The 112,393-nt window shown below is 41.7% G+C and overlaps 3 protein-coding genes across 4 annotated transcripts; 2 read left to right on the forward strand and 1 right to left on the reverse strand.

Moving 5' to 3' along the window:
• Nucleotides 1–1,260: 1,260 nt before the first annotated feature.
• Nucleotides 1,261–15,009, forward strand: LOC117511535. Its single transcript, XM_034171541.1, has 8 exons — nucleotides 1,261–1,390; nucleotides 6,127–7,870; nucleotides 7,953–8,175; nucleotides 10,290–10,482; nucleotides 12,231–12,397; nucleotides 12,932–13,205; nucleotides 13,372–13,586; nucleotides 13,772–15,009. The coding sequence occupies exons 2-8, from the start codon at nucleotides 6,144–6,146 to the stop codon at nucleotides 14,315–14,317; spliced, it is 3,345 nt and encodes a 1,114-aa protein (XP_034027432.1). The 5' UTR covers nucleotides 1,261–1,390; nucleotides 6,127–6,143; the 3' UTR covers nucleotides 14,318–15,009.
• Nucleotides 15,010–18,493: 3,484 nt separating this feature from the next.
• Nucleotides 18,494–31,087, reverse strand: alas2 (aminolevulinate, delta-, synthase 2). 2 transcript variants are annotated; one of them, XM_034173215.1, is made up of 11 exons: nucleotides 30,974–31,005; nucleotides 29,910–29,994; nucleotides 27,962–28,313; nucleotides 27,792–27,860; nucleotides 26,928–27,150; nucleotides 26,609–26,793; nucleotides 26,284–26,463; nucleotides 21,129–21,293; nucleotides 20,079–20,347; nucleotides 18,827–18,989; nucleotides 18,494–18,665 (listed from the first exon to the last, which is right to left on the reverse strand). In XM_034173215.1, exons 3-11 carry the CDS (start codon nucleotides 28,290–28,292, stop codon nucleotides 18,502–18,504), a joined length of 1,749 nt encoding a protein of 582 aa, XP_034029106.1. In that variant the 5' UTR covers nucleotides 28,293–28,313; nucleotides 29,910–29,994; nucleotides 30,974–31,005; the 3' UTR covers nucleotides 18,494–18,501. The 2 variants fall into 2 exon arrangements, with proteins under 2 accessions (XP_034029106.1, XP_034029105.1); XM_034173214.1 differs by lacking the exon at nucleotides 29,910–29,994 and having other exon boundaries at nucleotides 30,974–31,087.
• Nucleotides 31,088–33,604: 2,517 nt separating this feature from the next.
• Nucleotides 33,605–99,231, forward strand: LOC117512966 (N-terminal EF-hand calcium-binding protein 1-like). Its single transcript, XM_034173216.1, has 12 exons — nucleotides 33,605–33,770; nucleotides 47,978–48,002; nucleotides 69,647–69,755; nucleotides 71,909–71,934; nucleotides 72,032–72,129; nucleotides 76,560–76,818; nucleotides 84,701–84,780; nucleotides 92,755–92,808; nucleotides 92,917–93,029; nucleotides 93,126–93,203; nucleotides 93,299–93,390; nucleotides 98,225–99,231. Exons 1-12 carry the CDS (start codon nucleotides 33,654–33,656, stop codon nucleotides 98,251–98,253), a joined length of 1,080 nt encoding a protein of 359 aa, XP_034029107.1. The 5' UTR covers nucleotides 33,605–33,653; the 3' UTR covers nucleotides 98,254–99,231.
• The last annotated feature ends 13,162 nt before the right edge of the window (nucleotides 99,232–112,393 follow it).

Below are 112,393 nucleotides of genomic sequence, written 5' to 3' on the forward strand. Positions count from 1 at the left end.
TGCAGAAAAGAGCTATAAGAATTATTCATAATACTGGCTATAGAGATCATACAAATCCACTATTTTACAATCCAAATTCTTAAAATTCACAGACTTGGTTCATTTTCAAACAGTACAAATCGTGTATAAGCAATAAACAATTTACTTCCAGCAAATATTAAAAAAATATGTTTTTAACAAATCAGGGGATTGCAGTCTGAGGGGGAAATTTAATTTAAGCATCAGTGGGCACGAACAACATTAAAAGGTTTCTGTATTTCTGTCTGTGGGGTGAGGATGTGGAACAGATTGGGAGTGGGGCTCAAGCAATGTCCAAGCATGAACCAGTTCAAACAGCAGTACAAAAATATGTTTTTTTTCTAGGTATAGGGAAGAGGAAGGGTAATGAGGGTTAGGGTGTTTTGTTTTTTGCTTCGGCTTGTAAATATCTAGTATTTTGTATGTAAGAGGTCTGTGTAGGTGTATATTTATGTTTGTGTATATATATGTGTATATGTATCATATTATGTATATATGTGTGTATATGTGTGGTATGTATGTTGATATATATCTATAATATATATATATATATATATATACATATATCTATATATCTATATATTGATATCGGTTTAGGTGTGTAGGAATCTCTGTGTATATGTGGCAAAGGGTATTACTGGTTGTGGGGAAGAAGGGGTAGGGATAAATAAGCTGATGCTTCACCCTACCCCTTTTCGGACATGTTGGGTACACAGTAGGAACTTTTTTGTTGTTGTCTTTACTGATCTATCTTGTAATTGTTGTTGTATCAGATGTTCGAAATAAACAGTTTTCATTCATTTTGATTCATTCATTCATTCATACATGAACATTTTCAAGTCACTGAACACGTTTCGGATTTCATGAAGAAACAAACGACGTTACAGGGGGCGCTGGAGTTGATACATTTTAGGTGAAAATAAAAAAGAATAGCTACCAAAATATACTGCTCAGTAATAACTAACTATAATCATAATTAGAGGAATTGTAACAGATATTATTATTATTGTCCTTGTTTAAACCGTAGTCTCATTTTGAGGAGGAGCCAACATGAGCGGTTTCCATGGTAACCAGTCGCAGCGGTCTGCTCAGACAGGTGGAGTTTTAACAAAACTTTACTGTCACGATCAAACTCCTGGACAGTTCTTCTTTGTCTTCGTACTTTTCTTTCTCAGTCGGTCTGTATTTATTTAAATTTTTTTTTTTTTTTTGAAGAAGGCTCCGCTTGCACCCACCTTGTTGTACCAGTGGACACACTGTGTTGTCATGGCAACGTGGAAGCTACAGCTATTGAATTGCAAGAATGAGGCCTAAAAGTTTTGTGCTTTTAGGACGTACAACAGTAACAAAACCACCGACACCGAGTCCCTGGGTGAGTCTTAAAATACCGAAGCTCGGTCTACTTTTGTGGCAGAGAGCTAACGAAAATCAAAGAAAAGACGTTAGATTTACTGTATTAAGTGGAAAATAGCTACCTATGTCAGGGCCGTATCCAGAGCATGAAGAAAGTGGTGGGGTGGGGGGTACAGGTGAGGGCCTTGAAATTAAAAATACAGGAATTTAAATGGTGGAATCTAGCAACAAAATAGGCATGTTCTGATGGACAAAAAAGTTACCTGTATTTTCCCCCCTTTTATTAAATTTGTGGCCGAATTTTCGATTGTATATTCTATATTAATAAGGTAACATACATTGCTGATGTACTGGAGAAATTTATTAAAATGTTTGCAATATATGAGGGTAATTATTTTGAGTACTTAAGTATTTTCCTCACTTTTGCTCTTTAGTGGTTGTATAGATTGATGTTGAAGATAGACTGAATAGGTGGTTGAGGTGCACCATGGGGAGCAAGAGGCCAGTGGTCTGGACCTAATGATGTGACCTTGGCCAATGACGAGCTCTGCAAATGTAGAAATTACCATTGAGTAGATTAAAGGCCAGTGTTTTATTATTTTGATGTGTTATTTTAGATTTGTAATGTTAATTTTTGATATACTTGTGATTCTTTCAGATGTTGCCATTTTGCTCAAAGATACTGAAGAATGGGTAACCTTTGAACCCTTGACCTTCTTGCTGTGAGAAAAGAGGACAACCACCATGCAACATAATATATGTAATGTGCATCCGGAACGTATTCACATTGTTACAGTTTTTCAAAATTTGTTAAATTACAGCCTTATTCCACAATAGAGTAAATGATTTTCCCCTCAAAACTCCAGACACAATACCCCATAATGACAATGCATTTTTTTTTTTTTTTTTGCAAATTATTAAAATAAAAAGCTAAGGAATCACATGCACGTAGTATTCACAGAATTTGCCATGAAGCTCAAAATTGACCTCAAGTGCCTCCTGTTTCCACTGATCATCTTTGAGATGTTTCTACAGCTTAATTGGAGTCCACCTGGGGTAAATTCAGTTGATTGGGCGTGATTTGGAAAGACACACACACTATGTCTACATAGAAGGTCCCACAGTTGACAGTCGAGCACAAACCAAGCATGAAGTCAGAGGAATTGTCTGTAGACCTCAGAGACAGGGGAAGGGTACAGAAACATTTCTGCTGCTTTGAAGGTCCCAATGAGCACAGTGGCCTCCGTCATCCATAAATGGATGAAGTTCAGATCCACCAGGACTCTTCCTAGAGCTGGCCGCCCATCTAAACTGAGCGATCGGGAGAGAAGGGCCTTAGTCAGGGAGGTGACCAAGAACTGATGGTCACTCTGTCAGAGCTCCAGCATTCCTCTGTGGAGAGAGGAGAACCTTCCAGAAGGACAACCATCTCTGCAGCAATCCTCCAATCAGGCCTGTATGGTAGAGTGGCCAGACAGAAGCCCTCCTTAGTAAAAGGCACATGGCAGCCCACCTGGAGTTTGACAAAAGGCACCTGAAGGACTCGCAGACTATGAGAACAAAATTCTCTGGTCTGATGAGACAAAGATTGAACTCTTTGGCATGAATGTCAGGTGTCATGTTTGGAGGAAACCAGGCACCATCCCTACAGTGAAGCGTGGTGGTGGCAGCTCATGCTGTGGGGATGTTTTTCAGCATCAGGAACTGGGAGACTAGTCAGGATTGAGGGAAAGATGAATGCAGCAATGTACAGAGACATCCTGGATGAAAACCTGCTCCAGAGCGCTCTTGACCTCAGACTGGAGCGACGGTTCATCTTTCAGCAGGACAGTGACCCTAAGCACACAGCCAAGATATCAAAGTGGCTTCACGACAACTCTGTGAATGTCCTTGAGTGGCCCAATTGAGCATCTCTGGAGAGATCTGAAAAGGTCTGTGCACCGATGCTCCGTAACCAACCTGATGGAGCTTGAGAGGTGCTGCAAAGAGGAATGGACCAAACTGCTCAAAGATAGGAGCACTAAGCTTGTGGCATCATATTCAAGATGACACAAGGCTGTAATTGCTGCCAAAGGTGCATCAACAAAGTTTTGAGCAAAGGGTGAGAATACATACAGTATGTACATGTGATTTCTTAGTTTTTTATTTTTAATAAATTTGCAAAAAAAAAAAAAAATCCTAAAAACATTTTTTATGTTGTCATTATGGAGTGTTGAGTAGAATTTTGGGGGAAAAAATTAATTTATTCCATTTTGGAATAAGGCGGGCAGCACGGTGGCTTAGTGGTTAAGCACTGTTGCCTCACAGCGGGAAGATTGGATAAGGCTGTAACATAACAAAATGCGGAAAAAGAGAGGCGCTGTGAATACTTTCCGGATGCACAATGTGTGTGCGTGTGTGTGTGTGTGTGTGTGTATATATAAATTTTTGGCCTGTGGCTCTTCATTCAGATTAATTTAGGACCTTTCAAAGGAAAGAATTTGAGAACCTCTGCTCTCACCCTCCCCCCCAACCTAAGAAGCAAGCACACTGTGCACAATGGTAAGGAAAAAACTCACTTTGTTGTATTTTACAGGAATAAATCTCAAGCACCCCAGACTCAGTGGGGTGGCCATCTGTTTTGGGACATTCTATCAAGACCGGATGAAAGGCACAACAAATAACAACAAATAAATATGGCTCATTGTGCATCGTTGTGGCGAGGAAGACCACCTCTTGGTCAGTTCCTGGATGGGATGGTGGGAATCTATATCCAGGTGGATCTAGATCATGCCTCTGCATGGGTTCTTGTTGCACGCTGACAAACACGGTCGTTGGCAGATCCTTAGCCTGGTCTGATGTCTGGGAAATAAAATCCCAGACGATCAGGGTCTGAGGACCTGTTGCAGCCTTCATCTGCCTTCACAGTTATTGGGTTACCATCACCTCCTCCATCTGATCTGTTACCCAGGTGTCACCACATGGATGAAGGGTTAGATTTTGACACCCACTTAACTGCTACAACTGCCTTTTCATGATTAGCTAATTTTATCATTCTACATTTCACAGTTTATGTGCAGGCTAAACTTAACACTTGTTTTATTAAGTCACAGTAGGGCAGGACATTTTCAGCAAACATATTTGGACTGTATGAAGAAAATGCCGTTTCTCAGCAGCTAGCTAACGATCAGTTAGCTAGACAGAGAGCTATGTTAGCATGCTGTTAGCATGCTTTCACTCCTTGACTAACCAATACTACCCACACTTTATAGTTTAAGATAACAAAAATTACAGTCTTCAATGAATTCATCTGTCATGTGGCAAGAAGGCAGAAAGACTCACTCCTCATGAGCTGAAACCAGGCATTTAGCTGTACTTACGGGCAGTAATGGCCAGAATATTGTGGAAAATTGTTTTCTATTTTGTGGCAGAATTTTGAAAGAGTAATGGGGACAATGATATAAGAAAGAAAGAGGCTGTTTTGGCCATAGGATTAGATATGATTTTATCGTTGGTTAACACATCTTCTCTGAGTGCTGGCCAATAGAGGCGCAGTCTGTGTGTATGTCTGTGAAGGATTGTGATATTCAGAAAGGATTTTCTTATAAAGAAGACATGAAATTTCATCCCATTTGCCATAAGGACTATTAGACGCTCAAGCCTTTGATTTGATTCCTGGTATGAAAATCATTCTCTGTTCCACTCCAACCTGAATCTGCGACTGATGGTGCAACAGACAAAGGTTTCTGTAATCACAGCTGCAGAGGTCTATAATCCCTTTAGAGTTGTCATTGGTGTGGTGGCTTCCCTCACTAGTCAGTCCATTTTTGAGAAATGCCTGCTCCAGGTTTACTGTACAGTTGTGATGGATGTAAATGAACTCTAAGATATTCATGTATCCATCCAATGACTTGTGGAAAGAAATTCGACTGTAAATGTGTTGATTTTATTGAAACAATATATTTAGTTTGTTCAATTACTTATGGTCTTTGAATATGAAGGTACAGTATGTAGAAATGGCTGTAATTCCTAAATGGTAGTATTCTAGTTAAATTCCTGGAATTAAAGATGTACGTCGACACTACAAAAACATCTGGATTGTTTCATTCCAACTCCATTCTGGTGGTATACGGAGGCAAAATTCGGTGTCAAAATCCAGCCCCTTGCCCGTGTCATAACACCAAAGTATTGGATCAAGTAGGGGATTGCCTGTTGCGGTAAAATATGATGGAGACCTTGTGTGCCCTGTGACCGTTACAGCAACCATGAAGGCCCAACAACAACTCTGAACAGAAGACGGCTAACGGGTCTCTGATGAAACAGGAAGTCCTCAACTGTGGATCAGGCAAAGGAGGTGATGGTTTGTAACCCAATGTTTGTGAAGGCAGATGAAGGCTGCAGCAGGTCCTCAGACCCTGATCATCTGAGATTTCCCAGCCATCAGACCAGGTTAAGGATCTGCCAAGGACCGTGTGTTTGTCGACATTTCCACATTGAACACACACATGCACAGACATCTCTTGATTGACCCTGGATAAAAAATTCCACCATCTTGTTCAGGAATCAAACAAGAGACAAGCTTCCTCGCCACCGAAAGATTGCCATGACAACAGAGGTGTACATAGACAAAATTAAAAAAAAATTGTGATTGTCCAAATACTTATGGACCCGATTACTAAAGCTGTGTTCATATTTTCAACAGCTGTTTGAAATGTTTGTGATAATATGCAGACAGAATTAACACAGATCTTCTCACTGTTTTTGTTTCACTCCCAGCTGACCGCTGCCTGACCATGACGGCTGTTGTTCGACCCGGGGCCACCATTATAGAGCTGTGCCAGGATGCAGACAAGTTCCTGGAGGCCGGAGAGCTGGGGAGGGCCACGTCTCTCTACATGTGTGCCTTTAGAACTCACGCAGCATCCACTGTATCTCACATGCGAAACCTGGCGAGATTGAGCCTGGATGGGGTAATCTCTACCCTGGAATGCTGGCTCGACAGTGACGGGGAAGTCCATCTCCCCGAGGGTCTTAATAGAGGCCTGGTGGCTGTGTTTTTGTCCACGCTCTGCCCGAACAATATATCTGCCACCATTTTCAAAATGGAGTCTCTGCTTTTGAGTGGTGGTCATGGTTGCGAGGAGATTTCCGCTCGCTGCACTGCCCTGCTTGATGGGAAGCGAAACCCTTATCCAGAAGGTTCGACTCGTGTGGTGTTGGAGATAACTCGGGCCCTTGCATGTTTGTTCTCAGAGCCTCAGAGCGTTAAGGGGCTGAACTTGTACCTCAAAGCTTTCCACAATAACAAGACTGAAACCATCACACTGGTCAAGAGCAGACAAGCTCAGCACCTTTCCATAATCTTGAAGGCCTTTACAGATCAAATCCTACATTTGAATCCCTCTCTGGTGTTTGAAAGCAAACATTCCACAGCGACAAAGGAGGAATTAGACATGAATACGGCTGAAATGTTGGAGTTTGTGTTGGCTATTTCACCAGGTAATGTAGTCACGCAGGAACTTCAAGCAGCACATTTGTTTTTGTCAGGCAGGTTTGGGGAGAGTATAGAGATGTACTCTGTTATCCTACAGCAAAGTCATAGTCAGCAAGAAACAGGCAGCAGTGCAGAAAAGTCCATCAAAGAGACACTTGAGAGGAGAGCCAGACTCTTAACAGCTCGAGCAGCTGCCTGCTTCTCAGCAGGAGACCGCACACTGGAAGCCTGCCAAGATCTTGGCAAGGCATTCCAGATCAATCCCGCCACTACTCAAGTTTATTTCCAAAAGCTCTTTACCGATAAGGGCACAGGGATGGCCGCACGCAACCACCTGTGCCAGCAGGCGGAGCGGGGCCTGTCTGGCTACAGGGAGAGGGTCACTAGTCGTCCAGACCTTCGGTCCACTGATGGAGTAGAGCTTCTGGACCCTGTCATAACTCAGTTACGGACTCTGTGCCATTTGGAGCCAGACGGTGGAGGCAGAGAGCTGCGGGTTCGTCTGACTGATTGTCTCCTTCTCAGAGGGGAGCACAAAGAGGCCCTCTCCATATGTGGTCAGCTTGCTGCTTCCAAAGGTCAGCAGAGCTACCAGAACACAGTGCGGGTCCTTCGCGGGTATGCGCGACTTCTCTCCGATGACCACAAAGGAGCGCTAGAGGATTTTCAGGCTGTGATTGGACACAGCGCCCCGCATCCTTCCAGCTGTGTGCGGGCGCTCTGTGGCAGGGGTCTCCTGCGCATGCTGAGCAGCTCGTACTACCTTGCGGCGTTGGACTATGTGACAGCCAGCAGGCTGCAGCCTCGGGAAGCTGCACTGACGGTGCGCTGCTTGGTGCCATGGAACTGCCGAGGGCTGCTGTTTACTGTTTTACTGGAGCAAGGAAGAGTGATGCTGGAGGGAATGAAGGAGAAGCAACCCACCTGCAGCACTGATGAGCACTCCCATCTGCACCTGGGAGAAGATCAGCTCCAGCCCCCATCTAAGAGAGACACCAACAGAACTGGGTATGATGGAGCACCAGCGTACACGCACGCAGCCAAACCAGATTTTATTGAAAGATTTTTGTCCCTGGTCATGTGCGAAGTTGCTTTCTTTCCATCTTAGGACACCTGCTGGAGTCCAGTCACTGGCAGCACTTCTGATGGAGCTCCAGCCCAGTGCTGATGGAGCTCAAATCCTGGCAGCAGATGCCTTGTATCAGCTTGGCCGAGTGGAGGAAGCATACCGGCTGCTGCTTGCTGTTGGGCCCACCAGCCCCCGAGCACCCATCCTGGCGCGCCTCACACTGCTGCAGCTACACAGAGGCTTCCTTTATGACACCAACCAGGTATGTAAATGTAGGCTGGAGAGCCTGAACGTGGAACCCAGAGATGCTAACACGGTCTAAGACATTTGAGATAACGTTGTTCCGAATATGGAAATTGAAAATACGTTTTTATTTCCTGTCAAGATTTCATGACATTTTTCATATTCTGTTCTTGCCATCTCTCCAAATAAACTCGACACCGTCCTGCATTTCTGGACTGTTCAGTCTGTGCCATGTAGACCCACATGAAGGGGCGGAAACAAAATGCTCCTTAAAGAGGAAAAACCCATATATAACTCACACTAGAGTGTAAGTCGCACCTTTTCTTCCTGTATTTTCAGCTCTTAAATTTGGATTTTTATGCATTCTTGAAGCGTACTGTTTATTATTTGATTCCTGTGAAAGTCAACATTTCAAATCAAATCAAATTTATTAATTTATATAGCGCCAATTCACGATGAAATTGTCTCAAGCTGCTTCACACAACATAAAAAAAACAATAAAAAATTTAAAACACAATAAAAAGACGACCATAAAAGAAAGACAACCATAAAAGAATACAAGAATAAAAACACATCATAACACTAATGATAAAACAGGGAAAACAAATGAGTCTTTAAACATGACTTAAAAGTCTCCACAGTATCAGACTGCCGAATGTGTGCCGGGAGATTGGGGCACGGTAGGAGAAAGCTGTGTGACTGGCAGACTTTTTATTCACCCTGGGAACACACAGAAGTCCTGCACCCTGAGAACGCAGGGCCCGAGGCGGTACATAGGGGCTTACCAGGTCAGCCAGATAGGGAGGTGCAAGTCCATGAACAATTTTATAAACTAATAACAGTACTTTAAAATCTGAACTTGCAGAAACAGGAAGCCAGTGCAGGGACGCCAAAACGGGCATAATGTGGTCAAACTTTCTACTTTGTGTCAAAAGTCTGGCAGCAGCGTTTTGAACCAGTTGAAGACCCCTAATCCTGGACTGCGGTAAGCCAGAAAATAGAGCATTACAATAGTCCAATCTAGAAGAGACAAATGCATGAATCAAAGTCTCAGCAACAGCCATAGACAGGATGGGACGATATAAGTCCGATATAAATAGTCATTCCAATTATTATTTTTAATAACACGTGTTTTTTTTTTGGTATATAGGTCACACTGGAGTATAAGTCGCAGACCCTCAAAAAATGAGCAAAAAACAACAACATAAAACAAACAAAAACAAAACAAAACGTGAGTTACACTCCAAAAAATATGGTAGTTGTTTCAAATTACAGTTGCTCAAAATCAACAAAAGACAGGCCTCATATCTTGAAAGTCTAAATCTACTGCAGCCAGGTGAACCGTGGGCATCTCCTTGACCTCTTCCAGCCGTCGGGGTCCTCAACACGAAAGCTACGGTCACATTAGCTACAAGTGACAGAAAGCGACAGAGCGGCAACTTAGTATTCATTTTCAGTCTGAGTGGGTGTTTTGTAGCAGCAAGAGACATGGGTTGCTCTGCCGCCTGCTAGGTGGGGCCAAAATAGACCAGAAGTCTATTTTATGCTAGTACTGAGCGACGCCACACGGCGACTGCCAGTCTGAGTGAATAGGCAGGGTGATGTCAGCTAGGTGTTCACTCGAACAAAATAATCCTTGATCGCAGCATGCCCTCTGAAACAGCTGTGCTTGTGTATAAATCTGTTTCTTATATGTTCTGTAAAAGTTAGCAAGCCATAAACACTTCTAAATGTTAAAACACTGTAACCAGATAACATCTCTGAAGTGATTTACAGGACATCTTATGGAGCTGTAGTGGGCACGCCCCAAGAAGGCCCATCAAGCGGCAAAACCAACTGCATATCGCTGTCATTTGTTGCTAATGTGAGTGTAGCATAAGACATCTGCATGCAGGATCATGTCCAGAGAAATGTGCCACATGACCAAAAAAATTGGTCGGCACTGGAAATATACCTTAAAATGCATTTTTGTACATTTGCTACAGATTATAGAACCACAAAATCATCATGCGTACTCCCCCATGTAGCCCACCAAGAGACAAAAAAAAACAAACCCTGGAGCCACCACTGTGGTGTTGGATCAGATAGTGTTCAGAGCAAAGGTATCAAAGATTAAATTCTTTCTCATTGCAGCTTCTGAAAAAGCTCATCCAGTGTGGCGATACCAGCTGCTTGTGCCCCCTGTTGGCAGTGGCACAACAGAAGGACCGGGCCCTTCTGCAGGGACACTGTCACTCTGCTGCAAAACGCATCCTGGATGGCACAAGTGAAGAGAGCGCTGTCAGGGAGGCGGTGGCGTATCTGTCCATTGCGATCATGGCTTCTGGTGAAGATTCAATTGATTTGTTTTTGGTGTGAATCTGTGAGCTGCTTTAATTAACAGTGAGTCATTACTGGAATCTTGATCTGGGAAATTAGATACTTTTCTAGGCCTGGCTTTAAGTTTTCAGCTTTCATTACACTGAAAAAATTTTGGAGTGATATTTACTTGAAAAAACCTAGGCAAGTTTTTCCACTCAGAAATTCCAAGTAAATTTTACTTGCATATATTAGTTTATCTAAAACAATAACTCAAGTAACATTTACAAGCAATTATCAACTGAATATGTTCATTGAATTTTACTCTGTCTTTATTAATAAAAACTAAAACTTTTTAGCTGTCCCCCTTGTTTTCACATCAGATCCAGTTTGGATCTGCATGTTGATTTGGCACAAATTTTACACTGGATGCCCTTCCTGATGGATCTCCACATTACATGGAGATATGCAGCAGGGGTGGGGTTTGAACCGGGAACCTTTCGTACTGAAACCAAGTGCACTAACCATTTGGCCACTCCTCTGCCTGCTATGGATTATTAAAGACAGTGAGACAAAAGAAATTCTGTTTAGAAAAAAGATGCATCGAGGGATGCGCCCCCACAGCTAGCCTCTCCCACCCTGATCTGGTCCATTGAGGCCCTCGACTTTCACTGCCACCCATGGGACAGTGCACCCGACGCCAGCGGTTCTCCCTTCAGCTGGGGAGCTGGAAAGTCCACGTTGCCTTATCAGTCTGTGCCCGGCCAGGCTCCATGGCAAGCCCAGCCAGCAGGCTTCCTCTGGACCGGGTCATGTGTCCTCTGCCTCATTTTTTCATGGAGTCTTTGTGAATCATTCTTAGTCCAGCCCCTTGCCTGAGACCAATTTGACATGGGAGAACCTACCAGGAGCATGACGGCTCATAGGGATAGACGAACCTCTCCACCATGATGAGGTGATGGTTTCTGGAGAGGAACCACATAGCATTTGGTTAAGGGATTCATAATATATTATCACCAATATGATAAAAAATTGTGCTGTCTGGAAACAACATAGAATTATGACCCCTGATGGGTAGAAATTCGAGCAATCAGACTGCATGATCTACATTTGGTAGTGACATCATAGATCACATGGGGGCTTCCACTGATACGCGTGAGGAATCCTGGGAAGGACTGAGTGAGAGCCAGTTAGAGTAAAGAAAGACAGCTGGCTGCTTGCTCGAACAAAATAAACCAAGATGGCAGAATACGCTCTGCAACAGCTTATTTCTGTATAAATCTGTTTCTCATATATTTAGTAAAAGTTAGCAAGTAATAACAAGGAATAATACAAGAATTAATAACAAGTGGGTCAGGTCCAAAGTAACTTCAAATCCTCACGCGCCTACATTTTGTCTGCACGAAGGCATTAGAAGGACAGTAGGAAGACAATATTCACAATGGAATTTCCCACAGAAAAATATGTTCTCTTAAAATGAGCTGTAATTTTGCAACATATTACAAAAATAAACCAACATAGTAATGCATGGATTTTTGTAAACTCAATTTTGTCAGTTTTGTAAAATTTGAAGAGCCATAGAGCTTTAAATATACTGACACATGACAGTTGTAAATATGAGTGCATATGACATCAGATAACTTTTATTTGCTGCTAAACAATGGCTTTGGTAAAATACTTGTGTGCATATATTAAATGGAGACATGTAGCTCAGAATAGAAGACAGAATAACACTGAAGATTATGTGAATTAAATCAACTGAATGTACTGTTAAAGGTGGTGAGGCTGCTGACTCCTTGCTGGAGAGAGCGAGGTGTTACGCCTTGCTGGGCCAACGAAAAACTGCCATCTTTGATTTCAGCACTATTCTGAAAGAGAACCCGAAACATGTGCAGGCCTTGTGTGGAAGAGGCTTCACCTATCTCATGCTCAACCAACAAAAGGTAACTTCGGAAATAAAATTTTGTAAAATTTTATAAAACATTTTAAAGGAAAAAATTCACCTTTCTTTTGCATTCTTATAACTTTTCTTTTTTTTAATCTACTTTCGGCTGCTCCCATTAGGGGGCGCCATAGCAGGTCAGCCGTTTACATCTCACCCTGTCCTCTACATCTTCCCCTGTCCCACCAACCACCTGCATGTCCTCCCTCAGCACATCCATAAACCTTCTCTTTGGCCTCTCTCTTCTCCTCCTGCCTGGTGGCTCCATCCTCAGCATCCTTCTCCCTATATACCCTGGGTAACTCTGCACATGTCCAAATCATCTCAATCTCACCTCTCTAACTTTGTTTCCAAACCGTCTTAAGTGAGCTGTCCCTCTGATACGTTCATTCCCAATCTTGTCCATCCTCATTACTCTTCTCAAAAATTGCTACATCTTCACTACTGTCTTATAGACTTTCCACTTCAGATATTCTTCTGTCACCTGTTTGTTGCATCTATAACGAGCTAATGTTTAAATGGAGTTTTTCCACAGGAGTGCACTGAGGACATCCTGGTGGCTCTTCACATTAACAGCAACACGGTCACTAAGGACATCCTGTCGCTCAAGGACAAGGCTCAGAAGCTGGTTTGTGATTGGATGCATCAGTTGTGTCGGTCCAAACTGTCAGATGTCCTTGTTGCAAATGCTGTCCCCTGTCAGGAGGAGCAGCTCAGAGAGACTTTTGTAATCAGCACAGCTCTAATGACGACTGACTGCAGAGATCCTAGATGGCATCTCCTCCATGTTGACATACTCTTAGCCAAAGGTGAGATGGGAACGGGGCCAAACATTTCCTCTTTAATCCTTAGTGTGATCCTGAATTCTGGTTATGGATGGAGCTGTGAGACATTTCTATTTGATGAAAAAATGGACCACTGAACTCCTGAGTGCAGTTTGTCTTATTCCTGTTGTTCTGGTTGTTCTGCTCCAAGGAGAAATGAAAGCAGCAGCTGCTCACCTGGTACAGGTGTTTGGCCAGGAGCCCAGGGATGGCGCGGCCCAGGCCCGGGTGGGCGTGGTGGAGGCGTGGCAGCAGAACTACCACAGTGCAGCTCACAGGTTCAGCAAACTGATTGAGAAAGACCCCTCGAGTCTGGAGTTTTTGCTGGATTTGATCCCCTTAAATCAGCAAAAACGCGTGGCACAGGTAAGCAGTGACCGTGGACCCCAGTCCGAGTACACGCCAGGACAAATTTATTGGTACAGACTGTCGCTTTTTTTCTGGATTAACTTTTATAATTTGCTGCTGTTTATTTCAGTAATTTGCACTGTAAACTGACACATGTACATTTACATGTTCCGTTTCACTGCTGTGTGTTTATGTTCCAACAGGCTGCAGCACAGGAGGCGAGCAGCATGTCCTCAGGGGGTCAGTGGGACCTGGCTCTGCCCCTGCTGACTGTGGCAGTCCAAGTAACAGGTAACCATAAACTCCAGTACTTACGCCAGCGAGCCGCCTGCCTCGCCCAGCTGGGCTTACATGAGCAGGCTGTCGCCGACCTGGACAGAGTGATCCAGAAACACAGTCGCTGTGAGTCCAGTTGCTCAGAAGACGCATGCATCCAGGCCGAGGATCTGTGTCGGCGAGGTCGCAGCCACGTGCTCTGTAGCAGACAAGGTCTGGCTGTGGAGGACTTTAGCCGAGCCCTGGAGCTCCACAGGGACCAGGCCATCCGATGCATAGAAGCTGGACTAGGGAGGCAGCATGTGTCCGAATGCTTCCTGCGGGGGGCGCTGCAGCAGTACGGGGAGCAGCAGCTCAGTAAAGCCTGGGCAATGATTGAATCCGGACTGCTGGTGGACGGTGAGAACACAGAACTCCGTGGACTGAGGGCAAAGGTCAAACGAGAGGTCTCCAGCCCCTGCATTGTTGGCTAGTGCTGACATTTGCACAGGATCTTAAACAGCACAGAATAATATGTCACTCTGGTTCCTGTTTAACAGGAATTAAATGAATGTGAATCTAATCTAGAATTTAAAAATCTTTTACAAACTTTTCAGAACATGTAGTGTGCTGATAATTTTTACGATGAGGACTTTATGCAGGGTTACAGAATGTTTGATGTTCAAATTAAGTTCATAGTATTAACATTTGTGTTTTGTAGTATTTAATATTTTCACAATAAATTTTAAATATGGTGAAATTTAGGAACATTTTTTTTCATTCCGGCTTTATTTTATGAACCACTTCTGCACATCACACCTTCTGGATTAAAGCTGGATTTTGTTTCACATCTGTAATGTAACGGTCTAATTGTTGTGAAACAATCACAATATGATATGAAATAAATCATGCGGCATAAAGTAGCATAATTCAGATCACACCTACTGAAGATAACAAATCTAAGAAAGTGCCCAACGTGCAGGTTTGATGGTTTCAATGAAGAAGAGGCACAATTTTCTTAAATCATGTCCACAGACAGGCAAAAATACAACAAAATACAAGTGTATACTAAAATAAACCACAAAAGACCAGTTCCATCAAATATGTTTAAGTAAAATAGTGTATTTTTGTATTTTTAAAACAATCCAAAACCTGTTTGTCTGCAAAAGCAGTTTTGATTGTACAACCCCTGGCAAAAATTATGGAATCACCGGCCTCGGAGGATGTTCATTCAGTTGTTTAATTTTGTAGAAAAAAGCAGATCACAGACATGACACAAAACTAAAGTCATTTCAAATGGCAACTTTCTGGCTTTAAGAAACACTATAAGAAATCAAGAAAAAAAGATTGTGGCAGTCAGTAACGGTTACTTTTTTAGACCAAGCAGAGGAAAAAAATATGGAATCACTCAATTCTGAGGAATTAATTATGGAATCACCCTGTAAATTTTCATCCCCCAAATTAACACCTGCATCAAATCAGATCTGCTCATTGACATTGACCCTATGCCATGACATTGACCCTATGTGTCTTTTTGCAAGGAATGTTTTTGCAGTTTTTGCTCTACGGCAAGCTGCATTATCATCTTGAAAAATGATTTCATCATCCTCAAACATCCTTTCAATTGTCCAAAATATCAACATAAACTTGTGCATTTATTGATGATATAATGACAGCCATCTCCCCAGTGCCTTTACCTGACATGCAGCCCCATATCATCAATGACTGTGGAAATTTACATGTTCTCTTCAGGCAGTCATCTTTATAAATCTCATTGGAAAGGCACCAAACAAAAGTTCCAGCATCATCACCTTGCCCAATGCAGATTCGAGATTCATCACTGAATATGACTTTCATCCAGTCATCCACAGTCCACAATTGCTTTTCCTTAGCCCATTGTAACCTTGTTTTTTTCTGTTTAGGTATTAATGATGCCTTTCGTTTAGCTTTTCTGTATGTAAATCCCATTTCCTTTAGGCGGTTTCTTACAGTTCGGTCACAGACGTTGTCTCCAGTTTCCTCCCATTCGTTCCTCATTTGTTTTGTTGTACATTTTTCGATTTTTGAGACATATTGCTTTAAGTTTTCTGTCTTGACGCTTTGATGTCTTCCTTGGTCTATCAGTATGTTTGCCTTTAACAACCTTCCCATGTTGTTTGTATTTGGTCCAGAGTTTAGACACAGCTGACTGTGAACAACCAACATCTTTTGCAACATTGCGTGATGATTTACTCTCTTTTAAGAGTTTGATAATCCTCTCCTTTGTTTCAATTGACATCTCTCGTGTTGGAGCCATGATTCATGTTAGTCCACTTGGTGCAACAGCTCTCCAAGGTGTGTTCACTCCTTTTTAGATGCAGACTAACGAGCAGATCTGATTTGATGCAGGTGTTAATTTGGGGGATGAAAATTTACAGGGTGATTCCATAATTCTTTCCTCAGAATTGAGTGATTCCATATTTTTTTCCTCTGCTTGGTCTAAAAAAGTAACCGTTACTGACTGCCACAATCTTTTTTTCTTGATTTCTTATAGTGTTTCTTAAAGCCAGAAAGTTGCCATTTGAAATGACTTTAGTTTTGTGTCATGTCTGTGATCTGCTTTTTTCTACAAAATTAAACAACTGAATGAACATCCTCTGAGGCCGGTGATTCCATAATTTTTGCCAGGGGTTGTATAATTCATCAGTGCACTGATTTAAAAAAAAGTTCCATGAAATCCAAAAATGCATGAAAACTGCAGTGTTTCTCTCCTCAGCACATCAAAAAAATGAACAAATGTTTTGTGCTGTTTTACACATTTATGTTTGTCATCATACTAAATATTCACAACTGTAAGTTGTACTTGTCAAGAGGAATTGATGTCCTTTCGTTTGTCCATACGGCAAAACTTTCCACGTCCTAAAACTCAAGAACCATAAACCTCTCAAAATTGAAATTTTTATACATTTATACTGGGAGGTCAAAAATCTGCCTGCCAAAAATTTTAAAAATGTGCATTTATTACATTTATAAATGCATTTTTTATTTAAGTTTGGGTTTCAAGTAGGAAGTATACAGAAGCCCTGAATTGCTCTCATCGCCCGCGGAGACAAAAGCTGCTCAAATGTGCAGCAAAGTCTTGGCTGTTTATTCATTTGAGAAGTTAACTTTTGACAATAATCAACTTGTAGTTGTGTCTCTGCCCTTATGGCCAATTTACTTATTAAATAATGACAAAATTGTATAACCTATAATTTCCCACTTTTTTAATAAAGGACTGACAGGGGAAAGCCATTTCAGTAGTTTTAAAATGCAAAAATACAGAATACCACGGCCATTACAATGCAATTCCAACACCTCCATCAAATACAAATTACTATTTTGTACTTAGAATAAGCATTTTAAATATGTTTACCAGAAATACTGCCCTGATTATATCCATCACCACAAATTCAAAGTTATGCCAATAAAATACATAAATGCATCAGTAAATACTGTTTTAGTGCAGATCATTCATATGGAATCATGTCTTTTAAAACCAAGCAGGATGTGTTTCTGTGTAGGCTCTCAGTTGTCCAGGTGGTTTCCATAGTAGAGAAGCTTGAATCTTCGACTGGACTGGGTTGCTTGACGCGAGGACGTTTCGCTTCAAATCGCAGAAACTTCCTCAGCTAAAATTCTTGCTCTGGTAGTCTGACTTCTGTCTTGACTCTTGTAGAGAAGAATAAACAGAAGCCAACAAAAGCTGGAGTTTTTTTTTTTTAAACCTAACCAGACCCCCTCCTACCGAGAGGCTGACTGCTATAGGCTAGTGACTAAACAATAGCTCTACTTAGCACCTATTGTGCTCTAGTTAGCACCCTCCTAATGACAGGGCAGCTGTCCCCCCTAATGATGGGACGGAAGCCTCCCCTGATGGCTCCCTTGATGACTCTCCTGATGACGTGAATGACTCATTACCATGAACATAAGACTGAAACTGCTTTGACCTGAGTACCCCATTGTAAACAGGGGACAAAGCGTGTCTCAGACCCCCTCCCCAGTTATGGCTGGGTTTCAACTGTTTCACATAGAATGCTTCCTTCCTTCCTTGAGAGAGGTGTCAAGGAAGCATTCTATGTGAAACAGTTGAAACACAGCCTTAACCGGGGAGGGTGTCTGAGACACGCTTTATCCCCTGTTTACAATGGGGTACTCAGGTCAAAGCAGTTTCAGTCTTATGTTCATGGTAATGAGTCATTCACGTCATCAGGAGAGTCGTCAAGGGAGCCATCAGGGGAGGCTTCCGTCCCATCATTAGGGGGGACAGCTGCCCTGACATTAGGAGGGTGCTAACTAGAGCACAATAGATGCTAATTAGAGCTATTGTTTAGTCACTAGCCTATAGCAGTCGGCCTCTCGGTAGGAGGGGTCTGGTTAGGTTTAAAAAAAAAAACTCCAGCTTTTGTTGGCTTCTGTTTATTCTTCTCTACAAGAGTCAAGACAGAAGTCAGACTACCAGAGCAAGAATTTTAGCTGAGGAAGTTTCTGCGATTTGAAGCGAAACGTCCTCGAGTCAAGCAACCCAGTCCAGTCGAAGATTCAAGTTTCTCTACCAAGCAGGATGTGCACACATCAGAACCCATTCGCATTAGAAATGAGCTCAAACAGATCATTATTATTTTTTAAAGCGTGCTGTGTGTTTGGATGCACTTTGGCTTTAGGCAGACACAGTAATGTATTGTGGTTCCATGTTGCCGAAGTAGGATTTCTCCCACTCGCTCATCAGGTCAAAGTGCAGCGGGCGATCGCAGAAGGTGCAGGAGACTGTGGCTGGTCCATTCAGCAAGAGCCCTGCCTCCTGCCACACCTCCACCAGTTTGTCTGTGAAGGAAACAGAATTCCGAATTAGATGCCAAGCAGGGTTTTGTTGTGGACGTGGTGTGCAGACAGATCCAGTGTGCGCTTCAGCACAACGATATAGTCCCCAGTGAACCTGACTGAGATGAACTTTGACCTGTCACTCTTGCAAACTCCACACTCACCCACAAAGTACTCCATCATGGCAGGGTGGTGATGAGGAGACGGAGCCAGACGCAGCAGCTCCTCGCCCCGCGGCACTGTGGGGTAATTGATGGCCTGGACGTAAATGTTGTGTTTTTCCAGCAGCGTGTCGCACACTTTAGTGTTGAGTTCAGCGTTGCCCACCTAGAAAATGATGAACCAGACGAGGCCTTTGGTGGACGCTTTTACACAAAAGGAATCAAACCTGTTTCTGCAGGTAGTACTTTTTGTCACCACTTAAAATTACACTTTAATTCAAATGAATGAATAACAAACTAGCAGACACACCTTAGAATTCATACGTCCACTTGAGAACTAAACCATCTAATGACATCATTTAAATTACTTGGCTTGTTTGTTAAATTTCCCACTTCCTTTATTTGGATTTGCACCAAAATTGTGTTAATTCAATTTCAGGCCACATCAAATCTTGTGTCTACGTTTAACTAACTAACTAAATAAATAAATAATTAGTCATTATGATGATAATAATAATAATCATAAATAAAGATATAAATAAACAAATTAATTAACTAATTAATTTACAAAAAGAAAAGGAAACCCTCAACCCCCTTTTTTAAAAATAATCCTGACCCAGTTCAACCAAAACCACAATTTCTGGACTACAAAAATAATTAACTTGTTTTTAAAAGTACAGACTAGCATTACTACTACTTGTGTAATATGGATTACAAATATTAATTAAATTAATGCTTTTCAATGTAGTTTAATCAGTTTTACTTCTAAGGTAGCCTAGAGTATTTTAACTGCCTTTTGTCTGTATTCACTTCCATCACTACGATGTACAAGGAACGGTGGCCTTGGGGACCCATTGAGGCATTGGAAAAAAACAACAACAGTCAAACATGCTCATTTCAGCAACTTCAACCACACTTGCTCCTAATTCCCATCATGGATGTAATGATAAGATGACTCTCTGCACCAAGTCCAGATATGTCCAAGAGATGGCAGACATTTATATGTGTATAATATATAACATAAGCAAAATAGACATTGTTTTTGTATTGATCTGCTGCTGCAAAGTGAACAGATGCTTAATCAGTTTATCCTCATTATTTGACCTTTTTGTTTTGAAGTTATCCTGGTTAGATTCCTGATGTGTAGTATGGATGCAGATGCAGTATTTATTTTTTTAAAATGATGTTTCCTGCACTCTCCTGACCCTGCCGACAGTTTCTGATCTGAAGGATAAGTGTCGGTGTGATGAGGTACCCGTATGGGGATGATGTGGCTGGGGCAGTTGAGCACCGGCAGGCCCTTATCCATCAGCAGCTGCCTCATGTATTTGACATTCCTCTGGTGGGCTCTGCGAAGCAGCTGTCCCTCGGGACTCTTCAGGACCCTCACGGACTCCAGCGCTCCAGCCAGGATCATCGGAGGCAAAGAGGTGGTGAAGATGAAGCCTGCTGCGTAGGAGCGAACTGTGTCCACCAGGGCGGCGCTGCTGGCAATGTAGCCCCCCACACAGCCAAAAGCTTTTCCTGGAGCACCCAAAGACACACAGTGAGAAAGGTAAGAAGACATCCTGACAAAGGAATAAATATTAAAAGTCTTGCTGTTGTGTGCACAAAGACAGAAGGTTCCCGGTTCAGTGCTCCCCATGTGCCACATTCTCCATGTGCACCTGGAGTTGGGTCAGGAAGAGCATCCGGTGTAAAACCGGATACACTGTGAGGACCCCGAGCAAATTAATTGCCAGTATTGTCACTAATTCCTCTTTCTGTGAATATGAGTTTATTTAAAGATTCTTAAAGATTTTTTGCCAGCGAGTTAAGTCTCAGTGCAATTGTTCCTGCCATTGACATAATTATTTGATAAATAATTCTTATCTGACTAAGAATCTGGAGACAGACACATTTATGGAAAGTTGCATTCATCACATTACTGACATTAATTAGAATATTGATTGGTTGCAACATAATAGCTACTTCAGAACCCAAAAATGGTTGGAGAACATTGATGTTGCAATTGATGTCATGAAACCTTCACTCTGGGTCATCTCACACACACACACACACACACACACACACACACACACACACACACACACACACACACACACACACACACACACACACACACACACACACACACACACACACGAGGCTGTGTCTGATGGGAGCTTATCAGAGAGGGCGTGACTTCTGCTCTCTTTGATAAGAAGGATGTCTCATCATGAACTCAGCGAGCAAATGGAAACAAACAACAGCAGACTTTATGTGCAGACATTTTTAAAAAGGAAATGCATATTTACACACTCACCTAAGGTCCCAGAGACGATGTCAATCTTGTGCATAACATTGTCTCTTTCTCCCACGCCGGCTCCGTGGGCTCCGTACAGTCCCACAGCGTGGACTTCGTCCACAAAGGTCAGAGCTCCATGTCGGTGAGCGACGTCACACAGCTCCTCCAGAGGACAGATAGCACCTGAAAACCACAGAAAACCAACCGCGGACGGCTCAGTGTTCATCTTCACAGCAGATCTTGGTTTAGTTTCAAAATGAATCGTGTGATATTTATTCTAAAATGAAAACAATTCAGACGACTAAATCACGACTAAAACTAAATGACATTTTGTGGGTGTTGGAGGTAAATAAATAAATAAATAAACTGCAATATAAAGAAAACATCTGCCACAGTCGGCTGGAAATAAAGGTACAATATTTCATATTACTGCAAAATGTCTGTCAAATCCTTGAATTTGTTTCGAACGTTTGACTGGTGTGTATGAACCAATTAAAACAACTAATTACTCATGTTCTTTTCAAGTTCATCTTTGATGATAATGTTAATAATAATGATAATGATAATAATAGTCAGTAAATTTCTCTATAACATAATTACTATGTCATAGAGTGGTGTCCAAAAAATGAGGTGGGCTTCATAGATAATTGGCAAAGCTTCTGGGGAAAACCTGGTCTTGTTAGGAGAGGCGGCATCCATCCCACTTTGGATGGAGCAGCTCTCATTTCTAGAAATCTGGCCAATTTTCTTAAATCCTCCAAACCGTGACTATCCAGGGTTGGGACCAGGAAGCAGAGTTGTAGTCTTACACACCTCTCTGCAGCTTCTCTCCCCCTGCCATCCCCTCATTACCCCATCCCCGTAGAGACGGTGTCTGCTCCCAGACCACCAATAACCAGCAAAAATCTATTTAAGCATAAAAATTCAAAAAGAAAAAATAATATGGCACCTTCAACTGCACCACAGACTAAAACAGTTAAATGTGGTCTATTAAACATTAGGTCTCTCTCTTCTAAGTCCCTGTTGGTAAATGATATAATAATTGATCAACATATTGATTTATTCTACCTTACAGAAACCTGGTTACAGCAGGATGAATATGTTAGTTTAAATGAGTCAACACCCCCGAGTCACACTAACTGTCAGAATGCTCGTAGCACGGGCCGAGGCGGAGGATTATCAGCAATCTTCCATTCCAGCTTATTAATTAATCAAAAACCCAGACAGAGCTTTAATTCATTTGAAAGCTTGACTCTTAGTCTTGTCCATCCAAATTGGAAGTCCCAAAAAACAGTTTTATTTGTTATTATCTATCGTCCACCTGGTCGTTACTGTGAGTTTCTCTGTGAATTTTCAGACCTTTTGTCTGACTTAGTGCTTAGCTCAGATAAGATAATTATAGTGGGCGATTTTAACATCCACACAGATGCTGAGAATGACAGCCTCAACACTGTATTTAATCTATTATTAGACTCTATTGGCTTTGCTCAAAATGTAAATGAGTCCACCCACCACTTTAATCATATCTTAGATCTTGTTCTGACTTATGGTATGGAAATAGAAGACTTAACAGTATTCCCTGAAAACTCCCTTCTGTCTGATCATTTCTTAATAACATTTACATTTACTCTGATGGACTACCCAGCAGTGGGGAATAAGTTTCATTACACTAGAAGTCTTTCAGAAAGCGCTGTAACTAGGTTTAAGGATATGATTCCTTCTTTATGTTCTCTAATTCCATATACCAACACAGTGCAGAGTAGCTACCTAAACTCTGTAAGTGAGATAGAGTCAGTAGTTTTACATCCTCATTGAAGACAACTTTGGATGCTGTAGCTCCTCTGAAAAAGAGAGCTTTAAATCAGTGCCTGACTCCGTGGTATAACTCACAAACTCGTAGCTTAAAGCAGATAACCCGTAAGTTGGAGAGGAAATGGCATCTCACTAATTTAGAAGATCTTCACTTAGCCTGGAAAAAGAGTCTGTTGCTCTATAAAAAAGCCCTCCGTAAAGCTAGGACATCTTTCTACTCATCACTAATTGAAGAAAATAAGAACAACCCCAGGTTTCTTTTCAGCACTGGAGCCAGGCTGACAAAGAGTCAGAGCTCTATTGAGCTGAGTATTCCATTAACTTTAACTAGTAATGACTTCATGACTTTCTTTGCTAACAAAATTTTAACTATTAGAGAAAAAATTATTCATAACCATCCCAAAGACGTATCGTTATCTTTGGCTGCTTTCAGTGATGCCGGTATTTGGTTAGACTCTTTCTCTCCGATTGTTCTGTCTGAGTTATTTTCATTAGTTACTTCATCCAAACCATCAACATGTCTATTAGACCCCATTCCTACCAGGCTGCTCAAGGAAGCCCTACCATTATTTAATGCTTCGATCTTAAATATAATCAATCTATCTTTGTTAGTTGGCTATGTACCACAGGCTTTTAAGGTGGCAGTAATTAAACCATTACTTAAAAAGCCATCACTTGACCCAGCTATCTTAGCTAATTATAGGCCAATCTCCAACCTTCCTTTTCTCTCAACAGTTCTTGAAAGGGTAGTTGTAAAACAGCTAACTGATCATCTGCAGAGGAATGGTCTATTTGAAGAGTTTCAGTCAGGTTTTAGAATTCATCATAGTACAGAAACAGCATTAGTGAAGGTTACAAATGATCTTCTTATGGCCTCGGACAGTGGACTCATCTCTGTGCTTGTTCTGTTAGACCTCAGTGCTGCTTTTGATACTGTTGACCATAAAATTTTATTACAGAGATTAGAGCATGCCATAGGTATTAAAGGCACTGTGCTGCGGTGGTTTGAATCATATTTGTCTAATAGATTACAATTTGTTCATGTAAATGGGGAATCTTCTTCACAGACTAAAGTTAATTATGGAGTTCCACAAGGTTCTGTGCTAGGACCAATTTTATTCACTTTATACATGCTTCCCTTAGGCAGTATTATTAGACGGTATTGCTTAAATTTTCATTGTTACGCAGATGATACCCAGCTTTATCTATCCATGAAGCCAGAGGACACACACCAATTAGCTAAACTGCAGGATTGTCTTACAGACATAAAGACATGGATGACCTCTAATTTCCTGCTTTTAAACTCAGATAAAACTGAAGTTATTGTACTTGGCCCCACAAATCTTAGAAACATGGTGTCTAACCAGATCCTTACTCTGGATGGCATTACCCTGACCTCTAGTAATACTGTGAGAAATCTTGGAGTCATTTTTGATCAGGATATGTCATTCAAAGCGCATATTAAACAAATATGTAGGACTGCTTTTTTGCATTTACGCAATATCTCTAAAATTAGAAAGGTCTTGTCTCAGAGTGATGCTGAAAAACTAATTCATGCATTTATTTCCTCTAGGCTGGACTATTGTAATTCATTATTATCAGGTTGTCCTAAAAGTTCCCTGAAAAAGCCTTCAGTTAATTCAAAATGCTGCAGCTAGAGTACTAACGGGGACTAGAAGGAGAGAGCATATCTCACCCATATTGGCCTCTCTTCATTGGCTTCCTGTTAATTCTAGAATAGAATTTAAAATTCTTCTTCTTACTTATAAGGTTTTGAATAATCAGGTCCCATCTTATCTTAGGGACCTCGTAGTACCATATCACCCCAATAGAGCGCTTCGCTCTCAGACTGCAGGCTTACTTGTAGTTCCTAGGGTTTGTAAGAGTAGAATGGGAGGCAGAGCCTTCAGCTTTCAGGCTCCTCTCCTGTGGAACCAGCTCCCAATTCAGATCAGGGAGACAGACACCCTCTCTACTTTTAAGATTAGGCTTAAAACTTTCCTTTTTGCTAAAGCTTATAGTTAGGGCTGGATCAGGTGACCCTGAACCATCCCTTAGTTATGCTGCTATAGACGTAGACTGCTGGGGGGTTCCCATGATGCACTGTTTCTTTCTCTTTTTGCTCTGTATGCACCACTCTGCATTTAATCATTAGTGATCGATCTCTGCTCGCCTCCACAGCATGTCTTTTTCCTGGTTCTCTCCCTCAGCCCCAACCAGTCCCAGCAGAAGACTGCCCCTCCCTGAGCCTGGTTCTGCTGGAGGTTTCTTCCTGTTAAAAGGGAGTTTTTCCTTCCCACTGTAGCCAAGTGCTTGCTCACAGGGGGTCGTTTTGACCGTTGGGGTTTTACATAATTATTGTATGGCCTTGCCTTACAATATAAAGCGCCTTGGGGCAACTGTTTGTTGTGATTTGGCGCTATATAAAAAAAAAAATTGAAATTGAATTGATAATAATAGTCAGTAAATTTCTCTATGACATAATTACTACTACTACTACTAATAATATATAATAATAATGATAATTATAATAGTAAAATTCTCTATGACAATAAATAATAATAATAATAATAATAATAATAATCAGTCAAATTCTCTATGATGTAATTACTACTGCTACTGCTACTACTACTACTACTACTACTACTACTAATAATAATAATAATAATGTAATATATAATAATATAAACATAATAATAATGATAGTCAAATTCTCTGACAACAGTAAAATAACAACAACAACAACAACAATAATAATAATAATAATAATAATAATGTCAAATTCTTGATGACATAATAAAAAAAATTTCACCCGCACACATTTTTCTGCAGAAACACTTCAGTAAAATCTAGAGTGGTACTTGGAGAGCACTTAACCACCACCAACCTGAAACGCTGTAAAAGTTATCCATTCTCACTATTTAAGTTGAAATATCCTGGATCACCCCTATATTTGGATCAAGAGATAATGCACAGACAGAGGGCAGGTATCTAAGAACAGGTGAGATTTGGTGCTGATACAAATAACAACCTACATTTTGTGGATCTTGATCTTAGTCTTGGCTCTATGTTGCAATGTTAAAAAATTCTAGATCCACCCCTTTATCAGGTCTGTCCCAAAAGTTAACAATTTCCTCTTTGACCCCGTGCCTCATCATTCCACCAAGAGTCACAAAAACCAGTTCAGTATTTTTTTTGCATGATAATGCTAAGAAAGAAACAAGCAAGCAAACAAAGAGGCAGCACTGTAAACATGACCTCCTTGGTGGAGGTAATAAGACTTTTGCACAGTACTGAACATACAAAGAGTGAATTCAGTCAAAGCTTCCTGCTGCTGGTACAAACCAAATGTCACGCTCACCATCCATAGAGTGTACGGTCTCAAACGCCACAATTTTGGGCGTTTTGGGGTCTGATTGCTGCAGCAGCTCCTCCAGGTGCCGGCTGTCATTGTGGCGGAAGATGAAGCGTTTGGCTCCGCTGTTCCTGATGCCCTGAATCATTGAAGCGTGGTTTCCCGCATCAGAGTAGATATGACACCCTGGAGGTCACACGGAACAGGTCAAATACAGGCTCAAAAATCACACATGAGCAATAATAATTACAGAACATGAAATTAGTATTTTTTTATTGCCATAAATCAATGCATGTGACCCATGGCTCACAGGTCAGAGGTCAGAATTTACCGGGCAGCATCTTAGCCAGGGTGAACAGGGTGGAGTCATTAGCCACAAAGCACGAGGAGAAGACCAGAGCTGCATCTTTTTGGTGGAGATTAGCCAACTCCTTCTCCAGAGTCACGTGGTATCTGCTGGTGCCCGAGATGTTCCTGGTTCCACCAGCTCCCGCACCGTGCCTCTCCAGGACCTCTCTGGACACATTCAGAACATCAACATGCAACATCCTACCCTCATGGCCTAGAAGTTGACTTGTGTCACAAATTTCTGTCTTGAGGACAAAAATGAATGCCGCTGTGGCCGGATTCTGCTTCAGATTTGTTCTTACCTGATGGCCTCCAGGACCCGTGGGTGCCGGCTCATCCCCAGATAGTCATTGCTGCACCAGACGGACACCTGGGAGCCTTGTCTGTCAGAGACGGAGTAATCTTCAGCAAACGGGAAGACCACAGCGCTCCGGTTTACCGTCTTAAACACTCGGTATGTGTGATCCCTCTTTTTCTCTGCAATCTTCCCGTTGAAGAAGTTGTCATAGTCAAAGCTGGGGCCAACTGCAGTGATGGAAATGGAGGGCGTTTGGAGTGACATTAGTGGTAGAGCACAACCGATGTGGATTTTGTTTGGGTGGGGGGTGAGGGGGTACAGATAATGGGGAGTAAAAAATTTACAATATCGATATATCTGCCAACGTATTCACTCAGATTGGCAGTTGCAATGTCACATCACTCAGCATTCTATTCTATTCATTAATTTCTATTTTGGCCCCGCCTTGCTGGCACCATAGGAAACATTTGTCTCTTGTCACTCTAAAACGCCCACTCTGATTGAAAATGAATGACAGCTGTGTCGCTTTGCCTCTGTGTCTTTCAGCTATTGCAACCAAGGGATGATGGGGTTCCAGCCATGCTTGACAATATTGTCGACAGTGCCACTGGACTGCCCTCTGCTGGGAAAAACTACATAATAATACAATCTTCAACAGCCAAAGTGTTTTTCTGCATTGTTTAATCAGCAAAATAAAAGTTTTTATATTGGGGAAAATAATAGTGATATGTTTGTGGTAGACTCGTATCGTTCCGGGTGTAAATAGTGGTAGCATCAATGAACTAATTTGCTAAGAAAGTTGTAGTTTGAGACTGAACGTCAGAAAACATTAGAGGGTTTCAGCTCATTTGATCTCAGTTCTACGTACCCATGTTGTCTTCAAGGAGTTGGGTAATGCCAGTTTGAGTTGGTGCTGGCAGGACTGGACTCTTCAGATCTTTGAACAGATACATTAACACACCAGTTTGAGATCGTGTCCACATTTTGCTTCAAATTCTAATCTGATGGTTCTCAATATGTTTTCTTCTTTCCACCCACCTGCTTGGACATCTTCCTGGACTTCAGGGCTGGCTCGGACCATCCCAATCTGAGAGCTGACGAAAGGGCAGCCCTTTGATACAGACACGGCCACCTGAGTGGCCGTTTGAGCGAACAGTCTCTTTTGGTCCAGTAAGGAGAGTCGCTGTCTTTTGGGTTGGGTTGGTGAGACATCCAGCTTGGTTTCCAGAATGTGTAGACCGCTAATACAGACTTGGTGAACAATGATAGGGCATCGGTCAGCCAGAGACAGTAAAGCAGGCACGGTTCTCCTTAAAGCTGGTTTAGGCATCGTCTTCAGGAAGGGGCAGTGGTGCAGGAAGGCAGCCATAGTGGTCCAGCTGTTTCTTTTCTGTGTGGAGAAAAAGGGAAAGATAATTATTTTGTTTTTATACATCTTAGAAACCTGATTTGAATGTACACTGTCAACTTAGTTCACAGAGCAGGTGATACATCTTTAGTCTCTTAAATAATCATGGGTGGAGCATAAATTACACCAATCAGATTGTCACCTGATATTCCCTTTAAGAGCCAGCGTGCCCTGGGGCCTGGTGTTTCTCAGTTCAGATGCTGGACTCAGTAAACGTTATATGGTGAGTTCATGGATCTGCGTGCATCACATCAGTCTACACAAGTGGAGAGCAGCCACCAAATCTCCCCGAGGTGAAGCAGTTAAGTGCAGTTTTGTATTTTTCCATGAATCAATTCAGTTTTATTGTGTGTAAAAGAAGAGTGTATCGTCCTGTCAATGTGCCGATGCAAACGGAATATTGCACAATTTAAATGGCAGAAAGACACTGTGCCGGACTTTAGATCAGGTTTTTGGTGGTATATTAGTGTAATTGCTTTCTACTGCCCCATGAGGGCTACACACCAGTACTGCACCTGACCGCCCCTAATTTGAAGACCAGCACGTGCATGTGCACACATACGAGTCCAAGTGCACTTGTTATTCAAAGAATGCTGGCTGACAACTGCGTCATTTGGAAACTAACTTGCGCTGTGCCGTACATTGACCTGTGCAGTGTTTTGCACTCTTTGCAATATCGGGTCCGTACACACATCGGTCATGTTGTTCAGTCATATCCTGATGTCCCTGATTTACTCCAGAGTTATCCATGTCTTGAGTCCTGGGAATGTCCCATACTGACAACAGTAAAGAATTACAGACTGTTCTCTAAGTTTCTGGTTGGCTGTTTGTTCTTAGGAATGTCCCATATTGACAATAGAATAAATTGTAGCATGATGTGACAAAATAGTTTTTTGTTTTGTTTTGTTTTTGCATCAGGTTTATATAAAACAAATACATTTTATTTGCAACATTAAAAAGCAAATTCAACAGTTTTGTCTTATTTTTGATCGTCACAATTTTGTTTGGAGATGCTGAAAAACAAGTCAGGCTTTTAATCTGTTTCCTGAAGTAACATACTGTAGCAACAATTTAGTAGAAACCCTTCTGAAAGGAAAAAAAATATGATTTGAGATTGCAGACTGGTTTCGATGTCATACCTCAGGGTTCTGTCTTTGGCCCTGTGTTCTCTATTTATTTGCTCCCTGCTACACCGACAATTCTTAATATAATGTGCATCAAAACTACCAATATCCCATAAGTGCATGCCACATTGCAAAATATTTTTGGATTGTGTGAAATAACCTTTTATTTCTACTTGAATGTGTTAATATATACCTTAATATAGACCTTAAAATGTATGTTATATAATATTACTGATTCCAAACACTCTAACACATTTGAATACTTTTACATTCCTGCAAAGGTTTTGTGAGGTTAGGAACGATGACCAGCAACTTTGCACTGGGTCAATATGTTTGTCATATCTGCACAGTGACTCACTGTGTGCTTGTTAAAATCTTTTTTATCAACTCAAGAAAGGACTCAGATCTGTTTGACTTCACATGAAATGCAATAAATTGTATCATTTGTACTTACTGAATTATTTTTCCAGGACAGATCCAAAAGATCCAGGGTTTACAAATGTCAGATAAATCTTTAAGGCTGCATTTCTGAAATGACACTGAATTTCAATACTTAGTCATAGACTGAAGTAACACATCAGCTATGGAGGAAATTCTTTTCATTGCTGATGCCTGACTCTGGTCTGTGCTCTTATTTGTGGTTATATGTAGTTCTTATTCTTCCCACTCCAGATTAAAATCAGATCTATACTAATCCTGCTAAATTTCCTATACAGTATGTCAACACATAAAATACTGAGAGCCAGTGTATCAATATGAGTTCCTTTTAAGAGGGCTGTAAAAGTCAAATAGAGGTTTTTATAATGTGGAGAAACTGCTGCAATTCTACAGAAAAAGGTCATCAGGCTGCTAAACTATGAAATGAAATGAAGATTGTAAAATGACGATAACTAATAATGCATTTTTTTTTTAAAAGATGAGAGAATTCCTTCATATGCGGATACAGTTGGAGATGTTGTGAGTGGTGGTGTGTTTGGAGGTGCGTCCTCGGGGCGCGGCAGGTTTCTGCTCCTTATCTACACTGTGCAGCCGCTCATTCAGACGTCACTCCCCGAGGCCGATTACTGCAGCAGCTATCAAATAATCCTCTGGAAAACACGGCCAAGGTGCCGTCTTTTCAAAGTTAAACACACCAAAGCGACAAAACTACAATTCAGGTTTCTGTCTCACGGTCACCTTCAGATCTGTGGCTCATTGTTTGTGGTTTGAAGTTGTACTGGACAGTGACATTTCATTTAATAAGTGGATCAAAAGTTTATTTTATCTGAATGTTGTTCATGCAAAACACTCAAAACATAAATAGCAACACTTCACAAAATACCCGGTTCTATATATATATATATATATATATATATATATAAAACAGTCAAAAGCACAAATATTAATCATGACAGTTTTACGTTACATTTGTATTCACTTGTGCATCAACAACTGGAAATACTAGGCGTTAATAATTCTGCAATCAGTAAAGTTACAATGAAATAAAAAAAGTCAGAGGTTAAGGCCGCAGTGTCTCACCTGTTGACCTGCACTGAGGACGAACGTCAAAACAGCAAATGGGATGAAGATCGATAAGTGCAGGCACTTATTGATCAGATGATCTGGCTCCATCCGTCATGTGGGGCTCTACTGGGGCAGGGGGTGCAAAGGGGTGGGGTTAGGATGATGCAAATTTCCTGATAATGTACCATTTTGACTTGATACAGTGAGCGTCGATTCTCCTTTTACCCTCATTATTTGAACCATACTGGAATTAAACTTATTTTAAAAAACATGAAAATGTCCAAACGATGAGGTGTTGGAGTCTTTGACCACATGAAAGATTCTGTAAGCTTTAATTAAAACATTATAACAAACTTTCCTGATACATATCAGGCTTTTATTAAATAGAGCTGGCTTTTTTTTGTTTTTTCAACTTTGATCTTGAGTCCTTTGATCCTGAACGTGCATTTGTTCTTAAAACATGATCCTGATTACAGCAATCCTAATTAGAGGATTCAGGGTTAGAGATTCTGTTGACAGACAGACAGACAGACTATAACAAAAACAGCCGTCTTGGTGAGGTACAAAGATCAAAGTTCAGAATGAAAGATTGGTAAACAGGATTAGCAATGAAGGTCTGCATTTAACAATCTGGATCTAGGGTCAGGATCAATCTTGTGGATCAGAGTTCCACACTTGGGATCAAAGGAGTCAGATGAAATATTCAGCTGACAGACACACAAACAAATGATAATGAAAATAGACTCCGTGATGAGGTTCAGGCTCAAAGATGCGAAGAATAAGTATGTCTTATATAGGCCCTGAATTGATGCTGCTTCTTGTCTCATATAACAATTCAATTACAGTTTATTTTATTTATGTAGCACCAAATCACCACAAAGCTGCCTCAAGGCGCTTCACACAAGTAAGGTCTAACCTTACCAACCCCTAGAGCAAGAACACACATGACAGTGGTAAGGAAAAACTCCCTCTGATGATTTGAGAAAGAACCCTCAAGCAGACCAGATGCAAAGGGGTGACCCTCTGCTTGGGCCATGCTACCGACACAATTAACAATACAAAATATACAGGAAATTGTGTGGACAACAAAATGAACAGGAATAATTATCAGGGTCAAAGATCAGCTAGTAGGATGCATGGTCAAGATCAAATGTCAGGATAAAGGTTCAGCACTCTGTATCTATTTTCAGTATCAAATACTGGTGTCAGAGTTGAGCCATCAGGATCTGGTTAGGATCAAAGTTCACCAATCAGAATCGTTTATCGAGATCAAAGATTGTGAACAAAGTTTAGCAGTCAAGCTTTATGGTTAGGATCAAAGATCCAGATCAGACTTTAGTAAGCTGCCTCTATGGTTGGCAACAAAGATCAGTAATGTAGGTGTAAGGTCAGGATCAAGGATCAAAGTCACTGGTCAGAAATCAGGATCTATGGTTAAGTTCAAAGATCAGGCTCAGAGTTCAGTAATTTGGGTCTATGTTCAGGACTAAAGATCAGGATCAAAGTTCAGGATTCAATATCAAACACGAGTGGTTAAGCTCAAATACGTTATCAGGATCAAAGAAAGATAAATGTAAACAGAGATCATTTAAACAGAGAATTGTTGGTGCAAAAAATGGCTTTGCTACATCTTTTGAACCTTGTGGTTTTAAGAGTTTAGAGGCGTGGCTTTAGAGTTTCCGGTGGAGGTATGAAACGGACTCATCTGGGTCAGATTCTATTTGTGTTTCAAACACTTGTAGATTTCAGTGAAATCGGTTCTCAGGCTTCACACGTCTTTGTATAATTTCCCATACGGCCTTTGCAGCTCTGTTTTGAACCAAAAATTCCAAATCCTTGATCCCTGTCAGTTTTACTGAGGTTGTGTTTGGTGTCCTGACTTAGGCTTCATTCAGACGAGTGAAGAAAGCCTCCTAACGACTTGCAGCTGTTGTGTCCATTTGATGACCGTTCAGGCACATCTGTGTGGTCATGGAGACTAGGATCAGTATTCCAAGATTTCTGTGGTCAAACGAGGCACGGCACCTGCATTGGGTCTGGGAGCATCACTCAATCCAACATTATGAAACTGCCTTGGTGTTCTGGATGGCAACCACCCACAACCATCCATCCCTGTTTTCTAAAGTAACTGTGGATCTGTCACAGCAACTTTCCAGTTGCTGGGGTCCTCAGCACTGATGCAGGATCCACGTGCCCCTTATTACCCGAGGATCCTCCTCAGAGTCCTGGTGCCACGTCATCATCACCTTTAGCTCACCGGTCTGAAAAATCATACAGTAAAACAGGAAGCACCAGGACCCACAAGACCTCCAGGATTCCACCCCATGGAGGGAGAGCAAAGTCCAAACCCCACACCCTTCTGGGTTAACGCGCGCCGTCTTTGGTTCATGACCCGGCTGCTTTGGCAACATAACGAGAGTGTAAAAACGAACAGAGCGTGATGATTTCTGCTATACTCGCTGTCAAACTTTAATTATCAAGTGCTAAAACTTCATTTATTTTATGTGACTGTGCGTCTGTCGCCAGCAGATGGCGCCTTACTCGGATGCTCGCGGGGGAGGAGGAGTTTTTGGATCCACATCACATCGCATCCAGACCGGACCTCAGGACCAGCATCTCCGTCCACAAACAGCCGCGTCACCTTTCATAAAAAAAAAAAAAAAACCTCAAATCAAATCAAATCAAGTGAGATAGAATGTTTTCCTGCACAGAGATGATCACCATGTGTCTTCAAGCTGCCAAACACCAGCACTTCAGGAGGCAGCAGGAAGTGGACCAGAACCAAAATCAAAGCATCTCCTTATTCCAGGACGTAAGTACACACTGCTGCAACTGGCACCTTAAAAAAAAAAAAAAAAAAAAAGATTAATATAATTATTTTCATTCTAATCTCTCTTTTTTTCCTGTTTGATTTTCTGCATTGCTGTCGTTTTTTAGCTCATGTCCTCTGCAGCGAGGGTCATTTAAATGTTACTTGCAAATGATCCGTTTTTATTTTACATTTCATGAATAATTCATATCGGCCGAATGCACGTCAGGCTGTCGCGTGCACGTGCCTCGTGCAGCAGCGCTGATCCATTAATGCGCGAATAATAACGCTCACACACACACATGCCGCTCCATTATGCAGGAAATAAAATAAATCACATTTTCACACGTGCTGTAATGCAATTTATGCAGGTTTTTGCAACATAATGAGGGTCACGACAGGAATTGGTCCCACATGAGACATTTATAGACCAAGGGAGGTTATATATATGATTAATAAGCACTTTCTTCAGAGGCACCTCTTAAAAATAGAAAGATCACACATTCTAAGTTGTTGGTACATGCTGGCAGAGTCAAGTTTTTCACAAATACTAATGTTCTTCAAGTGGATGCATTTTGCATAAGCATAGTAAAGGCACTCATGTTCGTCAGAATATTAAAGTCAGAAGATGGCAGCCAAAATCTCCTCTTTATGATGTCATAAAGAAGGGAAAAGTGGAACCCAATCAAAAATATAATCAGCTTCTGCAACCCAGCAGTTATGTCTAGAATCTTGATGAAACGTTGTTTACGTTTGCATCACGTTTTGAGATATCCAGCCTGCAGCTAGACAGACATGCAGATATCTCTGCCACATGCCTTCACCAAGGTCCAGCATTCTGTCATCACCAGGTCCCGGTCTCACCACAAAGTTTTGTTGAAATCCGTCAGATGCTTTTTGAGATATGTTTTGCACGATCAGGCAAACAAAAACCAGAGTGATCACATGACCTCTGCTCCTCTCGGTCACACCAGGTCGATTAGAGTAGGAAACCTTCACAGAGGATCATGTGGTCCGGATCATTTCCAACAGTTTGATCCATGTCAGTTATCTTTTCATTTCAGGTTGGGGCAAAGATAACAGACAAAATGTTGAAAATAGGCTAATATGGTTAAAGATTCCAATAAGATGTTCAGAGTTTGGATCCTGATCCAGATCCAGAGGATATCACCCGGATCTGCTGTGTGTATGCCTGAGCCCGTTAGACCTTAGAAGCTAAGCAGAGTGGGTCCTGGTTGGTCCTTGGATGTGAGACCTCTTTGGAAGGCCACTGGCTCTGTGTTTATCTGGGCAAACTGGAGTTACATCAGGAAGGGCATCCGGTGTAAAACTTGTGCCGAAACTCGATTGTTCCTGGATCCACTGTGGTGACACCACACAAACAGGAGTGTCCGAAAGTCAAGGAGAAGCTACAACGAGCTACCATATATAAAAAATTTTCAAAGATGTCACCAGAGACTCAAGATGTAATAACCAAAAAAAAAAAAAAAAAAAAAAAAAGTTCACAAAAAAAACCCCCCCAAAAAACAAAAAAACAAAGTTCCTTTGTCGGTATGTAGTAATAAAAATATAGCAATAATTCAAATACTTATACAAACTGGATCCAGATGTAGGCCTTATTATGAGATTTTTGAAGACTAATGAAGTAATGTGACATAACATGTCAAATCAATCAGACATAATAATAATAATTAGTATTGTTATAGCAGCTAATGCACAACAATTACAAAGATACATTTATAGTACATGGCATTAAAAATGCACAATTAAAAGCAACATTAATGCAAGAAAAGAATTAAAGCCATCTTCATGTCCTAATTTCATAATGAATAATGTAATATAATTCAAAATAACAGCCGAATCCGCAGAACACGATTATTTCATTTGAGCAGGTGTAACGGAGGCCAGCAGGTGTCGCTGTGCTGATGTAGTTAGTAAACCTCACTCCCAACAGCTCAAAAGGATTCTCTGGTCACAAGTCCAGAGCCCTGGGTTTTAGCCTTCTGGTTAGAGAGTCCTACTTCCATGCCGGAGATTGTGAGTTCGCATCCCGAGGGGAGCGAATGGGAGCAGTCATAACAACACAGTGCAGAGTGCAGCCGCCACACAGGCAAACTACACCAAAGAACATAACCACAGTAAGAAGACGTCCTGCAGCCTGCAAAGATCTTTCTCAACGTTGAAAGAGAAAGTAAGTTTGCACCATGAGAACATAAGACCCGAGACGGCACGTAAGGCTCCGTAGGATGTACGAGGTTGAAAAACGCACAACATCTCAGGTTTTTGTATGTCATCAACAAAACCTTACAGTGTGATGTCACATATGCAGGGAGCCACCGGAGGCCCTGATGTGACAGTAATTACTACACATGTACTCGTGGTTTTTGCCTTTGTGTTGAGGGCTGCGATGGCTGCGTCCTCTCCGTGTCACAGCATCCTCAGGCTTCCTGACAGCTGGCTGTAAATAAGATTCTCCCGTTTCCTCCAGGCATATTATTGGCCACCGCGGGGAGCGTTATCTTGCAGCCGCTGAGCTTTGGGTTTGAATGCAGTTCACTTCCACGCTTCATAAAGTTTAAAGTGGCATTTGTTCAGTTTCTTCAGCGGACTTCCTCCAGTGGCTGATGGTGCTCGTTTCTTTTAACAGCTGCACAAATTAAGTGTATGATCCGTCTGCTAGGAAACTTATTGATCTTTGTGGGTGATATTTGTCCTTTTCTGGTGCAGGCTGCTGTTGCTGATCTGCAGTGATAATGTCTCTCTTTTTTTGTTTCTGGGTTCTCAGCTATTAAATCCTGTCTTTGCAGACTAGAGCAGAAACGATTATGCGAATGCAAAGAATGTGTGGGTGTTTCCAGGTGCACTGTGTTATCATGATCTCCACCTCAACACGGCACATTTAAAATTAAAACCAAGGAATAAACAGAAAACCTGAAACACTGTAGATGTGTGAGGAAAATATAGGAAATGAAGTCATGACGTTTATGATTAAAGTATACTCTTAGGCACAAAATACTGAATTTAATTGATAAAGTTAAGGTAACTTTTTCCACATACCATTATCAATTAAGTGCAAAACAATATTGTAGTTGAAATTAATTAAATCAAATGAAACATTATTACTTAAATCCCGATATTGTTTTGCACTTAATTGACAAAGTTATGCGGAAAAAGTTACCTTAACTTTATCAATTAAATTCTACATTTTATTTCTTAGAGTGTAATAGAGTATTGTGTAAAGGTGTTCCAATCATTTATTGATTTACTCACAGTCTGAGTCATTTAATGGTAAATGGTAAATGGACTGCATTTATATAATGCTTTTCCATCTGCATCAAACACTCAAAGTGCTTTACAATAATGCCTCACATTCACCCCAATGTGAGGGTGCTGCCATACAAGGTGTTCACTACACACCGGGAGCAATAGGGGATTAAAGACCTTGCCCAAGGGCCCTTAATGATTTTCCAGTCAGGCTGGGATTTGAACTGAGGATCTTCTGGTCTCAAGCCCAACCCCTTAACCACTAGAACATCACCTCCCCTAATAATATTTAATATTACATATTTGCTGATAGCGAGTTGTGCTTGGGCGAGGTCCTTATCCCCCAAATTGCACCTGGTGTGTAGTGGATGCTTTGCACCCTGACATGTGCGTGTGTGTGTCTGAATGTGAGGCATCATTGTAAAGTTTTTAGCCATCAAAGAGCTACATAAATGCAGTTAATTTATACATACACAGAACACACTGCAAGATTAAAGTCAATCCATTGGATATAACTTACAACTGAACAGCTCTTTAATGCATCAAGAAAACCCCCCCAAAACAAAACAAAAAACAACAAAAACAGCCTCCAATCCAAGCTGCTCCTTCATGTTTTTAATCATTATTATTTACAAAATAACAAAGTAAAAAACATACAACCAAAAAAAAAAAACAGTTTTTTTATATGGCTGTTATCAGTTTCCATTTAAGGCACAACTATACTACTTAAAGGGAAGGTGATGGTCTAGTGGTTAAGGCGTTGGGCTTGAGACCAGAAGATCCTCGGTTCAAATCCCAGCCTGACTGGAAAATCACTAAGGGCCCTTGGGCAAGGTCTTTCATCCCCAAGTTGCTCCTGGTGTGTAGTGAGCGCCTTGTATGACAGCACCCTGACATCGGGGTGAATATGAGGCATTATTGTAAAGTGCTTTGAGCATCTGATGCAGATGGCAAAGCGCTATATAAATGCAGTCCATTTACCATTTACTTAAAGTAGAACGCTCAGAAGTATTAATTGAACAACACAGATTGAATCAAATACTGCTGGCTGTGTTTTAGTTGTTAAAAATACATTCATCCCTATTATTATTATTGTCATTTTTGTAGTTATATGTAAAAATGTCTTGAAAATATGCCCTCAAAAGTGGTAGGCGGTGGGTGGGGGGTCTTACAAGCTTTTGCCCTTCTGGCTACGGGCCTGCAAAGTGCCTCCTTACAGGAGCAGCATCCATCAGAAACAGACTTTTGTGTGTCTTTAAGTGTAAATATTCTTTTTAAAAATGTGCTGTGACGCTGCTGATGAGCGAGCAGAAAGCACTGCAGTGCCTGTTTGCTCTGTCAGCACGGCGCCTGTAAGGTGGAGCGAGACAGAATGCAAACTGATGACTCATGTTTAATAGATCCACAATTATAATAAAAAAGTCTTGATTGGGCCTGATACTGATCCATAATATTGATACTAATGATAATATAATAATTAATTACTATACACATTTTTTACTTATAGTCACATTGTATCTGCTTGGTATCTATTCTTAAAATTATTTAGATATAATTTTATTATTATTCTGTTACTTTTGCCAGTTTTGAATTTATTGGCAGTATTTTGACAAAATCATCACTTTATCCCTCGGTTTTGGAAAACGTTCCATGTGATTCCATGTGATGATTAGTTTGGTGTTTCTCGGCTCCTGATTGGCTGAACACACCTGACTTAGTCAATTAGGTGGATCAGAGAGATCTCCAGGAGCATGTTAAACGCTGTCAGCTGGTATGTCTCAAAATTAAACCTGTGCATAATGAAGAAAAACATGATTAAAACAGGTGAACTTTAATGCATCAGATCAACAGAAAAAACAGTTTTTTTTTTTTTGTTGCTTATATATCATAGAAAATACCTGTGTGCCACCTGCTTGTTGCATGGGACAGTCTGATCATCACATGCATGATGGCCTCTGCTGCTTGTCTGATGAGTGACACCACCAACAGGTGGACTTTTGAGAAAATGCATTTCACTAACATGATTTTACACCAGCTGTGTGTGTGTGTGTGTTTGTGTGTGTGTGCAAATCATCTCATCCTCCCCTGAAATGCGGCTGTTCTTTCTGAGGTAATTATGTGCTTTGGCGGTGGATGGTGGATGTGCAGTGAACATAGTCTGTCCCTGAAAGTTCTCCCAGCTGTGCATTCTGTGCAGATAACAATAAGTGTGAGATCTTCACCGACCCTGAGGACTGGATAACAAATCACAACTCAGCATCCATGCAAGTTAATCCTGCTTTTATGAGATTTTCATCAGCACAGCAGTGAGGTGACAACTCCTCCATCAACCCCACATTTTAGCACACCAAAGGAGGAATGAAGAGCAGTAAATCACCTCCTCCAGTCTTCCAGAGTTTATTGCTGTCAATTTCTTCTACAGGTTTTGTGGATCAGCTCTCTGTAGGTTTTTTTTTTTTTGCTGAGTTGTCTTATACAGGATGCTTACTACAGCACTTCCACGGTTTTGGGGATATTTGACAGTGACAGCAGCTGCAGACGTGTGACAGCCTCCAGGTTTTTTCTCTTAGAACTCTTTATTTTTGCAGATGGTTGAGAAAATTATACCGTCAACCAAGAAAAAGCTTTACCCTCACAAACACCAATGGAAGTGTTAGAATCTTGCAACCTTTAAAGAACATGACTTGAAACCACAGGTGGGTCTGGGGGTGGGGATTGGGGTGTCCATCCTTGGGTGGCCACCCTGTTTTCCCCTGCATGCCAGTGGAGCAGGGTGTTGTGTTTACTGATGTGTGTGTGTGTGTGTGTGTGTATGTGTGTGTAGGAAGTTGAGGACAGGGTGAGATTGAAACAATTGATCTGCTGTGGCGCCCCCTAATGGAGCAGCTGAAGGATTGGTAATAAAAATAGTAATAATTTAAAAAATAATAATTATTATTATTATTTTAACAGAATATATCAGGTGCAATTTCCAGTAAGTATTTACATTGTGATAAAAGTGATGTGTGGAAATAAATACTTCTTAATTTTGTGAAATTAAAAAACAAAAATATTGGATAGGAAAATGTATTTCCCCCCACAGTGATGCCACACCCACATCACATGTGGAACAGAGTTTGTGGGGTTATTTTCTCCTCAGGCTTTGACAGTGGTGGTCTTGTTGGGAAAGTGTAGTGACACGGACCCACAACAGGGGGCGTAAATGAACGGACAATGAAAGAGTCGAATATGAACACTTTACTGTTGTGAATGAGCACAACCACAATACAGAGGAATACAGAATTTTGCAAACAGTCAATCCACAAAGGTGACGTGTGGGCAGGCTCGAGGATAGAAGACGTCTGTTCTGAGAAGAACCGGAACCACACGATTTCCTCCAGAACCAAAACTGGAGAATACTGGAGCGTTCTTCGGGTCCATACCCCTCCCAGTCCACCAAATACTGGAACCCCCGGCCCATTCGACGGACGTCCAGGAGCCGGCGCACTGTCCAAGCCGGCTCCCCGTCAATGATCCGGGCAGGAGGCGGCGCCGGACCGGGAGCACAGAGGGGTGAGGTGTGGTGTGGTTTCAGTCTGGACACATGGAAAACAGGATGGATCCGCAGTGAAGCTCCAACTCCCAGCTTCACTGCGGCAGGGCTGAGGATCTTGAGGATTTTGAATGGTCCGATGTACCTGTCCTTCAACTTAGGGGAGTCCACTTGGAGGGGGATGTCCTTCGTCGATAACCACACCTCCTGCCCGGGTTGGTATGCAGGGGCCGGGGACCGCCGGCGGTCTGCATGGGCCTTAGCCCTCGTCCGGGCCTTTAACAAGGCAGAACGGGTGGTACGCCACACCCGACGGCACCTCCGCAGGTGGGCCTGGACCGAGGGCACTCCGACCTCTCCCTCCACCACGGGAAACAATGGGGGCTGGTACCCTAGACACACCTCAAATGGGGAGAGGCCGGTGGCAGAAGACACCTGGCTGTTATGTGCATACTCAATCCAGGCCAGATGGTTACTCCAGGCCGTCGGGTGTGCGGATGTCACACAGCAGAGGGTCTGTTACAACTCTTGGTTGGCCCGTTCTGCCTGTCCATTCGTCTGTGGGTGGTACCCGGACGAGAGGCTCACGGTGGCCCCCAGTTCTCTGCAGAAACTCCTCCAGACTTGAGAGGAAAACTGGGGACCACGATCCAAGACTACATCAGTTGGTATCCCATGCAGACGGACGACGTGGTGGACCAGGAGGTCTGCAGTCTCCTGGGCTGTTGGGAGCTTCGGGAGGGCCACGAAGTGGGCCGCCTTGGAGAATCGGTCCACTATCGTGAGGATGGTGGTGTTGCCCTGGGACGGTGGGAGGCCCGTGACGAAATCCAGGCCGATATGGGACCAGGGGCGATGAGGCACAGGAAGCGGCTGGAGAAGTCCTTGGGACCTTTTGTGGTCTGCCTTGCACCTGGCACAGGTGGTGCAGGCCTGGATATACTCCCGGACGTCGGCCTCCATAGACGCCCACCAGAAGTGCTGCCAGATAACTGCCACGGTCCTTCACACCCCTGGATGACAGGAGAGCTTGGAACCGTGACAGAAATCCAATACTGCAGCTCTGGCCTCTGGTGGGACGTAAAGTCGGTTCTTCGGCCCAGTTCCGGGATCCGTGCTCCGTGCCAGGGCCTCCCGGACGGTCTTCTCCACGTCCCAGGTGAGGGTGGCCACGATAGCGGACTCCAGAATGATGGGCTCCGGTGGATCCGACAGCACAGTTTTGACTTCGTCTTCGTGTACCCGGGACAAGGCGTCCGATCTCTGGTTCTTGGTCCCGGGGCGATAGGTGATCCGGAAGTCAAAACGTCCGAAGAACAGTGACCAGCGGGCTTGCCTGGGGTTCAGCTGCCTGGCGGTCCTGATATACTCCAGGTTCCGATGGTCAGTGAAAACCGTGAACGGCACAGACGCTCCCTCCAACAGGTGTCTCCACTCCTCAAGAGCCTCTTTCACCGCAAGGAGTTCTCGGTTGCCGACGTCATAGTTCCGTTCAGCCGGGGTCAACCTGCGAGAAAAGTAGGCACACGGGTGAAGAACCTTATCGGTCTCTCTGCTCTGGGATAGCACAGCTCCTATCCCTGAGTCAGAGACATCCACTTCAACCACAAACTGGCGGCTAGGGTCGGGCTGCACCAGAACTGGTGCAGTCGAGAACCGTCATTTCAACTCCTTGAACGTGGCTTCGCACCAATCCGACCAGGTGAAGGGGACTTTTGGAGACATCAGGGCTGTCAGGGGGCTAACTACCTGACTGTAGCCCTTAATGAACCTCCTGTAGAAATTCGCAAAGCCGAGGAACTGTTGCAGCTTCCTACGGCTTGTTGGTTGGGGCCAATCTCTCACCGCCACAACCTTGGCCAGATCAGGGGCGACTTAATTGGAGGAGATGATAAACCCCAGGAAGGACAAAGAACTGCGGTGGAACTCGCACTTATCGCCCTTCACAAACAGCCGGTTCTCCAACAACCGCTGCAGGACCTGACGTACATGCTGGACATGAGTCTCAGGGTCCGGAAAAAAGATGAGTATATCGTCCAGATATACGAAGACGAATCGGTGCAGGAAGTCCCGCAAGACGTCATTAACCAAAGCTTGGAATGTCGCGGGGGCGTTAGTGAGGCCGAACGGCATGACCAGGTACTCAAAATGACCTAATGGGGTGTTAAATGCCGTCTTCCACTCGTCTCCCTTCCGGACCCAAACCAGGTGATATGCATTCCTAAGATCCAACTTTGTAAAGATTTTGGCTCCATGCAGGGGGTGAACACGGAATCTAACAAGGGCAACGGGTATCGATTGCGAACCGTAATCTCATTCAGCCCCCTGTAATCAATGCATGGACGGAGTCCGCCATCTTTCTTGCCCACAAAAAAGAAACCTGCACCCATCGGGGAGGTGGAATTCCAGATCAGCCCGGCAGCTAATGAGTCCCGGATGTAGGTCTCCATTGATTCGCGCTCAGGTTGTGAGAGGTTGTACAGCCTGCTGGACGGGAACTTCACGCCTGGAATCAATTCAATGGCACAATCGTACGGACGGTGCGGGGGAAGGGTGAGTGCCAGATCCTTGCTGAAGACGTCAGCAAGATCGTGGTATTCAACCGGCACCGCCGTCAGATTGGGAGGGACTTTGACCTCCTCTTTAGCCTGTAAACCGGGAGGAACCAAGGAACCTAAACACATCCGATGGCAGGTTTCGCTCCACTGAACCACCACCCCAGACGGCCAATCAATCCGGGGATTGTGTTTCAACATCCACGGGAAGCCCAAAATCACTCTGGAGGTAGAAGGAGTCACAAAAAACTCGATCTCCTCCCGATGATTTCCAGACACCACCAGAGTTACAGGTTGTGTCTTGTGCGTGATTAAAGGGAGAAGGGTGCCATCTAGTGCCCGCACCTGCAATGGTGAAGGGAGCGCCACCAGAGGGAGCCCTACCTCCCTAGCCCATCTGCTGTCTAGCAGATTCCCTTCTGACCCCGTGTCCACCAGTGCTGGGGCTTGAAGGGTTAAATCCCCACTCTGGATTGTAACTGGGAGTCATGTGGAAATATGTGTGTGTCCCACGTGAATGTCTTGACCCACCCTAAGCCCAGTTTCTAGGGGCGGGCGTTGGTGTTTAAACCGCTTGGGGCAGTCTCTCTGCTGGTGCTCACTCGAGCCGCAGACAAAGCACTCCCCGCGGGCCAGCCTCCTCTGTCTGTTAAATGTGGCCCTGCTCGTGTCCATAGCTTTGTCAGCAGGGGGAGCTGTAGCCACACGGAGCATTGAGGCTGTGGAGCGTGGGGAGGGCGGAACCTTTTCGGACCCGGAAGGGAGAGGGACGGCGCGTGCCCAGCCACGTCCTTCGTCTCGCTCCCGATAAGCCCATCTAAATCCTGCAGTTCTTCCTTCACTACCAGGTGCTCCTTCAGGACCGACCACAATCCGTTTATGAAGGCAGCGCGGAGCGCAACATTATTCCAGCCGGACCTCGCAGCCGCGATGCGGAAGTCGACTGCATATTCAGCTGCGCTCCGGTGCCCCTGTCTCATTGACAGCAGCACTGTTGAAGCAGTCTCTCCTGTGTTAGGGTGATCAAAGGGAGAAGGGTGCCATCTAGTGCCCGCACCTGCAATGGTGAAGGGAGCGCCACCAGAGGGAGCCCTACCTCCCTAGCCCATCTGCTGTCTAGCAGATTCCCTTCTGACCCCGTGTCCACCAGTGCTGGGGCTTGAAGGGTTAAATCCCCACTCAGGATTGTAACTGGGAGTCATGTGGAAACATTAGGTCTCTCTCTTTTAAGTCCCTGTTGGTAAATGATATAATAATTGATCAACATATTGATTTATTCTGCCTTACAGAAACCTGGTTACAGCAGAATGAATATGTTAGTTTAAATGACTCAACATCCCCCGAGTCACACTAACTGTCAGAATGCTCGTAGCATGGGCCGAGGCGGAGGATTAGCAGCAGTCTTCCATTCCAGCTTATTAATTAATCAAAAACCCAGACAGAGCTTTAATTCATTTGAAAGCTTGACTCTTAGTCTTGTCCATCCAAATTGGAAGTCCCAAAAACCAGTTTTATTTGTTATTATCTATCGTCCACCTGGTCATTACTGTGAGTTTTTCTGTGAATTTTCAGACCTTTTGTCTGACTTAGTGCTTAGCTCAGATAAGATAATTATAGTGGGCGATTTTAACATCCACACAGATGCTGAGAATGACAGCCTCAACACTGCATTTAATCTATTATTAGACTCTATTGGCTTTGCTCAAAATGTAAATGAGTCCACCCACCACTTTAATCATATCTTAGATCTTGTTCTGACTTATGGTATGGAAATAGAAGACTTAACAGTATTCCCTGAAAACTCCCTTCTGTCTGATCATTTCTTAATAACATTTACATTTACTCAGTGGGGAATAAGTTTCATTACACTAGAAGTCTTACAGAAAGCGCTGTAACTAGGTTTAAGGATATGATTCCTTCTTTATGTTCTCTAATGCCATATACCAACACAGTGCAGAGTAGCTACCTAAATTCTGTAAGTGAGATAGAGTCAATAGTTTTACATCCTCATTGAAGACAACTTTGGATGTTGTAGCTCCTCTGAAAAAGAGAGCTTTAAATCAGAAGTGCTTGACTCCGTGGTATAACTCACAAACTCGTAGCTTAAAGCAGATAACCCGTAAGTTGGAGAGGAAATGGCGTCTCACTAATTTAGAAGATCTTCACTTAGCCTGGAAAAAGAGTGTGTTGCTCTATAAAAAAGCCCTCCGTAAAGCTAGGACATCTTTCTACTCATCACTAATTGAAGAAAATAAGAACAACCCCAGGTTTCTTTTCAGCACTGTAGCCAGGCTGACAAAGAGTCAGAGCTCTATTGAGCTGAGTATTCCATTAACTTTAACTAGTAATGACTTCATGACTTTCTTTGCTAACAAAATTTTAACTATTAGAGAAAAAATTACTCATAACCATCCCAAAGACGTATCGTTATCTTTGGCTGCTTTCAGTGATGCCGGTATTTGGTTAGACTCTTTCTCTCAGATTGTTCTGTCTGAGTTATTTTCATTAGTTACTTCATCCAAACCATCAACATGTCTATTAGACCCCATTCCTACCAGGCTGCTCAAGGAAGCCCTACCATTATTTAATGCTTCGATCTTAAATATGATCTATCTTTGTTAGTTGGCTATGTACCACAGGCTTTTAAGGTGGCAGTAATTAAACCATTACTTAAAAAGCCATCACTTGACCCAGCTATCTTAGCTAATTATAGGCCAATCTCCAACCTTCCTTTTCTCTCAAAAATTCTTGAAAGGGTAGTTGTAAAACAGCTAACTGATCATCTGCAGAGGAATGGTCTATTTGAAGAGTTTCAGTCAGGTTTTAGAATTCATCATAGTACAGAAACAGCATTAGTGAAGGTTACAAATGATCTTCTTATGGCCTCGGACAGTGGACTCATCTCTGTGCTTGTTCTGTTAGACCTCAGTGCTGCTTTTGATACTGTTGACCATAAAATTTTATTACAGAGATTAGAGCATGCCATAGGTATTAAAGGCACTGCGCTGCAGTGGTTTGAATCATATTTGTCTAATAGATTACAATTTGTTCATGTAAATGGGGAATCTTCTTCACAGACTAAAGTTAATTATGGAGTTCCACAAGGTTCTGTGCTAGGACCAATTTTATTCACTTTATACATGCTTCCCTTAGGCAGTATTATTAGACGGTATTGCTTAAATTTTCATTGTTACGCAGATGATACCCAGCTTTATCTATCCATGAAGCCAGAGGACACACACCAATTAGCTAAACTGCAGGATTGTCTTACAGACATAAAGACATGGATGACCTCTAATTTCCTGCTTTTAAACTCAGATAAAACTGAAGTTATTGTACTTGGCCCCACAAATCTTAGAAACATGGTGTCTAACCAGATCCTTACTCTGGATGGCATTACCCTGACCTCTAGTAATACTGTGAGAAATCTTGGAGTCATTTTCGATCAGGATATGTCATTCAAAGTGCATATTAAACAAATATGTAGGACTGCTTTTTTGCATTTACGCAATATCTCTAAAATCAGAAAGGTCTTGTCTCAGAGTGATGCTGAAAAACTAATTCATGCATTTATTTCCTCTAGGCTGGACTATTGTAATTCATTATTATCAGGTTGTCCTAAAAGTTCCCTAAAAAGCCTTCAGTTAATTCAAAATGCTGCAGCTAGAGTACTAACGGGGACTAGAAGGAGAGAGCATATCTCACCCATATTGGCCTCTCTTCATTGGCTTCCTGTTAATTCTAGAATAGAATTTAAAATTCTTCTTCTTACTTATAAGGTTTTGAATAATCAGGTCCCATCTTATCTTAGGGACCTCGTAGTACCATATCACCCCAATAGAGCGCTTCGCTCTCAGACTGCAGGCTTACTTGTAGTTCCTAGGGTTTGTAAGAGTAGAATGGGAGGCAGAGCCTTCAGCTTTCAGGCTCCTCTCCTGTGGAACCAGCTCCCAATTCAGATCAGGGAGACAGACACCCTCTCTACTTTTAAGATTAGGCTTAAAACTTTCCTTTTTGCTAAAGCTTATAGTCCTGTTTTACTGGATCCTACACAGAGAAACACACCACATGGAAAAATGTCAAAAATGATGCTCCCTCACAATGCAAGTGATACTCTTCATCTTAACCTCCCTACATAACCACTGGTTTAACAAAATTATTGCAGCAGTACCCAAGGATCCTCCAACAAAACCTTGTACCAAAGACATCCAGTCATCACCAGGTCACTGGTCACTGGTCACGGGACACTAAAGACTTGGACATTCTTTCTCCTGCAAACATATCGGCATCACCAAACATCTCTGTCCACTGATGTCATGACTCCATGAGCTCTTACCACGTGTCTCTCGATCTCAAAGTCTGAGGACCCAAAGACGTGAATGTCTCTGCTGAGATCTGAGAATGTCTCCACAAGTTCAACTCTTTCACCATATTTGATGGTGGGAGGAGACCTGAGTTCTTGGAGAAAACCAATGCAGACACGAAGACATGCATTCTGCACACAGGACCGAACTGAGAATTGGTGGAGTTCAGCAGTGCTAACCACTGCACCACCTCCACCATGCTGACGTCTGTTGTAATTTGGCAAACATACTGTATATAGTAAAGTGAACTGAAAATGATGCAGTTGACAGCGATGTGTTACTCTTTGTGCAGGTATCTGAGCAGGTATCTGAGCTGGTCTGAGTGTCCTTGTTCTCCTGCGCACTCACATCACACTGCTTTATGTTTCAGATTAGCTGGACCTGATCTTCACACAAGACTAAAGTGACTAATTGACTGTTTCTTTAGAACTTAAAACATTGTTTGCATGAATGCCTCAATCTGAAATCTTGAATTTCTTCTTTGTTTTTTTGCAGATATTTCGGCGGGCAGACAAGAACGGTGAGTAATAGAAAGAAAATATTTTTATCTAAATGCTCCAATCCCAATTAGACAGTTTTGTTTATCTCTTACATTAAATCATAAATGGACTGAATTTGTACAAAATGTTTGGGAGCATCTTGGGGATTAAGGACCTTGCACAAGAGTTTCCTGCTGAAGGATCTCCTGGTCCTAAGCCCACCTACAAGTCAACACCTGGTGCTTTAGGGTGAAATCATACAGCAGCATATAACGGATATAAAAATATAATTGGTAACATTGTAAAATGGTCAAACCAGTAGAGACATTCACTTGTCTGTGCAGTGACATTCGTGTCTCTGATTCTTTGGTCTCTGAGATCAGGACCTTATGGACTCATGAGTGCTGCACAGAGGTGCTTGGTGATGCCGATGTCTTTGCAGTAAAATGAAGGTCCAAGTTTTTCAGGTTTTGGCACTTTGTGTCTTATTGTATGATTGTGAGACTTGGACACTAACTACTGACCTCAGATGAGGACTACAGTAGTGTTCAGAATAATAGTAGTGCTATGTGACTAAAAAGATTAATCCAGGTTTTGAGTATATTTCTTATTGTTACATGGGAAACAAGGTACCAGTAGATTCAGTAGATTCTCACAAATCCAACAAGACCAAGCATTCATGATATGCACACTCTTAAGGCTATGAAATTGGGCTATTAGTAAAAAAAAAGTAGAAAAGGGGGTGTTCACAATAATAGTAGTGTGGCATTCAGTCAGTGAGTTTGTCAGTTTTGTGGAACAAACAGGTGTGAATCAGGTGTCCCCTATTTAAGGATGAAGCCAGCACCTGTTGAACATGCTTTTCTCTTTGAAAGCCTGAGGAAAATGGGACGTTCAAGACATTGTTCAGAAGAACAGCGTAGTTTGATTAAAAAGTTGATTGGAGAGGGAAAAACTATAGGCTGTTCAAAAATTATAGGCTGTTCATCTACAATGATCTCCAATGCTTTAAAATGGACAAAAAAAACAAACAAACAAAAAAAACAGACGCGTGGAAGAAAACGGAAAACAACAATCAAAATGGATAGAAGAATAACCAGAATGGCAAAGGCTCACCCATTGATCAGCTCCAGGATGATCAAAGACAGTCTGGAGTTACCTGTAAGTGCTGTGACAGTTAGACGACGCCTGTGTGAAGCTAATTTATTTGCAAGAATCCCCCGCAAAGTGCCTCTGTTAAATAAAAGACATGTGCAGAAGAGATTACAATTTGCCAAAGAACACATCAACTGGCCTAAAGAGAAATAGAGGAATATTTTGTGGACTGATGAGAGTAAAATTGGTCTTTTTGGGTCCAAGGGCCGCAGACAGTTTGTGAGATGACCCCCAAACTCTGAATTCAAGCCACAGTTCACAGTGAAGACAGTGAAGCATGGTGGTGCAAGCATCATGATATGGGCATGTTTATCCTACTATGGTGTTGGGCCTATATATTGCATACCGGGTATCATGGATCAGTTTGGATATGTCAAAATACTTGAAGAGGTCATGTTGCTTTATGCTGAAGAGGACATGCCCTTGAAATGGGTGTTTCAACAAGACAATGACCCCAAGCACACTAATAAACCAGCAAAAGTTTGTTCCAAACCAACAAAATTAATGCCTCGCAGATGTGAAGAAATCATGAAAAACTGTGGTTATACAACTAAATACTAGTTTAGTGATTCACAGGATTGCTAAAAAAAGCTGTTTGAACATAATAGTTTTGAGTTTGCAGTGTCAACAGCAGATGCTACTATTATTGTGAACACCCCTTTTTCAACTTTTTTTTTAACTGCCCAATTTCATATCCTTAAGAGTGTGCATATCATGAATGCTTGGTCTTGTTGGATTTGTGAGAATCTACTGAATCTACTGGTACCTTGTTTCCCATGTAACAATAAGAAATATACTCAAAACCTGGATTAATCTTTTTAGTCACATAGCACTACTATTATTCTGAACACTACTGTATATGTTTTTGGTTCTAAACCTCTTCCGAGGATCTTTGGGCACTGCTGGAATGACTGATTACTGGTAGACTTGCATTGTGAGGGAACATCAGCAACGACATTTTGACCACGTGGTGCAGTTATGTTTTTATTACTCTGTTGAATTTGAAAGCTGTGTTATGTTTGATGTATTGTATTTGATTGATGTGTTTTGTTTGGTTGTCAGTGTGTTTAATTGATGTTTCATTTGATTTGTCACATTTGACATGTTACCTTTTGATTGACGTTATATACGAGGTCTGTTAGAAAAGTATCCGACCTTTTTATTTTTTTCAAAAACTATATGGATTTGAATCATGTGCGCTTGCATCAGACAAGCTTGAACCTTCGTGCACATGCGTGAGTTTTTTCACGCCTGTAGGTTGCGTCATTCGCCTGTGGGCAGGCTTTGAGTGAGCACTGGTCCACCCCCCTCGTCGGATTTTTATTGTTTAGGAATGACGGAACGACTGCCGCTTTGTTCCATGAAAATTTTTTCAGAAACTCTGCCAGACAGCCAGATGGAAACCATTTGGAAGATTCAGATGGCTTTCGGTGAAGATTCTATCGGTATCATACGGATTAAGGACCATTAAAACTGGATTAAAAATGGCCCACGGCGGCGGAGGGCGCACCGCGCCCCGAGCGGCCATTGACAGACTGGAACGAGCAGATCACTTCCAAATTTAAGGCTCTGTTGATGCAGGACGTTGTATGACTAGCAGAGAAGTTTCAGAAGAGGTTGGGATCAGCACTTTATCGGCACATTCCACTGTTAAAGGAGATTTTGTAATGAAAGACGTGCGGACGGATTTGCGCGTTGGGACGCAGCTGCTCATAGCCACTGGACAAACAACACCTCCGTGTTGGAAGTCTCACAGGACAAGTTGGAACATGCCCAGCTGTTAAACAATTTCTCGGATACTCACTCGACTGAAAAGCCATCAAAAGCCGTCTGAATCTTCTGAATGGTTTCCAGCATGGAGGTGTTTTTTTGTTGCACGCAATGAGCGGCTCCGTGCCGACGCGCAAAATCCTCTGCACATCTTTCATTACAAAATCTCCTGTAACAGTGGAATGTGCTGCAAAAGTGCTATGTCCAGCTCTCTTGCCATTTCTGTGGTAGTCACACGATGTCCCAGATCAACACAGCGTTCAGTTTAGAAATGATCTGGTCGTTCCAGCCTGTTGATGGCCGTTCGGTGCGCCGCGCGCCCTCCGCCGCTGTGGGCCGTCTTTAAAAAAGTTTTAACACTCCTTAATCCGTGTGACGCCGACAGAATCTTCACCGAAATCCATCTGAATCTTTCAAATGGTTTCCAACTGGCTGTCTCTAACAGTTTCTGAAAAAAAATTCATGGAGCAAAGCGACAGCCTCTCAGCCATTTCACTGACAATAAAAATCCGACGAGGGGGGTTGACCAGTGCTCACTCAAAGCCTGCCCACAGGCGAATGACGCAACCGACAGGCGTGAAAAAACTCACGCATGCGCACGAAGGTTCAAGCTTGTCTGATGCAAGCGCACATGATTCAAATCCATATAGTTTTTGAAAAAAATATAAACGTCTGATAGTTTTCTCACAGACCTCATACAACATGTTGCATTTGTTAGCAATTTGCTTGATGGCTGATACGTAATGCGTTACCTATGATTGATGTGTTATGTTTGATTGATAATGGTAGATTCTGTTGATGTGTTACATATTTTAATTTCATTTAACCTTTGTCTGACCAGGTTACTCCAATTGAGATCAAGATCTCTTTTACAAAGGAGACCTGGACAATTATATATGACTGATGTGTTATGTTTGACTGACATGTTACACTTGATTGTGTTATGATTGATTGATGTGTTTCATTTAACTGACATGCTACAATTCATGTGTCACATTTGGTTGATGTGCTTTGTTTGATTAATTGATTACATTTGCTTTATATGTTATGTATAATGTGGTATAATTACTTACAGAGCTATGTTCAAATGACTTGTTATGACCTGATAACTGTATTACATTTGATGTGTTACGCTTGGCTTAATGTGTTACGTTTGGGTTGAAGTGTGACATTTGGCTTAATGTGTTACGTTTGGGTTGAAGTGTGACATTTGGCTTGATGCGTGAAGTTTGGCTTAATGTTTTACGTTTGGGTTGAAGTGTGACATTTGGCTTGATGCGTGACGTTTAGCTTGATGTGTTACGTTTGGGTTGAAGTGTGACATTTGGCTTAATGTGTTACGTTTGGGTTGAAGTGTGACATTTGGCTTGATGCGTGAAGTTTGGCTTAATGTGTCACGTTTGGGTTGATGTGTGACGTTTAGCTTGATGTGTTACGTTTGGGTTGAAGTGTGACATTTGGCTTGATGCGTGAAGTTTGGCTTAATGTGTTACGTTTGGGTTGATGCGTGACGTTTAGCTTGATGTGTTACGTTTGGGTTGAAGTGTGACATTTGGCTTGATGCGTGAAGTTTGGCTTGATGTGTTACGTTTGGGTTGAAGTGTGACATTTGGCTTAATGTGTTACGTTTGGGTTGAAGTGTGACATTTGGCTTGATGCGTGAAGTTTGGCTTAATGTGTTACGTTTGGGTTGAAGTGTGACATTTGGCTTAATGTGTTACGTTTGGGTTGAAGTGTGACATTTGGCTTAATGTGTTACGCTTGGGTTGAAGTGTGACATTTGGCTTGATGCGTGAAGTTTGGCTTAATGTGTTACGTTTGGGTTGAAGTGTGACATTTGGCTTGATGCGTGAAGTTTGGGTTGAAGTGTGACATTTGGCTTGATGCGTGAAGTTTGGCTTAATGTGTTACGTTTGGGTTGAAGTGTGACATTTGGCTTGATGCGTGAAGTTTGGCTTGATGTGTTACGTTTGGGTTGAAGTGTGACATTTGGCTTAATGTGTTACGTTTGGGTTGAAGTGTGACATTTGGCTTGATGCGTGAAGTTTGGGTTGAAGTGTGACATTTGGCTTGATGCGTGAAGTTTGGGTTGAAGTGTGACATTTGGCTTGATGCGTGACGTTTAGCTTGATGTGTTACGTTTGGGTTGAAGTGTGACATTTGGCTTGATGTGTGACCTTTGGCTTGATGCCTTAAGTTTGGCTTGATGCCTTAACTTTGGCTTGATGTGTTATGTTTGGCTTGATGTGTGACCTTTGGCTTGATGCCTTAACTTTGGCTTGATGTGTTATGTTTGGCTTGATGCGTGACCTTTGGCTTAATGTGTTACATTTAATTTAATGTGTTAACTTTGGCTTGATGTGTGACCTTTGGCTTGATGTGTGACCTTTGGCTTGATGTGTGATGTTTGGGTTGAAGTGTTACCTTTGGTTTGATGTGGTAAGTTTGGTTTAATGTGTTATGTTTGGGTTGAAGTGCTGACTTTGGGTTGATGTTTTATGTTTGGCTTGATTCGTGACGTTTGATGTACACCCCATTTGATTAAGAAGTTATATTTGACTGATTAGCTTTGTTTTATGCATGTGTTATGTTTGATTGATGTTTTATGCTTGATTTGTCTGTTACATTTAAGTAACATCTCTTTTTCAAAGAAAATTCTTCCACTAAATGTCATCTGGGAAAATGTAGAATGTTCAGATTTGCATGATGAACTACTGACAAATGTTTTTGTTCTTAATTTGTCATTTATGCCGTGCACTGGACTTGAATGGTGTACAAACTGCAAACAGCTTTATGCATGATAGATTTATGCATGCTGAGTATCCTGAGTTTCCTCAGGGGTACAGTGACTGTGTTACGTCAGAGTTAGATTTGTGATGCAAAGCGTGCCGCCATGAGCTGAGGCTGGCTGAGGTCATGCTGAATATCTGAATTGTTCAAGAGCTAAAGTATTGGAACCTAAATAAATGAGTGCAAAGATTATGTTTCCCAGCCACCAAAGGCAGTCAGACAGCGTTTTATGTTTCAGTTTGTGGAGACAGAATAAAGATAAAAACAAGCCAAGAGAGCGCTGCTGCACCTTTGTGGGAGTCGTCTTCAATTTTGCAGTGGAGCTGTGCACGGTGCTCGTGATGAAGAGCTCAACGAATGGTGCAGCCAAGAGCCAAGAGCCTCCTTCCAGTGAGCACTGAGTGGGCTGTGGTGGAACACTGCAGATTTAGCACATCATGAGGGGCGGCTGCTGACCCGCTGTTCCTCTGTGCTCCCTTTTATAAAACCAAAAGTACAAGATGATGAAGCAGATGCAACACTCAGATGTTTTACTGGCTGATGTTTGACTGTAATTCATTTACAGTAGTGTGCAAATGTTGTCGATCACTACAATACTTTTAAAATCAGTCCTCCATTGAAAAAGGCAGAATTGTTAGCTGAAATTCAAATTTCTCACAAACACAGAAAAGCTCTGTTTTCTGAATCACAAGTTGAACACACACACACACACACACACACACACACACACACACACACACACACACACACACACACACACACACACACACACACACACACACACACACACACACACACACTGCATCCGGAAAGGACATTCACAGAGTTGTCTTGAAGCCACTCCTTTGATATTTTATCTGTGTGCTTAGGGTCATTGTCCTGCTGAAAGATGAACCGTCACCCCAGTCTGTTCATCCTTGATCCAAAATACATAAGCATACCAAACGGCAAAAGTCAGCTTTCCCCAGTTGCACACATGCAGAGTTTTTTATTTTTCTACATTCTGCTGCAAGCAGTTTATTTTTATTTTTACACGCCCACAAACAGAGAGGGTGGCAGAAGACATCAAAAGCAATCAGTCAAGGTAATGACAACATAACAACTAAACTGACTAAACAAATTTAAGTACAAAAACACAATAAATCAATACCACTAACAACACTGTTAAAATAACATGAACCACAATCACAACATTTAAAACCTCAAAATCCCAAATTCCCATAGTGCATTGTAACACAATGTCCATTGTTTTTTGGTTGGCTAAACTGCTAATTTCTCCCCATACATTAGTCCTATCAACTTTCAGTTTTCACACCATTTATCCTTGACCCAAAATACATAAGCATACCAAACAACAAATGTCAGCTGTCCCCGGTTTTTACGTGATCAAAGCCATACATGAGCGCACACACACACATACATACACACACATTTTTTATACAACTATATATATTTCCTTTAGTTTTTCCTTACCACTGTTGCCTTTGTGCTTGTGCTAGGGGTTGGTAAGGTTGCATTGGAAAAAGTGTAAAAAAACAAACAAAAAAAAGCAAAAAACAAACTGGATGCTACATCATCGTCGGACAGATGCTAGGATATCTATCTATCTATCTATCTATCTATCTATCTATCTATCTATCTATCTATCTATCTATCTATCTATCTGTCTGTCTGTCTGTCTGTCTGTCTGTCTGTCTGTCTGTCTGTCTGTCTGTCTGTCTATCTATCTATCTATCTATCTATCTATCTATCTATCTATCTATCTATCTATCTATCTATCTATCTATCTATCTATCTATCTATCTATCTATCTATCTATCTATCTGTCGAGTCTAAAACAAACAACATCAGTCTAAATTAGGGTAACCTGCAGATATATACATGATAATTTCAGAAAATACGTTCATTTTCTCTCACATCCCAAAAAATAAACTACATTACACAAAGTGATTATTTGATTATTATTATTTTTGTTCCTATCATGAAATACAGCACTATTTTCAAATCATCAGTCCACTAACAATAAACAAACGAAACAATGTAGGAATGAAATTTATTTTCATAATATTTTGTATTGTACAATTAAGCCCATATTTAATGTTTATTTATTGAGTGCTGTAACAGATTGTAGACTTTGGCAGAACAGAACAGCAACTACAGTAACATTTGAAAACAATGATGATAAAAAATTGTTTTTGATATTAAAAACATTCCTCAATTAAATTACTCAGCTTGCATTTAAATAACAAAATCTATCACAATTCCAAATCAGTCCAAACATTTCTGCAAGCCACAATTTATGTGCAACATGCACATAAAACATACTTTATTACTGACACCATCTGTGTTATGTGGAAACATTTATTCACTTTATTTCTCTGTAAGAATTAATTCCAAATGAAATCCTTTTTATCTGTGTTCCAACCATGAGGGATTTTAGTCCAAGTGCTCTTTCTGAAAATATTATTCTCATGTCAACCAGTCCAATAAAACGTGGCTGTTTATGTGGAATATTATTACAATTTGCTTTTCCAAGTAAACAACCAAGTTTTGTTGGCCCGCTTAACATGACTGGGTTAGGTAAATAACATTAACATTAACAACAATAACATTTCATTTTTGAGAGTGAATAGAGAACATTATCATCCAAATAACATCCACAACCAGAAGGACTGAGTATGTTTGAGTTTTTTTTTTTGTTTTCATTTTTTGTATTAAAAATATTTTTTTGCTTGCAATCCTCTGCACTGATGGGCTTCATAAATTATTGCTGCTGCTGAATCCGTCCACACTTTTAGATTTTTCCCTCAAGCAAGAAAGGTTCCTTGAAAGATTAGAGCTGCTGCAGTGGAAGAGTTTTATTTAGGTTGCAGTCGGATGTCAGTGTGAACGGAAACAATTAAAGCCAGAAAACTGTCCTGAGGCAATAAGTTATCATCATTCTTAGCGACTCTTTCCATTTCCTGACAGATGTGCCACACTGGCAGCTGTTCTTCATGAAGGCTTCAAATTAATCGCCATTAAAAATCTGCAGTTTCTCTAATTAAATCTTGTTTGAGATGAATATTGTATTTTTCCTCACATGATTTTCCACACATTAATATTTTGTGTGTTTTTGTGTTTAAGAAGTCATGTTGCTCATCTTTTCAGTGCCGGATAATAAAGACTGCAGCAAAATAAATAAGTAAAAATATTGACTTTGATTGTTGACCAATTCTAACCAAAACTGAAGCACTTGCAGCTGTCAGGTTTGATCAAAATCGGAAGTGTTCCCAAGATATGGCATTGACATCAAAGTAATGCAACCCCAAAATGACTTGTTTCTGCATCTGTTTCTTTAAATAGAAAGGAGGTGGTGGTGGCCACACCCCATTTCTTTGTAGTGAGGGAGGGGCCAGCTCCCCAGCTCTCTCCCACAATCCGTGCAGACACATCAAACAAAAAGCAAACAAATTCATTGGCTTTGTCTCATAAAGCATAAAGGGTTTCTGTGACATGTGTAACAGAAGTCTAAAACGGGCCGTTTCAGGCCCAAACGTCACTGATAGCAGGTGGATTCCACATGTACACACAGTTTTGATTTGTAAAGTCACTCAGTTGTCATTGTTGAAAACTCAAGACTTTAGATTAACAAAACGTAAATCAATCGAAACAACACAGGTGTGCCTTAGACTGCCCACAATAAAAGGCCACTCTGAAAGGTGCAGTTTTATCACACAGCACAATGCCACAGATGTCGCAAGATTTGAGGGCGTGTGCAATTGGCATGCTGACAGCAGGAATGTCAACCAGAGCTGTTGCTCGTGTATTGAATGTTCATTTCTCTACCATAAGCTGTCTCCAAAGGCGTTTCAGAGAATTTGGCAGTACATCCAACCAGCCTCACAACCACAGACCACGTGTAACCACACCAGCCCAGGACCTCCACATCCAGCATGTTCACCTCCAAGATCGTCTGAGACCAGCCACTCGGACAGCTGCTGAAACAATCGGTTTGCATAACCAAAGAATTTCTGCACAAACTGTCAGAAACCATCTCAGGGAAGCTCATCTGCATGCTCGTCGTCCTCATCGGGCTTGAGTGGGCAAATGCTCACATTTGCTGGCATTTGGCACGTTGGAGAGGTGTTCTCTTCACGGATGAATCCCGGTTCACACTGTCCAGGGCAGATGGCAGACAGCGTGTGTGGCGTCGTGTGGGTGAGCGGTTTTCTGATGTCAATGTTGTGGATCGAGTGGCCCATGGTGGCGGTGGGGTTATGGTATGGGCAGGCGTCTGTTATGGACGAAGAACACAGGTGCATTTTATTGATGGCATTTTGAATGCACAGAGATACCGTGACGAGATCCTGAGGCCCATTGTTGTGCCATACATCCAAGAACATCACCTCATGTTGCAGCAGGATAATGCACGGCCCCATGTTGCAAGGATCTGTACACAATTCTTGGAAGCTGAAAATATCCCAGTTCTTGCATGGCCGACATACTCACCGGACATGTCACGCATTGAGCATGTTTGGGATGCTCTGGACCGGCGTATACAACAGCGTGTACCAGTTCCTGCCAATATGCAGTAACTTCGCACAGCCATTGAAGAGGAGTGGACCAACATTCCACAGGCCACAATTGACAACCTGATCAACTCTATGCGAAGGAGATGTGTTGCACTGCATGAGGCAAATGGTGGTCACACCAGATACTGACTGGTATCCCCCCCCCCAATAAAACAAAACTGCACCTTTCAGAGTGGCCTTTTATTGTGGGCAGTCTAAGGCACACCTGTGCACCAATCATGGTGTCTAATCAGCATCTTGATATGGCACACCTGTGAGGTGGGATGGATTATCTCAGCAAAGGAGAAGTGCTCACTATCACAGATTTAGACTGGTTTGTGAACAATATTTGAGGGAAATGGTGATATTGTGTATGTGGAAAAGGTTTTAGATCTTTGAGTTCATCTCATACAAAATGGGAGCAAAACCAAAAGTGTTGCATTTATATATATATATATATATATATATATATATATATATATATATATATATATATATATATATATATATATATATATATATATATATATATATATGTTGTATTCCTGACTTGCAGTGAAGTTTTGTGCAGGTGTTTTGGTACATTAGCCAGTGTTAGCATTAGCATTAGCATTAGCAGCCTCGTTGTTTCCTCTCTTGCGCCTCCTAAATGGCTTTCTGGTTGGACAGTAATCCACAAGGACCCATGTCCATGTCTTTATGTCTTACAGACATAAAGACATGGATGACCTCTAATTTCCTGCTTTTAAACTCAGATAAAACTGAAGTTATTGTACTTGGCCCCACAAATCGTAGAAACATGGTGTCTAACCAGATCCTTACTGTGGATGGCATTACCCTGACCTCTAGTAATACTGTGAGAAATCTTGGAGTCATTTTTGATCAGGATATGTCATTCAAAGCGCATATTAAACAAATATGTAGGACTGCTTTTTTGCATTTACGCAATATCTCTAAAATTAGAAAGGTCTTGTCTCAGAGTGATGCTGAAAAACTAATTCATGCATTTATTTCCTCTAGGCTGGACTATTGTAATTCATTATTATCAGGTTGTCCTAAAAGTTCCCTGAAAAGCCTTCAGTTAATTCAAAATGCTGCAGCTAGAGTACTGACAGGGACTAGAAGGAGAGAGCATATCTCACCCATATTGGCCTCTCTTCATTGGCTTCCTGTTAATTCTAGAATAGAATTTAAAATTCTTCTTCTTACTTATAAGGTTTTGAATAATCAGGTCCCATCTTATCTTAGGGACCTCGTAGTACCATATCACCCCAATAGAGCACTTCGCTCTCAGACTGCAGGCTTACTTGTAGTTCCTAGGGTTTGTAAGAGTAGAATGGGAGGCAGAGCCTTCAGCTTTCAGGCTCCTCTCCTGTGGAACCAGCTCCCAATTCAGATCAGGGAGACAGACACCCTCTCTACTTTTAAGATTAGGCTTAAAACTTTCCTTTTTGCTAAAGCTTATAGTTAGGGCTGGATCAGGTGACCCTGAACCATCCCTTAGTTATGCTGCTATAGACGTAGACTGCTGGGGGGTTCCCATGATGCATTGTTTCTTTCTCTTTTTGCTCTGTATGCACCACTCTGCATTTAATCATTAGTGATCGATCTGTGCTCCCCTCCACAGTATGTCTTTTTCCTGGTTCTCTCCCTCAGCCCCAACCAGTCCCAGCAGAAGACTGCCCCTCCCTGAGCCTGGTTCTGCTGGAGGTTTCTTCCTGTTAAAAGGGAGTTTTTCCTTCCCATTGTAGCCAAGTGCTTGCTCACAGGGGGTCGTTTTGGCCGTTGGGGTTTTACATAATTATTGTATGACCTTGCCTTACAATATAAAGCGCCTTGGGGCAACTGTTTGTTGTGATTTGGCGCTATATAAAAAAAAATTGATTGATTGAAATTGATTGATTGACCCAGATGGTCTGACTGGTTCTGACAGAGTATTGTAACCACATTTCTCATGTTGGTTGTGTGGCATGCTAACAGGTCTACAGAGTTGGCCACTGATGTTGTCCTTATGTCTGATTGATATGGATCTACTCGTCCACAAAACTAAATTCATGTAATAAATGTTAGTAGTTAGCCATAGGTTCTGCAGAAAAATATTAGTGGTTTATCAGTTTGCCGTTATCACAGGATGAGTGGTTATTGGGCAACACAGTCTCGTTTGAGGGCAGATGCTAAAGGGGTAAAATGTGACTCATATGGTGTAATTCCTCTACTTCTGGAGTACAAACCACAGCATTTTCAATTGGATTTTGAGCAAATTACCAACAAAGTGGACATATGTTGCGGTTTGTTTATGATCCGGACCACAAACGTGTCGAGGTGGTTTTGCAGGCGAGAGAACGGAGCTACGCTGGTTAGCTGTGTAGGCTAACACTTACCGACATGAGGTCACCCACCTCCTTGCCTTTTCTTCTCCACCGGGAACCGAAACAAAAACAAACAAACAACAACAAAAAAAGTACACCATTTATCCATGTGAAGTTATGCTGTGTATATATTAAATGGAGGTCCCTGTAAGTGGTCAAATCCCGCGATATCACAGAGAGACTACGGTCTCCTATTGAAGCAAACTTTTTGGCTAGCTGTGCCCGTGACTTCATTGAATCAAGTCTTTTCCAGTACCTTCAGTGATTAGCTCATTTTAAAGGTTGTTATCCATGGATTATTGGTAAATTGTGTTTCTGTACTTCTGCACATGATAATTAGAAGATCTGGAGCAAAATGTAAAATTTGCGACTGACCGAAGCCAAAAACCCAACTTCAGCTATGCTGTTTGACAACCATGGAACACTTACATAACATGCCAGCGCCTGAGAAGTGAGGGAACTTGGGGTGTCTAATTGGGTGTGAATCCAAATCAGCCATGATTGAGCCGGCTGGAGAGTGAGTCAGAGGTGCAGCAGATTGTGTTTACTACTACATCATGGAGAAAGAAGCACAATCATTTCTGCAGGAAATTGGAAACTGAAAATTTGATTTTGTTCTCATAATTGCTTCATAGTGCAGCCGGGCTTTAATTTAGGCAAACACACAGCTTGACATATTTAGGTTATGAATCAGGCTTGTCCACACGTACATGGGTACTTTGGGAAATATAACTGTCTATGCATTTTGGTTTTTTGTCTGCACATAAACTGTGATTTAAATCATTGAAAATGGAGCTTTTCCAAAACTCCTTCCACAATGAAGTGTTTCAGGAACTTGGTTTCAGTGTGTATGTGTAAAAAAACAAAACAAAAGTTATGTCTTTTGACTGTACGAGGGCTGTCCATAAAGTATAGGTCCTTTTTATTTTTTTCAAAAACTATATGGATTTCATTCATATGTTTTTACGTCAGACATGCATGAACCCTCGTGCGCATGCGTGAGTTTTTCCAGGCCTGTCGGTGACGTCATTCGCCTGTGAGCACTCCTTGTGGGAGGAGTCGTCCAGCCCCTCGTCGGAATTCCTTTGTCTGAGAAGTTGCTGAGAGACTGGCGCTTTGTTTGATCAAAATTTTTTCTAAACCTGTGAGACACATCGAAGTGGACACGGTTCGAAAAATTAAGCTGGTTTTCAGTGAAAATTTTAACGGCTGATGAGAGATTTTGAGGTGATACTGTCGCTTTAAGGACTTCCCACAATATGAGACGTCGCGCAGCGCTCTCAGGCGCTGTCATCAGCCTGTTTCAAGCTGAAAACCTCCACATTTCAGGCTCTATTGATCCAGGATGTCGTGAGAGAACAGAGAAGTTTCAGAAGAAGTCGGTTTCAGCATTTTATCCGGATATTCCACTGTTAAAGGAGATTTTTTTAATGAAAGACGTGCGGACGGCGCGGTGCAGCGGCACAGGAAAAACACCTCCGTGTTGATAACCATTTGTAAAATCCAGGCGGCTTTTGATGACTTTCAGTGGAGTGAGTATATGAGAAATTGTTTAACAGTTGGACATGTTCCAACTTGTCCTTAAGGCTTCCAACGGAGGTGTTTTTCCTGTGGCGGAGCGTCGCGGCGGCTCCGTCCCGACGCGCGGACCCGTCCGCACGTCTTTCATTAAAAAAATCTCCTTTAACAGTGGAATATCCGGATAAAATGCTGAAACCGACTTCTTCTGAAACTTCTCTGTTCTCTCACGACGTCCTGGATCAATAGAGCCTGAAATGTGGAGGTTTTCAGCTTGAAACAGGCTGATGACGGCGCCTGGGACCGTTGCGCGACGTCCCGCTGTGTTGGAAGTCCTTAAAGCGACAGTATCACCTCAAAATCTCTCATCAGCCATTAAAATTTTCACTGAAAACCAGCTTAATTTTTCGAACCGTGTCCACTTCGATGTGTCTCACAGGTTTAGAAAAATTTTTGATCAAACAAAGCGCCAGTCTCTCAGCAACTTCTCAGACAAAGGAATTCCGACGAGGGGCTGGACGACTCCTCCCACAAGGAGTGCTCACAGGCGAATGACGTCACCGACAGGCCTGGAAAAACTCACGCATGCGCACGAGGGTTCAAGCATGTCTGAAGTAAAAACATATGAATGAAATCCATAAAGTTTTTGAAAAAATAAAAAGGACCTATACTTTACGGACAGACCTCGTATATATTTTGTCTTTTTTCCACGTTTCTGACTGACCAATATACACTTGAGGTTACAGTGCCACCTATTGCTTTGACATACTCTTCACACTGTTTTAATGCAGTATGGCTGTTGGGTTTTTTAAGGCTTAAAGCTGCCCTGACACTTGCACGACTTTGATCCGTGCACTTGCATGCACTTCGTCGTGATGATCCCACCCGCTGTGTTCCCAGCTGGATGCCGTGCTTTGTTTTGCTGGACACTGCGTATATAAAATAATTATTTTGTAGTGAATGAATCATTTTCTCTCTGAGTTGGCTGTTGAAAACACCTGTAATTGCTTCCGGAATCACAGAGGACTGTTCCAGCTGCTGCTTTTTTCTCTCTTTCGTGAGCTTAATGAGGTGGAGAACGCATTTGGAGCTGTCGACAAAGGTAATTATTTGTAATGTTTATATTGTAGTGGCTTGGAAAAACAGTTGCATGTTCATTCCTTCTTGTGTGCAGCTGTAAAAATACATTTATGATTGATTTAACATCTCATTATAACCGTTCAGATAAGTTGCGCTGTGATTATTTGTGCAATGTTCAAGTGAAGTTCATGTAATTAATGCATGATGGAGATTGTGAACATTTCAAAATGTTCTTTGTGCATGTGCATGAAGCTGCACACAGTTTACAATGATTTACAATGACTTTGAGACGAGTTTACGCTTGTGCACAGCAGAGTGCGCGCAAGTGTGCAGATGAAAGTCGCCCAAGTGTCAGGGCACCCTAAGTCATTTTTTTTTTTAATTTAGCACTACTATAATTTGATTTCTTATAAGGGATTCATAATGTGATATTGCGAATATGATCAAAATTTGCGTTATCTGGAAACAATTTTGAATTTTGACCCCTGAAGGGTAGAAATTCAAGGGATCAGATGCCATGACCTGCACTAGAGACATCATATTTTGCGTGGGGCTTCCTCCGATTTGCATGAGGGATGCTGGGAAGAACACAGCAGCAGCCAGTCAGAGCAAAGAATAGCAGTGTGACATTAGCTGGCTGATTGTTTGGGCAAAAATAAACCAAGATGGCAGAAAACGCTACAAAACAGCTGATTTCTGTATAAATCTAGTGTTTCTCAAGTTAGTGAGAAATTAACACTTTTAAATCTAAAAATACAGTTTTTTGTAACCACATAACACCTTTGAAGTCATATGGATGTTGGCGGAAACACACATCAAGCAAGTGGGTCAATTGTATTACATGAATTATTTGGCTCAGTGGGCGTGTCTCATGCACAGCTGCTTCAATGAGCTGTTTCAAACTTGTTTTGCTTAATGAGACACAGCATGCACAGATGCTGTGGGAATATTTGCATGTTTAACAAGAACCCCAACAAAACCTATTTAAAGGTGCCCTAAAATTAGTTTTTTCTTTCACTAGATGTAGCACTATTAGTTCTACTGCAGCGGGTCTTTCACCACTTGTACTGGAGGCACCCAAGCTCTCTGCTAAACCATGTGAAGACATTTTATCGATACGAAACTCAGTCAGTAAGTACACAACACTGGAGGCATTTTATTATTTTCGTAGGCTGCCATGAAGCTCCGCTCTGGCCCGTAACGCAGCTCAGAGTGTGCGAGGGCTCCGCCTCTTTTTATTAATTCACACCAGCGCTGTAACCTTGCGCATAACAAAATAGTGCCAAATAACAGGTGGCAGACATCGCACTCAACACGCACTATCTCTGTTTTCAGGGAATAAGCAAAGGTTCCCTCCTTGGCCACTCCTCATCAAACCTCCCCACTCACCACATTGAGCACATGGAATGGCGGTTAAAGACTTTTAACATGTCTAACAGCTCTCTGTGTCGGAAACGGCAGATGTACATGGATTCTAGAATGACCGCTTTCTTGGTCAGAGGCATTTTTAGCCTCTAAATGCGATTTTTGGACATATTTTTTGCAAAGTAACTGCCGTCCCCAATCTTGAAAAAAAAAAAAAAAAATCAACATCACTGAGTAGTGACTATTGCTGTCACATTATAAATGTGAGGAGGGACAACAGTTTCATAGGGCGGGACTCATATCCACTAATCATGCACATATGGAAATCTCATGAACTAAATATGCAGTGAGGGATAGAAAAGCTCAGGGCACAGAAGGAGTGTTGCTTCATTCTCTATGTGGGGCACCTTGCCTGTTAACATGGAAAAGTGTTGTTGGTTGATGTGTAAAATGTCCTTTAGGGCAACTTTACCTATACATGATAGTTAATAGTGTGTTTTTGTTTCTGCTTTACATTTGACCACAAACCAACATTACAAGTAAATTACCTTTTTTGTTATTTTAGTAAGAAATCTTTGGTAGACATTTGCTTCGTGAACTGGCCACAAATCAAAGCTGCTCCTTTAAACAAACAGATGATGTGATTTACTTTTTGGATCGAGCTTGAGTCGTGAAGCCTGGCAGAGATCTCAGATCTGGGTCTCCAAAGGATTCAGCACTCACTGAAGGAAAGCTGGCGTGATGGTAGTGAGATCTCATTAGGCTGAAAGTGATCCTGCTGCTGCTGCTGCTGCTGCAGCGTGCACACCCATTAAGCTTTGCTCTGAAAACTGCCTTTAATTTGCAAAGTGAAACCTGAAGCAGTCGGGAAGGCAGGCTGACTGGGTGACTGTGAGGAGGAAGCGTAGCCCTAAACAGAAGCCCCGTGTACACCGTCAACCCGTTCACATCTCTAACCGTTTTTCCCCACTCGACGATACACTCGCCGAGGATCAAACTCTGGTTATTGGCGACTCTGTTTTGAGAAATGTGAAGTTAGCGACACCAGCAACCATTGTCAATTGTCTTCCGGGGGCCAGAGCAGGCGACATCGAAGGACATTTGAAATTGCTGGCTAAGGCTAAGCGTAAATTTGGTAAGATTGTAATTCACGTCGGCAGTAATGACACTCGGTTACGCCAATCGGAGGTCACTAAAATTAACATTGAATCGGTGTGTAACTTTGCAAAAACAATGTCGGACTCTGTTGTTTTCTCTGGGCCCCTCCCCAATCAGACCGGGAGTGACATGTTTAGCCGCATGTTCTCCTTGAATTGCTGGCTGTCTGAGTGGTGTCCAAAAAATGAGGTGGGCTTCATTGATAATTGGCAAAGCTTCTGGGGAAAACCTGGTCTTGTTAGGAGAGACGGCATCCATCCCACTTTGGATGGAGCAGCTCTCATTTCTAGAAATCTGGCCAATTTTTTGGGATCCTCCAAACTGTGACTGTCTAGCGTTGGGACCAGGAGGCAGAGCTGTGGTCTTATCCACCTCTCTGCAGCTTCTCTCCCCCTGCCATCCCCTATTACCCCATCCCCGTAGAGACGGTGCCTGCTCCCAGACCACCAATAACTAGCAAAAATCTATTTAAGCATAAAAATTCAAAAAGAAAAAATAATATAGCACCTTCAACTGCACCACAGACTAAAACAGTTAAATGTGGTCTATTAAACATTAGGTCTCTTTCTTCTAAGTCCCTGTTGGTAAATGATATAATAATTGATCAACGTATTGATTTATTCTGCCTAACAGAAACTTGGTTACAGCAGGATGAATATGTTAGTTTAAATGAGTCAACACCCCCGAGTCACACTAACTGTCAGAATGCTCGTAGCACGGGCCGTGGCGGAGGATTAGCAGCAATCTTCCATTCCAGCTTATTAATTAATCAAAAACCTAGACAGAGCTTTAATTCATTTGAAAGCTTGTCTCTTAGTCTTGTCCATCCAAATTGGAAGTCCCAAAAACCAGTTTTATTTGTTATTATCTATCGTCCACCTGGTCGTTACTGTGAGTTTCTCTGTGAATTTTCAGACCTTTTGTCTGACTTAGTGCTTAGCTCAGATAAGATAATTATAGTGGGCGATTTTAACATCCACACAGATGCTGAGAATGACAGCCTCAACACTGCATTTAATCTATTATTAGACTCTATCGGCTTTGCTCAAAAAGTAAATGAGTCCACCCACCACTTTAATCATATTTTAGATCTTGTTCTGACTTATGGTATGGAAATAGAAGACTTAACAGTATTCCCTGAAAACTCCCTTTTGTCTGATCATTTTTTAATAACATTTACATTTACCCTGATGGACTACCCTGCAGTGGGGAATAAGTTTCATTACACTAGAAGTCTTTCAGAAAGCGCTGTAACTAGGTTTAAGGATATGATTCCTTCTTTATGTTCTCTAATGTCATATACCAACACAGAGCAGAGTAGCTACCTAAACTCTGTAAGGGAGTTAGAGTATCTTGTCAATAGTTTTACATCCTCATTGAAGACAACTTTGGATGCTGTAGCTCCTCTGAAAAAGAGAGCTTTAAATCAGAAGTGTCTGACTCCGTGGTATAACTCACAAACTCGTAGCTTAAAGCAGATAACCCGTAAGTTGGAGAGGAAATGGCGTCTCACTAATTTAGAAGATCTTCACTTAGCCTGGAAAAAGAGTTTGTTGCTCTATAAGAAAGCCCTTCGTGAAGCTAGGACATCTTTCTACTCATCACTAATTGAAGAAAATAAGAACAACCCCAGGTTTCTTTTCAGCACTGTAGCCGGGCTGACAAAGAGTCAGAGCTCTATTGAGCTGAGTATTCCATTAACTTTAACTAGTAATGACTTCATGACTTTCTTTGCTAACAAAATTTTGACTATTAGAGAAAAAATTACTCATAACCATCCCAAAGATGTATCGTTATCTTTGGCTGCTTTCAGTGATGCCGGTATTTGGTTAGACTCTTTCTCTCCGATTGTTCTGTCTGAGTTATTTTCATTAGTTACTTCATCCAAACCATCAACATGCTTATTAGACCCCATTCCTGCCAGGCTGCTCAAGGAAGTCCTACCATTATTTAATGCTTCAATCTTAAATATGATCAATCTATCTTTGTTAGTTGGTTATGTACCACAGGCCTTTAAGGTGGCAGTAATTAAACCATTACTTAAAAAGCCATCACTTGACCCAGCTATCTTAGCTAATTATAGGCCAATCTCCAACCTTCCTTTTCTCTCAAAGATTCTTGAGAGGGTAGTTGTAAAACAGCTAACTGATCACCTGCAGAGGAATGGTCTATTTGAAGAGTTTCAGTCAGGTTTTAGAATTCATCATAGTACAGAAACAGCATTAGTGATGGTTACAAATGATCTTCTTATGGCTTCGGACAGTGGACTTATCTCTGTGCTTGTTCTGTTGGACCTCAGTGCTGCTTTTGATACTGTTGACCATAAAATTTTATTACAGAGATTAGAGCATGTCATAGGTATTAAAGGCATTGCGCTGCGGTGGTTTGAATCATATTTGTCTAATAGATTACAGTTTGTTCATGTAAATGGGGAATCTTCTTCACAGACTAAAGTTAATTATGGAGTTCCACAAGGTTCTGTGCTAGGACCAATTTTATTCACTTTATACATGCTTCCCTTGGGCAGTATTATTAGACGGTATTGCTTAAATTTTCATTGTTACGCAGATGATACCCAGCTTTATCTATCCATGAAGCCAGAGGATACGCACCAATTAGCTAAACTGCAGGATTGTCTTACAGACATAAAGACATGGATGACCTCTAATTTCCTGCTTTTAAACTCAGATAAAACTGAAGTTATTGTACTTGGCCCCACAAATCTTAGAAGCATGGTGTCTAACCAGATCGTTACTCTGGATGGCATTTCCCTGATCTCTAGTAATACTGTGAGAAATCTTGGAGTTATTTTTGATCAGGATATGTCATTCAAAGCGCATATTAAACAAATATGTAGGACTGCCTTTTTGCATTTACGCAATATCTCTAAAATCAGAAAGGTCTTGTCTCAGAGTGATGCTGAAAAACTAATTCATGCATTTGTTTCCTCTAGGCTGGACTATTGTAATTCATTATTATCAGGTTGTCCTAAAAGTTCCCTAAAAAGCCTTCAGTTGGTTCAGAATGCTGCAGCTAGAGTACTGACGGGGACTAGCAGGAGAGAGCATATCTCACCCGTGTTGGCCTCCCTTCATTGGCTTCCTGTTAATGCTAGAATAGAATTTAAAATTCTTCTTCTTACTTATAAGGTTTTGAATAATCAGGTCCCATCTTATCTTAGGGACCTCGTAGTACCATATTACCCCATTAGAGCGCTTCGCTCTCAGACTGCGGGCTTACTTGTAGTTCCTAGGGTTTGTAAGAGTAGAATGGGAGGCAGAGCCTTCAGCTTTCAGGCTCCTCTCCTGTGGAACCAGCTCCCAATTCAGATCAGGGAGACAGATACCCTCTCTACTTTTAAGATTAGGCTTAAAACTTTCCTTTTCGCTAAGGCTTATAGTTAGGGCTGGATCGGGTGACCCTGGACCATCCCTTGGTTATGTTGCTTTAGACGTAGACTGTGTTTCATAATTATTGTATGGCCTTGCCTTGCAATGTGGAGCGCCTTGGGGCAACTGTTTGTTGTGATTTGGCGCTATACAAGAAAAAAGTTGATTGATTGATTGATTGAAGCAGATTTATTGTGCAGTCATAATTATCAGCAGCGCAGAATTGCGACACAATGATATGGCAGGAATTTAAAAAGAAATATACAGCCTTCCTTTGATAATATTAATAATATCAGCAACAATTAGATTTGCAGTTGTGCAACATTGTTAAAACTATTGATCTCCTGCCGGAACTGAGCTGAGAAATTACAGTCATAGTTCAACCTGACACTGAATGATGTGAAATGTTTTGACTTTACAGCAGCTCCCTTTAAATTTAACCTTGGGTTTAATTCAGCGTCCGACCCCTCAGCACGCTGATAAGGCATCTCAAACTGCACTGGGGTGTAACTCTCTCTCGGGGTTTGTCTCTTTGCAGATGACGGGATGCTGTCTTTGGACGAGTTCCAGTCCTACTTCACTGATGGTATCCTGACGGCTGAGCAGATGCAGGAGCTGTACTCCACCGTCGACAGACAGCAGACAGAGTGAGCTCAAATGATCTTTAGGCGTCATCCAGCTCTGCTGCAATCTGCAGCCACCCCACCCTCTACGGCAGGCAAACAGATACCTATACCTCAGTGAAGACGAGTACTGACATGGTCTGCTGTTGTACTCAGTCAACAGCAAACTGATCAGCTAAAAAACAAACAAACAACAACCCCCCCCTCAACTCTTCATGAAGTAAATGAGAGTTATTGCTCAATGATGTCAAGAAGGTAAAAAATATAACGTAATGCTAAAATACACTCGGCCATAAAAATAGGAAACAGAATGTGACCTTTTGATCCCTTAAAATAGGTCAAGGTTATCCATCTTTGAACTTGTCCAAGGTCTGTGTCCCAAGAATGCTCTCTGTGAATTTGAAGACCCTAGCGGTAATAGGACTGGAGTTATGCTGAGCGCAGATAGACAGACGGACGGATGGATGAATGCAAAGTCTTCGCAATACCCGATCGCCATATTTTGGCGTCTGGTAACCAGATAAAGCATCTTTAATTCAAGGGCTTTGACAAAAATATGGCTATTTATATCCATAGTTCCTCCATTTTCAGAGGCCATAAGTAATTGGACAAAATTGTATTTTTTTAATATAAGCATCACTTTCACAGGCAGGTTTGTTTCGATAACGCCAGGGATGGAGACATGAACATTTCCAAGTCACTGAATGTCTTAGATTTCATTTACATCAGTTATTAAGAAATTACAAACAGTATGGTGCTGTGTGATAAAACTGACAGTTATCAAAAACTAAGTGACTATGCAAGAAGGAGACAAGTGAGGGAAGCCATCAAGACACCCCAGACAACTCTGACAGAGTTATCTCAGAGTTACTGAACAAGCTGAAGATAACAGGCTAACTTTGGTTTGGGTGTTTTAATTATTAAAGCATAATTTTGAAGACTGGGTAGTGGTTTTCATGACAGGTGGCTTGGGTGTGGAAATTAAAAATTATGCCCATTTTATTTCTTCAGTAATCCTGGTTTAACTGGCCCGAATACCATCAAGCTACCAATAGCTGCTAAATGTGCTAATGCTAAAAACATACTAGTTTAGATTTTAGCGGCATGTTAAAATTTCATTCACTGCAAATACTGGAGCACAGACTTCTTTGATGGTCCTCTAGGACAAATAACTATACAGAAAGCCATATTTTAACCGATATTTGTCATAAAATGCTCAGAGAGGAAAGCCATGGTTCCAGCAGCCACTGTTAGCGGTGTCTGCCACCAGAGCTCTAAACTCATCTTAGCGGCAGCAAACACTACCTGTGTGTGTAATTCACTCCCTGTTCAGCTGTCATGAAGGAAGAAACTAGGAACTGAGACCAAAATTATTTTTTGGACCAGGCTGTAAAGATGTTTATTCCTCCTTTAAAGTTTGACATTTTAACATGGGCTTCTGTGGCAATCTGCACACTTCTGGAGCCAGCCTCAAGAGCCTCAGAAGTTGCAATTCAAGGAATTGCAACTTTTTTCATTTCAAGTTGGCTTCAGTTTTGATGGCTTGCTAAATGTTCATCTTGATCAATCTTAATTTTCCTCGAGTCTATGCTTAAGCAGTGTCAGATGCATTCCCCCCCCCCCCCCCCCCCCCCCCATCAAATCTGGTCTGCTTAAGTTTTTTTCCTGTAAAATCAAAAATTGCTGGGGGAGTTTTTTGCTTACTGCTGTCACCAATGTGCTTCACTCTTGGGTTGGGTAAGGCCAGCCAGGGGTCACCAACTCTGCTCCTGCAGGGCACCTGCCGTGCATGTTTTTCTCCCAGCTGCAATTACTGCTGATTGGTTAAGTCAGCTGTTTCTAAGATCGTGATTGGCTCACCTGACTTCACTAAAGTAGTAGTGGGTGGAGCCAGGATAGTTGGAAGACATGTCAGGAAGGTGACCTCCAGGAGCCCAGTTAGTGACCCTTTGTTGACCTTCCTCGTGTATAGCGCCTTGAGGTCATTTACGCTGTGAATTTGTGTTTGAAATTGAAAATAAATTGTGGAAAATTTCTGTTGTTCTCAGTGTTATAACTTTGTCACAGTTAGATAAAAATACTCTTTGTATTGCTTTGGCAAAAATATCTGACTTTCCAGTAACATAATTAAAATTAACTTTTTTTTCTCTCTTTCTCTTTTCCTGCCTTCGTCTCAGCAATCTGGACATAAACGAACTCTCAGGTGCAAATTTTTGCATCATTCTCTAAACTGTGTGGAGACTCTTTTTTTCTTTCTTTCTTTGCTAAAGCTGTGCTTATGAAGTCTTCCTCTCTGACAGAGTACTTCATTCCATATGTGGGAGAATACGTCAATGTCCTGTCGGCTCTGGAAAAGCTGAATGTTGCCGTTTTGAAGGCGATGGATAAAACCAAAGAGGTGAGTCACCGCGGCTTTCACCTTTGCACTGGGCATCCACAGCATGGTGACCACTTCAGCGCCACTCAATAACCGTCTCCCATGGCTCCATCTGTTTAGACGAGCTTTTTCCTGTAATCAGACAGTCAGACAGAAAGTCTCTCAGATGCTTTTAAGGTTGCTCTCCTGTGGTGGCAATACAGAACAAAGAATAATTGCACAGCACGACTGACTCTGCTGCTACATTTTCAAAACACAAGAACCTCTCAGTCCATTCGGCGCTTTTAGAAAAACATGCCCCCCGCCTAACAAAGCACTGTGCCAGCTCTGCTAATGGTCGGTGCGTCACATGTGGATGTTGGTTTGTTGCAGGTCTGTGTTGTCTGAATGACTGTTAACAAAAAAAAAAATACTTTTTGTGCAGAGCCAAAATAATATGTATTTATAGTGTCACATCTCTTCCCAGGTTTTACTTCTAATATGGAGCTGAAAAGGATCCAGTGGGTGATCACAATAGCTACAATTATTATAAAAAAAACAAAACAAAACAAAAAACAAACACTGCAACTGCAGTGAGGTAAATTAATAAGGCACAGTAGAAACACTGACCTAAATATTGCTTATTGCATATATATGGATTTGTGTGCATTTTGGTGGTTTTTGAACAGCTTTTGGGCTGGAAACCATCAGCTGTATCTGGCAACATTGACGAGGCATGCTTGAGTATGACTTGCAGAACATGAACAAGTTTGTGAGGAACAAAAAAATTAATCATCCAGCTGCAAAAGTGATTTGTCACTTTATTTATTTTTGTTTAGGAAAAAACTGCAGATTTATATAAACTATGACTTTTCAAATTCACAATTCACAGCGCTTCACTTTCTCCACATTTTGTTATGTTATAGCCTTATTCCAAAATGGTTGAAATAATTTTTTCCCTCACAACACACAATACCCCATAATGACAATGTGAAAAAAATATTTTTTTTTTAGATTTTTTGCTAATTGATTAAAAATAAAAAATAAAATAAGAAATCACATGTACATGAGTATTCACAGCCTTTGCCATGAATCTCAAACTTGAGCTCAGGTGCCTCCTGTTTCCACTGATCATCCTTGAGATGTTTCTACAGCTTAATTGGAGTCCACCTGGGGTAAATTCAGTTGATTGGACATGATTTGGAAAGACACACACCTGTCTACATATAAAGTCCCACAGTTGACAGTCATAGCACGAACCAAGGATGAAGTCAAAGGAATTGTGTGTAGACCTCCGAGACAGGATTGTCTGGAGGCACAAATCTGGGGAAGGGTACAGAAACATTTCTGCTGCTTTGAAGGCTCCAATGAGCACAGTGACCTCCATCATCTGTAAACAGAAGAAGTTTGGATCCACCAGGACCAGTGCTTAATTTGTAAAGTGGGAGGTCCCGGAGCGCAGAGGATGGGTGGCTCCGGTGCAGAAAAAAAAAAAAGAAGGGCAGGGGGGGCTTGCGAACAACACTGTGCGCCACACCGAAAATAAACTGGCCGTGTATTGTAGGCCTAATAACACTAGTCACACCAAATCCGGATAGAGTACAAATTCAAATAGAGTTTAATGATGTACAGTGGTCCCTCGTTTATCACGGGAGTTACGTTCTCCGCGTTCACACCAGGCACGATGTGAGCGACTGCAGCCACAGGTTGCCATGTAATCCCTATGTAAGGACACGTTTTGGCACCAAACCGCACAGTGCGACGCGAGTGAAACGACGCGAGTGAAGCGATTTTGAGCGTTTTATGCGTTTGTGGCGCGATATTGCGTTGCGTCACGTCGTGTTGCCCTCCTCCCCAAGTTGAAAAATCTGAACTTTTCCATCTCGTCGCGCCGTGATGACCAATCAGGGACTGAATATGTAGTAACGTGGAGATGTCTGGAGTTTGACTGAGGATGTGAACATGTCCTGTATCTGGTAGCAGCCTGTGAACAGGACTTATGTCTCTTTTGTCCTTTATTTCACAATTATGACAGAGTTTTTGGAGCGAGCAGCAGCACTCCAGCAGCAGGAGCGAAGTTTTTCTTTTTATTTTACGTGCGCACGTGAGGGAATCATCCATGGAGATTATTTTACTTATTAACTACACAGATGTATAATAAAACAAATGGTGACTGGTTTCTAAAGACAATTATGACAGAGTTTTTTTGGGGGGAAAGAGCGAGGAGCAGCCCCACAGCAAGCCGCGGAGCTTCGTTCTTTCTTTTTTTTTTTACATGCGCATGCGAGTGAATCATCTGTGTGGAGAATATTTTATTAATTAACTACACAGATGTATAATAAAACAAATGGTGACTGGGTTCTAAACACAGTTATGACAGAGTTTTTTTGGGGAGGATCGAGCTGCAGCAAGCAGCGGAGTTTCTTTTTTTAAATTGTTTACATGTGCGCGCGTGAATGGGAAAGTTGGTCCTCAAACTGGGTCCTGCAGAGGTGGAAGGACCGCTGAAAGCGGCCATCATCCAGACGCAGCTCCTGCAGCAAATAATGATACTCTCTGTATTGGGAGCTTTTCACAACAACTCGCTCCGTGTGATCAAGGTCCGTCATGATGAATGGAATGGAATGGAAGCTCCTCCTATTTGATGACGCACCAGGGCGAATTTTCACAGCAAAAGTCCACCCAAGAAGAGTGACACACTGGGCGAAGGAGGCGCGTCCGTCGCCACGTGACCCCCGCAAATTTGTAGCGTCTGATCGCACCCGGTGTGAACGCGGCATTAAATCCGCGAAGTAGCGCTATTTTTTACACTTATTATACATGTTTTAAGGCTGTAAAACCCCTCACTACACACTTTTCTCAAACAGGCATTAACATTTTCTCACTTTTCTCTCTTGTGTAAACACTCTCTTTTTTCTTCTGTGCGAGAAGATTAAAAACAGACACACGCAGAACACAATGCGCGGCTCTCCCTTCACTCACTGCCTCCGGGGGTACGGATGCGGGACCTGCAAAGAATCCAAGTCCTCTCTCGGTGGCCACGGAGCTCTGTGGCTACGGTCAACATCCGGATCAAAACAGCGAGCGTAGCCTCTGGACCTGTTGCCAGATTTGGCGCAATTCTGCAGAGCAGACAGGAGGGCGGCGGTGTGATTGGCAGTGAGAGCAATCGCGGTGATTTTTTTTTTATATTTTGTTAGTCAAGAGAGGTGGCGGATCACGGATCCAGTATAAATAGCTGGCGGAGCCAACGTCAGAGGTTCCGGAGCGCGCGTCCGAGGTTCCGGAGCGAGCTCTGGCTTGCTCCCCCTCAAATTAAGCCCTGACCAGGACGCTTCCTAGAGCTGACTGCCCATCTAAACTGAGCAATCAGGGGAGAAGGACCTTAGTCAGTTCTGTTTCACCTTTTGACCCCTGACATTTATCTGGGAATAAATCTCAGCCACTTGCTGTTGAACATTTTGCTGATATTATGAAATAATGCCATGACAAAATTAATCTTGTCTTGTGAAACATGCTAATTGAAGCACTGGAAATCCTGTTATCAAGATTTATCAAGGAGAAACTTGCACTGTTATACAAATAGTGAATGTTTATGAGTGCAATGGAAAGAATATTTCATGGGGTGAAAGATGAAATGTTCCATTTAACGATGAACAACCTCACTGACTGGAACATTTAGAAGGCGACTTTAGAATCATTTAGAAAACGAGTTCAGAAACGTTAAGAAAGCGAGTGCGTTGGGTACCAGCAGGAAATGACAGTAATTACAGCTGACAGTGCCCCCCACCCTCGCCCCAGCTGTCGAACTGATCTGATGTCAGATGTCCTCCATATACAGCGGCAAAGTACAGCTTTGTGATTTTGACCCTTGACCTTTTAACCACACAATTAATAGGCTTCCATTTGAGCCTAGTGGTAATAGGCTTCTTGGGGTCAATAAAACTAACATGCGTGTCAAACTGGGTGACAATCAGGTAGTTACAAAAGGTTATTATGCTCACAAGATTTCTTTTTTTTTTTACAAATCATGCGCCAGTGACCTTGACCTTTTGACCCCAAAACCAATAGGTTTCTTGTGGTCACTATGTGTAATGCATATACTAAATCTGGTGACAATCGGGTCAGTACAACTGAAGTGCCACTGAAATGACACATGACTGACTGAGTCCGTGCGCGTAGTGACGTCTGTATGAGACCTAAATAGATCCTTGTCATTATTTGTCCAATTGCATGATTGATGTCACTAGAGTGCATATTTGGTTCTATTTTCCATTTGCACTGCACCATTAGCTTCTCATAAAAATACTTCCATGATTCCAGGAAGCTAAGTCCAGTAGCTGCAGTGCTCATGGACTGCCGGTTGGAGTGAACTACTGGGTTCTGCTGCCTTCCCATTCCTGGTCGGAGAAGAAACACCTCACCTGTTCTCTGCCATTTGAATTTATTCCACTGATTTTTCTACCGTTCAGGAGTATCAGGGTTCGTCTGTGCTGGGCCAGTTTGTGACCCGCTTCCTGCTGAGGGAGACCTCCACTCAGCTGCATTCCCTTCAGTCATCACTGGACTGTGCTATGGAGGCGGTGCAGGACCAGAGCCGCGCTGGATGGAGGATGGTGAAGAAACCTGAGGACCTGCCCGTCCAGAGGACGACCAAACGCCCCAGTCGGCGCATCCAGAAGAACATGTGTCTCTCTCCGACTGATCCGTACTCTGGCATGCTCACTACTGGTGTGTTCCACTGTACATAATTAAATTATATATATATATATATATATATATATATATATATATATATATATATATATATATATATATATATATATATATATATCAGTGGTGGGCACAGCTAACCAAAAAGTTAGCTTCGATAACCCTTAATCCAATAACTGAAAACTTATCTTTTATGACGCTAAACCGATAAACTGCTCAAAAATTTATCTTTATTACAGATAACTAATAGCCAATAACTTTTATTCAGATGCGGCCAAATCTGATTACACTGTCTGCTTCTGATAAACCAATTTCACTTTAAGCGCCGCAGGGGCTGCTGGGTAAATTCAGGGATCACAAACACAAAAAGAACCCATGAAAAATGAATGAATAAAAAATAAAACCCCAACCACTGTCATCATCTTTCAAAAGCAGTTAAACACAGTATCAGAAGTCACAGTTTATCTCTGTATTATATACACCATCATTTACAAACAAAAAGCTGCTGCTTTTTTATGCGCTTTGAACCGTGCGGCTTAACTAACCGAATTACGTCCATTAATGCATTGATTGGCAGAGTAAACGACACGTAGTAAATATAAATTCTTACTTGTTAGTGTCAGTGGGATTCATTAAATTCTGAAGAAAATATTCCACATAAAGCGTCTTGATTATCCAAAACGGTGTGTAAACGGTGAAGAAAAGTCTCTCACAGCTGTGCTGTGAGATCTCCTCTCTCCCACCGAGTCTTGGCGATTAAATTATCCCGTGCCACAAAGAAAGTTTTGTTTGTGTCGAGCGGACTGTAAAAGTGTAACGTCCAAAGTGAACCTGAACTACACTACCCACAATGCTCGCTGCGTCAACCGGCCAATCACGTCTTGTGCTTAATGATGATGTCATCAACAAACCACAGCCAGTCTGCCATAAACCACTGATCTACACACGACAGGGATTAAAATGTTTGATTTTAGGGTTTACAAACGTTTTTGACTGTTAAACTTTGCTCACTTTACCAGCAAAAAAAAAAAAAAAAAAAAAAAATGTTAGTGGACTGAAAATCATTGGAACTAAATTTATCGGAAGATAATTGGTCCAATGACGGTTTTAAAACTTATCTGAAAAGGTAATCGAACAAAAACATTAGTTTTGATAATTATTGGTTATCGGATTAGCTGAACAGTGCCCACCACTGATATATATGACAAGCACGTACCACCGTGGGATCTGTCAGATCCTCTTAAAATTCTTTACTAGGGGAGCTCCGACCACTACCTTTACCCCCCCCCCCCCCCCCCACCCCCAGTACTAAACCAAACCAACTGTTTTAGGTTCCTTAGATGACCCCAAAACACAATCAGGATGTTCCCAAAAATAAAAAATGGGCCTCAAGCCAGCTAGCCAAGATGGCCGCCAAAATAGGGTTTTTCACTAAAACACCTTTACACAACATATAAAAAACTTAAATATCACAGAGATTCAATGGGAAGACCATGTGGTTGTGGTGATGATGAGTGACAGCTGGTGCTGGTGATGACTGCCAGCTGCCACTCCCGGTTGCTCCGGCGCCCTCTCATGCCTGAAGCCCGCACTTCAGGCAGGGCACCCTCTGGTGGTGGGCCAGCAGTACCTCCTCATCAGCGGCCCACACAACAGGACCCCCCCCCCCCCCCCAACGGGCGCCTCCTGGTGCCCGACCAGGTTTGTCCGGATGCCGGCGGTAGAAATCGGCCAGGAGGGCCGGGTCCAGGATGAAGCGCCTCTTCACCCAGGAGCATTCTTCGGGTCCATAACCCTCCCAGTCCACCAGATACTGGAAACCCCGGCCCCGTCGACGGACGTCCAGGAGCCTACGCACTGTCCAGGCCGGCTCCCCATCGATGATCCGGACAGGAGGCGGCGCTGGTCCGGGAGTGCAGAGGGAAGAGGTGTGGTACGGCTTGATCCGGGAGACGGGCTGAGGACCTTGAGGATGGAGAAGGGGCCGATGTACCGGTCTTTTAGTTTTTGTGACTCCACCTGCAATGGAATGTCCTTCGTTGACAGCCAAACCTCCTGCCCGGGCTGGTATGCAGGGGCCGGGGATCACCGGCGGTCTGCATGGGCCTTGGCCCTCATCCGGGCTTTGAGCAGGGCAGAGCGGGCAAAGCGCCACACCCGACGGTACCTCCTCAGATGGGCCTGGACCGAGGGGACCCCGACCTCTCCCTCCACAACCGGAAACAATGGGGGCTGGTACCCCAAACATACTTCAAACGGGGAGAGGCCGGTGGCAGATGAAACTTAGCTGTTGTGTGCATACTCGATCCAGGCCAGATGGTTGCTCCAGGCCATCGGGTGCACTGAGGTCATGCAGCGAAGGGCCTGTTCCAATTCCTGGTTGGCCCGCTGTACCTGTCCGTTAGTCTGGGGATGGTACCCAGACAAGAGGCTCACGGTGGCCCCCAGTTCCCTATAGAAACTCCTCCAGACTTGCGAGGAGAACTGGGGACCATGGTCAGAGACGACGTCGGATGGAATCCCATGCAGACGTATGACGTGGTGGACCAGGAGGTCTGCAGTCTCCTGGGCCGTCGTGAGCTTCGGGAGGGCCACGAAGTGGGCCGCCTTGGAGAACCGGTCCACTGTCGTGAAGATGGTGGTCATGCCCTGGGACGGCGGGAGGCCCATGATGAAGTCCAGGCCGATGTGGGACCAGGGACGGTGAGGCACAGGTAACAGCTGGAGGAGTCCCTGTGCCCGTTGGTGGTCAGCCTTTCCCCTGGCGCAGGTGGTGCAGGCCTGGACGTACTCCCGGACGTCGGCTTCCATAGACGTCCACCAGAAGCGCTGCCGGACCACTGCCATGGTTCTTCGCACCCCAGGATGACATGAGAGCTTGGAGCCGTGACAGAAGTCCAGGACTGCAGCTCTGGCTTCTGGTGGGACGTAAAGTCTGTTCTTTGGGCCGGTCCCTGGGTCCGGGGTCCGTGCCAGGGCCTCCCGGACGGTCTTCTCCACGTCCCAGGTGAGGGCGGCCACGATAGTGGACTCAGGGATGATGGGTTCCGGTGGATCTGACAGCTCGACCTTGACTTCCTCTTCGTGGACCCAGGACAGGGCGTCAGATCGCTGGTTTTTGGTCCCGGGGCGGTAGGTGATCTGGAAGTCAAAACGCCCGAAGAACAGTGACCAGCGGGCTTGCCTGGGGTTCAGACGCCTGGCAGTCCGGATGTACTCCAGGTTCCGATGGTCCGTGAAAACCGTGAAGGGCATCGTAGCTCCCTCCAACAGGTGTCTCCACTCCTCAAGAGCCTCTTTCACTGCTAGGAGTTCCCGATTGCCGATGTCGTAGTTCTGCTCTGCCGGGGTCAACCTACGGGAAAAATAGGCACAAGGATGGAGAACGTTATCGGACTCTCCGCTCTGGGACAGCACAGCTCCTATCCCTGAGTCAGAGGCATCCACTTCGACTACAAACTGGCGATTGGGATCGGGCTGCACCAGAACGGGTGCAGACGAGAACCGATGTTTCAACTCCTTAAACGCGGCTTCGCACCGATCCGACCAGGTGAAGGGGACTTTAGTGCAGGTTAGGGCCGTCAGGGGGCTAACTACCTGGCTATAGCCCTTAATAAATCTCCTGTAGAAATTTGCAAAGCCAAGGAACTGTTGCAGCTTCCTATGGCTTGTCGGTTGGGGCCAATCTCTCACCGCCGCTACCTTGGCCGGATCGGGTGCGACGGAGTTGGAGGAGATGATGAACCCCAGGAAGGACAAAGAAGTACGGTGGAACTCGCGCTTCTCGCCCTTCACGAACAACCGGTTCTCCAACAACCGCTGCAGGACCTGACGTACATGCTGCACATGAGTCTCAGGATCCGGGGAGAAGATGAGGATATCGTCCAGGTATACGAAGACGAACCGGTGCAGGAAGTCCCGCAAGACGTCATTAACCAATGCCTGGAACGTCGCGGGCGCATTGGTGAGGCCGAACGGCATGACCAGGTACTCAAAGTGACCTAACGGGGTGTTAAATGCCGTCTTCCACTCGTCTCCCTTCCGGATCCGAACCAGGTGATACGCATTCCTAAGATCTAGTTTGGTGAAGATTTGGGCTCCATGCAAGGGCATGAACACAGAATCTAGCAGAGGCAGCGGGTATCGATTGCGAACCGTGACTTCATTCAGCCCTCTGTAGTCTATGCATGGACGGAGTCCGCCGTCCTTTTTGCCCACGAAAAGAAACCTGCACCCATCGGGGAGGTGTCACTCCACTGCGTCACTACCCCAGACGGCCAATCAATCCGGGCATTGTGGTTAATCATCCATGGAAATCCCAAAATCACTCGGGAGGTAGAAGGTGTTACATAGAACACAATCTCCTCCCTGTGATTCCCAGACACCACCAAAGTCACGGGTGGTGTCTGGTGTGTGATTAATGGGAGAAGGGTGCCATCTAGTGCCCGTACCTTCAATGGTGAAGGTAGAGCCACTAGAGGGAGCCCTACCTCCCTGGCACATCTGCTGTCCAGCAGATTCCCTTCAGACCCCGTGTCCACCAGTGCTGGAGCGTGAAGGGTAAGATCCCCTCAAAGGATCGTCACTGGGATGCGTGCGGATCCACGGGCTTTCCCGCATGGATGTTATGGCCCACCCTTAACCCAGTCTCTAAGGGCGGGCGTTGAAGTTTTAACCGCTTGGGGCAGTTTCTTTGTATGTGCTCATTCAAGCCACAGAAAAAACATTCTCCGCGGGCCAGCCTCCGTTGTCTGTCATGTGATTTTACTTTAGCCCTGCTCGTGTCCATAGCTTCGTCAGCAGGGGGAGCTGTTGCCCCACAGAGCTCTCCGACTGTGGAGCGTGGGGACGCCGGCACCCTTTCGGACCCGGAAGAAAGAGGGACGGCTCGCGCCTGGCCACTCCCTTCACCCCGCTCCCGACGGTGTTCTTCTAACCGGTTGTCTAACCGTATGACCAGGTCGACAAGCCCGTCAAAATCCCGCGGCTCATCCTTAGCCAGCAGGTGCGCCTTCAGGACCGGAGACAGTCCGTTTACGAAGGCGGCGTGGAGTGCAACATTATTCCAGCCGGACCTTGCAGCCGCGATGCAGAAGTCGACTGCATACTCGGCTGCACTCCGACGTCCCTGTCTCATTGACAGCAGCACGGTCGAAGCGGTCTCGCCTCTTTTGGGATGATCAAACACCTGTTTAAACTCCCTCACAAACCCAGTATATGTCATTAGGAGCCGTGAATTTTGCTCCCAGAGCGCCATAGCCCAGGCGCGTGCCTCTCCTCGAAGCAAATTAATAACATAAGCCACCCGGCTGGCATCTGACGCGTACATAGCAAAGACGAGTGAACACTGCATTAAGAAGTCTGCGCACGTCTCGACACAACCTCTGTACGGTTCCGGAGGGCTTATGTATGCTTCAGGGGATGGGGGGGGGGGGGGGGGGGGTTTGTTGAATCACCACTGGAATGTCTGTATTTAGTGCTCGGTCAGCAGGAGGAGGTGCTGCAGCAGCGCCCTGAGTGCGCGCTTCCACCTGGGCGGTGAGAGCCTCCATCCTCCGGTTAAGTATAGCGTTCTGCTCGGTTACCAAGTCCAACCGAGCAGTGAAGGCGGTTAAGATGTGCTGCAGTTCACCTAACACGCCTCCTGCCGACGCCTGTGCACACTGTGTTTCCATTGGCGGTTCAATCGATGGTTGACGCCCCTCGGGATCCATGACGCTGGCCGAGAAATCCTGTTGTGAAAGTGTAGGTACACGGACCCACAACAGGGGGCGCAAATGAACGGACAATGGAATAAGCCAAAATATAACAATTTAATGTTGTGAATGTGCACAACAGAGCAACAGACAACACAATTGAGATCAACAGTCAATAATTCACTGTGACGTGTGGGCAGGCTCGAGGATAGAAGACGCCCGTCCAGAAAAGAGCCGGATCCCACACGCGTTCCACTGCCACCGGATCTGAAGCACCCCGGAGCCACCAAGTGCTGGGTCCCCAGGTGGCCACTGCCTCTGGCTGTCAGATCGGGTACTGCTGGCAGGAAGAACAGACAGGTGATGGTGGGTGCGTGAACACCCAGCAAACAGTCAGAAAGTGTGGGAAACACCTCCACCTCTTAAGCACAGTCACACAGGGACAAAAACGTGCAGCGCCTGAAAGACTACTTATCCGAGGAGCGAAGATGTTGTCTCCTCCCAGCTTCCAGCTGCTGACCAGTCAAACAGGTACGCCTGCAAATGTTCAGAATGTTGTATGGCACAAAACAACGGCTGAGTGTTTACCTGATTGGTAGACGATTTCTCGGCAGTGAGGTGAAGATGCTGCCCGGCTTTTATGGAGATGTGGTTGTGGTGATGATGAGTGACAGCTGCTGCTGGTGATGACTGCCAGCTGCCACTCCCGGTTGCTCCGGTGCCCTCTCGTGCCTGAAGCCCCCACTTCAGGCAGGGCGCCCTCTGGTGGTGGGCCAGCAGTACCTCCTCTTCAGCGGCCCACACAACACATTTGTGCCTAAACTAAATTCATTCATGGGTTTAAGATTCAAAATGGCGTCCAAAATGGCCACCAATAGACCCTTATCATTAAAATACATAGGAACAAACAACAGACTTAATAATGACAGAAATCATTGGTATTTTAGTGAAAAAAACCCTATTTTGGCTGCCATCTTGGACACCATCTTGGATAACTGGCTTGAGGCCAGTTTGTATATTTGGGAACATCCTGATTGTGTTTTTGGGGTCTTCTAAGGAACCGAAAAAAGTTGGTTTGGTTTAGGCCTTGGCGGGGGGGGGTGCAAAGGTAGTGGTCGTAGCTCCCCTAGTACTTTGGAAATGATCAATTTTCTGCAGGTTTGTAGTGGAGTGCATTTAAACTGCATACTGGAAATTAAACATACTCAAAAATGTAGTTTGTACAGTCGACTGATTATCAGTGAGCTGTTGATGGACAGTGAAAAGAAAAGTCACAACTGCCAAACAAATAAACAAATAAAAAAAACAAAACAAAAAAGTGTGGATAGCAGTGACAGGACAACAGAAAACCATTAGAAAATAAACATATATACTAGTAGTATATAGTATACTACTACTACTAGTAGTAGTAGTATATATTTATACTATTACTACTACTACTAATAATAATCATCATAATAAATATTGGATGTCTCCAGCGTTGAGTCTTCCGAGAACCACAGTGATTCAAAGCTGATACTGTTGAATGTTCTGTATCATCTCCTTAAATGAAGGATTTCTGTCCATTACATCACAATAATACTTTTAGAAAAATAAAATAAAACAAAAAGAAATATATTGGTTGTCATAAGTGAGAGCTAACACAAAAAAACTGAGCACCACCTGGTGCCAAACCAGATGAAATTGAATGTACAGCATCAGGAAAGGCCATATGTAAATAAAGGAAGGAAGGAAGGAAATAAATAAATTGATGTGTGTGTTTTCGTCACACTGGATATAAGTGTGCTTTATAATTTACGTTTTATTAAACATCTGTTGTTATTATTAATATTGTATAAGTTATCAAAACAATTTTAAACTGAAATAAATAAATAAATCATTTAATTAAATTCAGGTTTCTGCCAAGCAACCTCCTTCAGCAGGAGAATTTCACAGCTGTAGTGATTTGACAATGTTGGTCATGAAACATCCACAACTATAAACCTGCACAATAAAACAAGTCTGCATAATACGCCCCCTTTATAAAACTAAATAATAATTCTGTGAGGGACCATATAAATCCGATTTGTGGGCCACATCTGGCCCTCGGGGTGGCAGTTTAAACCCCGTTTACAACACTAGTATGCATTTTAGAATATGGGATATACTGCAGAATGTGATCCTTATTGTAATTCCTGTTTTGTGCTGTTTTTTTCTGGGGTCAGGGGTCAGCGTGGAGCCAGACAACCACTGGGGCTCCCAGATCACCCGGCTGGAGCAGCTCATCAACAAACTCAAGTGTGAGGTTTGTACCAAATTTGCTCTTTTTTTTTTGTCAGTCTGACGCTTTTCATAATCTCCAGTGACTATACGCTCATGCACCACACTGGCACACGTGTGCACAAACTTTAGTTGATAAAATAGTCTGAATGCCAGCCAAAATGCCCCCTTCCCGAGGGGTATAGTTCCTTTTGTTTAATGAGAATTGGTTGAACTGCAGACGCTTGGCTGATGCAGACAGACACGTCACGCTGTGCATACGGGTTCTTCTGTGCATTTGAAGATGCAGCGAGCGTGCCCCGCGGTGCACCATCCAGCATTTTGTCAGGAGTGATGATTTCTGCAAAGTGCATGAGGTTGCTGCGGGTCCACGGTGCAACATGAGATTGACACTTTAGAAAATGTTCCAGTGAAACCAGCATTCACACAAATACTTCAGTCACCACGACAACAACAGATTCAAACCGATTGTTGGCGCTCTGAGATATAATGATCTACAGAGGTCTTGTAGTGTTGCTGCCCATATTTTGCGCGCAGGTCTTTGGATTGTCCTGACCTTTGACCTCTCTGGGAGAGTGTCTGTGTGTTGATGGCCCGTTTTGATGAGATAATGTGCAAAATTACATCCACATTTTCCATAAAAGATACAAACACTGAAGTGTCTCTTTGAAATGTTAAAGCTTTTGCACAAACTATGCAGCCCTGTGGTCTGGTCCTCCCCAGTGATTAGTCAGATCCAGGACCCGATCCACATTCTTCAGAATAAAAAAAAAAACAACAACAAAAAAAATATTAGCCATAAACAAATAGAGCTGTTTTAATTGTATTACTCATCTCAAGGTGGAAACAAATATCGACAATATGAAATTAATCAATCAATCAATCAATTTTATTTATATAGCGCCAAATCACAACAAACAGTTGCCCCAAGGCACTTTATATTGTAAGGCAAGGCCATACAATAATTACGTAAAAACCCCAACGGTCAAAACGACCCCCTGTGAGCAAGCACTTGGCGACAGTGGGAAGGAAAAACTCCCTTTTAACAGGAAGAAACCTCCAGCACAACCACGCTCAGGGAGGGGCAGTCTTCTGCTGGGACTGGTTGGGGCTGAGGGAGAGAACCAGGAAGAAGACATGCTGTGGAGGGGAGCAGAGATCGATCACTAATGATTAAATGCAGAGTGGTGCATACAGAGCAAAAAGAGAAAGAAACACTCAGTGCATCATGGGAACCCCCCAGCAGTCTAAGTCTATAGCAGCATAACTAAGGGATGGTTCAGGGTCACCTGATCCAGCCCTAACTATAAGCCTTAGCAAAAAGGAAAGTTTTAAGCCTAATCTTAAAAGTAGAGAGGGTGTCTGTCCCCCTGATCTGAATTGGGAGCTGGTTCCACAGGAGAGGAGCCTGAAAGCTGAAGGCTCTGCCTCCCATTCTACTCTTACAAACCCTAGGAACTACAAGTAAGCCTGCAGTCTGAGAGCGAAGCGCTCTATTGGGGTGATATGGTACTATGAGGTCCCTAATATAAGATGGGACCTGATTATTCAAAACCTTATAAGTAAGAAGAAGAATTTTAAATTCTATTCTAGAATTAACAGGAAGCCAATGAAGAGAGGCCAATATGGGTGAGATATGCTCTCTCCTTCTAGTCCTTGTCAGTACTCTAGCTGCAGCATTTTGAATTAACTGAAGGCTTTTCAGGGAACTTTTAGGACAACCTGATAATAATGAATTACAATAGTCCAGCCTAGAGGAAATAAATGCATGAATTAGTTTTTCAGCATCACTCTGAGACAAGACCTTTCTAATTTTAGAGATATTGCGTAAATGCAAAAAAGCAGTCCTACATATTTGTTTAATATGCGCATTGAATGACATATCCTGATCAAAAATGACTCCAAGATTTCTCACAGTATTACTAGAGGTCAGGGTAATGCCATCCAGAGTAAGGATCTGGTTAGACACCATGTTTCTAAGATTTGTGGGGCCAAGTACAATAACTTCAGTTTTATCTGAGTTTAAAAGCAGGAAATTAGAGGTCATCCATGTCTTTATGTCTGTAAGACAATCCTGCAGTTTAGCTAATTGGTGTGTGTCCTCTGGCTTCATGGATAGATAAAGCTGGGTATCATCTACGTAACAATGAAAATTTAAGCAATGCCGTCTAATAATACTGCCTAAGGGAAGCATGTATAAAGTGAATAAAATTGGTCCTAGCACAGAACATTGTGGAACTCCATAATTAACCTTAGTCTGTGAAGAAGATTCCCCATTTACATGAACAAATTGTAATCTATTAGATAAATATGATTCAAGCCACCGCAGCGCAGTGCCTTTAATACCTATGGCATGCTCTAATCTCTGTAATAAAATTTTATGGTCAACAGTATCAAAAGCAGCACTGAGGTCTAACAGAACAAGCACAGAGATGAGTCCACTGTCTGAGGCCATAAGAAGATCATTTGTAACCTTCACTAATGCTGTTTCTGTACTATGATGAATTCTAAAACCTGACTGAAACTCTTCAAATAGACCATTCCTCTGCAGATGATCAGTTAGCTGTTTTACAACTACCCTTTCAAGAATTTTTGAGAGAAAAGGAAGGTTGGAGATTGGCCTATAATTAGCTAAGATAGCTGGGTCAAGTGATGGCTTTTTAAGTAATGGTTTAATTACTGCCACCTTAAATGCCTGTGGTACATAGCCAACTAATAAAGATAGATTGATCATATTTAAGATCGAAGCATTAAATAATGGTAGGGCTTCCTTGAGCAGCCTGGTAGGAATGGGGTCTAATAGACATGTTGATGGTTTGGATGAAGTAACTAATGAAAATAACTCAAACAGAACAATCGGAGAGAAAGAGTCTAACCAAATACTGGCATCACTGAAAGCAGCCAAAGATAACGATACGTCTTTGGGATGGTTATGAGTAATTTTTTCTCTAATAGTTAAAATTTTATTAGCAAAGAAAGTCATGAAGTCATTACTAGTTAAAGTTAAAGGAATACTCGGCTCAATAGAGCTCTGACTCTTTGTCAGCCTGGCTACAGTGCTGAAAAGAAACCTGGGGTTGTTCTTATTTTCTTCAATTAGTGATGAGTAGTAACATGTCCTAGCTTTACGGAGGGCTTTTTTTATAGAGCAACAGACTCTTTTTCCAGGCTAAGTGAAGATCTTCTAAATTAGTGAGACGCCATTTCCTCTCCAACTTACGGGTTATCTGCTTTAAGCTGCGAGTTTGTGAGTTATACCACGGCGTCAGGCACTTCTGATTTAAAGCTCTCTTTTTCAGAGGAGCTACAGCATCCAAAGTTGTCTTCAATGAGGATGTAAAACTATTGACGAGATACTCTATCTCACTTACAGAGTTTAGGTAGCTACTCTGCACTGTGTTGGTATATGGCATTAGAGAACATAAAGAAGGAATCATATCCTTAAACCTAGTTACAGTGCTTTCTGAAAGACTTCTAGTGTAATGAAACTTATTCCCCACTGCTGGGTAGTCCATCAGAGTAAATGTAAATGTTATTAAGAAATGATCAGACAGAAGGGAGTTTTCAGGGAATACTGTTAAGTCTTCAATTTCCATACCATAAGTCAGAACAAGATCTAAGATATGATTAAAGTGGTGGGTGGACTCATTTACATTTTGAGCAAAGCCAACTGAGTCTAATAATAGATTAAATGCAGTGTTGAGGCTGTCATTCTCAGCATCTGTGTGGATGTTAAAATCGCCCACTATAATTATCTTATCTGAGCTAAGCACTAAGTCAGACAAAAGGTCTGAAAATTCACAGAGAAACTCACAGTAACGACCAGGTGGACAATAGATAACAAATAAAACTGGTTTTTGGGACTTCCAATTTGGATGGACAAGACTAAGAGTCAAGCTTTCAAATGAATTAAAGCTCTGTCTGGGTTTTTGATTAATTAATAAGCTGGAATGGAAGATTGCTGCTAATCCTCCGCCTCGGCCCGTGCTATGAGCATTCTGGCAGTTAGTGTGACTCGGGGGTGTTGACTCATTTAAACTAACATATTCATCCTGCTGTAACCAGGTTTCTGTAAGGCAGAATAAATCAATATGTTGATCAATTATTATATAATTTACTAACAGGGATTTAGAAGAGAGAGACCTAATGTTTAATAGACCACATTTAACTGTTTTAGTCTGTGGTGCAGTTGAAGGTGCTATATTATTTTTTCTTTTTGAATTTTTACTTTTTGAATTTTTATGCTTAAATAGATTTTTGCTGGTTATTGGTGGTCTGGGAGCAGGCACCGTCTCTACGGGGATGGGGTAATGAGGGGAATAAAAACTACTGTAGTGTTTTTTTTTTTTATTGAGTGATTTATCTCTAAAGCAGAGGCTGTGGATGTGATGTGATGAAGGTTAGAGGACGGCGATGAACAGGACGTGTCTCAGCCTCGTTAACTTGCCTTTGAATAAAAAAGGTCCGTCATCCTTGGTCTCCTGCCAGTGTGCAGCTGAGTGGTTTGCATGGCAGCTCCTGATACCACAATGTGCCTTTCTGATTGATCTAATACAAATCAAAATGACTCGTCTGCTTCCCTCTTTTCTTCCCTCGGATCCATCTCTTTCTCTGCTGGAAAACAGTGAAATTTCACACCTGACCCCTTTTTCCTCCTGTTTCCACACAAGAACCATCATGGTACATGAAGAATTGGGGTTATTTTTGCTTCCCAAATCATGGCAAATTTTAACAGTATGTTCATCGTAAACAACAACAACAAACAACGGTGAAAGCGGCTTTTTGCATGGCCACATGTTCAGCAGGCATGATGTCAATAGAAATAATCCAAAACCCTCTATACCGTGAGGTGAGGTGTGTGAGTGGGGTGCTGTTTGTGTGGGTTTTTTTTTTTTTTAGTTGTTGGGAAGGGTTGTGTGTGAGAGGTGTTTTGTGTGTGTGTGTGTGTGTGTGTATGTGTGTGTGTGTGTGTGTGTGCAAGGGGTATTTTGTATTAGAGTCCCTTAATAGAGAGAGTGGGTCAACTCAGAACATGGCACCATTTTGGTTCCAACTGCGCTGAACTACTGAATGAACCTTTAATGTTTTTAACATTTAAAAAAAAAATCATTTAACCACATACAACAACACATCCAAGTACAGGTACTATCAAAATAAATATAGAAATAGTTAAGCTATCAAATTTACATAAATTTAGAATTTATGATGATTTATTTAATTCATTTCAAGCCTGATTTATGCAGTTGCAGCTCTGTCACTCCATGTCATACAATGACATGCATGACAGTTTTAAAGTTCTCCATCTCTGGATTACGCTTTATTCTGGACTCATGTGACCCTCAACAACCTTTTCTTTCTACAACCATCACCTCCAAATCAAAGGTAAGCTGAACATTTTCCTCTTTTGGAAATCAGCGTGCACACTGCAAAAACTATTATAATATGATGGCAGACGAAGGACTGAAAGCAGAAAAGTGTTTTGTTTGATTTAACAGGTGCACGTCAGGGTTCAGGTCCCAGTCTGAGCACAGTGTGAAAAAAATACAAGATCAGTCTTTTAATCACCGAAATGACTCTGGTCTCGCTTTCCTCAAATCAGCGAGTGTCAGTGCTGAACTTTAATTTGTACCTCTGCACGTCCGGGTTTTAATGAAAATTTTTCCAAATGTTTATTCTGTTCAGATCTGAAGGAAATCTGTACATCTCACTGTGTCTATTTGTGCCTCCAAATGCACAGCAACCTGGCATTTTCAGTGAATAAATAAATAAAATCGCTGGATTTACATGTTGATAAATTAACCATCCAACGCTATTTTGGACACAAGATGGCACCATGAGTCACGTGACCGTTTTTTCCCCAACTTGTCGTGTCGTTACTCACTCAATCAAGCACTGTATTTTGTGTGTGTGTGTGCACGTGTGTGTGCGCGTATGGGGGTATTTGTCTCCCCCCCCACACACACACACTCTACAATCAAAGTAAAATTCAGCTCATTTTTACTTTGACATTTTGCTTTGAATGAATTTTCATGTTTTCTCCATCTGACTTTCAGTTCATTACATTATGTTTTATATTTTTATGTAATCTGGATCATGTTGCACATATTTGTTTTTGCTTCATGGTTAATTATTACATATTTAAACATTTAATGAAGAAGTATTTTTTTGTATTTATATTTTAAAGAAAATTATGTCATTATGTCAATCACCCAAAATCCATGTTGCTGTTTGAAGCATTTTCAGTGTTGTATAAAGTACCGGAAAATCACACTTAAGTAAAAGTACAGATACCCATTAAAAAAATGACTTTGGTAGAAGTTCAAGTCACTGATTGAAATGCTACTCAAGTAAAAGTCTTAAAGTATCTAGTATTTATTGTACTTAAGTATGACAAGTAATGTGCAACTAAATGTACTCAAGTATTGAAAGTAAAAGTACAAGTAATTGTTAATAATCAAAAATGGACTGTTTTTTTTTATCTAAAGTTTATCTAGGCTTGTAAATGACTGGTAGAATTAGTCAAAATACTGAAAATTGTGCACATCACACAAAAACACTTCAGTTTCAAAACATAAACGAGAGTAGGCTACTCACTAGGTGTTCACAGGAAACAGTTATTTATTTCTATATGTATTTATTTATTTATTTTCATTGTTACATGGTTTTATCTTATGTATATGTTTTTAGGTTCTTTTTGTCTCTTTCTCTAAAATTGTATTGTAACTATTAGTCTATTACTATTGACTATTATTGTCTATTATGTAGACTATTATTGTTTTTGCTATTATTATTAATATATGAATAAAATAAATTTAAAAAAATTACAATTTGACTCTTTTTTGACAACGAACGCTGAGCCATTAATTATACAGAAAACAAATCAACACAAACATGCTGATGCGAACAGCTTAATACTAACTTTAACATTGAAAACTCCATAGACATGCTAACATGTTAGCATCAGTCCCATTTTAAAGTTATAAAATACATCTATCAACTGTTTCAGAAGACCATAACAGGTCGGTTTAACATAAAAATATTAAATATTACTCACAGACATATGCTCTTTTGGGTTTTAGTGGGGAAAAATTAGGATAAAGCGAAATAAAACAATTCAATCCATGAATCGTAGATCGAAGCACTGCTTCGACCTGCGAATCACTGCTTCAATTGGTTCAAGGTTCAAAGCAAAGCCGCGCTGCAGAAAAGTTGATTACAGACCCGCTGCAGGTCTGTAATCAATGTAGAGAAATGATCGTTTTCCTGATAAACACCCCCCAAATGCGCAACTGCAAAAAAAGCCTATCGGACATGCTTCATCATGACACATCGGCCTGACTTTGTTGCAGTCACTAGTAATCAGTGGTGTCTCTGGGTGAGAACACTACTTTTTTCGTGTGTGTGTGTGTTTTTTTTTTTTTTGTAACGAGTAACGGCATGGCGAATAGAAAAATGTATTGGAGTAGAAGTATACAATTAAGGTCGGAAATGTAGTGAAGTAAAAGTGAAAGTAAGCTGAATTTAAAAAACTCAAGTAAAGTACAAAGTCTCCCAAAACATACTTAAGTACAGTAGTGAAGTATTTTTACTTCGTTACTATACAACACTGAGCATTTTGGGTCTGGTCTCCAGAAACTTAAAAAATAAAAAAGTGTTCAGCATAAATAGGTCTACATTGGAGTTTTTTTACATTTCAAAGAAAGAAGTTGATCTGTTGCCTGATTTTTCTTGAATCCATTATCACTTTGTAACTCCTGTTTGAAAACACTTGACACGATCTTTGTATTCTAACACCAAATATCAGTGCTGCAAAGATATTGAGCGCCATAATTATGATTATATTTGCTAATCTCGGCCGTGAGCAGACGATTCAGTCCTGGGGCGATGTCGGGCTCCTGGCGGCGGGTTAATATTAAGATGGCAATGGCATCCTTGATGTGAGGCCTGTAAACAGAGTCCAGTTCAGTAAACACTGAAATATTCATGCTTCCACTTTCAGAGTCCACATCTCGAACCTCTCAATGAGGACACGTTATCGGGGACGTATAAATCGGTGAGTCCGCCTCCTGTGTGGTTTCTTCTTCTTTGTGTGACCTCCAAGAGTTTTGCAGAGCTTCACGTGTGACCTCTGACCTCTTTGTTTTTTTTTGTTCTACTTTAGAACATTCTTTTGGTGCAGAGACAAATGTTGGTGAAGGAGAGCGACACGGAGCAGTTTCAACAAACTCTAAAGATCTACTCAGATGCCACCAGCAGCCAGACGAGCAACCTGCAGTGAGTCTCTGAGTTCTTCACCGTCTCACTTCACAAAAACACCAGATAAACCCATCGCCCTGTTTGTCCACCTGTCTGTCTGTCTCTGTCTCTCAGTGTTTCAGTCCAGAACCTCGCAGACAGATCGTGCTTCATCATGTATGAGTTTTGGCAGGACCGTCTGTCCTGGATGAGGTAGGATCAGAGGCTTCACGGCGTTTTCGAATGCACTTGTCCGCCTTTAATCCCAACACGCCACCACCCTGAGCTTTATGCTTCTTTCCTTTCAGCTACCTGCAGTCGTCCATCAGTAAAACCTTCCAGCGCTGCATTATGAACTCGCTGGAAGAGCCGGAGATTGTCTCCACCATGCTCCTCCCAGGTATGACCTTTGAACCCCATATGTGAGGTCAAATGACGGAAACCATCAGGTCAGAAGAGCAAGTTCATTTTTTTATTGGTCAAATTAAAGCAACACGAACAAAAAAATGTCAAATAAGGAAACAGGGTCATGAAGTCAATCAATCAATCAATTTTATTTATATAGCGCCAAATCACAACAAACAGTTACCCCAAGGTGCTTTATATTGTAAGGCAAGGCCATACAATAATTACGTAAAAACCCCAATGGTCAAAACGACCCCCTGTGAGCAAGCACTTGGCGACAGTGGGAAGGAAAAACTCCCTTTTAACAGGAAGAAACCTCCAGCAGAACCAGGCTCAGGGAGGGGCAGTCTTCTGCTGGGACTGGTTGGGGCTGAGGGAGAGAACCAGGAAAAAGACATGCTGTGGAGGGGAGCAGAGATCAATCACTAATGATTAAATGCAGAGTGGTGCATACAGAGCAAAAAGAGAAAGAAACACTCAGTGCATTATGGGAACCCCCCAGCAGTCTAAGTCTATAGCAGCATAACTAAGGGATGGTTCAGGGTCACCTGATCCAGCCCTAACTATAAGCTTTAGCAAAAAGGAAAGTTTTAAGCCTAATCTTAAAAGTAGAGAGGGTGTCTGTCTCCCTGATCCGAATTGGGAGCTGGTTCCACAGGAGAGGAGCCTGAAAGCTGAAGGCTCTGCCTCCCATTCTACTCTTACAAACCCTAGGAACTACAAGTAAGCCTGCAGTCTGAGAGCGAAGCGCTCTATTGGGGTGATATGGTACTATGAGGTCCCTAAGATAAGAAGGGACCTGATTATTCAAAACCTTATAAGTAAGAAGAAGAATTTAAAATTCTATTCTAGAATTAACAGGAAGCCAATGAAGAGAGGCCAATATGGGTGAGATATGCTCTGTCCTTCTAGTCCCTGTCAGTACTCTAGCTGCAGCATTTTGAATTAACTGAAGGCTTTTCAGGGAACTTTTAGGACAACCTGATAATAATGAATTACAATAGTCCAGCCTAGAGGAAATAAATGCATGAATTAGTTTTTCAGCATCACTCTGAGACAAGACCTTTCTAATTTTAGAGATATTGCGTAAATGCAAAAAAGCAGTCCTACATATTTGTTTAATATGCGCATTGAATGACATATCCTGATCAAAAATGACTCCAAGATTTCTCACAGTATTACTAGAGGTCAGGGTAATGCCATCCAGAGTAAGGATCTGGTTAGACACCATGTTTCTAAGATTTGTGGGGCCAAGTACAATAACTTCAGTTTTATCTGAGTTTAAAAGCAGGAAATTAGAGGTCATCCATGTCTTTATGTCTGTAAGACAATCCTGCAGTTTAGCTAATTGGTGTGTGTCCTCTGGCTTCATGGATAGATAAAGCTGGGTATCATCTACGTAACAATGAAAATTTAAGCAATGCCGTCTAATAATACTGCCTAAGGGAAGCATGTATAAAGTGACTAAAATTGGTCCTAGCACAGAACCTTGTGGAACTCCATAATTAACCTTAGTCTGTGAAGAAGATTCCCCATTTACATGAACAAATTGTAATCTATTAGATAAATATGATTCAAACCACCGCAGCGCAGTGCCTTTAATACCTATGGCATGCTCTAATCTCTGTAATAAAATTTTATGGTCAACAGTATCAAAAGCAGCACTGAGGTCTAACAGAACAAGCACAGAGATGAGTCCACTGTCTGAGGCCATAAGAAGATCATTTGTAACCTTCACTAATGCTGTTTCTGTACTATGATGAATTCTAAAACCTGTCAGAAAGAACTGAGCTCTTTAAAAAAAAAGAATTGATGGATTGAATTTGAGTACCATTCAATGCACATACTGAATACATACATAAGAAATACATAGAAATACAAGAAATACATAGAACATACAATACAATCAAGTGAAAAACACTTATTTGCACTGTGACCCATACATCAGACAAAAACTAAAAGCGATCAAACAATTAAAACAAATACAAGAAGATAAATGAACAGTTATGACAATATATAAAATATGTTAACAATACAAGCACACAAGCTAATATAAAATGCTAAACTTTGGTCTATAACAGCAGAAAGATTACTGATGCCGATGATAATAACAGCAACAATAAATTATCATCATTATCATCATTATTATAAGCTGATATGAATTAGAATGAAAAGACTTTAAAAATAAGTGTTTTAAATTGATTATTTCATGACAGTTTTACAGAGACCTGCAAACACTTTTCTCATTCTGGGACACAGAATTAAAGTATTTTGTGAAAATCAGGCTTTGAAAGGATCAAACGGCTGTGAAGTGTCAGAAATAGAATCTTTGAAAAACAAGATCAAACACACGCATGCAGGTCTCCACAAACACACAAACAGCCAGTAAGGGCTGCTAAATGTCATGTTTGTCATGCAACCAGAAGAGGGCAGTAAATAAACTTTCACAGTATTAAATGTGTAGTATGAAACATGAACATTGTGTAATTAGAAGCTGGCACCGTGCCCACTTTCCAAATGTTGTTATAATACACATCATACCAAATATAGAGAAAACCCACCAACTGTTTGCTCAAATCTGAGCCAGAGTAGTTTTATTTACAGTTTTATGTCCATACATTTTTAGGTGGAAGATCTAAATGATCTATACTAAAACAGACGTGCTGTCACCATGCTTTATAGATTTTTATCTTTTTTTTTCTTCAGCTGACTAATTACAGAGGTTTAGTGTAGCATGAAGCCAAATAACATTAAGTAATTTTAAACATTAATCAGGGAAAGAATGGCCTCATTTTGGGAATGGTGCACAGTTGGACAAAGGCAATTTTGGTCACTTTTCTAATACAGTACCTGAGAAAATAAAATCAAAACTAATACCACAATCTGTGACCTGTTTTCATTTGCGTCATTATGTCATTATCAGTGAAGATTGCTGCCATTTTTAAATTCTCTGCAGTGACAAAAAAAAAGGGAAAAAAAAAAAAAACACAAAACACAAAGCAAATAAACAAAAACAAAGCAAACCGATAATCATAACAAAATTAAAAAAATAATGGAGTGAATTAAAGGAGAAAGTTGCTGGAAGTGTTGAAAACAACAAGTGCCAAAACTATTGCAACTTCAGCTCTGTGATTTTGAATTTTAATAGATGTTATGTGAGGATCAGTGCACCTCCTATTTTGGACCATCTTGGTATCATTGAACATGCAAAAATTACCATAACATAAAATAAATACAGACAGGATTGCCCTGTTGCTGCTCACAGAGTCCTGATGGCCACTTATATTACTGTTGCTTGTACATACAGTATCTATGACTTGCAGGGTCAGTCACTATCAGCTCTGTTTTTATTCAGAAATTATAAACTGAATGTTGCATGATGTCCATTTTTAATACAGTAAGATTTAACACTAGATGTTTAATGTAAGAATGTCTGTCTGCTTTGATGTGCATATAAAAGCGAATGTCATCAGCATAATGGTAAATAAGTATTTTTATTACAATGGTGAGAAAAAAATTCTAGGAAGCAAATTTCTGTTTATATTAAGTTCTGTTCATAGTAAATAAATAAATTTTAATTTGCTTTTCTTTAACTTTTTTCTCCAGTAAACTGCACCATTACCTCTGCAGGATTCAATTTAATTAAAACAGTATAAGAACTGTATAGGTATAAAAACATTTGTGTTCTGCTAACTTAAAGCTGTATGACCTTTCAAATTTCAATATACTGACAAAATTTAGTTTCTACCAAAGTCTAAGCACTATAAAGTCAGTTTATTTTTGTAACATTTTGCAACACCCCAACTCATTTTAATGAGAACATATTTTTCTGGAGATAATTTCATGGTGAATATTACCTTTTCCTTCTAACGCAGTCCTGCAGATGGACTGCAGGAGGAAGCGCATGTGCACATGTGTGTTTTCAAGATGGCCTTTGACCTGTTCCACTTGCTTGATGTGCGTTCTCGGGGCGTGCACGCTAAGATCCATAAGATATCTTGTAAATCACTTCAGAGATATTATCCGATTACAAAAGCAGCATTTTTAGATTTAGAAGTGTTTATTTCTTGCTAACTTTTACAAAAAAAAGGAGAAACACATTAGATTTACACAGAAATAAGCTGTTTCTGAGCATTTTATTCCATCTTTGTTTATTTTGTTTGAGCAAGCAGCCAGCTGAAGTTCGAGGGAAAGCCACCTTGTCACCTTGTGGTATATGATGTCTCTGCCAAATGTAGATCATGGCATTTGATCGCTTGAATTTCTACCCATCAGGGGTCAAAATTCAAAATTTTTGCAGACCATGCAAATTTTAATAATACTGGCAATATCATATTATGAATCCCCTATTTAAATGCTAAGAAATAAATTTATAGTGGTGCCAAGGAAAATTCTTTTTATGACTTAAATCTGTAAAAACCCAAAGGCCGTACAGCTTTAAGCAGTATGTTTGATGCAATAAAAGCTGCTACACCAGACACAATATCCACACCAATGCCCAAATTAAAAACAGTTTTTCATAAATCATTTTGATGTATTTGACAGTTTTAATGAAGAGATGTTAAATGAGAATGATCATGGCCTTCTTTTTCTTCACAGGATAACCTGGTTTTAGTTTTAGTTTGAGGAACAAAGGCTCACAAATGAAATTAAAAAGTAGAGTTTGCATGCTTTATTACTAAAATGTTCATTAATTAATGACCACTGGAGCTGTTAATTGGGAGGTAACCTCAGGGGGCCGTTACTACGCCCGTGCTTCTTGTTATTGCTGGTTTGTTTGCATCTATCAAAGAGAATAAATCATGGCTTAATTATCTTTCATTTTTCAGCTTCCTGGTGGATTATGAACAACAACTGATGGAGCCAAGCTGCTGCGATTTGGCACAAAGAGAGTGGAGCAGCTTCTTCTTTCATGTGCATTTTCCTCAAGGCATGAACAGGAGTGTTTGTGCACAAAAAAATTAAAAGACCGATGCTCCACAGATGTAAAATAAAATATAAAAAAGAGATGAAGAATATAATAATAACTGACCGCTTAGATGAATGAGTCAGGAGTAAAGCGAGTGAGATAAAGAACTGAGGAACGTTTTTATGATGTGAACTGGATCTGTGCACAAGAAATTCCAGGGTTTGCATGATTTCTAATTTCTCACTGCAAGTTTATTTCCTTCAGAGCAACATCGTAGTTATAGTGTCGCAAAAATTAGGAACATGAATGATGACTAATCTGTCCATCCAGTAGGCTTTTTTTCGTTTCCTCAGTAGATGAAATCCGAAGTTGTGATCCGTGCATCTCCTTGTCTTCTCTGTGGTGTTGTGATCTTCGTCACCTTCAAAGCTTCACTCGTGATGATGGACTTTGTGCGAGTGATTAATCGTGGTCCACATCTGATCTTTACCGTCCATGTTTCACTTCCTGCACTTTAGAAAAACCATGAGCTATGGACCAACGCGTGTGAGGAATCACCTGTTGTAGATCATTTCTGCACGACAGTAACTGCTCACCAGACTTTGCTTTGACCTTTATTTTTGAACGCGTTTGAAACTCAGAAGCCATCCACAGTGTGCACAAACCTCACAGAACTCACAAAAAATATCTATTTTGAGTACAGAATAATAATAATAAAAAGAAGAAGTAGGTTAGAAAGGAAGCTTCTTTAGAATGTGTACAGTGAACAATGTCATTGTTGTAGAATTTTGGTAAATTGTTCCGATAATGTCAGAAACGAATGTGTTAAATCTTAATAAAGTCTTCATTCCTTCGTTTAAAGAGAATATACAGTTATGTGGATGCTATGTTTATATTATGGCATGAAATAAAGTTCATGACATGAACACAACATGATGCATTTTTGTCTAAATGATCCATCCACTTAGCCACATGAATGAAAATGAACAAATGAATCCAGAAGCCAAGATTCATAGACTCATTCATTAGACAGACACGTCATATACAGCACTGTGCAAAAGTTTTACATACATTTATTTGGCCTTTAATGTTTGCAAATTGCAAAAAGCTGCTCTTTTTTTATGTTTATAAATCAACATCAATAAATTAACAAATTATGTAACTAATTTTTACCTTCGAAATATACAACAATTCATGTTATCGCCTGAATTTTATGAGAAAATCAAGTACAATTAAATAATGTTTTTCAGTAAATTTAGTCATACAAATTCACACTCACTAACTCAACCGCTAAGGGTAATCGGGAACTGGAGCCAGCAGTCACAGGGCGTGAAGCGGGGTACACCCTGGACAGGACGCCAGTCTCTGGATTTATAGACGTTATTGCGTTTGTTTTATGTAAACATGGGAGAATCACAGTCTGTCTCTCCGTTATTTTCAGTGGGAGCTGCTGTGAGCCACGCTCGCTTCCTGATCATGTCGTTCTGGGGGAAAGTGAAGTTTGCTCTTTAACGTCTTGAATATTGTTCTTTACAACACTGTTTGTCCTCTTTGTTCCAGACTAATATATATATAATATGTCTGAAATTCGGTTTGCGCTTGTTAAATTCCACGCAGATTAAACGTAGCAGACACGGATTATTCGTTATAATTGTTTTAGCAAGTTTTCAGGGTATCATGCAGCATTCTCTTATTAACGTGATGAAAAGCATAAAAAAAAATTAATTTTTGTAGTATAATATTCATTTACAATTGTCATCATGTGGATTCTCTATGTTGTTTTGACTGCAGCGAATCTGGTGGGATACGTGAAAACCCTGGATGGGGTGTTTACAATAGGTGTGGTTTAGTCTCACATTTCTAATGTTACTGGCTCTGACCAACAGGGGGAGCTCTCCCTGTATCTGGAACTTGCACATGTGATGGAAGGGAAGCTTAACTCATAAATTTCTCAGAAACTTCCAAAAAATAACACAGACATACACTTGATAACTAACACAGAATAAGGAATTAGTACAAGTACAGATATTATCTAACAAAACTTTCAAACTCTTTTCGCTTGCCACCATTACGCATCCCATAATAAGCACTTCTCGCAAATGGGATCTCACACGAGAGATGTTTTTCAGGAAAAGTAAAGTTTTTACCGCTTAGGGTACCCATGCCCTGTCATGAACTACCCAGTCTTTGTTTCGTTAACTGGATTTATTTACATTTAGGAACACAAACAAACCGTGGGATGACGTGCTAAGCTCTTTAGCATAGCAGGTCTTCCTCATCGGCAAGCCTCACGCACACCACACTGTTCAGTAACAGCGACGCCCGGTGGCTAATGTGAGAACTGTCACAAACACATCACACCTCTTTTTTTTTCCTCACCGGATTTGAAATGATAACAACAGGTGACTAAATTAATCACTAAAGGCGATTCTCATCCCTGTTTGAAGTAATATACCAAACACTGCCACCTGCTGGATGGTTTGAATTCCACTGCAATCTGAACCAAATGTGGTGCACATGAAGGTGGATTCCAGAATTGCACTGGCAAGGTCAGCCAGAGGTCAGTCATTTGGATGAAATAAAGGTCACTGGGGTCAGATGTCAGATTGCTGTCGTCCTAAATGTGTTCCTGTTTGCGATTAATATTAGAGAGTTACACAAAAGTCACAGGAAGTTGTTGGAGAATTTGGCGTCTTTGTTTTTGTTTTAATGAAATGTCACTCAATTCAACCTCGAGTTTTGTTCTCCAAAAAGAGCTCTTTTTTTGCATAAAGTTCAAAGTTGTTTTTCCATTTATCAGTTTTGTTGAAGTGAAATTGTTACAAAGCTGAAGGATGTAATGACGCAGTAACTTCTGCTGAGAGCCGCCGCTCTCAGCTGAAGAACAGCCTCTGCATATTTGTCAGAACTGATCCCAGGTCAGTGATTACATTATGTCGAAATAAAAAATAGAAACAAACAAAAAAAAAAGTACTTGACCAGCACATGAGAGGTTGAAGAGCGTGTGGAGGCGAGGAGATGACAGGCTCCAAATGCACAGTGAGACGCCATGAAGAACACACACTGGGCAAATACGAAAACAAAGAAATAAAAGTACGCAACGTGACGGCGGTGCAGAGGACGAACAGGTTTAATGGAAGGAAACTGAGCCTGATGAAACGAAATGTAGTCAGAGAGAAGGAGGATGGAAACAGGCACAAAAAAGAAAAAGGGAATAAAAAATGAACAGACAGGCATGAAAGCCTCTACGCATAAAATAACGATCTGCAGGACACACTGGGAATTATTATGTAAAAAAAAAAAATTCCAAGGTACTGTCTCCGCATGCTTCAAAATTTAATGGAACCAATTCCAGAACTGACTTTCATGCCTCACAGAAACTATTTTGGGGGTGGGGTATTTCTGGCTATCAGCAGCTGCTCTATAGGTGTGCATGAGAGGGCTGATACACACCCTGTGCACCCCACACACAAGGTAAGGTGCAATCTCGCTCATGGTACAGGGAGGCCCAAACCGGGGGTGCCAGATTTTGAGTCCATAGTGACACAAGAACTGTCAAATGTTGAACACTTCCTGGATTGGTAGTAGAGGAGATCTGGCGGGAATTCAGTGGACAGTCGATACTGAAACAGGGACCGCTAAAGTGAAAGGCAGTGTGCACCTTGACAGCTCATGAGATCACTCAGTGACTATTTAGTGTGTAAATTACATGGAGGTATTTAGCCATGCTAATGCTCCCCAGAACCGTTTACTGAAAAAAGTCTGAAGGACCTAAATGTGAGGGTGAGGACTTTCCAGGCATGTGAGAGGAAAATAAAGAAAATGCTTTTAAAGGGCAGGCGGTTGAGAGGGTTGTAGTTGGGGGGGGGGGGGGGGGGGGTCTGAAGGACATAAATGTTTGTTCATGTCGGTGACATAAGCATATTTCCAATCAGTCAAATATTTTGCTGATCAATATATTTTTCAGATCATTCATCTGGGATTCCTGTTGTTCAGATATACAAAAGGGTGTTTTATTCTCCCCCAGACCAAGATTTACTTTGACCTCTCTGACCTCTGACTAAAGTACTCCAAAATGTAACCACCTCCAGATGCAAGTAATATTCCCACCTCTTTTTGTTTTTTAGTTATCTTGTCGACAAACATGAGCTGTTTTTTTTTTTTTTTGGCAGCTTCACCAATCTGCAGGATAAAAATAGAAATGCAGGAAAACAATAAATTACGTGGAGAATCATAATAAAAAAAAGGATTTTACGGAAGCGTATTGCATTCACTGGATAAAAAAAATTTTTGACCACTGATCAGGATCTCGTAATTATAAGATCTTTTCTCGTAATTACGACATCAGGATCTCATAATTATGAGAAAATATCTCATAATTACGAGATCTTTTCTCGTAATTACGACATCAGGATCTCGCAATTATGAGAAAATATCTCATAATTACGAGATCTTTTCTCGTAATTACGAGATCCTGATCTCGTAATTACGAGATCTTTTCTTGTAATTACGAGATCCTGATCGAGATCAGGATCTCGTAATTATGAGAAAAGATCAGGTGTCTAAATAGTTTTATGTATATACTTCCGTACTTCCAGTCCCTCAGCACAGACGTGAGCTGAGCTCAGCCGATGATAACACACTATAATCAAACACAAAGTGTGGATTTTCCCCCTGAAGTGCTCCCGGATGAATGTCCAGGGAGGAGCACGGGGCGACTTCCAGCTTTCACTCACACAGACCCACCGACCACTGAGGGACACAGCGGGGCTCACTCCCACCCGGGCACATGCCAGTCTGTGTGCCCGAGCTGTGCCTCGCCTCGCTGGAGGAGTTTCATTCATCCAGCAACAATTTAGTGGGAAATCCACACTTTGTGCGCCGTGGTGTGGATCACAATGCAGTGTCGGAGGTTACAAATTGGCCAATTTTCGATTATGACTCGGGCATTCTCACGCTTGGACTGGAAGTACGAAGCGATTACACACACACACACACACACACACACACACACACACACACACACACACACACACACACACACACACACACACACACACACACACACAGAGAGAGAGAGAGAGAGAAAATAAATAAATAAAAACAATAGCTTGATCTCATAATTACGGCGACGTGGAGCATAATTTCTTGTTATAACGTGATAAGTTCTCGTTATAACGTGAAAATACCGCATCATGAAATAACATGATAATTTCATATGACGAAATAACGTGATAAGATTCACGTTATAATATCACGTTATAACATGAAACTTTTCACGTAATTGCATGATACTGAGCCAAATATATATTAGGGCTTGGCAGCTCAGAGCTTCCGTACGTAAGAAAGAGAGCGACGTCCAGCACGTCAGACTGGGCTTTGCGCCGGAACAATCCCAAGGACTTGAGATGCCTGCAGTGTTGACATACTAATATTAATATCATCCTCATTTTTAAGAAATATCAGTATTTCCCAGTGTCTCAGACCGAGAAGGTGGTAACAGCAGATTAATTGCGACAGCGCCATCATGCCCGCTGATCATTGAGGAAGCGCGCATACGGGGAAGCTGGAGACACCTGATCTCGTAATTACGAGATCTTTTCTCGTAATTATGAGAAAAGATCTCATAATCAGTGGTCTATTTTTTATTTTATTTTTTTATGCAGTGAATGCAATACGCTTCCGTAGGATTTCAACATGAAAACCACAGACAAAGTAAACCTTTGGTAAAATGTTGGGTGGAGAGTAGTCTGAGTTGGGTTCTGGAGCGGTGCTCCACCTCACACATCGGACTCACGCGCCAGCCGCGAGCGATTCCAAACCCGGAAAGCGTCACATCCACGAGGAGGAGAAACAGCGCCTCCTGGCTTCTCCTGCAACAACTGCTTCTAGTGGCCCATTCTTTCTGTTCACTCGCTCACCCTCATCAGGTGACATCCGGCAAGGGCGACGATTGGCTCATGTCTCAGACCTTCCCCGAGGTGATTTGACGAGCACTCTGCACGTGACCTCTACAGTGAGCTTCCACCCACCAGAACAAGAAGAAAACCGGATTTGAAGCTTTTAAGACGCAGCCGATGTAGCTGAATAATCACTAATGGTGTCAGCCTTAGATTTATTATGTACTCAAATATCGACGGAATAATAACTCCTGATTACTACAAATAGAATTATGTAGTAAGTATCTTTGTGGTCGTCTTTGTATTTAAATGATTTAACAAAATGTAAGCTCAAATCCCCATTGCATCCTGGGAAACAGAGCAAGACCAATCCAATAAGTTTAACATATTGAAAAAGAAAATATGACACTTTAAAAAGTCTCATTAGATAGTTAGTGATTACCAATTGATGATAAATGATGTTTTACAAAACAATTTGGCACAAATACACCTTAGACATTACTCTTTTGAAAAAAAAAAAAAAACCTAAATTATTGGTTGCGCTAAATGCTTGGTCTCCAACGTAAGGGTCAAACAACATCAACGACCACTGGATTCTGTGACGTGTTATCGTAGCGTGATAACTAAGCATGACACATGGTGCAAACCTTTTTAAAACCCTGTTAATGCAACTAATAATTTGCATCACTTTTTACCAAAAATTGGAGCAACTTTAACTTTGGACCCTTGTATAAACTGAAATTGACCTTTGTCATCATTCTTGCTGTTTTTACCCCATAACTCCATAACATTCAGTCACAGATCATCCAAATTATACCTTTTGGCATCTTTATAATCAGGCAAATAATGTGGAGTAGTTTTCAATATGATTGGAGCATCTTTTAACTTTAACCCCTGTGTAATTCTTCAGTTGACCCCTACACCTGAACGCCGATTGAAAATTCAAGTGGCCAAACAGTTTTTTTCAAAAGAGGAATATCTAAGGAGTATTTGATTCTTTATCACCATTTGCAGGGTTCCTCTGTAAATATTATGTTATCTGCTGCACTATTCTATGCACAGACTGACACTCAGTTACGTGATACAGTCTAATCATACTATACTCACGAGATAATATTGATACAAAGAAATTATATGGTCATACTAGTCTTATTATTTATAGTCATTCCCAACGCCATTACTTTAGATCACAGCAGCCTGTATTACACACTTTGACCATCAGGTGGCATCATGCGCACATTGAAACCCGGCTTCCTGAAGCTTCACCTCTCCATCAGAGGGTAAAAAAAAAATTGCATAAAAAGTAAACATCATAATGCCCAAAGGGCAACTAAAATTTCGCTAGTTTACGTTTATCCTTGAAGATCCTGAAATTGTTCCAACAGAGGAAGTCCCTCGGATCGATTATAAAAATCTTCCAATCAATTTTACTCATAGTTTCATTTCAACATTCCGGACAGTCTATCAACATTAAAGTAAACTCAGTTTTTTCCAAAGTGAAAATATCGCACATATCTTTGTACCTAATGCGCTAATTCTGAAGTTTGCGCGTTAAAAAACAAATTCACCAAAAGGCATTATGGGAAGAGGTGTTCCATGATCGCTGCTCTCTTCCATGAAAACTCCTTTCGTTCTCGAACCTTCTGTGATTCCTCTGATTTAAAATGTATAAACTGGTATGCAAACATAAATAATGCAAACATTAGCCTCTTGTCACACCCACAACTCACCATAGCACTGCTTTTTTCAAGTTGTACGCGCATATTACACTGAATCAAAGATGGAATGTTGAACAAGAGGCTTCAGACTTCTCAGGCTTTCTTTTACTTTTGATGTGTTTTGTTGTTGTTGTTGTTGTTGTTGTTGGTCACTGCATCCTGAAACTTTTTCAAGTAAACCTGTGCACTTTTAAATCGAGAGTGTAATGATAAAGCTATTTGGTACACTTAGAGATTGTGCAATAATCAGGATTGTTTTTGTCTTCCTATTTAAATTTTTTTTTCACAAAGTGAAAAATTGTAGCTCCCTTTACATCCTGTGAAATAAAGGAGCAGCTGTTGCTTTATTTTGGACTTTATATCTGATGTTTTTGTCCTTTGTTTGGAGCATATACTGCTTAGCTTTACAAGAAAGAAATATATTTTTTTCAGTCTCTTCATATTGCTAGCCAAATGTTATATCCATAAATATAAGATATTAATCATCAATCTCTCTTTCTGTAGTTTAAGAAAAAAAAAATCTAAATTTTACATTAGAACATGCTATCTACCTCATGCATTAAGAAAACTGAAAACCCTTAATTTGTGCATCAGGTTTAAGATATTAATATAGTTTTAGAATAAATTTTGATTAATTTTTTTTATTCCTTTTCTTTTTATTCTCTTTAAGTCTTTTTGTTCTTTCACATTTTATTTACTTTGTATTTCTTAATTTTTAATGTATTAATTTTTTGTTTATTAATTAGATTTATTTATTTTATGGTTTACTTTTATTTTATTATTATTTTGTGTCACAATTTTTCTGTTTGTTCACCTTACTTTCTGTCTTACTATAAACCTGAAGCTGAGTAATAAAGATCCTGAATAATAATAATAATAATAATGATGATAAAAGACCAATCAATTGTCTGACCTTTCTCTGACCCAAACCTTTTGACCTCAACCGTGACAGTGTTTGCTTTACTGTAAAAGAAAGGTCTTCTTATCCACTCAATGTAATTCAGAATCCATCTTAAATAATAAAAAAAAAATGTTCTGTAAAATGATGTCACACTCTGGAAATGTCTCCTCAGCACTTTTCCATTTCAGATTCTGATTTCATACTTTATGTTGGCATTTGTTTAAGTAATTGTTTTGTTTTTTTAATCGGAACATTTGAAGTTGTAGTTTGAGGCAACCTACAGGGGTACTGTCGCTTTAAATCTCCCATGATCCTCTCTTGCTTTAAACTGTGCAAGAACTCCCTCGTACTTCAAAATGATACAATGTGTTGCGGTATGATGAAATCAACTGTAATGATCCAGTGTTCAGATTTCATATAATCCAGATGATGTCAAAAAACAGGCGTTTTTAACGCGTTTTTAAATACCATAAGTGTCAGCGCGTCACGTGCTTCGGACTATTTAAGGTCTCCTCGCGTTGTGTGTCTACGTAGGCATTCAGAAGACTTGCACTCTGGGCTACAAGCAGAGAATCTGGTTTCTCCCCGGTGCCCAGGGGAAAGTCCCCGGACTCGTGGCAGAAAGTGTCCTGGCTGAAACCAGTGTCGACCCGCGTGTGACTGCAGACGAGCCGAGACGTTCAAACGAACCGAGCTCGGTCAGCGCGGGTCGACTTTGTCAGCAGATAGAGGGATGCAAGTAGGCAGTACCACCGCCGAACCGAACGGGGCTCATTCTCAGAATGCGCTTTTTAATTCATTTAGACACAATGAATTTTAATCATGTTTCTTATTATTGACCAGATGACTAAAGGAAATAATTAGAAATTTTAAAAATAAATTTTGTCCATGTTTTTTTCCATTTGATATTTTCTATCTATCTATTCTTAGAAATTTTAAAAATAAATTTTGTCCATGTTTTTTTCCATTTGATATTTTCTATCTATTCTCATGTAAAAACACGTTTCAAACGTGTGGAAAGTGTTAATACCGCCATCTAATGGTGGTAAGGGTGAAGTACAACTTTGCAGCTCCAAGCAAAAAAAAAAAAAAACAAAAACAAAAAAAAAAGCACTTTGGTGGCCGTGAGAGGGCAAAATACCTGCAATTGAGCAAAAAACAAACACCTGCATTAAATCAACAGATAGTTGAAAGAATAAAAATATTTAACCAAAAACCTCGCAAATTAAAAAAATGCTGGCAGACACAGAGAACACAAACAAATAAATCGTGCAGCACATGGAATAATCTGATAACTTCAGCTGCAATCAATCCACCTAAAAGCCAGTGTGCTTTGCAAAGCTCCACAACACAATGGAAGAACAAACAACCCAACAACAGACTTTTCCCTGGAGGATCTAACTCATTTCTACTGTTCAGTCCATTGACAATTAATGTAAAAACAAAAACACAAAACTACAGCTCACTTAAGTATAAATCATAAATTCAATTAATCAACTTACTCAGCTCTGCAGATTCATTTTGTGTACCTGTGATCCTGTAACATCTCAGAAGACAAATAAATTAGGTCCAGGTTTAGTCTAGGCTGGGAGACATAGGGAGACCAGAGTCTGTGTGTGTTTCTGCAGGCAAAAGCTGGAGTTGTGTAAGGAAGGGCCTCCGGTGTAAAACCTGTGCCAATTTCCAATGTTGGTAAGACTGAATGATTGGTCAGACTGAATGGTCGGTCAGTTAAAGTTCTCCAGGTAGAAATGTCTGTTGTGTGGACACATCCCACCATGAAGTCTTTTGACTTTAGAAGGTGATGCTGTTCCAATGTGGTCTGTAGTCATGGTCCTGCTTACAGATTAGGGCGAGAACAAAAATGTAGATGAGTGAGTGAGTTAGTTCAGCCCAGCCAGTTTATCAATCAATCAATTTTTTATATAGCGCCAAATCACAACAAACAGTTGCCCCAAGGCGCTTTATATTGTAAGGCAAGGCCATACAATAATTATGTAAAACCCCAACGGTCAAAACGACCCCCTGTGAGCAAGCACTTGGCTACAGTGGGAAGGAAAAACTCCCTTTTAACAGGAAGAAACCTCCAGCAGAACCAGGCTCAGGGAGGGGCAGTCTTCTGCTAGGACTGGTTGGGGCTGAGGGAGAGAACCAGGAAAAAGACATGCTGTGGAGGGGAGCAGAGATCGATCACTAATGATTAAATGCAGAGTGGTGCATACAGAGCAAAAAGAGAAAGAAACACTCAGTGCATCATGGGAACCCCCCAGCAGTCTACGTCTATAGCAGCATAACTAAGGGATGGTTCAGGGTCACCTGATCCAGCCCTAACTATAAGCTTTAGCAAAAAGGAAAGTTTTAAGCCTAATCTTAAAAGTAGAGAGGGTGTCTGTCTCCCTGATCTGAATTGGGAGCTGGTTCCACAGGAGAGGAGCCTGAAAGCTGAAGGCTCTGCCTCCCATTCTACTCTTACAAACCCTAGGAACTACAAGTAAGCCTGCAGTCTGAGAGCGAAGCGCTCTATTGGGGTGATATGGTACTATGAGGTCCCTAAGATAAGATGGGACCTGATTATTCAATTATTATTTATTATGTACTCAATAACTCAAAAACAATCACTGCCGTCATTTTGTAACTAGCCAACATATAATGAGGATAAACTCTGTTGCATCTGGTGAACCTTAATGCACCAGAGTGATTGAAAGAGCTAAATTAGATGTGATAAAATGTCAGGAATATGTAGAGAAGCTTGAATCTTCGACTGGACTGGGTTGCTTGACGTGAGGACATTTCGCTTCAAATCACAGAAGCTTCCTCAGCTAAAATTCTTGCTCTGGTAGTCTGACTTCTGTCTTGACTCTTGTAGAGAAGAATAAACCAGAAGCCAACAAAAGCTGGAGTTTTTTTAACCTAACCAGACCCCACCTACCGAGAGGCTGACTGCTATAGGCTAGTGACTAAACAATAGCTCTAATTAGCACCTATTGTGCTCTAGTTAGCACTCTCCTAATGACAGGACGGAAGCCTCCCCTGATGGCTCCCTTGATGACTCTCTCCTGATGACGTGAATGATTCATTACCATGAACAAAAGACTGAAACTGCTTTGACCTGAGTACCACATTGTAAACAGGGGACAAAGCGTGTCTGAGACCCGCTCCGCGGTTAAGGCTGGGTTTCAACTGTTTTACAAAGAATGCTTCCTTGACACCTCTCTCAAACCATTTCTTCTCTCTGGCTAAGATTTTAACTTCCTTGTCCTCGAGGACAAGGAAGTTAAAATCTTATTGTTTAGTCACTAGCCTATAGCAGTCAGCCTCTCGGGAGGAGGGGTCTGGTTAGGTTAAAAAACTCCAGCTTTTGTTGGCTTCTGGTTTATTCTTCTCTACAGGAGTCAAGACAGAAGTCAGACTACCAGAGCAAGAATTTTAGCTGAGGAAGCTTCTGTGATTTGAAGCGAAACGTCCTCACGTCAAGCAACCCAGTCCAGTCGAAGATTCAAGCTTCTCTACTATGGAAACCACCTGGACAACTGAGAGCCTACACAGAAACGTCAGGAATATGTATTTAGTTCATGCACTTGAATTGACATTTTTTTGTGATGCTGTCAGTTTTGTTTTGTTTTGTTTTTATTAAACCGGTTGTGAATTCTTTTTCAGATAATTTTCACAGAACATTGGTTATCGCTGCTGTGCACAATTTCTCATTGCTTTTTGGCACTGGTGTAGTAAATCCAAAAAAAAAATTTACTTTGAGATTTTTTTCCAAGATATAATTTTGTGGAATTGGAAAATACAGTCGTATGTAAAAGTTTGGGCACCCCTGATGATTTCCATGATTTTCCTTTATAAATCATTGGTTGTTTGGATCAGAAATTTCAGTTAAATATATCATATAGCAGACAAACACAGTGATATTTGAGAACTGAAATGAAGTTTATAGGGTTTACAGAAAGTGTGCAATAATTCTTTAAACAAAATCTGGCAGGTACATAAATTTGGGCACCCCAACAATAAAAAATACATCAATATTTAGTACAACCCCAATTCCAATGAAGCTGGGACGTTGTGTGAAATGTAAATAAAAACAGAATACAATGATTTGCAAATCCTCTTCAACCTATATTCAAGTGAATACACCACAAAGACAAGATATTTAATGTTCAAACTGATAAACTTTATTGTTTTTGTGCAAATATTTGCTCATTTTGAAATGGATGCCTGCAACACGTTCAAAAAAGCTGGGACAGTGGCAACAAAAGACTGGGAAAGTTGATGAATGCTCAAAGAACACCTGTTTGGAACATTCCACAGGTGAACAAGTTAATTGGAAACAGGTGAGTGTCATGATTGGGTATAAAAGGAGCATCCCCAAAAGACTCAGGTGTTGACAAGCAAAGATGGAGTGAGAATCACCACTTTGTGAACAGCTGCATGAAAAAATAGTCCATCAGTTTAATCACAATGTTTCTCTACATTCAATTGCAAGGAATTTAGGGATTCCATCATCTACAGTCCATAATATAATCAGAAGATTCAGAGAATCTGGTAAACTTTCTACATGTAAGCAGCAAGGCAAAAAAACAACATTGAATGCCCGTGACCTTTGATCCCTCAGGCGGCACTGCATTAAAAACCAACATCATTGTGTAAAGGATCTTACCGTGTGGGCACAGGAACACTTCAGAAAACCATTGTCAGTTAACACTGTTCGTTGCTACATCTACAAATGCAAGTTAATACTCTACCATGCAAAGTGAAAGTCATACATCAACAACATCCAGAAACGCCGCCGCCCTTCTCTGGGCCCGAGCTCATTTGAAATGGACAGACGCAAAGTTGAAAAGTGTGCTGTGGTCTGATGAGTCCACATTTCATATTGTTTTTGGAAATCATGGACATTGTGTCCTCTGGATAAAAGAGGAAAAAGATCATCCAGATTGTTACCAGCGCAAAGTTCAAAAGCCAGCATCTGTGATGATATGGGGGTGTGTTAGTGCCCATGGCATGGGCAACTTACACATCTGTGATGGCACCATCAATACTCAAAGGTCCATCCAGGTTTTGGAGCAACACATGCTGTCATCCAAGCAACGTCTTTTTCAGGGACGTCCCTGATTTCAGCAAGACAATGCCAAGCCAACATTCTGCACGTGTTACAACAGCGTGGCTTCATAGTAAAAGAGTGCGGGTACTAGACTGGCCTGCCTGCAGTCCAGACCTGTCGCCCATTGAAAATGTGTGGCGCATTATGCAGCGCAAAATACGACAACAGAGATCCCGGACTGTTGAACAACTGAAGTTGTACATCAAGCAAGAATGGGAAAGAATTCCATCTACAAAGCTTCAACAATTAGTGTCCTCAGTTCCCAAACGCTTATTGAGTGTTGTTAGAAGGAAAGATGATGTAAGACAGTGGTAAACATACCACTGTCCCAGCTTTTTGAAACGTGTTGCAGGCATCCATTTCAGAATGAGCAAATATTTGCACAAAAACAATAAAGTTTATCAGTTTGAACATTAAATATCTTGTCTTTGTGGTGTATTCAATTGAATATAGGTTGAAGAGGATT

Source organism: Thalassophryne amazonica, chromosome 6 (assembly GCF_902500255.1).
Source record: "Thalassophryne amazonica chromosome 6, fThaAma1.1, whole genome shotgun sequence".
NCBI classification, from domain to species: domain Eukaryota; kingdom Metazoa; phylum Chordata; class Actinopteri; order Batrachoidiformes; family Batrachoididae; genus Thalassophryne; species Thalassophryne amazonica.

What these genes read in the sequence shown, in the direction of transcription:
- LOC117511535 (XM_034171541.1), top strand. Translation starts at nt 6,144, where the DNA reads ATGACGGCTGTTGTTCGACCCGGGGCCACCATTATAGAGCTGTGCCAG. An exon ending in TCCTTTATGACACCAACCAG is followed by an intron (nt 8,176 to 10,289) that starts GTATGTAAATGT and finishes TTCTCATTGCAG; the next exon opens with CTTCTGAAAAAGCTCATCCA. An exon ending in TGACATACTCTTAGCCAAAG is followed by an intron (nt 13,206 to 13,371) that starts GTGAGATGGGAA and finishes TTCTGCTCCAAG; the next exon opens with GAGAAATGAAAGCAGCAGCT.
- alas2 (XM_034173214.1), bottom strand. Translation starts at nt 31,066, where the DNA reads ATGGAGCCAGATCATCTGATCAATAAGTGCCTGCACTTATCGATCTTC. An exon ending in CCAGGAAGATGTCCAAGCAG is followed by an intron (nt 27,861 to 27,961) that starts GTGGGTGGAAAG and finishes ATCTGTTCAAAG; the next exon opens with ATCTGAAGAGTCCAGTCCTG. An exon ending in CATCGTCTCTGGGACCTTAG is followed by an intron (nt 20,348 to 21,128) that starts GTGAGTGTGTAA and finishes TGGGTGCTCCAG; the next exon opens with GAAAAGCTTTTGGCTGTGTG.
- LOC117512966 (XM_034173216.1), top strand. Translation starts at nt 33,654, where the DNA reads ATGTTTTCCTGCACAGAGATGATCACCATGTGTCTTCAAGCTGCCAAA. An exon ending in GTCGACAGACAGCAGACAGA is followed by an intron (nt 69,756 to 71,908) that starts GTGAGCTCAAAT and finishes CCTTCGTCTCAG; the next exon opens with CAATCTGGACATAAACGAAC. An exon ending in CGATGGATAAAACCAAAGAG is followed by an intron (nt 72,130 to 76,559) that starts GTGAGTCACCGC and finishes TCTACCGTTCAG; the next exon opens with GAGTATCAGGGTTCGTCTGT.